Source organism: Porites lutea, chromosome 14 (genome assembly GCF_958299795.1).
Source record: "Porites lutea chromosome 14, jaPorLute2.1, whole genome shotgun sequence".
NCBI lineage: Eukaryota > Metazoa > Cnidaria > Anthozoa > Scleractinia > Poritidae > Porites > Porites lutea.
This window is the reverse complement of record NC_133214.1, coordinates 18,486,923-18,631,101: the sequence shown is the minus strand read 5'-3', so window position 1 is coordinate 18,631,101 and position 144,179 is coordinate 18,486,923. Positions and strand designations below refer to the sequence as shown.

The window sequence follows — 144,179 nt, the reverse complement described above, 5'->3', positions numbered from 1 at the left end:
TGAAGGTACCGCTGAAGAAGTTTCGTTTGAATGGTAACACCACAGGATTTCGTCCACAAACTCAAAAGTTAGAACCACATTTTGTGTCTTCATGATTTCTTGCTACCAAGGAGTAGTGTTTACCCAAAACTGGGCTGTTTTATTTTATTTGACGGTCGCATTTTTTTCTTTGAAAGCTTAGCATTTTTCTGTTTTATACAAAACTTTAGATTATTATCACGAATTAAGATACTTTACGATTTACTTTTCAAGGAAAAAAACCAGTAAGCTTCTTTTATTATACAGCATTTGAAATTATTCAAAAGCTTTGCCGTTTATTAGCCCTTGGAATGTCTTTATTAGCAAGCTTTCAAATCCCCGAGTTATTTAGACACTGTACGTCTTTCTCCAATGTAATTATCCTTTAAATATAGATACAGTCTAGTAAGGTGGTCCCCCGAAGGTACTCCTGGGAATACTTGATGGAAGTGTGCCGCCCTGTTCTCCAAATCCTGACCCTATTCCAGACCAGACAATTTCATTTTCCACGCTCGTTTTCAGACTTGCTCTATAAAATCCATACCCATTTTCAGACTTTGCGTCTATGAAATTATGCCATCAGTTACCCAGATTAGAACTCCAACAAAAAGATTTCTTAAAAGCAATTTCGACTGAATTCGCATATTAATCTTGTCTTTCTTTTTTATTTGGAATTGAAACGACTAATACGTTCATACACTCCCATAGTTCCCTCGAAAACCATACCCGATTCCAGACCAAAATGGGTAAAGTCTGCGCCAAACGGCGCAAAAACCAGTACCATACCCTCTGGGGCGGCACATACCTATATGGCTTATATAAGAGAGTACCCCGCGAGGGTGGTTTGTGAACGATGTCCTATGGAGTGACCATTTATTTGAAAGCTCTTTGGCAGTACTTTCAAAGGGTACTATATTTTCTTTTCAGCACTTCGGACAGTTTCAAATTTTGTTGAATTTCAAGTTTGCCGACTTTTGAGTGTGCAAGGGTCATCTTGCAAAAAACAGCCACACAACGCCCCAGAAAAATCGGTTGCCTTTGTATTCCACAACCACCACTTGAAACAATAATAAATCTTTCTTACGTAAAACTTGATATAGCACTCACCACTAACGACAGAATTTATATGAATTGTTTACGGCATCAAACCTTAGCTAAATTATGCCACCAAAAACATTACTTCAGACGACACAAGTTCTTCCAAACCTCAAAACTATCTGTGGGGACGGCGTATGACATAAGAAGAATCCAACACCAAGCAAAGTGGGGTCAGTCTTGAATTCTTTGTCTGTAACTCTTGTATGTACCGTATGAAAGGTTTGGATTGCGGCTCCATGAGACCAAGACCCCCAAGCACTGACTATAGTTTTGGTTCTCGTCATCGACATTTGTGAGTTAGGCTTTACTGTTTGGTTCGATATTCATTAAAACCAACGGAAAAGAACAGGTAAAAGTCCGGCGGTTGATCAAAAACTTGAGTTAAGTAGGTATTAAACGATTTAAGACTTAATTGATTGAACAAAATCGGCTTTGAATACATCATAGCCTAGGTTCTTTACGCATTAGAGATTTTTTTAAGTAGTTTCCAAATGCGAAGATTTTGTTTTTAATTTTAAATGGTGATTTCCAGTTACCATTTTTCTTAAGAGTGTTGTCTATTGTGTTGTGAAAAATTCCCAACAAGATCTTTCTTAATTTGATTTGTTTTAGTAATCTGCAATGGTGAGTCACGAATATTTGTTAAAGAAATCTTGGCACGATTTTCAGACAGGTAAATTAAGTGGTTAGGCTTTTAGCTTAAGAAGTCATTATGAATAAAGATACGTGTGTAATTCCACGTTTTCAGCCTGTGAACCATATTTCTTGTGTAACCACGTTTTAGAGGACACCAGCAATTATGAAAAGATTGTTCTCAAATTTTGATTTTGGTTTCGTCTAGGACCAGTGACGAGGTGAAAAGCTTTTTTTTAGTACAATGCAAAAGAACTGCTACAGAATATCGTTTGAATGGTAACACCATAGCATTTTGCCCAGAGGCCCAGAGGTTAGGCGGACCCCGCTGGTACGTACTGGGAAAGTACTGCCTGGAAGCTTTCATTTGAATGGTAATACTCTAGGATTTCATCCACAGACTCAAAAGTTAGAACCGTCTTGTACAGCATAAAAAATAGTACCACAGGAAAGTACTGCAGCTTTAGGCTTTAGGCTTAGTGAAAGGAACCCGTTTTTTCCCTTAACCTTCGCATTTTATTTCACTCCTTGAAGGTAATGTTCAACTTCGATATTTCCTGATCACATGGTACGTTTATCGTAAGATGTATAGCAGTGCCTGCTTTTTGTCGTGGACCTCATACATCAACAACGGATCATGATACGAACACCAAACAGAAACTACATGAAAGAGTAAATATAAAGGCCATTGTCAAAGAAATCCCCTATGTAAATATAAAAGCCTTACATGCCTGGCCTTTCCGGCTTTGTCTGTTGCACAAATGGCTATAAATGAAACTTCCAATTAAAAATGAGTGAAGTGAAAGAAACTTCTGTCATCGATATGCTAGTACTATACAAGACTCACAAACGTTTGGTTTGAATTACGACAGAGTCATTAAAACCACAGCTAAACAAAGGAGTAAGCGACGGTGCTGAAATCTAGTGATGATTCTTTGTTCAAAGATGCTGCATCATGCATGCATCCGTCTCGAAACATTTCAGCTGTTTTATGGACGGAAAATATACGAAAAGACGGATCGCGCGCAGAGACAATTTGCAATGATCTTTGTCATGTTTTATTTTGTCATTATATTTTTCTCCATCCTTTCACACTGCATGTCAGATAATTAAGAAAATACGAGCAAAATGTATTTAAAAAGGGTGTTAAAAATGGTTTTCAATGTCATTAAATATACATCAATTCGTTTCATATCAATTTCCCGTTTTTGAATGATACAAAAATTGCATACAAGGGATTCAATTCAAATGTGTGGTAAAATAGGATTGTTTTTTAGCTTTCTAGGTACTGATTTGACGCGCACTGTTATTTTAAGGTGGATAAACTGAGCTGTGTGAATATGTGTTTAGTACTGCCGAACTTATTTGTGTTTAAGAAACCAATGGCTACAGAACGCGAAATAAAAATAAAAATAAATGGATAATAAGAATAATCCAAAAAGAAATCCTTTCTCTGTTTCGCATCGTGCTCTTATAGCATACCAGGTTTCATTCACTGACTTGTTATGAATGGATTTCAGCCGTTAAATACGTACTTTTACTTACAGACTTGTGGGTCAGCTGCTGAGTTGAATCGGTCTTAAAACAGAAATAACCGGTTATCTATGCAATAAAACTATATGTGTACTATATCGAGGTTCTTTTTCATGGTATATTTTACTATTACTGGGGTAAAGAAAATCGTTCGTTATAACGACGACTTCGTTACATAGAGGTTCGTTATATCAGTCGAGGTTCCACTGCATTTGTATTTTAAATGGAAGAAAAATATAGAAATACAGTAGCTCTCTTCTGGGTTAAACACGAGTGGAAAAATAATAGCCCGCACCGATCGAAGAGGACGAATAAAATCAGAGAGATTTCCACGTTTCGACGCTTTTGTAGTCTAGCTTTGAAAATTCACACAGAGCCAACGTTGAATAGTCAATTAAAGGCTTTCTAATGGCGCTTTAAAAAGGCAACCATTTATTAAGAACCACAACAATATCTTAGGCCAAACGCTAAAAATTCCACTTAAGTAAGTGGTTTTCTTGTTTGTTTTTGCTATCTTAGACCGAGATAAAATCAATATCGAACGTGGTTTTACCCCGATTTTACGAGTTTCGATAAACAGCAATTATTGAATTTTTAGCCAAATGCTTTACATCTGTTTGGAGACAGCCAAATAAACTCTTTATACATATGCAAATGTTAACTGATAGACGCTTTAGAAAAACTCGACACTCAACCCGATGGAGGCTGAAGGTCACTTTTGTTTTGCGAGTAGTATACCTCTTTCTTGGTTAGAAATGGTGTTGATTTTCCAAAATGAAATTGTTTACTTCTCCTTTTTAAAACGCTTTATGTGCATATCGGTTTTGTTTGGTTTCGGACGTATTACAATAAATTCCTCTCTTCCGGTGCTTTAGGTGTCATGAAAGCTTTCAGAAAGCGATAATCTAATGATACGACAGTATATCAAACACTAGGCTAGACACACTGTCGTAGCCTTGCAATCCAGTGACGTTGGGTCGCCAAATCCTTGCAAGTTTTTCTTTCGCTAGAAATTTGCCGTGCCTTTCTACGTTCTCTCCAGCAATGGTTATTTTAGATAGCTTGGTATTTCGAAAGAGATAACCCCACGAAGATTAAGATAACTATTTGCGTTATCAGGATAGTTGGGCAAATATTTGGACGATGTCTTCTGAATGACAGATCGATAAGCTTTAAAGTGTTTTCTTCTATAATCGGATATCGAGAATCCTGTCGCATTCCAGTGAGTTACTGAGCCCAACCGCATATGACAACATTCGACCCGATATGTTTTTCACGCTGATAGCGTATCTTTTACAATACTGCACTTTCCTGTTATCTTTGAAAAGCCTTAGAGTTATAGTCATCTGGTTGTTTGTGAAGAAATATCTATCTTGGTTTTAGTTCTCCGTATTAGAACAAGTTTTAGAATGTCAGGAAGAAAAAAAAAGAGTGCTAAGCGTATTTATTAACGACTTGACATAAGTGACTGTAGTGATTGCAGAACATTTAAGGCATTCGTGGCCTCCGACTTTTTCATGATAATCGCTCTGTTTACAGAGACATTACACTAGGACATTATGGTAATTGACCATTGTTGGGTGGCAATCAGTAGGAGTGTATTTGACATAAGTCTGACATCTTCAATCGATAAAGGAACCCTTATAGAAATGTAACGCAAAACGGTGTCCTTGTCTTTGAAAGCACTGTTTGGACGCCATTTGTAGCGAAGGATAATAGAAATTGCTAGCAATTAGCGCGCTTTTCACGGGCCCTAAGGCAAAGCGCTAATCGTTCTAACGCGGCGCTGTCACTTTCAGGCTGTCCAATAAAAGATATCTATTAGCAATTTTTTTTCTCTTTTTCAAATGCTAATCGGCCAGTGAAAATAGTTGGAAAAGACAAGGAGCTAGATAGAGAAGTGTGAATAGCCAAAGACAATAGATAGTCCATTAATGTAAAACTGCAACAGCTGAATAGAAGATGACACCAACGCCAAAACAGCACACTTAAGATCAGTTCAATAGAGAAAAAAAAGCTAACAGCTTCTAAAAAAAGAATCCAGGATTTACGTACGTGTAGTGCGCCGATCGCGTATTACTGTCATATATATTACAGGAAAACAGTAAATATCATTTATTCTTGACAACTTTATTCTCATTTTATCGTTCCTCGTCTTGTAACCTCATGATAGCGAAGCAACGACGTCGCATCATCAAACCTTAAAATGTCGGCCACGTCGTGTTGAATGTATTTTTTAAAAATTGTTCTTGAGTCCATCCAACGGGGTAGCCCTGTACTGTGAAAATTTTATGCTACATGAACTGCGCTGGTCGCAAATAATATTTATATAGTATTTGAACATTTACAACAATATTTTTTTTTCTTAAATCTGTACAACAATTCAAAATTTGCCAATAAACTTTTTTCTAGCTTTTAAAGTTCTTTGCTGTTTTGCTTTGTACAATCCTCTTACTCACAGAATAATTATTATATATAGGACTGAAAATGGTGTGGAAGCAATAGTTTTTTGAGTTGGTGAACGAAATTCTGCGAAATTGGCACAGTTACATAAGTGAAAGCGTTTCTGAGCAGTTCATTCTCGATGCGTCGTTATGATGTTTGCCAGATGAACTTTGTTCAATCGTTTCTTGAACTTGAGTTTCTTAAAGATAAAAGTGTTGACCGAGAGTCGCGTCGCTTCAGACCAGGTCGGCCACAAGAGTTCCGGCCGAATTAAATATTCACCATGGAGATCGATACTCAGAAGTCGTCTGTCTCTCTCTCGCTCGTTAATACAATTGTTCAAATCCTTATTTCCTGGTTTCTTCTCTAATCTCATTCCCCTTTGTGTAAATCCTCTGTTGAATCAGAAATTGGTGAATTTTTTAGCCCGCGAAAGTCTTCCATAGCTTTTCCCTCTGGCGAATAGCCCGCCTTGCATTGAGATATGTGTTGCCCCTGTTGGTTAAGGTTCATTCTGTGAAAAGAAAAATAGGAGAGCGTAACGTTAGAGGGTTCATGACGCTTGGCAGTGAATCACAAAGGTTTCCATTGAGCTGAAAGTTGAGAGAAGTCAGGTGTGATAGTTCCCCTGCAGGAAAAACACTGCGGGCTGTGCGTTAGTGTGTTTGCTTAATGCGTGCTGTTGAATAGGTTTTTGATTTGTGTTGTTTTTAAAAAGAGACCAGTGTATCGTGTTTGATTACTTCGTTGACGGGAAGAGACTAAATCTCAGAGCTTTGGCATTATAACATTATACAATGCATGTGTTCTAAAAACGTTTACCGTATTTATTCTGGTTTGGTAAGGGGGACTGGTTTGTTTTAGTACCCTCAGTAAATGACAGAATAAAGAGCGTTTAACCCTAAGCAGTGTATCCTTTTCGATCGTGATAGTGTAAAAATCCTAAGATCTAAATAACTTGCCATCCAAAGGTTCTGCAAAGCGGGACCCATTTGAATGGTGAGACCGTAGGATTTCGTCCGCAGATGCAAAAGTTATACAACATAATGCTCAGTGGCTTTCATTTTAATGGTCACACCATAGGATTTCGTCCGCAGATGCAACTGAAGTTAGAATGAGAAATGATCCAAACCGTGACTTAGACTGGAAGGAGTCGGAGACGGAGTCGTAATGTGAACATGTTAATGCACAAACAGTAAGTTTCTAGCGAAGTAGAGTTTTTAATTCTAGAAAAGACGAGTCACAATCTCATCGTTAACGACATTTGGAGGCCGAAACGGTTTTCTACAATGAACGCTTCCACTTTTTTAATACGGTGACACTGAAGTTTACTAATCATCCAAAAATAAGAGAAAATAAATCGTTACAGCTGTAAATGACCAAAATTGCTTTTTATGAGACACCATTGTGAAATCAGGGTGTAAATACGGGGCTACATGGGGTTCGAAAACAAAATTTAAGAAAAAAATTGAAGATTGTACTTTATAACTGATCGCAAGGATGTTGATAGGAATAACAGTTAATACGAGAAGGCAAAGGTTTTACCTTTGGTATAATTTTATGGTACAAGCGCTCCCACTCATCCATTATCAAATAAAACACTCATACTGTAAATTTGTTAGCCCATTATCGGTTATTTTTCAGTTGTTTTCATAAATGATATTGTTGGAAGTGTCCTTAACTGAAAAAAATTAGATGTTGAGTCCTTTTCTCTTAAAATGCTCGCTATTCATACACTGTTTGTCGAAAGCCAACCTCAAATAGCCAGAAGGAAAGTTTCAAGAAAGCACTTTGACGAGTTGTTTCCAGGTCAATTATGCTCTTGAAAAAGAGGCAATAAACCTTCAGGATAGGAAAAGGCTAGATCTTGCATGTTACATAATAACAACGCCATTGAAAGAATTGATTCTGTTCATTACTAAATGAAAGAGACAGTTTTTCCACTTTGTTCTTGTTAAGTTTGATGAATTTGGGCGTGAAATTTGTGGATAGCCGGCCCGACTAATGGCATTAATGACTCTCATTACTGCACCGTTCTCTTTTCCTGTGCAAGGTGTGAATGGTTTTGAATTGTATTCATGAACTATTTCACCAAGAAGAATAACCGTGGCCATAGTGAATATCCAGCTAAGATCTTTGTTAAGAGCTAACTGTAATCACTCCATCAGATTACATTGTGTTCGTGAAAACGTAAACCGAATTGCTTGGAGAAACTGACAAAGGAAAATCCAGGAGATTTGTACACAAACCCGTGTTGTTTGGGGTTAGTTTGACTCTTTTCTAAGAGGAAAGAACTCTGTGGGTCTTGATGCTCATATCAATAAAATTGCATTCAAATAAATACTTCATTAGTTCTCAAGACGGTCTTACTGTGCGATTTAAAGATTACTATAACCTTAAATTGCATTCAAGAATAATTACGTCCCAAACACACAGGGCAATCGAAACCAAACGGAACAACGAATAAATAAACACTCGAGCTGCTTCTCCTTCGTGTCCAGGAATGTCTAGTAGGAAAAGGAAATGTTTTTCTTCTCTCGCTTACTGTTTATAGATAATATTTGGATTTGCAAGGCAACGTTTTAAATATCGCTCAATCCGCTTCGTCTGTTCGTCTGCACCGTGCAAATGAGTTTAATTAATATTTGAAGCTTTCTACGTCATTTACTTTTAATGCTTGCTCGCTAAATGGGAAAGCTTGTTATCGCCTGTAAAAGTTGGCTGCTGTGAGGACGGCCCACTTCACACCTAATATCACTGTTTGTACGTTAAAGGGATTACATTTTCTTGAGCTTCATTTCCCGCTGCTTTGCCCAATTTTTAATTTTTTTGTATCTTTCCTTGTCAACGATTAAAAACAACTTAACAAAGATAGGATTACACTGATTTCTGGCAAGCCATCAGCACTACGCCCGCACGTGAAGGGAGAAAACTCAAACCGCCACTCGCCTTCGTAATGCCTCCGAATAGTTATTAGATGAAATTTAGGTAAACAAATAACCAAAGACGCCTCATAATCCTAGCTAAGTACCTAAGAAAATTATCAAATATTTCTTGCGCAAACAAATGATTGTAGAGTGGAATTTAAGAGATGTTCTGACAACTCCGGATGATCTCAGGGGGAAACGGTATCTCGATCAATTTCCTTCATTAGGACTAGTGTATATAGCCCGTCGATGATATGGATAAAAACCATATGTACAGCAACCACATGCGACCGGCAAACTGCTGTTACTGTACACGCTTTGGCGTCAGATCCGAAGCAATTGAGCGCTTTTATTCACTTAAAGAATAAGCTGCTATGAAATAAAGGGACTGAAACAAATGCATCTCTTCGAAACAATTTGTATGTTAACCACATGCATTCATAAAATATATACTCTGTCACCGAGACCGAATATCAATAGACTTATCCGTGTGGTATAAATTTCAGGATTAAACGCTGTTTTACTCCGGCATCTGTTTTGCTGCAAACCACCTAAACCAAATTAATAGACTCGTGAAGTGTTGAAGTCTAGAATGCGTCTTCGAAACCCCCACAATAACAAACACGAATCGTCTTTTCTACGCTACAATTTACCCTGTCGATCCTTTGCCCATTTCCGTTGCAAACGTGCTGATATGTGGCCCGATGCGAGCGTTTGGAAGGGGAAATAAATTTCTCGAGAGGATTTTCACGTTAAGGTTTGTGTACACTAGTAACATCAACAAAGGCCACTGACCCAGACGGAACGAACTCAAAGCTGTGACTGCGCCAGAGTAAGGTGAAATTTGTTTTTACCTGTTTTTGGCTGCTGCTGCACGATCCCTTTGCCGTCTATTTTTAAACCAGTTGCCGACTTGTGTCGGTGTGAGGCCTGTAGCCTGCGCCAGCTCACGCTTTTTTGTTGGGTTTGGATACGGATCTTGAAGATACCATTCGCGTAGTAGACTTCTGGTCCTTTCTTTGAAGCAGTGCGTTTTCTGTTCTCCGTCCCATATTGTCCTGGGAAGTGGAAACTTCTTGCGAACTCGATACTTATCGACAGGTCCAAGGGGTCTCCCTCGAAGTCTCTCAGCCTCCTGGTAGTGAGCTTCCAACCACATGGCTTGAAGTTTGGCGTGCGAGTCTTTGCCGAAGCGATGAGTCTCCAGTATATGGTACAAATCCCGGAAATTGCCCATGTTAAATGCCACAATAGCTCGCGCTCGAAGCACGCTCTCATGTTTGCTCAGAGCTTCTAACGTTCCAGGGGCAACTGGCAAGGACCAGAGAAACCTGGCCAGTCGCTCGATGTCTCCGCTCTCCTCCAAGGTCTCGCAGACCTGTGCGATCTGTTGCGGCGTGAAGCTCAGGGCTGGAAGTGGTGCAAACATCGCGCCGGTAGTGAAGAGTTCCTTCCTCCTTGTATCAGTCTATTAAGGCTAAATACAGGGGTGTGGTGACTTGTCTCTGCAAAGTGTCAGCATTTATCAAGAGGGTTAGAAACATGGGGTATACATAATATCACTGGGATCGAGTGTATAAAAAACTCTAGCTACCTGATTGGCGTGCAAAGCTCTAATTACAAGGCTACCATAGCAACACTGTCAATCAATAGAGCAAGGTGTTATTAACTTGGCCTAAACAATGCTAGGGGCAGATGGGATAGAAAATATAGATATCGGATAACATTTCTTTTAGTTGTGATCGAAGCCATAAATGTAAAAGCAACCAGATAAAAATTTTCCTCCAAGGCATATTTTAAAATTTGCAGAATATTGTCTTGAAAGAAACGCTAAAAGACGGTCAGAGATCGGCCTCTCTTTTTAGTTCTCATTTTGCGTGTTATCGTTTATATTGACAGATGTTAGGCAGAAAGTCACATATCATCGTAAAAAAGCTTTGCTATGGGATAACCTCGCCATCTCAGAGATCCATCGTTCGCAGTTATATACAGGAATAGAGATTCTACAGTAGATAACAAAGCGCGAAAAAATTCTTCCACTGCAGTCACTGGTGACAGTACTCGTCACCTTAAATGGTTTTATACTAGATATCAAAGTACAGTACACGATCTCCAGTTATGATCGAAGCAACGTACGGGATTAGAATTTACGTTAAATGCGAACTCAGATTGATCGGCCCAGATTGATATTTAAAATCTACGAGTCACGATCGTTATGTATTAAGTTGTATTAAACTCGATGGATTAAAGAGTGCAAATTCGCACGGGCTTTCTGTCGTAAAGATGTCTTCGTTGAAAGTCAGTACCCACGCCCCCTCATATGAATTTCGCATTATACCCCTTCTTTCCGGTCAAGTCAATTTAGCTAAAATCGTGGTCCACACGCTGTGCTTATTGATCGAAACTGACCCATGTCTAATAAACATTTCTTCTCATTTTTTTTTTTCACGGGCCGAGTGCTTTCTAATTGAGTGAGTCTAATTGTTTTTCTGATCAGAGTTGCAATTTGAAAAACATGGTTAAAACGCGATATTTGTGCGAGACAATAGTTAATTGTTATGAAAACTGATTTTGGGCGACTTTGTACAGCTCTACAAACATGGAGTTTTTCAATCAACACAGACATAATATGCCTAAATCTGGCGTCTTCTAGGTTGCAACGATTGTTTTGCATGTACAAAAAAACAACATTGTGATATCAAGCTTATCTACGGGTCAGGCATATATACACTGTTATGAGTCCCTGAGAGATGACTGACAGATTCTTCATGTTTGCCAAGCAAACAGAGGGACAACTATGTTCAATAATACTTTAAAAGATATAAATGTTTAAAAGTGCTATTGGTGCTTTTTACACGAATTAATCATGAAAAGAGGTCAGCGTTGTCGGCGATTAGTGACGTGCTGGGCATTAAAGAACCTTAAAATATATCCCAAAGTAGTAACTATTCGGTAAGGGCAAGACCACAGCTGCGAAAGAACCGTACATTAAATATGCATCATGTCAAACAAGGAAGAGAATTGAAAGTGAATTGCCTCCTAGTACACTGATAGTAAAAGAATGGTCGAAAGTACTGTAATGTCAAGAACTTACTTCAACAATTCTGTTTGAGCAGTGTCGCTTTCCTTTTAATTTATGTCGCCGTACATTTGTTATTATTGTACTGTTTACTTGCGAAGTTTAACTTTACGATATGTTTGCACAAAGACAGAGAACAAAAAACGCGAAAGCTCATTAGCGTGGAAGCGCTCCTCGCGAAAAGAATCCTAGACTCTTTTGCCACCTCACTTGAATAGCGTGAAAGAAATTCTTGAACTTTATTGTTTCCTGATATGAAGTAGAGTAATAGCTACGTCAGGGGAAAACACTTGATCATTGCCCGATATAGCTGGCAAATATACTAGGCAGTTTATTGTTTGTTCACTGAGAAAAGAAATATTGGCCCTTGTTCAGCTGTTTAGCCCCGACTCACCGAGCCATTTACTACACGCTTTGTAACCTCCCCAATGGCCAAAAGAACCATTTTATGTCTAAGTAAACAAGATCCGAGAAAAAGTCTTGGCCAAAAGCAGGCTTATCTCACGGACGGATTAGTACTAAGGCATTCAGGGACCAAACTTCTATTCTCTTTGAATAGCTTACAGTTGAGAGAATAACACAGCCGAGAGTATAAACACCTTATTATTGTCACTAATGATTTGCAAAATGTGTCATCTGCGAATGGAAAGTAATTAATTACGAGGAGCGAAGCCACACGAGAAACACACAAGGGCGACATTTGCATACGATCTTTTACTGATCCTCTAAAATGGCGATTCGGTTTTAGTGGCTGCATTGGTTATATATTCATGATATTCTATTCGGTGTTGGCGTTTTTGATGTTGCTCCCTTGCTAATCTTTGTTTGGCGAATCGAATTTATCGATCTTGAGTGTTAGAAATATATACTGACAAGCCGGGCGGAATTGGTGCTGTCGAATGCATTCGTGTTATTTCGTGCGAATAACTGATACTGGTCAAGTACATTTATAAGGACCGATCGTACGCCTATATACGGTCGTGACTTTAGCTGGAAATAGAAACGATTTATGAGCACGTTAAACACGAGTAAAAATACTTCAACAGTTTAGGAAAATATTTACACAAAATTCCAAATATACTGAGACGCGTGCAGTCAATGACTGCTGATCAAAAAACTACAATTAAAGCTCTTGCCAAAAAAATTCGCCGTTTTCTTCCCAAGAAGAACCATCTAGTCTCTATACACTAAAAATAACTCTTTGACGTTGGTAGCTTTAATGAGTTCAACAGATTTGGCGCAAGAAAAAATTACTCAAGATTTTATGAGCGCAAATTGGTAGAAGAAGACCAAGTTCAGTTTCGTGAATTTCTGCATTTCCAACCATTTTCTGGATTTAAGCCCTAGGAACAAGGACGTCTTTTACCCTATAAAAACCCATCGAATACAAAATGTAAATGATTAAATGAATCACAGCTTTCGTTTTTTCAACGATAATCACATATAAATGAACACACACTATTGAACCCCACACCAAAATGACTTCAACATTTATGTGATAAAACAAGTCCATCTGGCAATCCATTTAAACGCACAAAATAATTATCGAAAGCCCAGAGATACGACTCGAATAATCCGGCAGTAAGCTAAAAGCAATCTTTTTTCTCAGAAAATGAAGAAATGCTGTACAGAAAACCAATAGTACAACAACACTACTAACAAGCAAATTTTTAAAACGAAAGCCATTGTGTTGTTGCCCATTTCATAAATCATTCATGGAAATGTTTTCGTATTGTAGTTTAGCTTTTTAAAGAGAACTTATCGAGGCCAAAAGTCAATTACTTTAGATCCAAATTAAAGACGAAGCACTAGATTTGGCGGAAACTCGATTCGTTTTTTTTTTCAAACGTTTCTCAAAGTTTTACTGAAGAAGTGCCGCGGAAAATTGCCAGAATTGCCTCTCTCTACGTCAAGGCGGGTAATCGCGGCCTTGTGTAACACATGCAATGTTGTTTTAGCTTTTGCATCAGGATAAAAATTTCCACCAGAATAAACTGAGCTAAGAAGCAATGGTTTCCCATAGCGGAGTTTATTTTTGATCGTTCTTTTTCAGATTTTCACGATTACTTGGACGCTCAGGTTTAAGTGCATACCACTGAGGACGGTTACATGGAACTAGGGAAACGAGTCGAGAGTACAGTTAATAAAACGCGCAATCAGTGAATGCCTAGCTTTTAACACATAAACTTGGAGTTGAAATTCTTTCAAGGCAATGTAGTGAAATTTCACTAATAATCGAAATAGCAAACGTGCTTTGAGAGAGCAAGGTGAATTATATTGACCAAGGTGAATCAGACAATATGCAGAAGTTTGTAAGGCCCCTGATTGACTGCAAAATCGCCATTTGTCTCGGTGTATCGACTGGAGTGCCCTGTTTAAAAGACACGCAAATCCGTTCGAGAATCCGGCGACACCGGTCTTCGCAAATATTCTCGTGTGTAAAATTAAGTCCCATCTGCCAGAGGCGGAAAAGCAATGCACTGGAGTGTTTGAAACTTACTTCTTTAAAAATAAACACTCTACCCTTAACTAGGAACAAAGCGTGAATTTGTGACATTGTTAAACGGATCCGAGCTTGTGCTATTTTGGCCCCAGTGTAAATAAATAACGTAGATGAGCTGAGCCGTGTGATGAGACGTTGGCTTGGCATTTTCCCTTGTTTAATTTACATAGTGTTCAGTTAGCAGACTTCCGATTTCACTTATCGGAGTGCATTTCAGTCATCCTAATGAAAATACCTAGGGATTAAGGTTCTTCGATCCTCTACTGCTTATAAAACACGTTGCTAAACATGAGCCTCATGACCAATGTCTTAAGATAAATCGAAATGGCACAACTATACGCCACTTAAGAAACTTGACCCGACGATCTCGTATTTGTCGACTGAACAAGTTGAAGAATTCGTCGCTGTCAAAACAACTTATAAAACCACGCGGTTGGGATTTTGTTTCGCTGTGTGCTGCCTACGTGGAAGAAAAACATAGAAAAGTTCTGTTGAGCCCAAAACACCATTGATCTGCTTACCTCGCCTGCCGCGAGTTGGGTTCACTCGTGTCTAGCACTTGTAGGCCTCTCACGTTCGTAATCGTTTCAGATAACGTTTCCTTGATTAGCTTGCGAGCCGTTCACTTCACTCGTTTGTGACAATGGGCAAATGTTTTTAGGGCGTGCTACGCTACCAGGAGATAAAAGCTCCGAGCTCGGGGGGTTTGCTTCTAAACAATGACTATACAAACAGACTGAGAATTAGACAAAATATCGAACACAATATCGGGCCGTTCTATTACACCTAACTACCACTTGTTACCCTCCTAATTGCTTTTACTGTCATATGTAAATGATAGGACATAATAGAGCACGGCTTGCCATTCACCTTGCGGATTATATAATTCAATCAGCCCTTTAGCTTATCAAGGCCTTTGTGCCAACACAATGGGCCGTAATGTTAAACAACAAAAGCTTTAATGTTGTTAAGCATCCATCGTATCTAGAAGCTTTCCTATTTGCAGGTTGTTCCCTACTGGGAGTAGTAATATATCCCAATAAAGAACAAAGGAAGGCTCTTCTAAGTCAAATGTCATTTCTATTACTAATGACTTGCACTGGCTTGCCAATGGGTTCGTTTGAATTAACATTGAAGGAACGCTACGCCCACCGCATTATCAAGCAAATATTACTTCTTTCAAGCCGTTACGAGGATTTTAACGGGATTAGCTAAATTACTGTAAAAATAACCCGGTATGATAACAGTACATATGGTCGATTATTACGTGCTGCGCAAATCAGGAGCGAAATAAGAGCGCGTTTACGATTCGTCGTTTTTGCCATTAAATATGACAGCCGTGAAAAATCTCTCGGGTAGAAATTCGTCGGTAATTATAGAGTAGTGAAGAATCTCATTAACCCTAAACTACTGTGTTTTTGAGGTTGGAGAATGTGCTGCCAGCTGGCCAAAATAGTAAATATGATGTTTTGGAAAATATCTTTTTTATGTTCTCATGGCGAGATTATGTTTATCATGAGCTATCATGACTCTGCAGCGATAGAGACAGTATAAACGAGTCTCATACGTGAGGACAGTGCTGACCGTGAAGATAAATAGCCTTATCGATGACTCTCGTCATTAATAAAACTAATCGAAACATTTCTCACACCACAAATAAAAGTTATTTCTATCACGCATCGCTACTGAAGCGGGCGATCACGCAACGTTATTTTTGACAACAGGTTTTTCAAGATGAAAGTTGAAACTTGAACAAACTGCATCAAACCATTAATTAAACGTCAAAACCATGTTTTTAATATCTCCATAGCAGCTGCGTTTCTTTCTAGAATGATGTTAGAAACTCAGAGCTTACCTACGGGAAATGAAGTACTTGAAGTGATATGCCTTGCTAGCGTGATTTAGAGGCACGCGAGTGTAAATAGAGGAATTGATGACTCAGTGTATGTATTAGACCTGGTGTATATAGGCCGTACTATTCTCGCTGTAAGATTTGACCTTTTGAATGGACTTTTTAAAGCCAAAAAAGGAGATTTGAAACAGGTGGTTAAGTTCTGCGTAGCTTATGTCGAGTAATTAAGAACCTTTGCTTAGGTACATGTCGTACAACTACCCATCAGAAATTAAAGCTCTTCAGTGAAGTTATCTCAAATGGATTTTTGTATTTTATTTAAAACGGTCAGAAACTGCTTTCACTGTCTAAAAGCTCCAACTTATAGTTCGTGATATCTCGTGCGGAGACAATACCTTCAAAATCGAAGTTACAATGTGAATTAAACATCAATTAATTAAACTAATATCAAGATCCACGGACACGGCGGGAGGTTAAGAGAAAACCATATTAACGTTTAATCTGTAAAGATATATTTAACTATGTGGTAAGAACATCATAAAATAAGGGAGACTATCAGTTGATTCTAATTCGATCCCAATTTCGATAGGCGACTTTCGCTTAAACTCTAGCAGCCCTAAATGAACTCGAAATTCACTAATTACTTCCCAAATGCGTCTAATTCTCTACTATCAAAGACCACCCCATGTAGCCTAGCTAATTACGTTAGGAGGAAAGCGACTTCCTACTCTTGTATGTATATTTTGTCTTTTTATTATGATACATGAAATAATCTACGAATGTGATACGTTTTGTTTCCATGATTTTATAAAATCGACTTCCCGGGGTTTTGACTCTTAATAAATGAAAGATTAGACAAAACCGTGCGCCGGCCCCTTGGCGGGTCTTCTAATTATACTTTTTCTTTCCTACGTCTCTCGCCACGTGCGATTCTGTTTGAGGCCCTTGGTCCCAAACAACTGCTGAACGTATCACCTTCAAAGGGAAGTGAGTATATAGCGTTTCTCGTTGTTAATCGGAATTATTTCTCCCTTGTTCTGCATGGGTGGTAAATTGCTTAAGGCGCTAAGCGATTTCACTGGCTCAGTGACAGTAATCTTAGACAATTTGTTTCATTACTTTGTAATCTATTTCCAATTCTTGTACAGCTTGTTATTAACGAATTCTTTGCAGTATTGCCAAACGGTCTAAAGTTTAATAAGTAAAATAAGTGTTCTGATTGCATTAGCCTCACGTCGAGAACAAAAAAAAAAGTTGTTCACGGAGGACCGTTATATGGTTTGTATATATTTAGCAGGCCGTTATACATAACAGTATGCTTGTAGCCTGTGAACAGGCTCTCTGTTTGTGGAAAAGATGAGCCAGTGTAGCTGGAACCAGATTGTTACGCTCAAGTCAAAGGCATGGAAATTCGAATTAAGTAGATAAAAGTGGAGATGATTACAGTCAGCACCGCGGGTGTATATCTTGAACGTTGAAAACACTTCAAAAGTGGTTTGCGTTTTTCGTCATTGAGACCAATTTGCATATGTGTGGTTAAGAGTTTAATACACTTCGTTCACTAGGGTTGATTTCTGGTAAAAACACCCGGGTCGGCAAGAGCAGAAAAGCTAATACTTATTTCTGAAACCCACAATATTAAATATATATAATGTGAACTGCATTTTTGCGATTTGGATGGGTGAACGAAACGGATTGATCGCCTTACCTTCTGTAACTTTAAGCTTTATTCATTGATTTTGAACAATACAAAAACCGAAATGTTTATGTTTAAAAACCAGATTGTCTTCTTTGATTCCCGAAAACAAGATAACGCACATGTGTTTCAAAAGGAAAATGATCCTGTTTAATTAGCTTAATAATACAGATGATTACATTTTGATGCTAAAAGAATTGAAGTACTTGTGTTCAGAAAAACTTAGTCAAATTGAGAAGTTGTTGGTTGTTCCTTTTGACATTGAAGGAAAATTATTTTCGTGCCTTACTAGTGTGAGTTATTCATAGATGTTAAAAAAATCAAGGTCACTGCGGTAGATAGAATGATAGTTAACAATAGTGGTCATAGATCATAGTATGAAGACGTCCGTGTATAGAGTAATACTTAGGCTACTTATAAATAAGTGATTTTTCGTCTTCCGTCAGCGAAATCTGCTCTGATGAAAATGCGGGTAACGTTTTGCGCCATAAAAACCAGCAACTTAGGCATCCCACTTAAAATACAGTGTTGTTCACGAAAGCAAACAACAACATTCTCGGAGGATTTGAATCAAAGCGGCAGGGCAAGCGTGATAAGCATACACTTCTGAGACGAGAGAACAAATATGCTTGGTATATTTGACAGCGTATATTGCGACTTTGTCGGCCTATGATAGGTTGTTTTAGAGCGGCACGCGTCATGCGCCGAACATTCTGGCAAGATAGCTGAGATAAGTTCGAAGCAATGACCTTGTAGATGATCGAGATTTCGTCCATGGTCACAAGCGCATTCAGTTAGTCGTTGTGAGAATTAACGAATCGTAATAAAATACAGATTACTTACCAGAAATGACGATTGAAGGTAACAGTAAAAACCTTGATGTAGAAACTTGGTGAAAGTAAAACAAACTCAGTCAGAGAGTATCACAATCGCTGATGGTCTCCCGGTGTACTTGCCAGTTTCCGTAGCTGTTTTAAACTCATCTAGTTCTGAATAACAGTGGACTATTAAAAGGAAATATCTGCTTAAATACGGCGTGAGAGGGTCGCTTTCGATGCGGCTTATATTGATTCGACATGCACTTCCCGTTCAAAGAGCCATGCAATCCGAAACGCCCTTCGAGAATCTCTGTTACTTCTTGTTGTTTAAGATTGTTTTGAGATTAGTTTGACGGTGATCAATTGCCTCAAGGTTCTTAAGATAACTTCTATAGGTAGATAATATCGCTGAATGGTCTTTAGTCAAGGTAGTATCTTGATGCAATTGATGTTGTCTAAGAATGAATGTAGTTAAATGGCGTGGGAAGACACACATTGTCGGTCAATATAGGACATATCGCACGCTAACACATACGTCATCGACCTAGTTGTTTTCTCTCAAGGTCGAGAGGTTGTTGTTATACTGCTCTCTGTTTATTAACTCTTTCCACATAAGAACGACAAAAGTAGAAATTAAATAATGTCCCATTATTTTTTTGTGGGAAAAATTTTTAGGCCGACACAAACGCAGAGCTGCAACATTTTCACTCAAAGTGTTGTCAAAAAAATTCAAGTAGTTTTTGTAACTGGAAAAACACCCCAGAGGTTTAAATTTCCACAGATTGAAAAGTTATCATCCGAAACTTAGACGTTGTATGGGAAGCTACAGCGCAACTGATTCAAGGTATATAGATCGTCGGAAAGAGAAGCGGAAATCCCCAAATATCTTTAACTGAAAATATACATTACAAGAATAGTTTCTGCATTCAAAGAATTATTTTAGCCAATAATGAGACTGACAATTTTAAGCTAAAGCTGAGATGGACATTAGCAAAGGGAAGTAAAAGAAAGAAAGAAAGAAACGGAGAACAAAAAAAACGGAAGAGCTATTTAAAAAATCGTTCTTTGTTTTCAATCTAACAATGAGAATAATAATGGTGAAATAATAAAACTCAAAGAGCCTTGAACGGTACCCTTCCTCAAGGGTAAAACGATGCTTAGTTTTCATTAAAGTTTATGACAAACTAATCCCAATCTCACCTATAAAATTTACAAGTTTGCTAGTATAGTAACTAATAGTGAAAGAGCAATATTTTTAAATTTTTTTTTTTCACCGATGTCGACAGTGCGCAAAGTGTTGAGTATTTAAGTTAAATTTGGATATGCGCAGTAAATTACTTTGAAAGCAAATATTAATTTTTATGATTTATATATGTAACTTCAAATATCGCATTTTCGCATGCAAAGCTGTTTTATACCTATGTTGTATCCAATTTCGGATTGGTTTGCTAATTTAACCACAGCAGAAAGGCGGATTTAGTCGTTCCAATAAGTTTTAAGGTAAATGAACACCGAATTTTGTGTACTTTTATGGCCCACTACGTCATGGTTTAAACAATTTTTGTTTGTTCTAAAAATAATTCTAGAGTCTAACAATGGTTTAGATGTATCAGAAAAATTAAAGGTTTTGCTTTGGTGAAGTAGAAGACTTTCTGTATCAATGTAACTAAACATCTAAAGTAATAGTGAAAAAAAAAACCTAAGTAAGTATCACAATCCTTTATCGCGAGCGATATTCGCTTTTTGTTTCTTTTTTTTATCCATACCTATTTTTGTTAACTATAACGAAAGTCAAAATTCAGGTCGTCTACCAAGCATCCAGGAGTTTTATAAGAATTGCAACCTTTTATTCTATGCGCGCACTTTTTTCTTTGTATTTTGTGGAATTGTCTGGAAAGTTCCCAAGATAATTTCGTTAAGTCTCTTTTCCAAGTACTGCCGTTAGGTTGTGGTACTTAGTTATGCGCCAGAATTCTTCTCAGAAGCTGAGCAAAGGAAGTCGGCTGGTTCTCACGGACCTGGTATCCGTGACGCACAAATCATAATAGGCTACTCGAAACCTCTCGATCGGCCAAAGCCAATATTTTGGTCCTGACGAAAGCTACTATTTAAAAACAAAATCGGTAAACAGGGGGTGAGTAAGCAGAAACCCTCAGATACATATATAAGGCTGTGATATCAATATCAATTAACTGGTAAAAAAATAATTGTGAGTAGAGATCGAGCTGATATTATCTGAATTAAAAAAAAAAACCGTGAAGCGGACAATTTATTTAGGGCAGCAAGCGATTGTTGGTTGGGTCACGAATCGAGAATTTGACCTTGTTCTAGTTTCCTTGTGGGTAGTGTCTCTCTGATGTGATATTAAGCCCCAACGATACAGATTCACAGGATCACATGACGCTAGGGCCAAGTCATGAAATCTAGCAATTATATAATTAGCACCGTGTACTCTAAAGCTTTGTCACGAATCAGGACTCACCAATTTCTTGGCTTAAATACCAATTTATCGAAGCTGTTAACAATTATTCGGGCATTTCGTAAATCAACCCCTAGAAAAATGTTCAGAACAAAAAGCTGTACAGAGACGGGCTACCTCGCTGTATTTGTGCTTGGTGGCGAACCAAAACCGAATTGCGTTTAGAACTTGTTTTGATCACAACATTTTAAGGGCAATACTTGAAAATCCTTTTTGTGGTTAAACTAATTGGCATAGATCCACTTGCCAAGGCTTGCTCGTTAATTCAAATGAGCCACGCCTCGAACCCTTAATTTTTTATCTCTTGAGGTTTTGAGTTTAAGTAATTCGTCTTTAGGGTCCCCCTTTTACCGTTTCATGCCCAAGAAGGTTTGAAATAACACTTCATGAAAATGGTTTTCAAAAGAGAGACCATGTACAGCGTTATATAGAGTACCAGATGAAGATACTGCTCAATAACTTTCATTTGAACTAGACTCAGAAGTCGAAATCCCGTTACAGAATGATAAACAGCACCACAGGAAATTACTTCTGAGTAGCTTTCATTTGAATAGTCACACTTTAGAATTTCTTCCACAAAAACAAAAGCCATAATCAACTTGTGCAGAATAATAAACATTAGAAAAGAAGTCTGAAGTACTGCTGCTTTCACTTAAACGCGCACACTTAAGATTTCGTCCCGACTCAAAAGTTAGAACCATCTTGTACAGCATAATAAACAGTATCACAGGAAAGTACTGCTCAGTAGCTTTCATTTGAATGGTCACACTTTAGGATTTCATCCACAGACTCAAACATTAGAACCATCTTGTACAGCATAATAAACAGTATCACAGGAAAGTACTGCTCAGTAGCTTTCATTTGAATGGTCACATCGCTTTAGGATTTCATCCACAGACTCAAACATTAGAACCATCTTGTACAGCATAATGAACAGTATCACAGGAAAGTACTTTTCAGTAGCTTTTATCTGAATGATCATTATTTCATTGACAGGCTCAAAACGTCAAAACCATCTTGAACATTATCAAGAAAAACAGTATCAGAAAACTACCTCCGAAGAGTTTTTGAACGGTCACTCCACAGGAAAATGAGTTATGTCATTGAGTTTTTTGCTGCGTATAGGGCTTTGTTGTTAAAATTTTTAAAGAAAAAGAGCTATTCGTTTTTAAACTGTAACATTAGCATGTAGATTCACTGTTTCCAGTTTGTCTTAAAAGTTTCCTTACCAATCGTAGGGGAAACTCATATCCACAGTGATGGATAATCCCCTTTGTTATCAGTTTAGATTTAGAAACTACAGATCAAATGAATTGATTGTCTGAAAGCCGAATCAGTCTCAAAATATGGCTTTTTAAATAAAAGCAACTGAGTAGTTGTTTCCTGTGATATTGTTTGTTATGTTGAATAAGGTGGTTCTAATTTGTGAGTCTGTGGATGAAATATTAGAGTAAAAATTCAAATGAAAGCTACATTGCAGTACTATCCTGTGGTACTGTTTATTATGTTGTTCAGGGTGCTTCCTTTTTTTGATTTCATGGATAAAGTACTTCTGTAAAAATTCAGTGAAAGCTACTGAGAAATACTTAAATCTAGCCTGAATAAGAAGTTCCGAGGCTGCGCCGCTCAACGGCTCCCTTGGGAAAATGGCGTTTAAGAGAGAAACAGGCCACACTTTGATCCTGTAACATTGTAAAATGAAATTATGAATTTCAAGGAGTCATGTTTTCTCAAGTTCCCACCAAGTCAAGGTACCGGTAAGGAACAGAAAATAGTTATGTGGGTCGATAGGTTGGGTCGTAAATATTCTCCACTTCTCAATCCATAATGACTATGAAAAACACTCCAAAGTGTAGTTCTAACTTTTGAGTGTATTGTAGAAATTTCGTTTTGCGACCCATCACATGTGACCACTTCAGCAGTCTTTTCACATGGTCCTAATTGTTTTGTATGTAGTTGTAGCTTTTGAGTCTGAAGGAAATGCTACTGTGAAATGCTATGGTGCGACCATGCAAATAGAACAACAACAGTATCTTCAACAGTACCTTCGCGTGGAACAATTGGTTTTTATTATTTTTGAAAACGACATTTTGGAATTTTTATGTTTGGCACTCTCGGAAAGAGGAAGGATTAAATAGAGTACCTTTTATAACGTTGACTTTTTCGTTTTATTATCCTGTACTGTTTTAACTGATTCTTTCAAACGATATCCCTTTCTTAATGAGTATATGGTGCTTTTTAAAGAGCAAATGTCGATGGGAAATGTCGTTTAAACTAAAACTTGCAAACATCTAACAGAAAACTGTCATTGAATAAGTGTCAAGTTATGTTCTGCAGCTGGTTAAATGAAAACAAGTCATCAAAATCATTTTTCAATTTTTTGTGTTGCGATGCATTGTGCTACCTCGTGTCTCAAATTAAAACATTTATTAGTGAAGAGGAAAGTTTATTGGATTAAGGTGCTTAACATTTCTTGCATGGAGAAATCGTAGTTAAAAGACATGTGAGACAATTAAAGAGTTGCTACGTGTTGCTAAGTCTATGGATTCGTTCCTGAAGTGTGATATCAACCTATTAAATAATGCTCTCTTCTCCTGTTGTACACTGCTAATATTGTGTTGATGACCTCTAAATGTTCAACTACTATATGAAAGCTTGTTAGCAGGTCTGTTACTTATGCCTTAAAAGGCACCTTGCATTAAAGCGTGATATTCCCTTTGTTAATTTCATATTAAGCATTCTTCGAAGTAAAAATTGTTCTTCGCATGGAACTGCGTCGATTCTATTTATAGGGCAGGTTTCTTTAATAATAATAATAATTAAAAAACCTGGCTTAATCATAAGTGTACGTTTATTGCAACAACGGTTAATTTCTTGTAAGGCTGATAAGATCTAAGTAAATATTTAAATTTGAGGTAATTTCAAAACTGAGATATTAAAGCCCTGTTCAAACTTTCAGATGCTAAATTCTGCCGATAAAATTAGTTGTATGTACGTAAAATAAGATATTAATTCAAGTGTAACAATTAAGAGACTTATTTCTGCTAACTTTTTTTTGCTTTTTTCACTGGCGTTTACTTTTTTTTTCCAATGTAAGATTTGCGGCACCTCTGTTCCAGCTTGTCAACGAGACATGTGTAAGGTCTCGCTGACACACGTGTTAGTTCGAGTCGATGATTTACCCCTTTTTCAGACGTTTTCATAAATTTGTTTGTATTTTTGAGGGAAAATGTCCGATTTTACGCAATTTTGAGCGCTACTGACCCTGCGGCTTTCAGAGTTTCAAAAGCGAGAAGTCGAACGAAGGGAAGCGATTGAAGGTTTCTTATCTCTTACCTACCGCCCACAGCGGCCATTTAAAAAAGTTTCGGAACTTTGAAAAAGTAAGTTGTTTTTCTTACAACCAGACATGTCTAATTGCTTATCAGACAAACGACACAAAACGCGAAACAGCACCTGTACCTGAAAATCTGCACGCTCTTAATGAAATGTATATAAACTGAAAATGATTAACTCTAACCTTCTTAGAGTTAATCATGAATTAAGACAAGAAGATTCAAATTTTAATCCTTTTGACAAAATACTGCGGGATAACCATTCGTATGAAACCTTTTCTTCAGTCGCTTTCTCATACTTATTTTTTTGTCAGTATTTTAGAAAACTAAATGTGGAATATTTTTCTCTAATTTTGATTCTTTGATCTCTTTGGATTTCAGTGATTACATACCTCCCTGGCAAAAGGTTTACGATGAAAATCCTCCCAACCTATTCCACCCATCTGTATCTAAAACCGCATTTTCCAGTTATCTATTTTAATAAAATACCCTTTGGAATGAAATTCAATCTCCAGTTAGGACATTTCTTGGTTTGCGCGCCTACGAATGATGTCATATCTGCAGATATGAGCAAGGTTACCTATGAAAGGTTAGATGCGCTTAAGAGAAGAAGATGAGACACGTTTAAATATACTGATTTCTGCCGAAGTGTGGTAAAAGCGCTCGAAGCAATAGAAAAGGAATTATGTTTCTTACTTTTTTTCAGTTTTTCTAAGTAGGAGCATGCAAAGCTTTAACGCACAAAAGAAATGTTTTTCCTAGCCTAACTTGTGATGAATTCGCCATGCGTAGTTCTGATTTAAAAGAGCGATAACTTAGAAATAAGAAGACGAATTAGAAGTAATAAATTAACGAAAACTTGTTGAAACTTATCCATCTCTTAAACGTCTAGCCCCTGTTTGACAAAACCGCGTTCTAAGCATTTAAAGATTGCCCAACGCTTTTATATGAACACGTACAGAGACCAGTGCGGCTTTTCTCGGGTTTTGCGCTGCTACATGTGCACAACAACACAATCAAAGGAGTTTAAGATGGGGCACACGGTCTGGAAACCGATTTAATGTTTATGCCTATTTTTAGAAATTCGTTTTCAACCAGGCTTATAAACAAGTATCTTGTCCCTCTGCCTACTCTACAGCTGGTGAAAACTAAATGATTACGCTTTTAAGCTGCTCTGAGACTTCAAGGGTATTTCAGTTCCTTTCTGAGAATTGACTTGGTCAGGTCGGTTCAGCATCGTGAAAAACTCTCCGATGGCTAATCGCCGATTATGGGTGTGTTAATTTTCTGATGATCCGGATCCGGATCACTTGGATCATGGCGCTTCAAAGGCATTGATGAATCCTTGTCGAGATGGGATTTCGTTTTTGTTGTGTCGCACCTTAATTGATCCCAGTGATCATCTTTCATGATCTTTGCGGATCAACTCAAAGAAACACGCGCTCATCTATGTAAGAAGAACCTGAACTTCAATTAGAAAACAAAATTAGCAAAGTAAATAAAGGAAACGTAATGGGTTGGTTATGCCTGAAATTCACAAAAATAATCTTTATCTTTTCTACAGGTAGGGATTTTAATAAAAAATGTACCTATATTTAAATTGCAAACGATTGGTTTTGGTTTTGGTTTACATCAACTCGAAGCTTCGTTCATACATTGTACAACTGGCTTGCAAAAATGTCACAAAGTTTAAAAAGATTAACTTTATTGGTCAGCATATAGTTCCGAAGTCATATCCATAGGCTTCTACCGATGGCACTAAAGTAATTAGGTTCTTCTTCTTCTTAACCTTTTACACTTTGTAACAGATGAATTGACCATCGTTGTTTTTTACCCCCGCCTTCACACATTCATTCACCGTGTTGAAAGTAAGGAAAAGAAACTAACAGATTGAGGGTCAATGATGGTCTCTTGGAAATTGTTTTTAACTTTTGAGTCTGTTGATGAAATCTTTCGACGTGATCTTTCATATGAAACTCTTCTTTGGCAGTTCTTTAGCATTTATCTATTTGTCTTTTAGTATTTTACTAAATGAAATTTTGAGTCTTTTCCAAACGTTTCGTTGGCCACCTCTAGGCGTAAAAATGGCTAAATTGAAGAAATATTTCGCTGAGTCCGTGGTTTTGCTGTACCGGTCGTTGCACATCGTTTGAAATCACTTTTAGGTCAAGCAGGTGCATAAATACTAAATTCAATCTTGTCCAAAACTCCGAGAGTCTATAGGGTCGTTTTGGTTTCTAGCAGTGTTTCCATATAGTGCATTCACGCTAGGAGCCTATAAGTTACATTTACCTGGACGCACTGAAGCCACCTTGATGACACGTGGTACTAGAAAAAAACGAGCGAATTAACGAGCTAACTGACTGACCCACTGAATAACCAACTAATAACTTATAACAAATAACAAATGACTGACAACAATACCGGGTTCTAGGTCCCCTGCTCAGTCTAAGCAAACCGCAGTGTGCGAACGAGAGCCAGATCATTCGGGAGTTTAGTAGCAAAAATGTCAAATGTAGGCACATTGATCTGGAGTTGAATTCTTGGGTACTGCACTCAAGTCAAGAAAGAGAACGAAGAACTTGCCGTCGTCTTGTTTTACGTCCTCTATAACACGCCGCACAAGGAGATTTTGCGTCGGGTGGTCGTGCAGTGATGGCAAAGAAATGTACCGTAAAGTGCATTGCACGTTGTAAAAGGCTTGCGTCCTTTTGTTTTGTTAAAGCTTGTATAGAGTTTAATTAGTCAAATCAAGCTGTAAGATATATGCTATTGATGAAAGTTTGAACTTTTTTTGTGAAACAGTTTTAACCCAATAAAATATAGATCGTCCAAAATCCTTGTCGCGAACGATGCCTAACAAAACTTTTATCCACTTCGTTAGTGCCATTTTTTACTTCATTGTGACAACATATTGGAAATATTACTTCTCGATGCTTTCAAAGAGGAAATATCGTTTCGTTGTGTTCTGATCTTTACTAATTTTTAGAGGGGCAAGATAGTTTCGCTGAACATAAGATTGACTCACACTCCAGCGTAGTAAGTGGCAATCTCTATCAAGTTGATCAGTCTTCATTTTAGCCGTGCACCCATTCATGTGACCATATATATACATGACAAAATCATTAAGAGATGTGTTGAAGCTTTTTAAAGATCAAGTGATTAGCTTACGGTTGTGAACAACTGCAACTACAACAACAAAAGAACAAATAAACAAAGATCTTTTCTGAAGTTTCAAGTTGAGTTACCTGATTTATGAAATCAGTTCCGAGCCTAGATGTATCTACAACTTGTGAATGCTTTTTGGATATGAAACTTATATTTTTCCGGAAAAGTCTCACAAAGAAAATGAATTAATGTGGGCGTTACAGGATATGAACGTATGCCCTCTATTTCCTTGAATATTCTCACCTGTTTCCAAGAATAAGGAAGATTGGACGTCTTTATTTCTTGTTTTGGCTTTTGAATGGTTACCGAGAGATATCAGAATTTGTCATCAAATACAAACGAATCAAGTTTGTCCAAAAGAGGATCCACTCATCTGATGTGGTCGCCCACGCCGTGCGACATAAACATTTCGTGATGAAACAGAAGTGTTTCAACTCTTGTTGCGTCAGTTAGGGTACTGAGGTAGGCAAACAGGAGTAACAGAGTATCCGGCCTAGACGAAAACACTTCAGTGGACACTGAACTGTGAAGGTTACAAAGCATGCCCTAAAATAGCTTTATTCAAAGACATTGCAGCATCGCGTGCAAAGCCAATCATCTATGTCATTCAGTTATTAGCATCTGAACACTCCGTGTTGATTACAGACCATTATTCGCAGTTATTTGACTGTCCACGAGGAGAACGCTACTTCAAAACGATGCACGTATTAAAGGGCGTTAATTGCCCTCGAGTAAAACGGTACAGCATCGGAGAACACGGTCTTTGTTTACATAACGTTGCCGTATCCATTTCGTGACTTTCCGTTTGTGCATTAGTTACAGGTGAGGGCCCTGGTTAAAGACCAGGTGGAGGTAATTGAATGGCTTCCCGAAATAGACAGTTTTAATGGCCGTTAAATCGCTAAGACCAAATTGTCATTCAGTGACTAATGAGACTCAAAAATGGATGACCACACTTTTACGGTGGATGGAGATGTGTGAATCACGCGATACCGCGAGAACATTCTAAACAAGTACCCATTAAAATAAACGCCGTATCTCGATTTTCGTTTTTGAGAAATTTGGCTGAAACGCAGAAGAAGGTATTGTAGTTCACACCCCTTCATGGATACCGAACAGAGTTTTTTTCCAGTAATTTGTCGAGTAAATCATCAACTGATGAAACAAGGAAAATCGTTTAGGAAAATACGCCCACTAAACAAAAGTTTTTCGTGATTGTAGATTTTGTCTGATGAAAACTTATGCGGTAATGGGAATGTGTTTCGTATATCATCTTTTAGTATCTTTCCAGCCCACGATGTAACCCATAGCTGACAACACCCTCCGCCCCTTTCAAACGTTTTAGGTAGTTTCTCTTCTTATTCAATGAGATTTTAACGGCGCTGAAAAAAATTTAAAAATATATATATATTAAGGATTAAATAGTTGATGAGTGCGGGTAGATGTTTGTTTTTCTCAAATAAATGAATTCTATTGTCTTTAAAATTCTATCGCAACCCCGGGAAACCTACGTTGCCAATTCAGTGACGCTGACATGACTGCATTTCCTGGGTGTCCAACACTCAGAAATTTGAAGTAAGGCTTAAAAACGTACTTAGTCGATCAATTGGTAGCTGATCGCTTAAGCTTGAACAGCTTTAAAGCACTTTCGTTTTTTTCGTTTTTTTTTTCAGTAAGTACGGGGACTAGATTGGGGGGGGGGGCGGTGAAATGCATGAACAGGTTTCAGTTGGTCGGGAGCATAAGGCGTCGCCGAGCGAGGGTGTGAGAAAAAAACCCTGTCGTTTTGTCAAGGCCAAACACTTAAGCATTTATCATGACACGCTCATTGCAAAACGCTTACTAAGCAAATCGGTACTATTAAGAGTGCCATTAATTGAAATTCATGAATAAGCCCCAAGTTTTATACTATTCGAAATAATGCCTAAGTGTTTCATCATACTATTCGAAACATTGCCTAAAAGTTAATTTTAATGTTTGCCCCAATAGATGTCATCAATAGGCTAAAACGTTACAGACAATGTTAACCATCATAACAGGGGTTTAAACAGTCACCACAGGAAAGTCAAAATTCAACAAAATTTCCAAATTTCATTTTGTTTAATGTAGAAAAACAAATACTGTAGTACCTTGTGAAAGTGCTTCTCAGTAGCTTTCATTTTAATGGTCACTTTAGGATTTCATGCACAGACTTAAAAGTTAGAACCACCTTGTACAGCACAATAAACAGCACCACAGAAAAGTACTGCTCAGTAGCTCTCATTTGAATGGTCACACTTTGTAGGATTTCATCCACAGACTCAAAAGTTAAACCATTGTGTACAGCATAATAAACAGTACCACAGGAAAGTACTGCTCAGTAGCTTTCATTTGAATGGTCACACTTTGTAGGATTTCATCCACAGACTCAAAAGTTAAACCATTGTGTACAACATAATAAACAGTGCCACAGGAACGTTCTGCTCAGTAGTTCTTATTTGAATGGTCGTACTTTAGGGATTCATCCACAGACTCACAAAATTTAGAACCACACTATACAGCAAGGATTAAGGAACAAGGATTTGCACCATGCAATCGGTTAGTGCGCAGCCTTCTGTGGGGGAGCTTCCGATTTCGACTCCCAGGTGTGACAACAAAGCCTTGTTTCGTCTTATTTTCTTTTGGCTTAGCTTTAAGTAGCTTTGAATAGCTGTAAAACGGAGCACTGATGGAGAGAGGGGGTAAAGGGAGCGAACTGATGGCCTCAGGTTACGAGTTACGAGTTACGAAATGAAACAAGGAGCTTTACCTTAACATTTTAGCATAATGAACAGTTCCACGGAACAGTACTGCTCAGTTGATTTCATTTGATTGGCCACTCTTTACAATACTATCCATAAGAAAATAAAAAACAGTGATGGTTAGTGCTCCCTGATGGAATTTCTTTGATATCTTCTTCATAACTAAACAGCAGCATTTTGTGGATGGGTAAAAGTAATTTAAAGTAATGACTTCAACACTGAATTAACCTGAAACAACAATATCCTGGTGAAAAAATACTATGTGCGACAGTATGATAGTAGTCTTAGACTTCATCGACTGGTGCGTGAAAAAATATCAGGCCAGTGCTAATGATTCCACTAAGTAAAGACCACTTGTTTCAACCCCTTTTTGTGAAAGGCAAATGAGAACAAGACCAATTGCGTTCAACACTTCCAGACACTTTGGCTCTTACTGAGTTGGTATATTTTCGTATTGCAGGTTTTCTAATTAAAACACGTTCTCGAAAAAGTATCGAAGAAAAGTCCGGCTCAGTAGCTATCATTTGACATACACAAAGTAGATCCTCTTGTACAGCACAAAAAACAGTAACGTAGACAAAAGCTCTTAAATAGGTTTATGGTAACCCATTAAAATTTCACCCAGAGACTTGCAAGGTGCAGTTAGTTTTACTTTGTATAGCAAGAAAAGTCACATTACTAGTTACTCTAATGTAATCCATGGATGCAATAGCTAGAACAATCCTTTAAGTCTTTAAGAGCGATTGAAAGAGTACCATTAATGGGAGAATTACCAATAAATGTACAGAAGCTAGATTAAGATCATACGTTGTGATTAAAACTAAAAAGGAAAAATATCAGAGTTTCCCACGTTTCTTTAATTTGAATTTCTGACTTGAAATCAAATTAGCAAACAAGACGTTGCATAGTCAGTTTGTGATATCATGACAATGCAGTAGTGTTTGTGCACCGGCAACTTTGCTCTGAGCGGATATCAACTACAGTTGCTACCACTCCCTACAGCAATAGAATATAGGTTGATTTTGGCCCCAGATGGTTACCTTGAGAATTTATGATCTCAGTTTATCAGCAAGTGTCATTAAACAGGCTCCCCAAATGTCCTTAATATCAAAATAACCTTGTTGTTTAACTTGACAGAATCTTGTATATTTGACTACGAGACTCAGTGTACCGAAATGAAAACGCAAAAACAGAAATCCCGAAAACATGACACCACGGGAAAGTACTACTGAAAAGGCTTCATTTAAACATGTTGAATGGGTACTCCACAGACGTACATCTGCAGGTTAAAAAATGATAAGTTTATTTGATCTCTCCATAAATTTGACTCTAGAAGAGAGCAGAAAATTGGAGTGAAATCTCATCAGCAAAAATTGCCCTCAAATAGCATGTGACAAAAATATTATTATATTAGCAAAATATAGTCCTTGCAGTAGTCTCGAATTATCATATAAATAATATAATTAATACCTTAAAAACTTTCTCGAGGTGATATTTGCTTCCTCTGTTATGGCAACAGAGAACCAGCTCAACATTAAAGATTATCGGATAACTTTATTCACTTTTAATAGTCTTTTAGTTAATGATAAGCTGTTAAGTGAAATATTCAGATTGAACAACCCGTCGAAGGGAGATCAGTCACTGAGTTAATGTGTGATTCCGGCCTCAAGTTTTTTCATCCATGTAGAGTTTTTTGGAGTCACATGTTTTCCTAAAATGTGAAGCAATACAAGAAGTCGTTATTATTACCTTATAGGCTCTCTGCTCTTGAGGTTGCCGTTATTTAAACTCGAAGATTGATTTGGAAAATGTATATTATAAATACCAAGTTGTACAATGTTAATGCGGTGCTAGAAAAAAATTGAGTTAACACACCGACATGAGCCGACCAAGTCAAGGGAATATTGTTTGACCTCTATATTTGAGAGCAAAGGGTTAAGTATTGATGTGTCAAAAACAAATGAGATGATCATTATCGATTAAAAGATTAATTATCAGAGTTTTACGTCAGTTGCAAAGTGAATACTGTAAGTGGCATTGAAAAAGGACAAATATATAAACACACAATGTTAACGTAATAATGAGCTCTTACTTTATAGGTTCACTATCACAGATCGATGCGTACCTATTCAGGCTGCCTGTTTTCACTAGTCATCTTAGAGCTTGAGGTACTTAGCAGCGATATCCATAAAAATTATTACGTCGACAGCAGTAACGTCCTCAGTAACGTAGCCCTGCCAGATATTTTGTTACGTAAACGTGCTTTGAAATAAGTACATTGAGCCTGAAATATTCTAATTTAAAATGTTTGAATAGCAGTACACAGGTAAAGTGAAATTACGACGCCCCAAATCCTCGGTTTTTTCAAAGCTTTGATCTTCATAGATTTCCAGGTTTCGTAACCCATCCTTTGCTCGATTTACCCAAAACTGAGGAAAAATAACGAGCTGTTTCAGTCATCATGAGTTATTATGCTCCTTGACTCCGATAGTTTTGAGATTTGAACTTTCTGGAGTTCGCACAAAATGAGGCCGTTTGTCGATACTTTTCCTCACAAGCTGGCTTAAATCTTTAAATTTCCTTTCTAGAGAGGTCCGTCCGAGTTGTTACAAAAGGTTTGTTTGCCTGCTTGGCTGGTATTCAACAGTATCCCGATGCATCAAGATAAATTCTCTATTCAAAATATTTCCCAAATATTATGCTTTTGCGAGAGCCATTATGGCTCTTGGTTTTTGAGCAGAGTCTGGTACTGAAACTGGGACTCGACTTGATGCGAAATAGAGTGGACACGAGTTTATTGTAACTTCCGAGATGCAGACCCACAATGCAATGAGGTACATGACCTTTTGTGGGCCTCATTTGCAGAGCCTTGAGTTGTATATATATTTTTTTAATTTTCGCATTTGTAAACTGGAATTTTCTCTGTGCTATATTGAAAGTGCCCATCGGAATTGAGAAAATATTAAAAAATTATTTTGTATGTGCGTTGTATCTGTTACTTTGTCTTTTTTTTTTTCTGAGAAAAAATAACGGGGTTATCAGGTTCAACGTTGTAGAGAACTTAAATCATGAAACACTTAATTTTTGCTTCCCTCTCTGCGAATATGAAACCCTTTCTGTACGAATTCACACCCTGGACATTTTAGTTCCAGTAGACTAAGGGCCTGTTTACATGGAGGCGGAGGACCCCAGGTAGGTGAGGTAACCCGCCTGTCCATATAATCTCTCATTTTAATTTGATCACGTTTACATGATAGGTGGGGTGACCCGCCACATTTTACCTCACCTACCTGGGGTCCCCCACCTTCATGTAAACAGGTCCTAAAAGGAAATGGGACATATGACAGCCAATCAGAAGATTGCGTCTTAATTTTTTTTTCAATCATCTTCGTCGTAGTCGTTAAAAACCCCTTAATCTCCTAATCAAATGGACAACCGCCGTGCGTTCTTCAGAATCAGTTAAATCGAACTAATGAGTTTTATTACAAAATGAAAAAAATGCATTAATAACATTTTTTTCCCTTCAGTCGAGAACAGCAGATGGATTTTTCCTTATTGATTAAAGGTGACGACGGGCTAAAAAAAAAAAATAAAATTCGACCACGAAGGGACTCGAACCCTCAATCTTCCGATCCGAAGTCGGACGCCTTATCCATTAGGCCACGCGGCCGATATATTTTAAACTTTGTTAATCTGACGTTAAATATCAACATTCTTAAAACAACCTGTTAGTGACCTGGATGTGCAATTCAGAGATATTGTTGGGAGTTTTGCAAAATGGGTTCAAGGGTATTAGCTTAAAAGTCAAGTGTAAAGAAACTACAAACTTATAACTTGCAGAACACAAAGACTTTTGTAAAATATTATTATCTCTATATATATATCCGAAAATGTTTACATTTATAACAATGTTTGGTCTCTAGTCGCAGGTGTTAAAAAATTGTTGATCAAAATCCAAAACATTAGGGAACGTCCGTGGCAAACGTCGGATTGTTTCGGTAACTTTCGTCTATTCGAATATCTTCGTAAATTTCTTCCGTAAACTTTTGTGATTACTGAGTTGCGTTTCGTGTAGGTAAAAAGTAGTTTTTTGAACCAACCAGTCATTGTTACTAATAAATAATAATCAGATAATTGACGTCAAATATTATGTAACAATCAATGAATTTCATTTAATAGTTGCATATATTTTTACCATTCCTGACAAACGAAAATCTCACGTCTCTTTGCGCGTTGGTAAGATCCTTTGTTTAAAAAAAACATGTAGCCATAGTAACGGTGATCTTCTCACACGCGAAGATAACGTGTGAAGATGTCATGGTTTCGCGCGAAAGTTCATCTGGCCCCAGTTGTTCCAAAGGGGATAGCGCTATCCACTGGATAAATTTCTATCCAGTGGATAGTGCAATTGGCTTCCCTAATACTTATCCACTGGATAGAAATTTATCCGATGGATAGCGCTATCCAGCTTTTGAACAACTGGGGCCTGGTCTTTCATTGGTGGTTGTGAAATAGAATGAATTTCTCGCGAAGGTTGCCACTTCAGATTTGAAAACGCCCCTCTCCAGCAAATCCACACTGCAAGAAGCCCACCTCACAAGAAAGAAAAGAAAAACTGTGGGAAAAAGTAAGCCCCTTCCCCCACTGGGGGTGGGTGGATGGGGAGCTAATTAGAAATGCAACCTATCGATCATTTGAGACAAAAAAATATTTTAAAACGAGCTGCGCGCCTTATAGGATTGCTTGAACGGCTTGTTGCAAGCTAGAGGACGCAGTCGTTTCGCACGTGAAGAATACCCATCCAGAACTGCAAACGCTACCCCAAAATTGGAGGGCCCCTAGCCTAGTTTTTGTACTTGAACACACAATGAGGCATTTCAGCGGGCAGCTGACCTCATATTACATTCTTATCTGGCCACCATCACTGCATCAGTATACGTACATACTCTGCGCAATTTCTTTGCGGATTTCGCTTTTATGACCTATATTTGGATTTAATTGTTCAGTGACAAGTCTCTTAACTGCTAATAGATGCATGGTATCTTGGCTGAAACGGTCTGCTTTGGATTCGATGGCCTGTGCTTGATTGAGAGGTATAACTTACTGAAATTATGATGTTATGTAAATTTAACCCGTGTGATAACCAAGTTTCAAACTCGCAGATCATCATGGTAGTTGAAAAGCCTTAGATCTTCGACGAAAACAATTCTTTATTTGATAGTTCCACAGTACTTTTTTCGTCCTACTCACTTCCTTTGCTTTCTGCAAGGAAATTACAATGAGCGGTACAAAGCGCGCTTGGTAAAGCAGCCTCTTAAACAGCGCGCTTTCGCAAATGTTAAGGACAATGTCTGTTATTCCCCAACTAATTTAAAAGGAAAGGATAGGGTTTTTTCGTTGTTCATAGAAGCAAGATTTAATATCGGCAAACAAAATGATAGTTGTAGCTAATAAGCAAGAAAGAAAAGAAGCGCTTATAGTTCTTAGCGTTATAAACCGTTTCTTCTCCCAGTTCTTCACCATAGTTTTCTGGAATTTCCTGTTGTGGTCACCGTTGCATCCACAAGGGAAATTCATTTGCATAAGATGCGTAAAGCTGTCGCATTCGCTTGCTGCAATATTCTATTGTGTTTAAGGCGGGATTCATTTGCGCCGTCGCATTTGCCACTGATGAAATTTTCTTTTGTTTAATATTTGGGTGTAAAAAAAAATTTCCGACGGGGAGATGTTGAAATGTGACGGCGAATGCGACGTATGCTGCAAATGAATCAACCTTTGATAAAAAACAATAGAAAATTCCAGCTGGCAAATGCGACTGCCATTCATGGGCACCCAACGACGGTTTCCTCCTAAATGCTTTGAGAACACTTTTTAGGCTATCCAGAGTACTTTTAGATCTCTAGAAGTGTATTCTAAGTGGCGCTAAAAAATTTATATCTGTCCGGTCATCTTAGGGCAACTTGAGTCTTTTCGAAATTACGAGGGCTTCAGTATTATTTTCCCGAAAATTTAAGCTGGAATTTAAAGTTTTACGAAAGTGATAGTTTTTTCTGATTCCTCTCTGCATCGCATTTTCTATTCCGAAAATTTTAGGTTTCCTTTCTCTACGAAAAATATCATAACCTGGGGGGTGAAATGGGAAAACTTAAACTTCAGAAAATCGTAGGGAATTTACTAGATAAGCTTCGAAAATTGTACATGAATGGAACGGTCATCTAGAAATTTTTAGCCTTCCTCAAGCTATAGAAAATTCTAGACAACTTAAAACAGTCGTTGGGTGCCCCTATGCCATTGCCATACGCGAATAGCTGTCGCAAATGTATCGACCACAGATAGATGAACACACACATCCTTCTTTTATTTCAACATATCTTGAAGGGGCCACTTAACGCCAGTGGAACGGTAGATCGCTGGCATTTAAGAAACGTGCACGCTAATAACCACTCTGTCCTGGACAACTTCCTGTTGTGCTTCGGCATTTAACCCCTTTAAGCCCTAAGAGTGCATGATCAGCATCAAATTTCTTCTTGCAATATCAATGATTTGTAAAACAGAGTGGTCTTGAGAATTACGGACATGATCCCACGATGAATTTGCTTGATATTTTATCGAGTTCTTCCCATTACTTCTGTTGGAAATGATAAGGCAACAAATGAGAATTGAAATTTTGATCTTAGGGTTCAAAGGGTTAAAGTAAAGTTCATCTTTAATATCTGCATATTTGGCAACTATTGGATGAGGCTGAGTGTGATATTCAAAACCATGCAGACCGATGACGTGTTATCCGCCAAGACTGTAGGCCAAAAACTTATGTCCAGCGAGCGCTTTCCGTTGCTGCCCCCCGACTATGGAACAAGCCCCTCTTTGAAATTCGAGCTTGTTCTGATGTTAATCTTTTTAAATCTAAGGTGAAAACGTTTCTTTTAGAAAGGGTATATGACATTTAGTTTCATCATATATGTTTTTGTTTTCTTTCGTTTTTAAGATGTGTATGCTATAAATTTCCCAATATGTACAGTAGTGTTATATGTAAACTTGTGATTAATGACGTTCTTATGTCCATTTTTACATTGTAAAGCGCTTAGAACAGCGATGTATAAGCGCTATATAAATCCCATTGTTATCATTATTATTAAGGCAAATAGCATCTCCGAGATGTGCATATTTCTTCATATCATATGGAAGTCAGATTCAAAAATTGTTGTATTATTCACTCAAAAGATTTCCAGGGGTCTAAAGTTGAGTTTGATATAGTACTGGTAAGATGCATCATTGAGGATAACAAGTGACAACAAAATTTTCCACGTAAATGCTAACAAATGTCATTTCTTCTCATGTAGGCTCTGCACTGCCAGTGAAGTGATGTGTCGCACGTCCTCAATATCAAAGCCGGCTTTGGTTATATTTTGAGCAGCTGATCGACAGTAACACAATGCAAGTGTCTCGTGCCTTAATACATGTATACCGGATTCCAGGAAATGCAGTTTCATCTATTACAGTGGTTGCAACACGATTGGCTCGTGAGAAATCTTTCAACGGCTGATTTGACGGCGGAATAAGGGCTTCGAGAGAATACGGTAACAAGGACTATAAAAAGAACCTAAAAGCAAGACAAAAGCATGGTGACGCTGGAATGTTCGAACATTGTCTTGTTTCCCGAAACACGGTGATAGATCACCACAGTGTTTTTAAAAAGCAAGAGGGGAAGAGGTTGATTACGTGAGACGTTGAATGAAGGTGTCCTGGAACTAAAGAGGCAGCGGTTGCTGTCACAGAGACTTCTGGAAACAGCGTTGAGCTTGCAGCCCAACTTTCCAAACAAAAGACTTATGATGACGACGACGACAACGATGATACAAGGTTACTTGAAGCACAGAAAGGGTTCTTTCCTGCTCGTACTACCTAAGACACTAACTGAGATCCACTCAGATTTGAAGAGAGCCAATGAAGCAGCTTTTGTTGAGACACCTCTGAATTATGTGTGGGTGAGTGATTGAGCGTACATTTGTTTGTTACCTGTCCTTTATTATACTGTAGGTTCTGATTTAAAAACAGGGTTTATACTACTACATGAGAAATTTCTGCAATCTGATTGGCTTAGAGCAGTGGTATTTCAGCTTAATTTGAAATACCTACATGTGAAAATTACAAACCTTTTGTGGGTAGTAGTATAAACAAATAATAGCATGATTTGTACGTGATATATGGCATAAATACCACTCGTGATATTTCAAAATTGTCTCAAATTTCACTCGCCTAACGGCTCGTGAAATTACGTATAACAATTTCAAAATATCACTGGTGGTATTTATACCAAATATCACTACAAATCATGCTATTACCTATACAAATTTCAGCTCCGTAAATTCATTCCTCGTCGTGACATGCACTGTGTATTGTGAAATCAATGTCGGTCAACTAGTGTATCTCGAGCCACTCAGCTGTGGGCAATGTTTGCGTTTGTCAAGTTTAAATACCAAACGTTAAGGACTCCTGTTCAGGAAATCGAACCCAAGAGCTGCCTTCAAACCATATGTCTACGCTGTATAGAGGAAGGAAGGAGAAGAGTAGCCTCTCTTATCGCTGCGAATAGAAAATTTCAGCCGGCTAGCTAACGGAGGCACTAAAGACCAGTAAATGGAAAACGACTATTCAAGAACCCGCCTACCAACTTACCACGAAAACGCCTTCAGGTAGTACAGCATTTTTCCTGGCTCTTCTTTTACTCTTTTACTCTGTTTGTTCTATCTTCCTTACTAATGTTTAACCTTTTTTTTAGCCACTACAGGTAAGGATAACTGAAGAAAACCATATCAGTAAAAGTACAAACAAACATCTGATGGCCCTCTTATAAGGTCGACAGTGGCTTATCTATACTACTGGGAGGTGCGGAATCCAGCGTCCAGAGGCATTCAGCAGCAGGAAAAAGGCTAAAGAATAGCAAGAAAAGTTTCTTCATCAATCAGTTTCACCGAAACTACATCACCGTCCATAAAAGGTAAGAATTATTAGCTAATGTATTAATGTAAAACTGTTTTCGTGTTTACCGAAAGTTGATCAGGTGATCAACTAATGTAGAAGACCTATTGTCCATATATGATTGTGGATGATGAAACGCTCTCTGATGTAGTTATAATTGCTGGTTGCGTAGTGAAGGAGGCACCGTAGTTGACTGGTCATGGCGATGGTCTTGTAATGCGGTGGTCCCGGGTTCAAGTCTCATCTCCTCGGTCACGCTTATACATGGTGAACTGATTCAGTTGCTTCCTGGCAGCTAGGATTGCTGTTTTTGTTCAGTTCGTTCGGCAAACAGAAGGCACTATGGCCGAGTAGTTAGAGCGCTGTATTTCAACGTGGTCGCCCCTTGTTCAAATCAGCTTTGCTCTGGCTACTAGAGAGAGTTGTTTCTCGGTAGCCCCCAGGTCAACTCTTCGGTCATGCTCGTTAATAGCCTACTTTGTCCTCTTCTGGTAAATTCTTTTAGTTGCTATACCCACTGTACTGCTTATAGTTTAGTTGGATGCACTTCAATGCGCAAGTTTGGTTACTTGATATAATATGTATATAATAGTTCACGTAATATATCAAACATGAGATGCAGTGTTTCATCACCAGATGAAACACCGAGAAGAGAGTTGAAAATACGACGCGCAGCGGAGTATTTTTGACGAACTTCGAGGTGTTTCATCTGGTGATGAAACACTGTGTCGAATGTTTGATATTTCTTCTCAAACAAAATCATTTTTGAAGGAGAAATTAAGGATGCAAATAGTAAGCAGTGTTTCATCCGATTTCCAAACACTCGTTAAACATTAATTTCCCTTGTATTTTCTTAATGAATTATTAATGAGTTTGAGAAGTGTAAATGAAAATCGTAAACGCGTTTTTTAAATTTGTGAGGCATTGTAGCCTTTTTGTCACATATGTATTAGAACGTGTTTTTGTTAACTCGAAAGTACGGGATTACCACACGGTGTCGAATTTTTGACCGGTCGCAAATTCGTACCTGTAGGTGTTCCGTACTGGTTCAAAAATGTGAACGCTAAAATCGAGGTCAAATCTTTGACCGGTACGGTCGAAAATTTGAACGGCAAGGTGTGAACACCGTGACCGGCTAAATTTTTGAACGGTAAAGGCGCGGTTGCTTGGATGCGTGGTAACTCAGCTGGGAGACGCCATTTTGGATTTGCATAAGTGGCGCTCTGCACATGGGCAGATGATAAAACCTCTGACAAAAGTGAAAATTCAACTTGGTTCAACAGTTCCGTGTGAACAGTGGGAAACTATTGAACGGTTCCTTGTGAATTTCTTCAATCGGAGAAAAATTTGACCAGTACCTTAATTTTAAACGTAGTCTAAGCCTTGCTTAAAATTCGCTTTTCCAAATATCTTATGTTTTCAATTAAACGTGTGTTTGTTTGAACCTGTGGCGATCTGTTGGGAGTCGTATGTCGTGCCATTATACCGAAAGCTCATTATTTCACAAGTACATGCCGGAGGTACTTACTCACAATTCCACCTTAAAATTGGGCGTTTAGTCGATAAAATACGATAAGACATGAGCCGCGTAAAAATGTCTAAAATACCTTTGTATCAGGAGCCAATGTACTTAACCATAAATTAACACCAGCTGTGCTAATAGCCTTTAAAACGTTAGGTGATAATGATAATTCTAAAAATATCTACGCTTATCATGGGTTTTTAACAAAAAATGCAGTTAATAAAAAATATACACAATTAAAATGGGAGCATTATTAACTAATTCAGCGAATCGGAAGTCTTAACTATACTTGGCGGGTGCCAGCGTTCTATATATCTGACGGAATTACAAGTCGGTAATGAGCCTTCCTTACTTTTCTGGGCTGAATCTTTTTTTTTATTGGGACAAAATTAAGTAGAAGTGCTAAAAAGTGATCTAAGATTATGCCGGAAGCTATAAAAGCCTCCCGGAATGTGTTTTGTTGCTTAGGTACATACCAAACTATTATTAGATGTGACATTAGGTGAATTGCATCAAAATAGCCATCATTCATCGGACGAGGAAGTTTCATCCCGGGGTGGGGGGGGGGGGGGTTACTTCCTTATATAAGCCTCCTAGGTGTGTACCGCCCCAAAGGGTATAGTTTTGCGCCGTTTCGGTCTGAAACGGGTACAGACTTTGCCCATTTTGGTCTGGAATCGGGTTTGGTTTTCCAGGGAAGTACGGGAGTTTATTAACGTATCGGTCGTTTCAATTCCAGCAGATGAAACTAGAAAGAAAGCGAATTTGTAACGGATTTAAAAAGTATTTTTGTTGGCGTTCTAATCTAAGTAATGATGACATAATTTCTGCCCGAGGTCTGAGAACTGGGTGGATTTTAGAGGGGCAGGTCTGAAAACGGGTGTGGAAGATGACAATTTTTGGTATTCGGGGATGCGGGCGGCACACTCCCACCACGAATTCCTAGCAGTATCCGCCGGGAGTTTTACCATCTAGCCGTACGTTTGTGAAGCAAAAAAAAAACGGAAACGAAAACAAACGAACGAACAAACAAACTCCTCGCCTTTGCACTCTTTGTGCATGAATATCCTTTTTCAATCTACTTCCTTGGGCATTAATTTTCGTAAAACTTTGCAAATCTATAATTTGAAAACAAGGTTACTCGTCTGACGTGGACATGCATAAGGGCTATTGTGCATCATTATCATGCAGTGATCTGCAGTATGAAGAATACCAAGTAGATACCAGTAATTGGCTTACAAACAGACGGATTATATTTGATCGCGTGCCCATCATCTATCTAAAAGATATTAGCTGCTACTGTATACTGAAGTACGACTTCTAAGGCGATCATTATTGGCTATGGCGCCGTGTGTGTTTTTCTAAGAACAAATCCTAGGTTTTAATGCCTTTGATTTCTTGATTGGATTATGTCAAACTATACAAGACTCAAGGCCCTTCTTCCTAAAGTATTACAGGGTATTATCGCAGTAGATCACAATACTGTCAACAACGAGGGGTAATTCTAAAGCACAAACGCTAGGCTTAGAACACGCATTGGAGTCTATTTTTGGTTTGTGTTCGATGGGTTCAAAGACATGGCTTAAAAGGTAATATAGATTCGATTTTTGTCAAATAAACTATGATGTCTTCTTGTTCTCTTTTATATCTCTTTAAAACAGAAAAGAGAAACAAACAAACAACATCACCACTAACAAAAAACTATTCGGGAAACGGGAGTGTTAATAATCTTTATAATTCTCCGATGGCCGTTGGTCCGAGACGTTCGAGCTATTTATCTGTCTTATTTCATGATACTATTCATGCGATATCTTCTTTTAAATCCTTGGTTACGATTTAGCCACGTCTGCTTTGATTGTCTGCATAGTTCGTTACATTTCCTTTGCTGATACTTGAAATCTCATGATGTGACCATTCAGTACAATCCTCTCTTGAAGTATTTTGGCACTATTTAGTTTTCACTATTTCAGATGGCATTGCTAGCAGATTGTTTTCGTTGAGCAAACAAAGTTCTGTCAGGTTGTGTATCCATTCGCTCAACCTTGAACCTTGTTGACTCTGCGTAAAAATACTCTTTTAAAGGCCGTAAATAGCAAGTTGTATACCCTGTCCAAGACAGAAGGCTTCCTCGAACAATTTGCGTTCAAAAAAAGTAAAAAGAATGGCGGGAAAAAAGACTTCTCTTTCAATGTGGGTGGTAACATGATTGTTTTTCCCCGATTTTGTAGTGGTTTACTGAAAAACCAACCAAAAATAGTGGAGTGTTCGGCTTAACAAATAACCTTGTTGTCAACTAAATGGATTGTCAAGTACAGGCAAATCGCGTAAAAGAAGATTAAAATGAGTATAAATAACAAATACTAATCATACTTTAATTAAAAGAAATTATAGATGCTAGACAAGAAAGGAATTTGGATAAAGGGATTAGACGATAGTATACGTGATAGCGTGTAAGCGAGTGTTTACTTTGCCATAATACGCTGGAAATCTTGGTCATATGCACTTGTTTATTTTATTAATATTTATGTTGTTAGCAGTCACGCAAGATACTCTGTACGCTAAGTAGTAAAAGTTGTCTTTAAAAAGATGTGAGAAATTATTGCAACTCTTTCCTCAAGAAAAAATGAATATTAGCTTTACCCTTGTGGTTGACAGACACCAATCACAATTCTAACCGCAAACGTAGTAATTAGTCAATTCTAAGTTTCTTTAAAAAACTTAACTTCAGGAAAAATATAGGTTAAAAGCTGGGTCGATAAAATGAGAACGTAGGCTGTTAGTGCAACTTAATACGGTAATTGATTTATGATTATTGACTAGCCTGATGCATTGAAACTAGGGGGTGGACGTGGGTAAGGTTTGTCGTCCTGGGAACCCAAATCACAAAAGCGCAATCACAGGAAAGCGCTGCTCAGCCGGTGGTTTAATTGAATGATGATAAAGCAGGATTTTACTGATTGACTCAAGAAAAAGTAGCATGAATTTAAACACTGCTTGTATGATCGATAGCATTAAAGAAAATAGTAAAGCTATTGGGCATGATACAAAAACACTTGGAAGTTCATCTTTAGAAGCCAGAGCTACCTTGGCTGTTGTCCAGCACATTAAGCAGTACCGCGGGAAAGTTTTGCACAACAGGTTAAATTTAACTGACTAACGATAGTTAGAAATCCATTTACAAACGCTTAGCCCAAAAATAATGGTGTGTGGCATACACCAACGGAAGTATTGGTGACTCGGCATAGCACAGTCCACGCTTGCGTGGACAGATCAAAAGCCTATCATTTTGATATCGTAAACTACATTTCCCTTGCTTTTTCGTAAAGCCTAAAGTGTTCGTTGTGTAAAAAGTAACTCACAAACAAGCAAACAAAGCGATTCACATAGTACTTGAAAAGACCTATTAATTTATAAGTTTCGTTCTAGTTATTAGTGAAATTTAAACATTGTTTTAATGTTTTATTCTTTCAAGTGCAATGATATCAGTGCCGAATTTAGAGAGAAATTGCAAGTCCTTTCAAATCGTGTCTTAAGAGTGCAACCACGTTTGTTCCTCCAAAAGGTCATTTTATGGTCACTCATAACTAAGCTTGTTTTTGAAAAGAAGAGACGAAGAGGAAGAAAGTGTGATTGCATGGATAAGATCAGTATTCCTGTAAGGTGGTCAAGAGGATTATTGGTCTTAATGATTTCTTGGATAAGAGATCTTTAGTACCATTCCTTCGTTTGCATGTCTGCTCCAAATTCTCTCTTTTTTATTTTGTCTAATCGTGAGTGTGTCCATCTTTGTTTCGATGTCGTTATTGTGATTATTATGGTGATAATGGTGGTTGTCATTCTAACTTTGAAATCTGTGGACGAAATCATACGGTGTTACTATTCAAATGAAACTTGTTTGTCAGAACTTTTGCATCGCACTATTCCCGACACGATTTTCAGGATTTACAAAAGGAGATTTAGGTGTTAAGGTTAAAAATAATGGCAACGGAAGTGCGGCATCGAAAATACATGACCCACGTCCAAACAATTTTCTTGTTTTCTTTAATCGATAATCGCTTTAATGACTGCCGGTCGTATACAAGTATGTGCTTTTGGAAATACGATCGTGTTGGACACGACTTCAGCATAATAAACAACCGGCGACTTTTCAAACTTAAGGCAGTTGCAAAATCGTGCCGTATAGCGTTAAAAGGTTAAAGGAAATAAAAGAGAAAACTATACCAAGAGGTTACACACGCTGTTAGCTATTTATTGGAATGATACCTATGATCTCACTTGCCATCATCAACTGCATCTTATTCAATCATTCACAGAGGGAATAAGACTGACTACTTGTGGGCAGACAAAGATTGAAATTACCTACCGCAAGATGAGGAGACAAGAATACAAATAAAACCGATGCATTTCTTGTTATTTCCGTTTTCATCACATAAAACGATTTCAGACATTGCGCGCAGAAAAAACGTGGTCTTTTCAAGACGTGCTGGTATTTCTGCTAAAACCCATTACAGGTGGGTTTGTCTGCTACCGACGTATTTTTTTTGAATCGGTGTGTGGGAGGACATCCTTAACTTTCCGCCCAGTTCATAAAGGAAATAAAAACAACATAGGTTTAGAAAACTTCGTTTTGTTATATAACAAACAAGATGAAAATGAGTGTTAATTAGGCAGTGACAATCTAATTTGGTTGCAAACACATCTCCCGGTATTACGTAAAAGTTGAATTTTAAAATCGCTTGCTAGTTATCTAGGCGTAAATCACGCACACATTCTCGAGTGCTGAGAGGGCATCTTGGCATATTTTCAAATGACCCAAATCCTCCTTTAAAGTTTTTAACCCCGCAAGGACTCACCTAGAAATAGATGGTTGTTTTTTAAAAGTTACGGTTCAAAGATTTTAACCCAGGGGGAAGTTTTTTTTAGGTATAGTTATGCCGGTTGGTGCACTTAACAGGCAAAGCAAGAATGTAGAAAAAAGCAAGAAGATAAAAATTTTAGAGGGGCGAACTTTGGTTCGAACTTTTAGACACGTCGAGTTAGATGTCGCATGACAGCCCTCACATAACAGACAATGGACTATGAAGTCGCCTATCGGCCTAGTTAACCCTTTAAGCCCTAATGTCCACATACAAATTCTCCAGACCGTTCTCTATACATTTTCTTAGAGAATAAGTTGGGAGAATTTGATAAAAGATCAAAGCATTTCCTCTTTGGTGATCATTCAACCAGTTGTCGTAACCTTTTCCATTGATTATGTGCTGATTTTGTTTGGAGAAAATTAATGTTGGTCACTCTTTGTGGTTTAGTTCAAAGAAAACTGCACCCCACTGGTTCCTTGGAATGCCATGGGCTCGAGTCTTGTTGGTTTTTCTTTGCCGCACTCTCCTCAATATCAGCACGCATATTCTCCACAATTTTTTTCCATTATAATAATAATCTATCCACCTTCAATTGCGCAAGTATCCATAAAAATAATAATAAAACATGCATGGCTGGTGATTAAAAATGTATTTACAATATGATACACTAATAATATATGATAATTAACGAAATAAGATAAGATTATATAAATTAATACAATAAAAGATCTACAAGTATCAATGTGTAACGAGTAAAAATTCGGTTAACTCAGTATTGGAAGTCTTAAAAATGAGCGTCTTCTGATGGCGCTATAGAATAAGCAAGTGAGGAAGGTCGCGTAGTTCGCGCGGCAAAGCATCCTATAATTTTGGTGCAGCTTGGCTCCAATTGTTGGCGGCGCTAGCAAAATACCACCAGAAGAACTGAGGTTACAGGCGCCTTGCTATTTCGGAGAAACTGTGGGTACTGAATACATATGAGGCCACGTTATGATTAGCCTTGAATCTAACTAGCGAAACTTAAAATGAATGCGTTGCTTTATCAATCGCTACGACACTGACGAGTTGTTTAGCAATTTTAAAAGAGCTTTTTTAAAGCTTTGAAAACAGGCAACTTTATTGTATCAATTTTGATTTAACCATAACACTTTTTCACTTCTTGAGCATTCTTTGGTCTTTCTCACAACCTTTATATTTGCTTGAGCAGTTTTCCTATAAAGAGAAATTAAATTTTGGTCACGCTTAGCGGTTGTAGGGTTAATCATTTCTGCCGTGTTTCTTAAAAAGAAACGTGACCATTTTTGGCAGAGAGTTAGTTGATTTATCAAGTTAAAACCATCACCTACGCCCTTTTCAATGATGTGATAATTTAAGCTGAGATTTTACTGGCTCATGTCATATATATTTATTCTCTTAATGAAATAACATAAACCCCTGAAAAAATCCCTTAGCTGCCAGCTTGGCCAATGGGACAAACATCACTGAGGTTTTTCAATTAAAATTTATCTGCCGTTTGCTCTTTCGACCTTGTCAAGCCAGCTAGAGTATGAGGTTCCATTTCATATAATATGCTTAAATTCAGATTTTTAAGTAAATACACTATGCTTCGGATATCCGATTTCGTAGAACGCGTGTTGTCAGATGTTTTTTCGAGCTTAAAAACTTCATTTTGTGTGTTTGCCCCTTTCAGTATCCCGTGCTCAGTGAAATTCAAGCTGAAGAAAAATCCGGAAAATTTTCTGTTTCTTAAAAGGGTAAACTATGCCAAATTACTGCAAAGAGTTCCGATTTTGAATTGTAACATCACAGACTACTACCCTGTGCAGTAACCTAAACTGATCCATATAATTAACAGCGCCACATGAAAGTGCTGCTTTAGCACCCGGGTTTAGCAGCTTTCATTTGAATGCTAGTATCATGTACGATTACATCCACAGATTTTTAAATAGTAACTGCATTTAATTTCTCCATATTACGCTTCTTCAAGTGGAAAGGGTTTTATTGAAATGAATAACCTAAGAAAGGCGCTATTTCCTATGAAATTTGTAGTGGTGTATTCTTTTCTTTTCTTTTTTGAGATATATATATATATTTAAGACAAAAACACTGCCCGTTTATGGAAGTCACAGCATACCACCCGTTGACCATTGTATAAATGCTGTATTCTACGGTCTATTCTTTTCCAAGGGGCTTTCTTCTCAGAATATGACAAACGCCGAGAACAGTCTTTTAATGAAAGATTACTTGCATACAGTTTTCACCTTCACTTGCCGGACAAAAGTCGTTGTGGCTACTGAAAAAGGTATATATTGCAAGAACATGATTGTGTACAAATGTACCTGCCCGCCTACAAACAATTGCCTAGTGATGAAAAGCGGAAAAGAATATGAGATATCCTGTTTGCCTGATACTTAGCACGAAACAAGAGAGGAGAAAATCGTATCCTGTATTTTTGGTTCTTTTTAGGAGAAAAAAACCTTATGTTTAAGACTATTAAGAGCAGTTTCGGCTGAACATAGATAACGGCTGAATAAGATTCCATTGATCAGCCAGCATGTCTCTTTCGCACTACTCAAGTATCGTACCCTCTTTTGAAGCAGAAAAGTAGTTTTTGGGACAATCATTATTTTTGAGCTTTCAATATCAACTTATAAGTAAGCATTTTATATTCCTTATCATATAATGTAAAACCTTATAAATATCATATTTTGTAGATGGAATGGGCTTCAGAGATAATAGTCTTGTTATGGCCTGGCTGATGCATTCAAGTAAACCATGTGACACTTAAGCAGAAAATTGCTAAATAAGCTGATTGATTCTTTTCCGTTGATTGATTACAATACCACAACATTTACTAGGAACTAAGGAAATATGATCTTGTATATTTCTTTTTCTAACAGAAAAAGATTAATATTAACATTCACCATGTAATTGGGACGTATTTCCTGAGGAAAATGTGACACTTTCAAAGATTATGCCACCAGGAAAAACAAACTTTAATTTCTGAAAAGTGGAACTTCATATTTGTTCAGCGGCCGTCTTCCTTTTCAAGTAAGGTGAAAAGACAATTAGAAACTGTTTCTTTTTGTAAGGTTGTACTTCAACACTTTCTTAATCTTTGATCACCTTTTGAAGACAAGCACAGGCGGGCGGGAACTGTCACACTAACTATCAAAAGCTCCACTTGATTTATTGAGCCATCTCTCCTGTCACTATGGACTGCAGAAGAAAAGGTAAATTCTTGAAAAAAAGGCGTGTTTCTAAGACAACAAATCCACTTCTCAACCAAAACTGATTTGTCCTTTTCAAAGATGATATTCAATACGAACAATGGTTGATCGAGCGTAATGATATCCAAAATTATGTCATCTCAGTATTTGTTGTAGTGGCTCTTTGCTGATATTATTTAACAACACGTGCATAAGGCCCCGGGGGGGGGGGGGGGGGGTACGTGGGCTAATTTTTTCTGGGTATCTGCCGCTGGCCTCTCAGAACCCCTACCCCATTATAGTCTATTCTGTGGCCATATTCTAAACCCCTTCTTAGTCACTTTGGGAAAAAAAAGTAATTTTCGTAATCCGGACTTAGTCACTTTCTGTTTATGCATCTACTTTATAAAGCCTTTTAACTTGGTCATCCTGATATGAACTGTCACATTTGTTAAACTTAACATGGTGTAAATATTTCTATTTTTAAATCCCTACATACCTGAATTTTCTGATCCCCAAAATCCTGAAAATTTGCGACCCCATTCCAGTGACTCTCATAAAAATACCACCCCATAATAGTCAATCTAGCCGTGGAAATGCGCCCCCATCCAAGGGCACATACCCATTAGCCTATTACTAGGAAGTACCCCCGGGGAGGGGGGAGCTGAAGGGAGGACAAGTTTCCTTGTCAGAGAGTATGTACTACATTTATGCCCATGCCTAGCCATGAAATTGCAATTTGATGAAATGCCCATCAACTGTCAAGTTGGTTAAACAAAGCGTTTTGGTTTAACACTTCGTTCTGAACACGCTTGCAGTGGAGTTTTATTTCTCTATACATTCATTTCATTATTTTGGAAATGTAAATGCAGACAATACCAATAGCCTTTGAATAATCTTTAGTTTAATAAACGCAATCGCTGATAAAATGTAAATACAAGATACCTAGATTCTATTTGCTGAAGGTTGAATCCACCAGTTCTCAAATTTCACTTCCACGTCAAAAAGAAATCATGATCTTTGACTATGTTCCTGGATAATATTTATTACTTTTCTTATTTATTCCCGTTGATGCTCATTTTTCTATTATAAAAAATAATCATACAGTTAGAGTTGATCCAAGAATTCACGTAATTACCCCCTGGACATTTTCCCGTGAAATTCAAGTTGTTAGGGGCTGCCTGAACCGAAAATGAATTTAGTAATACTGAAACTGATAATGTTAGTTCCAAAAGGAAATTTAGCTTTTCTTACTTCAACAACGAGAATCAGATCGTATAAAGGTGCTACTCAAACATGTTATCTTCTTTTAACTATACTGCCAAGGAAATCTCATCATGTTTTTATTGGAATGAACCTGTCTGTTCTGGCTTTTAATATTTTACCAGGTGAAATTTAGTTGTCAGTTCTCAAAATTTGTTTATTGGTTCTATTGGCTACTTCCATCCAGCACTTGCCCTTGCTGTTATCTTTAAAGTGTAAACTTTTGGCTGTAAACTACTTGTCCTATCCTTTGCCAGAGTAAAAGACCACATCAACGCCGTTGTTCGTGATAAAACTTTACCCTACGTTTTTTGTTATTAGGTTACTATCGTCATTGGGCCTTTTGTGTTAAAGATTTATTTCTTAGGACTAGTGACAAAGACTGGCGAACCAGCCCTCTATTCACGGTCTGCCGACTGAATCTGTCTACTAAGCCAGCTTATTGGCTTTCAGTTGTTAAGTGGTTTATATGCCTGTTACAGGTAATAGTTGGCATCGTTCATGCGCTATTGTTCTCAGCCAAGTTGCTTTCGTAGAATAAGTGTGAGCAACATTTTAAACAAATTTTAGGCCAATTCTGCCCGCACCTAGTGTGAAGGAGATTTCGCTATGGCTCACCATTTCGCTCGAGTTTCTTGGTTCTTAGTATTCATCAATCCGTTGTTTTTCCGCAAAATCTTAGGTAAAATGGCTGGTATTCACATTAATTGACCTCTTTACACGTGACTGGATTCGACTAACAAGTCAGAAGTCGCAGGTCTGTAAAGAACATAGAAGTGACACTGAAATTGTAGAATCAATACAGTTTATATTACTAGACACCGTCACTGATATGGTCCATGAGTGCCATTATTGTTTTCAAACAGTTGTCACCGTAGCTGCTGGATTGACCGCATTAGGTTCAACTGGTTTCCCTTTCTAGAAAAAACGTGTTTGTATATGTTTTAAGACATAAGGTGAGAGGAACTGCTCTCTATGACTGCTGCTTTTGCGAAGCATGGGAGAACAGTCAGCTTTTTTTTTTGGTTTTCAAGCAATTCCAAAAAAACGCCACTTCGTTATTACGGTACGGAAAGGACAGCTAAACTGATTCCCGCTTTTTCACGGAATGTCGCTAATGTTTGCGTAAACCTTATGGTGGTCTTGAGGGTATCCGCCACTTCAGGTGGAAATAGAAGAATCTACTCCGTTATTCGCGGTCAGTGAGTTCCTAAATACAGCTTCCGCTATCGCGTTTTCTTGGGATAAGTGTTTTCATAAATTAAGATGAGCCAAACTTGGAAGAAGATTAATGTTATCTTGCTGTTTGATACCCATTTCACCCAATTTTTTTTTTCTTTTAAAGCTTTTAAAGAACAGTGCCTCCCGATAGATCTCGGAGCTCTATCGCACTGTTACTGGTGTAGTGCTTTCCAGTTCCTGCGGTGACGTTTATTTTTATAATCGCAAACCGAAATTTGAGATCATTGGTTTGAAATTAATAAGGGGTTTAAACAGCCTAGTTTCAGTCCGTCGTATGATATGACCAAATAAAACCCTTCGAGCGCTTGCGGCACTTTCGAGATTGTTTTTATTTGTTTCATAGTTTTAGCTCTCAAGAGTGTACTGTATATCCAAAACTTAAATTTCACGGTTTTAACTTTCGTTGTAGCCTTTGCCGATACAAAATAAAGTCAAGTGACGCAAGACTGATAGAGGTTTAAAAGAAAGATTGTCTATCTCCACGTGGCTATGCTCGCACTTTGGGACTGTACCGCTCCGTCAAAACGTTCCCTCCAATGGCTGCCATCGGCTATTTCCTTTTAGCAGTGACCTATTGTTAGTGTTTTTGGTGTGCATAAACAGATATTATTATCGATTCTCGGTCTTTGACCGGATGTTATTTTCTGAGGAAAAAGCATATGAAAAAGCTTCAAGATGAATTTAATACAGGAAATAGAACGTCAAATTTGGTCATTTGGTTCGTAATTCAGGGTAATATCAGTCTGAAATAGAAGTCGGTGGTTTTTCCATTTTATCTCGGCAAGTATGAAGATTTCAGCTTGTCAGGGATCAAAATATATTGAAATTTTTACGGTACGAAAAATACGCGTTGATCTGACAAAGGTTTTGAGTGACTCAGACACCCTGAGGAAAATCTGAGTTTCAGACCTCTCCCCTGCGGGTATCCAGGAAACCTCTGTTTGATTGCATCAGTAAGAGGAATGCACTGTGCAAACGGGCCGACTGTCTTCTTATTTAAAACAAAAATCATTAAACATTTAAAGTGAGCAAACAAATGACCAAGGAAGCCAAATGTATGTTTTCCTTTCATTCTGTCTCGGATTAATTTATGTTATTGCTGTCGAAAGCCGGTTCCGCGCTCGCAGAGCAGTTCGTGAACCACAGATGTATTTTATAGCTCGTCTCTTCTCGCCTCTGGACATTTGTTTGTTTGCGCGGGGGGAGGAAAGGATACTCGGGTTTCAAATATGATCATGTGGCTTTTTGGAGTTTCCGCTATTACCACTCAATTGAATACACAAAGCTTGACTGGTTAAAAGCCTCGAGTTACCGGAGATTTAATACGCAGACCTCGAGTCTCCTGAAAACAAATTTCCTCGTTTTAAACTCCAAGAGTGTGTCAGACGTTTTCTTTACAGATCAGTTTGTGCATTAATTCTGTTTCCATTTCTCCTTAAGAAAATAGAAATCGTCCTCTGTGTGGGTAAAAATATTATTAATATGTAGAATTACTTCCTATGGGAAACATGGTACAGGGGCTTTTTCAATCAAGTGCCTTCGATTATCTTCTTGATTTTCGATGCTGGCTATCTGTGTGTTTTCCTTCATTGCTGTAAAAACATTTCACTTCGCGGTCGATGAGTTTTAACATGGGACCCAACTGTGTAAGCATCGATGCTTTTAATTCCATTCACTCTGTTTTGCGTGCATCAAAACCCAAAATAGTAGCTGCTGTTAACATGTGTTTTGACATGTGCTTGGTCGATAAACGCTATTCATCGCGTACAATGCATCTTTTGTGCTTTAATTGCTTTATTTAAAGAGACGTGAACGCAAGACAAAAGCGCTAGATACATGTGAATTATGATGCTTTTGTGCGAAATGGACGGGATAAATAAATAACATTTTCGATCGAGAAAAGGGCGCGAGATGATGATAAAGGCCCGTTGTGGTTTGAACCTCCTGGGACGCCAACGCTTTTACTGGCTTAACGCCACTTGCTGTCGTCGCGAGAGATTTTGACGTTTGATAAAGTGTGTGTATTCACAAACCCACACGCCCGAGTCACGAAATTGTAAAAGTCTCATCGGTCGGAGAGCGTGCTTTACATTTGAATAGCGTCCCTCTTCTTTTCTAGGGTCGGTCTTTTGTTGGAACAATAAAAAACTCATTACCCTTGTTCGCCCCCCTTTTTTCTTTTCTTTTCCCACTTGTTGAGTTTCTAAAGAAAGGGCGAAAGGTTGATCTTCGCATATATCTCGCGCAGCGCGGAGGCCTATCCACCCGATCACCTTGGACCTTGACTGAAATCGTAATGTATATAAACTGGAAACCCAATCTTTTTATTGCCCAAATTTCCTTCTTAAGCACCGCTCATCATGTATTATTGTAAAAATAACATTTTATTAGAATATCCTTGACTCGTCGGGCTTAACCGAACAGAACGAGTCCGTATTTGTGAATTCAAAGTTACAGAATCTGTCGCTGGGATAGATGATGAACAGGCTTCTTTGCTCGTCTGAAGGGTGTAAAATTAAAGTGTTTTTTCAACGGTAGAGAAACTTAAATCTCGACTCACGCATATACAATGCAGAGTGAACTCAATGTACTTAACTACATTGTGGGATCTCTTTAATGGTTTTCAATTTCCTCAAAGTGATATGGCGATATTTGAGAAGATGCCCGGGTGTAAAACGAGAAACCACTGAATATATTTAACGGGACATTCGAAGACTTGTAGAACCTAAGGTCGTGCTGGCTTAGTTAACAAACTAAACTTACTGGCGTTTAGGATTGTTTGGATGTTTATTTTCATTCTCAGTGTTCAGGAATACAACGTAGCGTTTCCGTGCGTCCTTTACAAGAAAACGAGTAAGCAACTGCGTTCTCGTGAGAGATTACTTTACAAGATAATATAGGGAAGTATACATGGTGAAATACTTTAAAGATGAAATCAAAAGAAAACGTTTGTTCCGTACACATAATTTTGCTTAAGATACTGCAGCTATTTTGCGTGTTTTTGTTGTTGTTGGGGTTCTCAATTCGTTGAAACAGAAACTGGTGACGTTTTGAGCTATGCGATTCTGCCAACTTCGCGAATGAATGAAGTCATCATTATGTAACAAGAAGTACGTCGAGCGAACTCTTTTCCTTTGCAAAACTTATTTAAGTTATCGTCAAGTCTAATGATAATATAGCTGTACATATACACTCTATGCTAAATATCTTACTCAAACGAAAGAGATATACCTTGGACTGTGGAGTTTTGTAAAGGCTTTGGCCAGTAGACAGGAAGGGCGATGCGTTTTGCCAGTTTTTAATTGATAAGCTGCAAACTCAAAACACACTAATTACAGATTGGCGTGTGCGTGATCGAGGTGTAATTTTAACTTTGAAAAGCGCGTTGCTGTCTATAGTCCTACTAGCGAGTTTGTTAATGTGGTAAGCATGTGATTCTCGTGAAGTCCATGTGTAAATTCAGTGGCCGATACAGGCGCCATTGATTCCTGCGACATCGCGGCCATAAGCGTTGGATCGTCCACCTCCAGTTTAACTGGCACAGGCGTGTGTGACCCTGTGATATGCCCGCCATTCATACAGTGGGAAAAATCGGGAATTCCGCACTTTTTAACGTCGCCGAGCATTGTCTGCTTCTCAGGGTTCAGCATCTGCTTGGTTCTTATATCCACAGTTGATTCTCTGCTCACAATCAACAGAAGCAACGGTTAGGACATGATAAACGAGCGCGAACCCCCTTACACTCACTAATGCGCGACTTCTGACGTGTAAACGTCAACTTGTTTCTCGTCCTTTGTTCATTCTAATCCCAAAAGTGTCCACGTTTCTTTAAACAAAATCCTAAATTTTATTTTACCAATAGCACAAAACAAAAGAAGTTTGTCTTGGAACAGTTCACTAAAAGTTTCCCAGTGTTCCCCATTCAGGGTGACATAATTATATAGTACTAAAATTTAACACCTCAGCGTCTGATTGCATTAAATGCTCGACATTAAATGAGTGTTTCAGGCCCAATATTATTGCGACTTAGTACTTAGTTTGATATCTAGTGATAGGCTAAGCCGCAAATATCAGACTGAAGTATATCTCTGCCTTGCCGACCGGCTTTTCAACATTTGAATGACTCGCGTGAGCCATCGCCCATTATGATTTTTCCATCACTTCAAGAGCAGGGTCAGACCAAATCGTTGAATATACTCCCGTATCCGCTTCTCTTTGGCATAAAAAGGTCGATCAAGGAAGAAGCGTGGTATTGCTATCGATAATGTGGTCAGTATATACACGCACACAGATTGTCATGAACTGATATATATGTATATTTGATGTGTGCTGAAAACGATCCCCTTTCTTGAAGGAAAATTTAATTTACATGAAATGAACAGCTAGTTACTGTTTATGTCGCTATATCAACTTCCGACCCTCAAGAAGCTCAATAAATATCCTAAACAAATCTTAAATTTGCGAGAGGAACAAAATATACAGACAGTCCAAAAGTGTAAGCCCAGAGTCAGGAGTCGTACATGCCTTCTCGGACTGGCTAATTTAGTGTTGTATGACAAACTAAGCTTTCTAAAGTGATTTGAGGTGAAGGTAAACGTTTGTGATCGTAAGCCATAAATAGATGACAAATATCTCTCGAGCAAAGGCTTACCTAATTTTAGCTTCCGCCGCTCGGTCTCGTTGCCTTCGATTCTTGAACCAGTTGCTAACTTGTGTCGTAGTTAGACCTGTTGCCTCGGCCAGTTCTCTCTTTTCCCGAGGTGACGGGTAAGGGTTGTGCGAGTACCACTCTCTCAATATGTTCCTTGATTTCTCTTTGAAACAGTAACTTGTTTCCTCGCCGTCCCAGATCGTTCTTGGTAGAGGAAATTTGCGCCGAACACGATACTTTCCAACAGCTCCTAGAGGTCGACCGCGGAGTTTCTCCGCTTCAATATAATGGGCCTTTAACCACAGCGACTGCAGCTTAGGATGCGAGCTCGGTGAAAACGAATTGTTTTCCAGGATACGATACAGTTCTTGGAAGTTTCCCTGGTGAAAGGAAACTAAAGCTTTTGCTTTTAGCACGCTCTCGTTCTTCTGGATTGTTTCGCATTCTGGAAGAGACCACAGAAACCTCCCGAGGCGCTCTATATCTCCGCTCTGTTGAAGGACTTCACAGACGCACGCCACTTGCTCTGGGGTGAAGCTGAAGGTTGGCAACATTCTGCGTTGCTGGGATCAGTTGTGCAGCAGCGGCGGGGTCGGTTTATCCTTTCACGATCACTTCTTTGTATTGTCTGTTTGTCTGAACTTAAGACGGCACTCGCACTCTTTATAGCTGCTTGGAATCAAATTGCACACACAGTCAAAAAGCAAATGTCACCCAGAACTGATCAGGCAAATTTTCATTCAGTGGCGTGACAATGTCATTATTAAATTAAGATTAGAACTTCAACCTTAGTCTGTGATTGGTCAGCTAGCGCTATCCAGATGGTTTATATTTTCTTAGGAGATGTTAAATCAAACACCATAGAAACAATGTCAATCCACTTCTTTGCGTTTTCGAAAAAGGCCACTTCCGCTCAAACACGGGTCCTTGAGGAGAAAGACTCACCGCCGAGCGCCAAATGCAATTACCTTCGATTCGCGCCTTTTCAACTCATTAGTGGCTTTAATGAAACGCGCCATGGTGAAACTCGAAAAGTTTGAAATTGGTAATAACTGACTGCGAGTAAATTATGTTTGAAACCCAACACACAGCGACTATTCTTTCCCCAGCGACTGTTTGTTCGGCCACTAATAAAACCGAGACACGAAAAAAGTAGCACTTTAATGTTTACGTCGAGCTATTACCCCAAAGATGCTAATTTAGAAGGCTAATAATGTTATGAGAGACGGGCGCGAACAAAGGCGCTGTTTGTTGATTTTTCGAATTTATCGTTGTCGACATGACAGTCAAACCAATCAGCGAAATACATATTAAACAATAGCATGTCTTCCTTGGCTTATCCAGGTGTTAGCCAGATTGTTTCTTGGACATTTTGCTTTTCAAGACAACAGTGTACATTTTCCAATGGAACAAGAAGTTCCTTTATACGTACACTTTGATGTCCTTTTCGTTTTCCATCTCAGTGTTTCCGCTTGTCATACAAACGTATCTGAATGTAGGATGGCGGGTGAAGTTGTGATTAGTCTGGTACAATTCCCCTTTTTTTTAACATGGTTTCTTGCTACAAAAATTAGATGAGCCGAAAACCGAAAAGAAAACAGCCCTCTTTATAAAAGAGAATTTCAAAATTTTTAAAGTACAACTGACGAGTCCCCTCTGGTTATTCCTGCGGATTATCTTCTCCAGTTCAGCCAGAAAAAAAGGGAGTCCTATATAAGAAGCACACTTTTATATTTTTGCACCATCACATGTGTAATAAAGTTCAACCGCATCGTAATTACCAATCATTTTAAGAGACAAGTGAAACGACTAACTCATAAACTTGTCGAGCACCACAGCTGGCCATTTTTGACACCTAAAATGGAAACTGATACAAACTTTGGCTATTTTCCATCGATTTGGAAACTATGTAAGTTAGAAGTTTCAGTGTTCAAGTGAAAATGCGCCTAAAACGAATATTCAAGCCGTGACAAGTTTTACCTTTCCTCGTGCGCCCTTCACAGCAATTGTTATCTCTTCACTTAATTCTTGTTGAAGATCAGATATGAATGTTGAACCTTAAGAATCATTTGACAAATTGACGTGGACATTGAAGAATGTTTCTCATAACTCAGAATGACGTTAGATTTGAACCAAACGATTTAAAATGGACACATTTTTCGTTGCTTAAAGTCCACCTACATATTTTTCTGTTTTGAAAGCGCCATAAACTTCTGAAATTCGAGATGTTCTTCTCTTACTTGCTAAGTGTGCCCTTCCATTAAGCGAAAAAGAAATGAATAATTTATTGGACGTCTGACAAGCCATTAGAAGCAGGTTGTTCTGACAGCTCAATCTAGGATCTGTGAGATCTCCACTGTTTTAACTTCTCTAAATGATATTTCCTATAAAGAAAACGCCAGCCATTCCTGGTGTTTTGAAATTGTATCCATCATCCACGGATGTGGATTCCAAAATTTCCTCCCCTCCAGGCATCCCTAGCTACTTTCTCCTGCTTTTATTTTTGCAAACAGTGGCCATCGCGGAACCGGACGGTATCTAAGTACCGCATTGTTCTCCACATGTAAAATATAAACAGTTAATTTTATCACTCGTATTTAAAAGATCGCTATCGTAAAGTAATTATTTACGACTAAACATAGGGCTTTGGAGCAATCTAAAACCAGTAGCCAAATTTTCAAAGCTGGTAGCCTTTTTTTTATCCTACTTATTCTAATGAAGGCTTTGTTTTTAAGCTCTAGTCGCTCCGTTTAAAATGAGATATTGCAGTTTGAAATCAAGGTTATGATAAACTGATGTATCTTTTATTATTTTTTAACACTGTCAGTATCGAAATACCTCAATCCGGAAAATTCTTAATCTCCTATCGTAAAAATAGCGCCGCAAAATAGTACCCTCGGAGAGGTTCCATTTGAATGGCCACATCTTTGGATTAGATTATCTTCTTTTACATTTTGGACTCTGGGATTCAACGCTTTAACGACCTGCTGGAAGATAACTGAAAAGAAGAAGGAAGTTTCGTTCTAGACTAATAACCTTTTTTCCTGTGTAGGAAATGATCCTTCATAACAAAAACATCCAATTTGATATCTTGATGATGCTGTAAAATTCCTAATGTAATCAACTCCATTTGAACCATAACCGTATATTTTCCTACTCAACAGTTTTTATTAACTTTTTAGCCTTTTTCTAGAAGATAGGCTACATATCTGGTTATCGCAATAGGTACACAGGTGATTTATAATATAAAACAAATGTGTTGCTTTCAGAACAGGCTTTCATCAGTATTTATGGTTAAGATTACATTCTGATAAGCGCATGCTGACGATAAAGAAAATCATTAACTACCATCGTACAAAATTAGTTTTTGGTAATAAAATGGTTCTACAAAAATGATTCATTGCGTAGTGATGATGTAGAACCACTGTCCAGTTTTCAAAAGCGGCTTTCATGAGATCATGATAAACGCCTATTCACGATAAAGGAATCATAAACATCCGTAGCGGAGCAAAATAAGCCTTTTAGTCGAATGCGTGGTTGCACTTCAACGTATCAATCTTGAAGCTAAAAGAACGACAGACTTCCGCCCATTTTTGTTAGAACCAGAAGTTTATAGCGTCGAGAAGTATAGTTTAAATTAAAACAAACTGCAACAAAGTTTCCCTTTCTTTGCAAAGCCGGATGTTTTCATTTCGGTGCACAGGTTGTGTTTTTAGAAATGTTCCTGTTTTGTCGAGAGTCCTGAGCTCTTTTGGGGGGCCGCTTGACAGTATGGGTTACCATTCAAGGTGCACAATTGATAAAGTTACTATCAACTTCAACACACCTTTTAAGGAAATTTATGTTATTTTTATTGGAACGGGTTTATTGTGTCAGGCGTGTCTTACGGAACGGTGGGTTCACCGAGAAAATGTTTTACTACGCTGACCTAAGTACCGTGTTCTTTTCTGTATGCACGCCTTCCTAACTTCAGACTTAATGTTTCAAAAGCAAAAACAAGTAGTTCTAGTTATCAAGCATCTATGAACCTTACAGTGGCATATTATCAGGTTAATTCCATTTTAGTTTGTGGAACATTTTTTGTAGAAAGCCTAGTAAATTCAAATTCGTGTTCATTGTGAAGAGTTCATATCAAGAAAATAAGTTAATGTTTAGTGTATTGGTGTTTTAGCTAAGTCTTTGTTGTATGTGGGGTTTGGAGTTAAGCTTATGAATTAACAAGACGCGGGCTTTCAGCAGTTATAAATATCTATCAAGTATATAACTACTTACTAAGTAAGATTTTCTTATGAATCATAAACAGTACTCTGTATCTGGTAACATCTGCAGTTTTGCCTGTCAATATAGGGGCGGGTGACCATACATGTCTTGCAGGTAATCCATGAACACTTTTAATGCTATTAAACGTTTGAACGAGCGGTTCATCTACTTGCTATAGATGGGAGTCTGAAATCTCAACAACCTGTCCTACCTGGGGTAGCACACATGGTAACAGCTTAAGAGAAACCCGTATAATTTAAATTGCAGTCATGTTTCAGTTTATGCTCACCTCATATTTTTAGAAAGTGGTTTAGCGTTGGTGATCCCAATTTTTCAAGATCCCTACTTGAATCAGTGTTATTCGATAATTTACTGTATCTTCGACTGCGACTTGAGCTGAGACTATTCGACAGAAATCTCAACAACTAAAGATTGAAGGCAAGGCTGATTGGATAGCTATGGATGGGGAAAAATAACCTTCATCAGGGGCGAAAAAAGCTAAATCTCAACAAACTTCCATAATTCGTCAGAGTTATTACCTTTTATAAAGTCTCATGAGATATCTTTGCCTGGGTTTATACAAAGAGATACTTTGCTTCCTAATAGAGGCTGTAGTATGAACGTAAGGACATACAGATATACAAGTGAAAAGGTCAGAACAATATTTCTAGTCCAAATGTAAACCCCTTTACTCTTAAGAGTTGGAAAGGTACTTTATGACCCCAAATGTGATTTTTGCAAAATACTGAAAAGCTATAGTACCAAGTTAAACATTACTTGGAGAGATATCATTTGAATGATCAAACCACAGGATTTCGTCGAGAGACTCCAATAAATTTTTGTCTCCCTAACTTGCCCTTGGAAGTTTTCGTTTCACATTGAAATGATTATTTAAAAGATGTGTTTATATCGACATGAAAGGAATAATAATTCGTCTGTTTAACCCTAAGTTAAAATTACAAGAAACGCAGTTAGTCTTCTTTTGAAGTGCCCTAGGCGTAGATATTTTTTATTAAATTCTTACTCGACTGATTGGAAACAACACATTCCTTACACCTGTGTTAATGCTAAAGGAACGGCTTATTTACATAATCCAATTTACTGTCAATAAACGGTATGGCTTTGTTTTTCCTATAGCTGCCAGCATACAATAATGCGGTAAGCGTATGTCGCTTTGAATTTACAAGTTTACCCCTGATATGAGTGTAAATATAAGTAATACATAGTTGAAGAATTGGTCTTTATTTGGAACAACAGTTTTGCCAGCTTTTGCACCTGTGTGTTTGGAACAGTGACAGAAACCTTTATGCGATTTCAAATCTATTTGTCTAGCATCGCCAGAAAGTCTCTGTCTTGAATGGTTCGTCGCAGAGGATATTCTGGTCAAATACATATCGAAGCAACTCTGATCGAATCGGAAGTGTAATTCAACCTTTATATCGACTTTTAAGTTTCTTTAATGGCCTTGGTATCTTTTCCCTTGTCAATCGAATTGCTAAATCTGATATCCATATTAACTGAAACTGAAAACTTGAGAGCCCTCCCCATTTACTCTAATTTTAAATCAAGAAAAATAATTTTTGGATACATGCTGTTTAGATACATGCCAGTGGCTCAGTCTATAACAAAATCCTTGTTTTTTTTTTTTTCAAATTTTCGGCTTAGCAAAAAGCGATGGCCTTCACAGAATGAGTCTAGAGAGGACAAAAGCTGATCGGGGACACTGGTATCTTCTTCACTAGAAGAGATTCAATTTAATAGTTGCAACATAAATGATACCTTCCGGTAATATTTAAATCGGCGCACTTTATTAAGTGGCTTCCTCAATGATTTTATCTGGTCATGACTGAATTTATAGATCCGGGTAATGGCTTCCTCGAAGGCGCTTATCAATGGTGTTCAATTAGTGAACGTCAATGTACCGGTTGATACCATTAACTAGCATCGGCAGTTCATAGAGGCACGAAACAAAGAAAGCGAAGACAATACACTAGGGCACAAGTAACAATTTGATAATCCGAACCAGTATTACAACATTTCAAAATCGAACCAAGATTACAGTGTAAACTCGAATGTGATAAAGTTTGTTCTCAAAACCTCACGTTTCGAAACTGCATCATCATTGTGTTCACTTTAACCCAGATGTTAAATGTGGATTTTTATTTCATATTTTGCACGGACCATATGCTTCCCCAAGCCGCCCCTGTGTCTGTCAATGTAGCCTTCCTTATTTTTCGGTCGTAATGTGTCGATATAAAGTTACCGTGACATCATTTGAGATGTTTATCTTGTGTGGGCCGGTTTGGTGATGTGGTCTCCTTTTAAGTTCTCCTTTCTACAAGACAGGAAACTTGCGTTACGACAGTTTACAGATCTCAATCGTTGTATTTATTTAATTTTGCAACTTTGTTTCTTATTTTCGTTAATCTCGTCTCGCTCAACTCTTGCTTTAACCAGCATCTCTTAAGTTTCACCGAGAAATGTCACAGGTGCAATTAAACCCAGCTCTCGCCGAAGAAACCAACCTATGCTTTGTCTTTTTGCATTCATACGCACTTAGACAGATTCAAAAACATCATTTTCATTTTCTTTGTGTTCTCTAGAGTTGAAAACGTGCTTTTAACGGCATGTATTAAGTTACATCAAAGGAACGTTTTAATGTTTCATACTCCTTCTGTTTTCAAAGTTTATTTTTAAGATGGAAAAACATACTTCCCAGGATTTGTTTTTCGCGGGATTTAGTTTAAAGAAGTGTTAACATTTTAATAATCCTAATTCTACATAAGTCTTTTTTTCTGCTTTTTTTTTATCAAATCCCATAATAGAACGATTTTCTCAAAAGTATTTAACTATGTGTTAAGAAAATTTTAGACTGCTTCCCGTTAAAATAAAGATCCTGCATAGTTCCCCTTACACTGTTACGTTTTCTGCTTTCAACGGTGCAAAATAAAACCTAATGTCCAACAATGTAAGTTACTATCTTTATTCGCGGGTATCGCCAAAAAATAACCCAAGACAGCAAAATTACATCGGCATTTGCTTGGTGCGAATTTTCATATAATGCAGTGAAAAATTTGCACTGAAAATGTATATGCACTTGGACGAAATTGTCCAACATACACTAGCATAGGTAAACGTTATCTTATTTAATTTTAAACCCTGTAAATCAGAAAACGGCGTCTTTTTACTGACTTGCAATTCTTTTACAAGGGATTATTTCAAGTCAACACCTTCTCTCTGATTTTGTATTGAAGACTTGGGACTGTAAACAAGTAAAAGCTTCTTCACAGTAGTTTGTTCCCGATATCACATAATGAACGAACCGTAAAGTCGGAGCGTATAGTGGTAAATAATGAAAACTGCATCTCGAAAATATCGTTCAATTTCGTCGCTGTTTTTAAACGAATTTATTTTAGTCAGTGTTCAATGATATTATTGCGCTTTTATCTTGGCTTCGGACTTTTGGGCGTTATAGCCTCTCAGACAAGATTAACTCAAATTTTCCTTCTTGTCGTTGTAGATAATTTTTAGCCTCTTCAAGTGAAAAGTCAAGAGAGTTTGTTGGGGTGTTTGGGTGAGTTTCGTGGGTGAATAAGCTCGGCTGTTGGCACGCTGCAATTGCGGGCTCTATGTCGCGCAACTGACCCCGGCTCCGTAACTGATCTACAGGTTCAAATCCGCGAATTAGACACTGCTAACTTATCACAGACTAAGGTACTCCAAAACTATTAGTAACCATCGGTGCATCTACCACCGATTTTGCAGAACCCCTAATTTCCAATGATGAAACATTAGTTAAGGGACTCTAGTGAAGCTTGGTTATTCGAAAACAACCTTCCCTTTGATAGGATGGCGAATGATTGTAAACAGGATATTGCAACAGGAAAAGAGTCTATAATATTGAAAGATTTGGGAATCCCTATTAAACCCCAGCTTTGGCTTTTCCTTAGTAAATCGAGCTCATCATTTTCTCCACAATGGCAGACTATTGAAGTGATAGGTGAATGAAATCCAGAGATGGTCGGGATTAATTCAACGATTTCGTGTCTAGAGAAATAAAAGCTTGCAGAAAAACCAACTGTAAGACACTGTAGTCTTTTCATTAAAATCTGAATCGAGTTCGGCCCCGTCGCGTTGTCATGTTTCTACATGATTGTAAATACCTTGAAACAAAACCTTGGGATCCCACTCTCTGTGGTTTTAGCTTGCGTGTTTCATAATATGCATGCAAAACCCGTTAGGTGATATTCCTTACTAACGCCTTCGTGCGTAGCTTAAAACAACTTCGCCAGCTTGAAATCCTGGACCTCAGCTATAGATTGACGATAACAAGGTGAAAAGAATACGAACATCTTACCGTTTGTGACTTGTCCGTTTTGGAAACCGATAGTGTCTGTCCACCAGTACAGTGTAGCCTTAGCTTAGCGGGGCGGCTGCTCGTTTGAGCGTTAAGTCCCTTTGACGAATCGGTGTCACCTGACAACCAAAGGACACCCTTCAATCAACGTACTTGGTTTTCAAGGATAATAAATAAATGAGGTATGGCTATTAATTATGACACGTTTAAGCTTGAAGGAGTTGTTTGGTCCCTTAGCTAGCCTCCGTGTTTAAGCTTTCAACTCCCCAAACTTGCCTAAAATAGAATTAAAATTACAATATCGAGATAATCGTCGTTATTACTAGATTTACAAAACATGGATCGAGTTTCGATCCATTCGTGTGGCAGACTATTATGTTTTCATATCGGATGGCTCACACATTAAAGGAAAACTATACACTTTAATAGATTGATGCGTGTTCCTCGTTTAGATTAAATGGTTTGGAATTCGAATGACAACAAACCTAGCAAAGTACGAATCTTTTAGATGTTTTTTGGGATAAGAAATATACAGTGACTAAGAATTCTTTCCGTTTTCCACCCTGGAAAAGTTGAAGAAGTAACAGCGATAACAGCGCCATGCGAACACCTGACCGGTTACTCTTTTTATAATACCCCGTACGTTTTATTCCCAACAACCTCGATCGACCGAGCGTTTTCATAACAACATATGCCCCAACAAATCTAAAGAGAGATTGCAAGAGTATGTGGCTTAACCTGGGCTCACATGCTGATAGAGTGGTAAAGAATTATCTAAGATAATCGTCACTTTTCACAAGTTTTTTCATATACTGCGATTTGCGTTTCAAACCATTTAGTACGATTTGACATTTGTCATGAGTGAAGAAAATGAATACCTGCTCGGTAAAAATCAACGCGCGGGTGTAAAGTATGGCCATCTAGAATTACCAAGGGGACATTGTGTCTCCACTTAAGTATCCGATCTGTCAGCAAGCCTCTACAATAATTTTTTTTGTATCAGTTTAAAAAATGCCAAACAGGCCTGAAGGGAAATACCACAAAATTTGATACCTTAAAGAAACAAAACAAACCATATCAACCTTTTAAGGAACACGTGATCCTTGTGTTTCCTAGGTGGCGAATATGGCCGAAATTTCTAGTGTTTGGAAATGGGAAAATTGGGGGAGGCTGATTCCTGTATCTATTACGATATTACGTGTATAATGTTTTCTTTTCCTAAAAGGAGTGTACGCATTCTTCATTCTGACTGTAGGTGTTGATCATAATTTTGACAATATTAAACGAAAGAAATATTTTTCAGTACATGTTGTATTTTCATTTTCTTTATCTCGCCCTGTTTGAAATTTGCCAGCTGTTGAATAAGGAAAGGAACGCCAAGTTGCTTAACGACTGGGTCTCTAGGAAACACTGAGACAGATAATTTGCAAGGTCAGGTCTTCTCTTGGAAATCAAAGCACATGTTATTTTCCTGTGCTAGTGCAATATAATAAGTCCTGTGGTCGAGAATGACGTTACAAAGTATCACGAACCTCGAACGCAGGTTACTCACGCGGTTCACCTTAACTGGAGTGCTCTGCCCTAGGATACCTCCGCCTTACTTTACAAAGATCCAGCCTGCGTTGTAGAAGTTATACATTGTCTTACCTAACTTGAACTCACCCTGAGACCTTCTCGGCCCTGCAGTTCCCTGCTGTTACTTCTACTTCTGTTGTGCGTGAGGCCCTTTTAAAACAGTTTCTTGATTGAGAGTAAATCGAATTATCACACGCAGCGTCAAGACATTTACCAGGCATGTCATGTTTATGATAAATTTTTTATCAAGTTTAAGGGGATTACCTTGTAGTTGTTTGTTCATTGCCTTGCGATCACCTCGTTGGCATTCCCGAATGTTTTTTCCGCGATACCTTTATCGTTGTAAAAGGGGTTGTACTGCTAAGGTAGCTAATACTTGGAATCGGTGAAAAAACTCCTTTATCATCATCATCATTATTATTATTATTATTATTATTATTATTAGTAGTAGTAGTAGTAGTAGTAGTAGTAGTAGTACTTTTTAAGTATCAAAAACCCACCGCACCGAGAGGCGCCTACTTCCGAAAATCTGATAAATTTTTCCACTGACTAAAACTGGAAATACTGTTATAATTAAGTGAGAAATGGAATAGAATAAAAGGACTTCGTCAGCAAATTTAATAAGTAGAGCCTAGTTATTTTTATTGAGTCATTTCCCTATAGTGTCCTTTAAGATGTATACTTGAACCGAAACAATTTTTTGCAGCGGATAATAACGTGATCCGACAAGGTTTAGTAACGGCATTTTGATGAATTCCATCCGGCCTTCATCGCAAAAAACTAAACACCTGGTGCAAGCTAATTTCGCTTTACCAGCGAAAACGAAATAACAAGCAACGTTTTTTAGAAAATAAAATATCTATTTATACAATAGTCAATTGGATGAACTACCGTATGGGGATAATCCGTATATATGTATTTAACTCAGATGAGCCTTCTACAAAATGAAAAGGGCCTTTCATTCACATCAACAAGTGCACACATATTCAAAATATCCCTAGCACTGCTATAACTCTTAATGGCATGACTCAATCCTGCCAATTTTCCCTCAAGTTGTGTCATTAATTCGTAACCCATTGTGTCATCAGTCTGGGTCAGTGAATTATTTGTTACAAACGGATGTTATTATAGAGTCTTAACCAAATCAGGAACTGTCTGATATGGTTTAAAATACATTGCACTTTACCTGTCTAGCTCCATATTATAGCTGATGGGTTCTGTGTAATTTGGTTTGAAACCCAGAAATAACCAGTCTAGAGTTTAGCTACAACTTCACGTTTTTGTCAGAGGCAAGAGTATTGAAACCACAGGGAAAATAGATATGAGAATGCTGAAATATTCGGGATTTCTTTCATCGTATTCCCGAAACGTCTTGATTTATAGAGTAACTCGTGGAAATCAGAATAAACGTTAGAAAGTCAAGAACGACTAGACGTTGCACCCTCTTAGTAGATTTCTTGCTGGCTATTTTTTTTCAGAAGGGTTTTACAGATATAAAGTTTCCTTTCAGACAAACTCCTTAAAGGAGCTTATTGTTATTAACAAAATTGCAGATAATTCTTAGTTTAAACCAAAAGTAGGGATTAACGAATTAAAGAAGAAAACGAATGATTTACTATTTTTAAATGGAGATAGGAATCATAGCAAGTAATAGTTCTGTTGACTTTTTTAATTTGTCCCCTTTATAAACAATAGGCCGTCACTTAAAAACGGTTTGATTTTACGAATAGTGAAAGCTACTTTTTCCGCTTTCATCAATACTTTAGATTTTGTATTCATTAATACTTATCAGACAAGATGTCTGTTGATATTTTTTGCACCAGGTCAAAGCATAGACCCCGGCTTCTTGTAATAGAGTTGACATGAAATAATTTACCTGATTAGCGTACACTTTAATTGATATTTACCGAATTTTAACTATGTCTTGGTCTTGCTCAGCAAGCATCCACATCCTCATAAACCCTTATAGCGTTAGAACTGATCAGCATCTAGTTTTCTCTTTACATTATCATGGCGAAATCAGTTAATGAAGAAACTATTGAATTGAAATATAAAGAAGGTATGGAGTTTGGATGTGGAATCTGCATTTTGGGACCCAGCATCTCTCGCCTTTTTGGAAACGCTTTATATTGGCCTAGATAGAAATAACCGAGTAAAAGATAAAGTAAAGATGTGATGAAATTCTTAACCCAATTCATGCACCAAATTGAGTGGAAAAACCGAACCCCATTATTGGTAAATTCACATATTTCGTTGGAATAAAATATAGTAAGAGATAGCGTGTTCAACTTTGATTGTTTTGTTTCTTAAACAAAAACAAAACCATAGAATGGAAATTTTCTGGGCACCTGTAATAGGTTTTAGAGTACTTCACGAGATGTTTTGGCGTTTAAAAGCATTTTTGCTCTACGGTCCTTTATTTAAAATTAATTACTAGGGGGTGGATCTTCAAGTCTTTCAATGGCCATTTGGTAACCGAATAGGCTTGCTTTGTTTTCAAAGATTCGAACCATTTTGTAAATGCGGCCTAAAATGTATCTTTAGACGAATTACATAACTTTGATATCTCGTAGCTTTTTTAGAAAAGTCTCCATAAGTTTGTCATACGATTCATTTCAGCATTCTTTGATTTCGTTTAGATGTAGCGGCTCAAGTTGGTTCTCCATAGCTTATTACTTCTCCTCATAGCATCTGCACTTAAAAGCCATAGCTATTTCCAGAATCAAATTGACGCGTGCTAAATTATACCACCAGCTAACCCAATTCCAAAATGGTGTTATGTAATATTTAAATGGAGGGTATTTTTTTGTTAATTACCGACCTTATAGGGGTATTTTACGGAGACTTTGGGCAATTATTGATACCTTTACACCCGTTTTCCAGCTGAAGAAATCAAAGTTCTTTTTTTCGAATCTGGGATATATCCTCCTTGATCCTTTTTACGGTAAACAAATTTTTAAGATACATGCACACTCCACCATTTTTTGGCTGTTGTGTTGATTATGGTTTGAAACTCACTTTATGGTGCGAATTTTTTTACGATTATTTAGTCTGCAATTCAGGCAAATACTTTTTTGCAAAGATTCAACAACCGGTAATAAACCCAACAAAAAACAAGGCTTTAACTCCTTAATTATCACATCTTCAGCGGTAATGGCTGGTTGGAACCTGTAGCGCAGCACGATTCTGTTTTTTAGGGTGTTGTTAAGCCCAACTGGATGCTAACGAGTTTGTTTTTTAAGAATAAAAAACCGTGTGCTTACTGGTGTGTTTCGCTCTCACTAAGTGAATCATTTATTCGATTAGACTTCCTCAGCTTATTTCTCGTTAGCAAATTTATTAGCGCCCGCAAATACATTCCGTTTCTCTCAGTTTTTGGTTACTAGGGTGAAGTCCGAATTGAAGACCTCCTGCGTGTCTTTTTATTGAATATGAATAGCCGCCAACATTGTCTAGTAGTGCTCCCCTGTAGATTTTTAGACCGGTTTGTTTGCATTCCTTTCGGATCAGTTTTTTATGAAGGTTTTGACATAATTGATGCTCGTTTATACAAACTACGTAGTGGAACTTACGCAGCGCATCAAGAGGTCGACAGGCAGATAACAAATTAAATGGTTGCGAGAAATGACAATGCAATGATCTAAAAGGAATCCTTAGTTATGCTATTGACTATAAAGCATGTATTTTAAGTGGATATTTCCTGAGCACTTTTTAATCTCTATTTTAAGAAAAAAAAATGCTTTAAGGAACAACTGTCTTATTTATTGACCCGAGACAAGCACTGACGTTTTTCCAACCTTCATTCCATGGGTATAGCGATTGCGATTGCACCTCTCTATGCAGCTTTAAAAAATTATCTCACTAACGGATAGTTTCTGATCTGATTATTAACTCTTTCTTGCCTCCTCTCTTTGTTGTGAGCCTAGGTAATAAGACAGAAAAAAAAAGGCTGCTAAAATAGGTACTCGACATACCGTCATAAAACAGGTGTCATCGTTTCCGATTACTAATTATCTTATTTGCGTGAAACTGTGAAAACTTGCCTAAAGCCTACCGGTATAAGGGAACAAAACTCGCATCCTTTATGTTCCTTTCAATATCTATGCACGCCATACCAAATTTTTACAAATTGTTACAATAAATTGACTACCACATCCTTCTACTCTTGTTTGCTTGACACCCTTAAATACCTTATGAAGTTCTACAAGAGTAGACCTACTGGAAATATGGACGTTTGCCTAAGTGAGGAATCTTGTAACTGGTTGATTCATATTCATATATTCAGTAAGGACCTCTTTCATTCGCGGTAATAAGAGAGTTACTCTTAGATGCCACTGCATTAACTGGGTAAGAAGAATGACTGAAATCGGTTAGCCTCTCGCCGTTTTTAAATGACACCGTCATCTTCTTAAATAATTTGTTGTTTTGAAAAACCTAAAAGATAACTTTTTGGCTTCGTCAGTTACAATGAAAAGTATGGTCGAACTTTATGTTATAGAGAATAATTTATCGCAGATGTCTGCGGTCATGAATGACTATGATGGCCTGAGATGCTGGGATGTGTTGAGATATTAAATGTTTTCAAGTTGTTCCTTTTGTTTAGAGGTAAAGGTGGTAACCTATTGTGCTCATTTCTTCTCACCGGTGATCTATAAACAATTTAGATAGAGAAAGGTGTGTGCTATTAGTCCGTATTGTCCAATAATAATCTTCTGACATTTTCAGTTTAATTTCTGATATTGAAGTTTTGACACGGGCGAACAACCACCAAGTTTTCCAAATTGTCTACTGGTATCACTTTCAAAAGGAAACTTCTGCCTAGCTTCTGCGCCAAGACTTGACACCGACATAATAGAAAGTTGTTATTAAAGCCACATGTCTTAAGTGGATATCTATATACAGGTATTTGATTATGATATGTGACAGGATGCTGTCTCTTTTACCTGTGAAAGTGCCTGTGGCAAATCTGTGAACCTTATTTATAACTTCCCATTCCACCCAATCTGGTGTTCATTATAACAACATTGAAGGTACCTCTTTGTGTACAGCAATGTCAAAACAGTAAACCATGTGGCGCACTTGAGTTGGTCGTTTCCGCTCGTTTCAATAATGACTACTTCAAGCGGGTTAAAGGAAGTCGATAGCGACAAAAGTTGAAGAGAGTAATGAAATCAAAGCAACCGCATTTTGTAGAATTTATGAGTGTATTCAAAGAAGTTTTCGTCGTTGGCCTATACCCTTTTTCCTCAAGAAAAGCCTAGAAATCAGACAAAATCATGTTCATTTTCGAAAAAAGCAAAACAAATTACGAGGAAACCATTATTGCTGGCGAGCTGTAGTATGAGCGACTTCTCATTAGTTTGGAACTTGCGGGCTTAGGGGATGATAGGACCGAATTTTTTTTTTTAAAGGTAAAAGTGAGGCCGGTTTTTAGTTAAAGAACAATGTAGACTTTTGTGTGATGAATTAAGGATAGCCTGGAAAGATCTATAAAGTTTGACAATACGAGGAAGTATTTCTGTTCCAGAGACTAATTTTGTCGTAGCACCTGGTATATTTATGGGCCGGACTCTGTTCGCACTACGCGAAAATATTGTTTGTTTTGCCAAAAAATTCGTCAACGGGACGCCTTTTATTTAGGCTAGAGACTGAGCGAGTTTATTTTTAGGATTTTCCATTGTGTATTGGTTTTTCTCTCGATCCACAGTGCACTGCCCTGGACCCAGCGAAAAACCTCAGTAAAGTGCATCACTGAATGAACGGCGGAATTAGTCTAATTAGATTTAGATTTAGATTCGGCCTTTGATTGTACTTTGCTTGAAGCCAAACTGATTATTGAAAGTCGAGGCCATGCCCCATGGCATCATGCAATAACAAGGTTTGTAGACTTAATTACTGACTCAGGTGTTGTGGGCTTTGTTTTTCTACGAAATGGTCAGCTGGCTGATAAAATAGTTCAGTGACGTGTTGCCTTGGAACTCGAATATCTACCCTCTAAAAAGTTACCTATTATCGGTTCAAGTCCAACTTCTAGGTACAAGTTTTTTTTAAAGAATCTTAGCAGTTAGGCTGTGTTGTTTGAAAAAATCTTAATACGATTTGTGAATGAAAAAAATTATTTAATGTGAATCCAAAACCGTATCATGAATCCATCAAGTTTGTACTCCTGTCTCACATTCTTCGGGTCAAATCAATGTATCTTTAATTCGTAATCTGAGCGTTTTCCCCCTTCATTTAATGAAAATCACAGCGTTTACTTGATTAAGGCTTAATAAGCAGAAAATGTCGCGTTTTCCTCATCATATCAGGGGTCATTAATTCGAGTTCATTCAAATCAACACCCCCTTCCCCTTAAAAAAACAGCTTTGCTCTTCTTCCACATCTCCAGTAAATAGGGTGGACTAAAAAATGCTCAACAGGGTTTGATCGTTTTTCTTTTATTTCCAGGGACAATGCTTTTTATAATCTCGAGAAGTTTTCCCCCTACTGTTTAAAAAGTATAGCCAGTATGTATGAAAATGCAAGGTCGCTTCGCTGAATGCCACCAAGGCGGAATAAAATAGTCTTTTGTGCACTATATTCGTTGTTAAAATAGGAAGTACCAGTTTGCGGCTGGGTAACGTTGGTGGACTTAGCTTGCTTCATTTAGCAAACCATTTTGCAAACTATGCATGCTCATCTTCAAAGATATTTGAATCGAGCCGAGAATTCACGGATAGAGTAAGAGAATGAGTTCTTTCATTATTTGAAAATAAAATCGTACAGGCAGCAGCCACTAAAAGGAATTAATTAACATAACAATTAAACAAGCATATTGTTGAGTGTTCAGTGGCAAAAATGGAGCCAAAGAATTCATGTTCGTAGAGACTCTTTTCCCGAAAGAACTCGCGAATAAAAACCAGAAAAGAAGTCTCCCGCTGGCATGGAAGCGAAGAGTAGAAGCCAGTTTCACAAATTCATTTATACTGCTTGTAAAACACCTCAAAGCTGGTGAAAGAGTCGAATTTCAGAAAAATGCTGTTAAAGGAAAAAATCTAGCTTATCGGAAATAGGGACGATTTTACATTGCTATAAATGACCGAAACGTTTCTGTCAGATTTCTTCCTGAATGTCTCATAGTTTTAAAGGTTAATGAAAAAGGCTTGTGTGAGTAGTTTGTACTGTCAGTGGTGCCAGCAGAGAGTAATCCGTGTTTTCTTAATTTAATCGCCCACTTGGCCCGACGAAAAGTACGAAATTGAATCTGCAGTTTATTCCGGCCCGAATTTTAAGAAAGGGCTTTTCTTTCTCGTTCTGGACCGCCGTGTATCTTGCCCCTATGCCTTTGCAAAGCACGTAAAAAGGTGGAGTTTCTTCTCACCCTGAATAATCGCCGAATACTAGCAGGACTCATGATAAATTTTCAGTTGCGTAGGAATAGATAAGCGGCATATATACGTATATACTTTCAATGTTCTTTTGTTTAGGTCACAGGTTTTTAAGCACGGCTAGTTCATCTGTGTCACCCATTCCTCGACTGCCTTGACTCTTTCATAATTCGATTTTCCAAGTCGACAATCAATGGTTTAACGTTATGCTCTCCTTTGTACTTAAGGAAATTGCCCCAAGGAAAAGCAGTTAAAAATTATACCAAACGGATACAAAAGAAATTCTTACCTCAGTTGGACAAAAGTAGTCTAAGCATTCTATTCGCACTATATGGACGCCGTTTTCTCAGTTGCTGAAGCCAAACTTATGAATTAGGCGCAAAATTTATCCCGGCTAGTTGGTACCCGTAAATTTTCGTCATAAACAACCAAGTTTGGTACTTCGATGAAAGCAACCTTGTGTTTTGTTTTCTTGTGCACTTTTCAAAGGAAAAAGCTGTCAAACAATGGAAGCAATTTACTGCTAATTTGAACTCCTCAATAACCCATTATTGCACTTTAAAAGTTGATCACTTTTCTATTTTGCAAAAGGCATTTTATTGAAGCGTTACTTTGGAGTGCTTTTCCATTAATCAACCAACAAATATTTTTGAAATCCACTTTACTTTCTGGCAAGTTAAAGTGCATTTGCCAGGTGAAGAAACATTTTATTTAAACAACCACTTTGGTTTAGTACTTCTTCTTATTTACAAGATGATATCACTGACTTGATTTGAAGTTATTTTAAAACACTCGGAAAAGTTTTCCCAACTGAACTTGAACTGTTCTGATCAAAATCTACTGCGCAGACCAAAATGTTAATAACAGTGATTTCCTTCGGTTTAGTACAGGTGATTTTCGCAATTAATCTCAGTTTTCCATGTTTAAACATCCTGTCAAGAAAACGTTCATCAAAAGCCAAAAAGACAGTTTATAAAAGAAATTTAATAACCATATGTCTAATGAATATAATCAAATTACTTAATGAATAATGCTTACTCAAGAACTCCTCCTGTCCAGCGCTTTTCATTTTTAAAGGAGCTTAATCTCTTGTTACAAATAAAATAATATAGCGATAAACAATTGCACTTACCTGTGTTAATTAAACGAACGCATTTAAAATTATTGAGTGTTCGCAAAATAGTGAAGAGAACAACATGCTTGTTTTTCTTTTCTGGTGAGGCAAAGATAAGAAAGTATTCTCTTCGTGGCCTCCAGTTACAAAGTCGGAAGAGAACGAACCAACCTATTAGGGTCTTTGCGATAAATTTCAATGATACCAAACTGAATCTTTGTCGCCTGTCCTTTGCCGTTGCAGTCCCCACTTCTTTGGGAATCTCCTAGCGGACCTCAGGAAACCATAAACTTCATCTCCTTTCCAGAATAGTTTTAATAATTTAATAGTTTTTTTCCCCCTATAAAAATATTTTTTATCTATTTTATAGTGCGACTACTTAACCGGGGCCTTTACAGGTCACCTAGACAAAGTTGATGACAGGAAAATAACAATACGTTCCGAGAAAGTTGGTTGTCAAACATCATTACAACGGAACGAAATCAACCAGTTACAACCTACAGACGTGACCTTTTAAACCGCTGAAGATAACCGATGTTTCCTGAGAGGACCGTTAGAGTGTTGACGGAGGCATAAAATGTTAACATTAGTCATATTTTGATTTGAGCTCCCATGTTTATTGCAAAGTGCGGCAATGGTAGCGAAGAAATTGCTGGTAGATGACTAACTAACAGCTTGTGTCAAACAGATATGTCTCCTGGGTGTTATATGTAAAGTTTCAAATAGAAGAACATTCACTGGTGAAACATTTTGCTTTCTTGAAAAACGTTTGCAATCAAGATTTTAATTTTCTGCTTCGAGTAATTCATTGGCCCACAACCAACCTTCTTGGAATGTATCGTTATTTTCCCGTAATCCGATTGGTCAACTTTGTCTAGGTGGCCCCGGTTACCGTAGTCGCACTGTAAGTATTAAAAACTGGAAGGTAACTAACCACCTACCCCTTCCCTTAAGTCACAGTTTTGCCCTAAGTGAGAAGTAAGTGTTAATGTTGCCTTAGGGGAGGGGTAGGCGGGAAGTTACCCAGAAACGTCAATTGACAAACCTCCCGTGTTTTCATAGGGCTGTGATATAGAATAATCTTAAAAGTAAAAGACAAAGCAACTACTAGAGAACAATGAGTTCATGGCCATTTCTATAAAAAGGAACTGGATCAGTTACATAAGACAACATTAGAGAAACAAGAACAGCAAACTGATCCTCACGGCGAAGAGAGAAGAAAAATGAAAAGAATAATTCTCCCGTAATAACATTTATGCTAATATTGTGGTTTGAAACACAAACCTTCGTTAGGGGCTAAACCAAAACGGAGTACATAGGTCTAAGAGCGTAACAATCCTAAAGTATATACTCTGTTTTGTTTTAGCCCCCAACGAGGGTTCGTGTTTCAGATTAAAACATAAGGTATAATTATAACAAAAAAAAATGGGATTTTATATTGGTGTTTTCTCTCTCTTTTCTCCATAAGGATCCGTTTCCTGTTGTTTCTTTGATTCCCTATTTGCACATCTCACGTAATACACCTTGTTTGCCCCCAAAATTTAGCGTAAGCATTGTTTTTGATTAATCTTGGGACGACTGTAACTGACCCAGAAGAAATGAAAAACAAGGTGTATTATGGAAGATGTGTAAATGGTGAATTCTTTGTTACTGAAGAACATCATCGTCGTCGTCTTTTTCTTCTTCTTCTTCTTCTTCTTCTTCTTCTTCTTCTTCTTCTTCTTCTTCTTCTTCTTCTTCTTCTTCTTCTTCTTCTTCTTCTTCTTCTTCTTCTTCTTCTTTCTTCTTCTCTTCTTCTTCTTCTTCTTCTTCTTCTTCTTCTTCTTCTTCTTCTTCTTCTTCTTCTTCTTCTTCTTCTTCTTCTTCTTCTTCTTCTTCTTCTTCTCTTCTTCTTCTTCTTCTTCTTCTTCTTCTTCTTCTTCTTCTTCTTCTTCTTCTTCTTCTTCTTCTTCTTCTTCTTCTTCTTCTTCTTCTTCTTCTTCTTCTTCTTCTTCTTCTTCTTCTTCTTCTTCTTCTTCTTCTTCTTCTTCTTCTTCTTCTTCTTCTTCTTCTTCTTCTTCTTCTTCTTCTTCTTCTTCTTCTTCTTCTTCTTCTTCTTCTTCTTCTTCTTCTTCTTCTTCTTCTTCTTCTTCTTCTTCTTCTTCTTCTTCTTCTTCTTCTTCTTCTTCTTCTTCTTCTTGTTCTTCTTCTTGTTCTTCTTCTTCTTCTTCTTCTTCTTCTTCTTCTTCTTCTTCTTCTTCTTCTTCTTCTTCTTCTTCTTCTTCTTCTTTCGAGAAACCCCACCTCCTTCAAAATGAAGATTCTTGTGATGGGTGATCTTTGCAATCATTATGATCATCGGGAGGTTTGGAGGGGATGGGGTAAAGATCTGGTCAGGAACTCGGATTCTTTATTTGCCATGATCATACTCATCATCTCATCGTAGCATCGATTATCATGAGGAGAATTTAAATGTTGCTATTAACCTTAAATATCTGGATTTTTCGAGTACAGCTTGGTAATTTGAAATAGCTGCTAAACTTAAGTTATCTTCTTTTGGTTGTTTATCATTTTAAGGGGAAACCAGTCAGTTCTCAGTTCCTGTAAATGGTATAAACAGGATGCTAAACTGGCAAATTCCGTTCGGGAATCGCGTTTACCACCTGCATAAGTTAGCTCCATTTGCTGGAAAACGGCTGCAAAAGCCTAAAACTGGTATCAAAGATGTTTTCAAGAAACAGTGGTTTTGTTTGTCGTGGCGAAGCCGCGAGGAAAAAGGGGCGATTCGCCGGCGTTTTGCCACCTTTTTTTTCCTCTGGCCAGTCAGCTAAGAACTGCTAACTACGCAGTCTACAGGTTGGGAACCTTCCCAACAGAAAAACAGGAAGATGTTCACTTGCTTCGTGTTAGATATTTTCCACTGGATCGGCCGAAAAGGTCTGGTCCCATTTTTTCTCTGACCAGAATGTTTGGAAAGGTTCTGTAAATGATAAACCACCTTTATGTTGCGTGTTTCCGATTTTATAGAATATGGTCAATTGAACGCCGTCATTACGTGTTCAGTCCTTTTTCGTTGAGTGTAACCATTGTAGTATTGTTCCTATGGGTAAAGTGGTATGATGCTTTTTGTTGTTCTTTGTCACGTTACAGAAATTTTACAATTTTGAGAGTAAGCCTCAATGTGAGACTTGCTTTTGAAGACAAAAATTTCGCTACCGTGGGGATAATAAGACACTACTATACAATCGGAAAGGCTTAGGAAGGTGGTCTTCACCTCTGCAGTTCCTGGTTTGTTTGCGGTTTGGCATATTCAGCCTCCCTGGTTTTCATATCCAAGAAACTAAGCTCTTTCTTGTCTGGTGAACGCCTAATCCAATGAGAAAGAAAAATACTTCAATTTATATTTCTTCAATAGTAGTGCTCTTATGTTGAAGCTTTACCCGCTGGGGGTGTCTGTGAATTTACCTATTATTTGTTGACATTTGACTTTAATTAGAGACCTTTAGACTCTAAGACGAAAACGACTACCAGTACGAGATATTCTCAATAGTAAGTAGTGCTCGCGCGTGAGGCAACGTCATTTTGGTGGGAAAAGGTGGTAGCCGTCGTCATTCTACTATGAGTTTTAGCGAGAGTGTCGTAGTGGCGGGAAAAAGTTATCAAATGTTAGTATTTTTAGCATTTTGCAATCGGGAGAGGTCTTAACCTCCTTCAATCACGATAACGGTGCTGACTTTTCTGGTGAAAAAAAAAAAAAGTGCAATGAAGAATTCCTGGGTGTCTATTTTTTGACAATGCGCGAAAATTATTTAAATCAAATCTCGTACTCGTAGTCGTTCTCGTCCTCAAATCTAAAGGTCTCTAATAGCTTCAGGCTATGTGTGACGTAGTAGTTAGGGAACTGGAGTTGCCCTGAAGACGTGGAAAATAAAGTACAAGAAACAACTTTTTTGAAGCGAAATGTTGCAATTGAGCAAATGAGCAGGGTTAAAGAAGAAGATTCTCTAAGAAAATTTTGCAGCATTAAAAACACATGTATCTTTGCACTTGGTTTTTTGTCCATTTTTTGCATAAAAGAAAGACTGAAATTACAAACTGCTAGAAGAAAAAGACAATTTTGTGTTAGCAAATTGAAAAAATACGTGTTGATGTATTGCTAAACTGCTCATTCGAAGGAGGAAGGAAATTATTCTGAAAGTAATTGCATTATAAAGCGAACAATAATCTAAAGGCCCAGAGAACAATTAAAACAAACGAATCACCAATTAAATTTCGTTTCAGAATGTCTATGAAGTGTCCTCGGAAACATAAAGGCGACAATGTTGGATTTGTAGTTTTCCCTTGCGATAAACTTGCGCTCACTAAATTTGAATTGCTATCACGCCTCTTGAATTTGGGTAAGGAAAATGAATCACCATTCTTTTAAAGAGCTTTTGAAACTATAAGCTAAACTAAAGCCAGATTGTTACCAAAGCCAATTCATTTAAAAATATCATCTTCGATTTAATTTAAGGGTCAAAGATTTTAATTTTCTCTTCAACATATTTAAGAAGTTCTAAATAATTTTTTAACATACTCACGAACTTCTTTCAGCAAAATGCTCATCGCCATACTGAAGAGCACATAAGAATATCCTATAAATGGAGATCTGTATACACCTTATTTACGCGATCTTTAACTGTGATGCGATTGGAAAATTTATTGCGGTCAAAGTATAAGAAAAAGTGACCCGCTCGTAGTTTTGTGACATGAAACCTTTTTGCGACCTATAGTGCAATTTAGGTGCGTTCTAGGACTCGAACTCACGCTGCAGAATATCAAGTTCTCTTTTGATTTTCGCGATTATAATGTACAACCAACGTTTTTTTCAAATAGGAAAAGTAGTCTTGTAATATTTCCTTTGGGAAAAGACAAGGTTTGTAAGCGTGACCAAGATTCTGCCCCGCACCCTGAGCAATTAACATAGTTATCAACGCGAATCTTTCATTCGGACACCTGCGAAAACACAAGCACTTCCATCTGCCTGCAATTTTCTGCATATATGAAAAATGTTTTCCTGTTTAATAATGATAATAACCTTTTCTGTGCGTTTTTTTCTTTGTCTATAAGTAATAAACGACAGTATGTTTAGATTGCTTTGACGCGAAATAAAAGAAATAAAATTCCCTTTAATATAAGAAATCTGTACTGTCAATTCCTAGGAGTGCTTTTCAGTTTCATTATGTAAAAGAAGTAATCAACTTTAGGGATAAATGGTACAAGTATTGCCTTTTTGGTTCCCTGTTTTACGATACCCTTTAACCTATTACATGCTGGGATCAAAACTGCAGCATTGTTTTAGTTGTTTTAGATAAATGTGAGCAATAAAGCGCAATTTAAATGCATTTAAGTAGTTAAATCTCATTAACAGGCAATATAAAGGTTGTCTCTTAACAAAAGAGAATAATTAGGTTAAATGAATGGTCAAAGACGTCTTGCGAGTCGTCCTTTAACTGAAGCACTTTGCTGTTTAATCTATATTAAAATGTTTTTCAAATGTTTTCTCAGGACAATTTTTTTTCACACTTCATGGAACACCATAAATTTCATTTCCGCCAAGGTTTCGCCACATCCTTTGCGAAGCAAATTAAAAAAGAATAAAAGGGAGGTGTCGTATGACTCAAAATAAACTCTGTCACAGATGCAAATTGTGGCCTGCCTTCAGCGATGACCGAGAGTCTTTCCCGGATAAGTCTGTTACTGTGTGTTATAGGATTTAACTCGTCATAGTTTTGGAACCCTTGTGAGTGTTATTATTTCCTGTGTTTCTAGATAATTTGTTGCTTTTGTCCAGCCAGCCTGAGTTGTACAAACTGACTTCTGCTCCCCTTTATTTCAGTACAATTTCTTCTCATGTGCATATTGATGGAAATTTGGACACGCTATTGTAATTCCTGTATGAATCAGTATCGGCAACACCCCTTTTACAGGATATTTTTCAATAATCATTTTTTGGGGTTGCTTTCGAGTTAGCTTTTGTACTATAAAATATTAAGGGTTGGTACATACCTACCGTTTTGAATTACTGCCCAAAAGCAACGTTCTCATCTAAAGTGATGTTGGTTTCGTTCAGTGGACATGGATCTATCACTACAGTTAGCTCGGAACCATAACACCACAGAGAAATGTGGCTTGCCTCCTTGCTTTAGTCCTTCTCGCAAAGAACAAGCCCCTTTATTTGTATCTAAAAGGTTATGTCACAATTCTTCAATATGAGGCAACGCCTCACACATGTGAGGAATTCTTTTCTGTGATTAAGCAGGCGGCTTGGGCTTCAACTTAAACCTACAACTCTATCACATTTTCACCAATATGTACATGCCAATGTACAACCTTTCCCGTATTGTGTAAAACAAAGTCCTCCCCTTATTTTTGCTTTTTAATTCTAGAATCAATTGTGGAAGCCTATCTCTAAGTGTTAAATTTTTTTATCTGTTGACCAAATCCTATGGTATAATTATTCAAATCAGGGAGACATCTTTGGAAAGAATAAATACAGTTTGTGTTTTTCTTAGACTTAACTATAAAACACTGAAGTTAGTGAAAAGTATCGTTATGTGCGAAATATAGTAACTGACAGCTAAATGCAGTTAAATGTGAGTGAAAAGGTAAAAGTTTTAAAAGGCACAGTTTTTTTGTCACATCAAAGTACTGTTTTGTAGTCAGCAATGGTTACACAGTGTTTTGGTTACATTTAAGCGCAGCAGTTCAGAAACCAACCCATTGCGTCGTATATAATCTGTAGAGAAAGTTTTAGCAAGTTACTAAACGAACAGGCTCGTGTCTAAGTTTTCGGATTTCATATGTTAGATTAAACAACTTATGAGGTAGAATCTGCTAAAGTAGCATTGTCAAACTAACATACTGATGCTCAGTTGGGTCGCATATAGATTCTGCAGAGAAGGTTTTAGCAAGTTATTAAACAAACAGGCTTGGGTCTAAGGGTTCGGGTTTATTATGTTTGATCAAACAACTTATGATGTAGAATCTGCTCACGTAACTTTGAGAAAATAACATGGGAAGCACGTCTTTTCAGCACAAAAGTTCGAACATTCCTAATCTTCTGCACCCGACCTTACACTCTTTCTGTTACCTTATCGTCGCCAATCTTTCTGTAGGAAATGTTTTCAAGGGGTTTATATGCGTCTTGTCAAATCACTGGAGTTTTGTAACACCTTTTTCTTATGGGGTTTCCTGGGAATACAGTTTAATACAATTTAGAGCTAACTGTAGAGTAAGGGATTAAATCTAAAAAATGGATCTTTACTCATCGCTCAGTTTCTTTGAAGTAGTCTCTTTTTATTCATCCAGAATATATTTACTATAACTTCACACATATCGATGAGTTAGACTGATCGATTTTGTTTGGTGTTATTTCTCGAGTATAGACGAGGTGCTTGAGGCGACTTTGTTCAAGTGGCTGCTTGTTTTTAGAGCTGAGCCAGGCAATTTTGTGATGCGACAAGTGTTATATCAATGAGTTATAAAAAAGAAGTTAGCGACAAAAATTAATAAACAGGAAGGTTTCTGCATGCAAAACAGTCACATAGTTTACCCTAGTTTTTATTCGCAGAATGGCGTAGGTTTAGTACAACGGATTTTGTACAATAACCCCTTTGTAATATTTACCCTTTTGACCAAGGGAGTCATCTAGGTCTGACAGTTTAATGTCTAATACGAGGAAGTTCGACCATTTTCCCCTTTAAATTATATTACACGTGCTGTTTCCCATAATAGATGTCTTTTCTTGCACTCTTGTTTTTTCCACATTTTCTGGGGCTCCTCAGCTGCTTCCATGTGTACCATGGTAATTCGCGATTAATTCTAAGAAGTTTCTCCATGCTGTTCGTTGCTTAGGTGTGGCCCTTAAACTACAAGAACTGTTAAATGAGCAAGGGAAGCTGTATTTTGTCAGCTGCAGTGATGAATAGCAATTTTGGAACAGAAAATTACTTATCATTTCCGCAGAAATTACTCGCCCAGTAACGTAATCAATTTTGAACAGTGCTTTGTAATACCTTGCCTTGGTTGATTATTGAGAGCTTTCAAGAAAGGAGAGAAAAGTCCATGTTTTGAAATACAATAAAAACTGGGTACATAAAGCTCTTGAAACTATAGCCTTTATGTTTTTTTTTATCGTTGAAAAGCTGCACTTGTGGAAATAACGATAAGCGAGGTCATCGTATTGGCTTGCTAAGCTGTGGGAAGGGGTATAGTCAGTTGTATTGTATGGATATGCAAATTAACTAGAAATGTGTTCGTCATAACAGAAAATTATATCCACTCTCCTCGGTAAAGGCAATGTAGAATGATGTTACCGGACAGTATATTGTCAAATGTTAGCAAAATATATCCTTTAGTCTTTTTCAAAGTTTTGGTTTGAAATGTTTTTTTTTTTTTTCAAAAAAGTTTTCACTTAGCAAATACCATGCAAATTAGGTGTACAGATTAACTGCTCACCGAAGGATGTTCTCAGTACGGTCATTCTGTAGCATTTTCATTCCCCCACCGTTCTGGCATCTTATGTCTCATAAGTAGTTTACTCTATTACCTAGTCCGCGCAGCTTCTTTTTGAAGGATACTTTTTTGGTGAACGATCTTGTATGGTACCATTTAAAGATGCCACTCTTCAGAATCGTCTTAATTGCCACACAGTAGCATTTCCTCTACATACGACTTTTTCTGTCTCATATAGTTGTGAGAAATAACAGTACATAATGTCTTGTAGTTTTCATTGTATTTGAATTGACTTAAGGAGCTCATTCAACTACCCTACATTTTGTATAACTTTGTACAATAATGCACGGTATTATATGGGAATATATGCTCAACATAGTTGACTTGGATTGGATGATCACGCTTGGAGACTTTCACCTCCTCCAAATTAGTAACTAGCTTATGCAGATCAGAGGGTTTATTTTGAATGCTGTTGATTAAGGATTCTGAACAAAGACTCGCCAAAAAGAAGCAATGCAATTTACTTTCATAAACGGAGCAATCTAAATGTACTGCTCGCCAGCTTTCTTTTGAACTAATTGACGTTCTTCAGGGTCAATTATTTACTCAGAGTGAGGAAGAGTCCTATTTTAACACCAGAAGGGAAAATGTGAATGAAATAGTTGTTGGGTTCAAAAGGGATTGCTCTCCTTATAAATTAATTATAAAGTCTGTCAGTTCAAAGGTTAATTCCCGACGATTTTTCACACATTGCTACAACAACTCGTCGGTGACACTGAAAAATAATTCGTAAGCTAGGACCCCATATTTTGCATTAAAACCTTTACTTGCTTTAAGTGAATGATTTCCTTTTGTTTCGTATTATAATTAAATTTCTACCATGTTCAGAGAATTTATGAATTACACATCAACGTTACTTATGAGTATATGTTAATTTTTTTCTACGTGAGAAAATTTAAAACTTTTCAGCTTTGGTTGAACTCTTTAAAAACTGAAAGCTGAAATCGTTTCTTTCCTTCTTTTTAACTTGTAAATACCTCCTGTCAGCAAATTTCGGTTCCCTGCTGTGTAAATACCCACCATCACTATTTTAGGGACAATGATTGGTTCTTTATAATTATCGTCGATAAAGAACTTTCGTAAGTTTGTTTGAACTTTGTCTTTTTATAGTGTTTCCCCTCTTTTTGGTCTACAAGAACGCCTTCCTCTTTTAACCTAAATGAGAGCTTTTTTGCGTCAATATGCTGGTACATTTCGTCAAAGAAAATGCGTTGAACTTTCTTATTACAGTTACGCAAAGAGGTTGATGTAGTTAATTGTGTTCTTATTAACAAATTGATGAAAAATTGATGAGTTTTGTGCGATTGTATCGGTCGCCATAACATTACAGAGGGAAGCCCTAGAGTGAAATGTCACGTCTTGTAGAATGACTGCGAGACATGGTTCATTGAAATTTCCCACAAGAGAGATTTCGACCTAAAAGAAGTTGAAAACCTCTTTAAAAACCGCTTTAACCGCGGCAGGATTAGCTCACTCGGTAGAGCGATTGACTGCAGAGCGGGAGGTCGCGGGTTCGATTCTCGGGACTGGACCAATACTCAGGGTCTCAAAATGACTGAGAAATGAAATGAAATGACTGCCTTTGCCCTGCAAATAGCTAGACCTTCGCGTGGCTCGGATGACCATGTAAAATGGCGGTCCCGTCTTCAGTAGGAGACGTAAATAGTTTCCCCAATGAGTGCTTTCGTGCTAAATACATTGACACTCAAATGAAGTGCTTTTTATTATGGTTTCTCAACCGAACAAGACTGCAAGATGGTTTTAAACAGAGATTTCGTGCAATTGTTATTCATTCTTTTTCCCCGTTTTCTAAAATCGCAATTTGAAAGAGAATCGTCTCAACCACATTTACTTCAAACTTACGTCCCAGCTACAAAAAAATGAAATTGAGTTTGAGAAACGACGAAGGTTTATTGTACCTTGGTGACCATAAGATTACACAATGGCGGGGGAAATATTTGTAATTGTTTTCTCCAAATTACAATAAATTGCAATTGAAAAATTGTTATTAGAGGGCTGCAGAATCCTTAATTCCTAAGTTACATATAAAAAGGAAAATAGTACAACCGAACGTTCAAACGGACCATGATAATTAATGCCCGAAATTGTGCTGGTCCGTTTTGTCAACAGTAAGTCCAATTAAGACAAATGAAAGGAAAGTTGTTTGAACAGCGATTAATTAAAACTCAAAAGTACTTTAAGTTAGGAGAAAACATTGAAGACGGCCCCTTTACTTTGTACAGCAAAGACCTGGCATAATTTCTTTCGTATCTTTCGTACGTGTCTAGCATAGTTAAGCATTTTTCCTTTTTTTTTCTTTTTCTTTATGTTCACTTGGATGGGACTTGTTATTAAATATTTAGTTGTTTGAATAGCTTTTGACTTTGACAAATTGTTCTGATGGTGCTTTCTGTTTAAGCGGAATTATTTTAATGCATTTAATTTTCTGTCCTTCTTCGTTGTATGTTTTTGACCTTTCTTTTTATTTTGAAAATAATAATAATAACAATAATAATTTTATGGCCAAACTCAGTGGTGTGAGATATGTTAACCACGACAATTTTTTTTCCATTTAGTCTACAAATCAACAATTACGACTCAAAACCCCTAAGAAGAACACAAGCATACATAGACACTTAGATCAGCAGATACGATCTTTAAAAATTGCAAATCTGCCGCAGTAGCCTCAGCAGTTGAAGTTTAAATTCCTTGGTCTATGTTTATTCACGGTTGTTCAGTGGTTCTTTCAGAACTTACATGCAAGATACTGTCTCACTAATGAAAACCTTTAACGAAATTTAACCTCCTTTAAGGTGTGAAACTAAAAATGATGTTTACTATACTTTGAAACAATGACTATTTTACAATAACTATTTTTATACTCGTATACTGGTATCACTACAATGAAAGCTTCTGAGCGATACTTACCTGTGGCACATGCATTTAACCTCGATTAAACTACTCCCTTCAAGTAATTTATTTCAGAGTGAAGGAGATCAACAATAGAAATGGCCAATAAAATTAAACGAAGTGGATTAGAAAAAGTATCTTAGAAGCCATGTCGTCTTTGTAAAACATCGGTCGTTGTTCTGCCCTTTAGTTTATACCACTCGTCATCTACAGTAGAATACTGGGTCTTCAGAGCGGCGCTTAATTTACAGACTTACGTTTATTTTCCTCCCCAAGTCAAACCGGCTTTTAATTTACAGACTTACGGTTATTTCCCTTCCACAGTCGAACAATATAATTTCATTCTTGATTTGTCAAACTTTGAATTTTGGGAGCCAGTTCTGTTTTTCTAGAAGGATCGCAATAATGCCTTCTATCATTCTATTTAAAGGAATCTGCGCCATCTATTATTCCATCGAAACACCAATGTAAAAATATATGTGAAAGCTAATGAGCTTGTAGTACCGTAATTTATGTCGCTTGAAATGAGTTGTATTTTTTGAACCCTTGGATAATTCATCTTAAAATCTTCCCGTAATGTTTTTTTTAGTTCTCTCCTTTCAGTTATGCTAATTATGGCGATTTAAATTATATTCTTAAAAGCGTGGATAGGTTTTTCAAAGTAAACGGTGTTTTAATCAAGGTTCGAAAAGTATTTTATTCGTAAAATAATGTTGCGAGAATTCAGGTTACTACTTGACTGTTAAGGAAAACTTTTCATGAAAAAGATGTAAAATTTGTAACTGGTTTCATTTTCTTGAACCACTAACATGTACAAAGGCGATCGTAGATGGAGGGTTGTATCGTTTGTTCTGTTAAAAATGGGCACAATTTTCGTATACGTAATTCCAGTGGTTTACGTGCGTCTAATGCACCGCTTTCAAGGTATCTATTTTGCTTAAAAGTTAATTCATTACTTAACTTATTTTAGATTTTTGCCTAATTCAAAAGTAAAGGAACTCTACAATACAAAATTTCATAGGTACACGAATAGTGATGACATTCATTTCATGAGAGGGTCATATACAATAAAGCCTCAAATCAGTCTTCTTATAATCACTCACAGTATGATTAGAAGGTTTGATGCTTTTAGTAATAGGATCAATTTTGCTACCTCTACACCTAGGTGTAGTTGCTATTTATGTGTCTTGCGTGGTATTATAACGGATTATTCCATAGGCAACGCTTAAATGCACGTTTTAGGTTTTTGGGCATACCTTTTTTCACTCTGCGACATTTAACACCACTGCTGTGGCGAGATGGTCTTTTGTCATCAATTCTGCAAAAAGCCATTCAAACTGGAAAAAACCTGTACTCCTTTTTTTTTTCAGCTTAAGCTTGAGCAAGGAAATGTGCTTTTAGATCTTTAATGACTGCTTTGTAGCCCTTAATTTATACCATAATAAAAAGAACGTTGCTTTGTCATCAAACTTAACTAGTCGATTCTAGAAGCGAATGAAGATTCTTTGTGCGTTTGTTTGGGACAACTGTTCCTCACTGATTCTTTTGAGAATTCTATAAATTTAGGCTCATGAAATCCTTGAATCCCTAGATTTAAATAAGACGATTTCAGGATCGTAGAAAGACACGCATATTTGAATTAAATATTCTCGAAGGAACCTTAATAGGCTTTTTCCTCTCGCGTTCTGTGGAGGAGACTTCATTTCTACTAATTCAAAGGGGATAGACTACAGACTAATTTTGTTGTTGCTCGTGGAAATTTTTGAACGTCGTAACTGTTCATCAGGACCCCTAAAATGTGTGAAATTCCACAGATGATTTCTGTTCATTTAATCCTACACCAACTGTGGCGGAACATTTTAGGTGTAGTAACGCACAGCACAGTTACCTGAGAAGACTCATTAGAGGAAAAAGATAGGTAGACCTTTTTTCCAGCGTGTTTTAGAGAGATCTAAAGCAAGTGACACTTAAGAAATGATTAAAATAAAAAAAACGGTATTGGGTGAAGATCTCAGGAGAGCAAAATCCTCCTCCAGAGCACCTTACTCGAGAATGAAATGGTTAAGAGTCTTTGAAAAAAGGCGTCAGAGCAGATTTTAGGTCGCTGTTAGATACTTGATAGCAGAAATTTGTATTGCCAAATAAGAACCATTTGAAAATATGGTATTGTGATAAGACTTCCGCAGTATTCTATCGTGCATAGTACTTTTTATTCCGTATGAAAATAGTACAAGGAAACATTTTTCAATTGTTAAACAATTCCCTAGACAACATAACAAGTAATTATTAGGTTTTGCCTCCAGCGATACTACCTTTCAAGGCTGATTGAGTCTATGATGGGTCACACTCTCATCGATGGACTTTGTAACCTTATAGGGGAATAAAATTACATAAATTGGATAAAAGTTCAATTAAACAACAGCAATGAAAGGCAAAAAGGGGTTTGTCGGCTTGGTCTCCTGTTGCCTCGAGAGAACAGGAAAAAGTAAAGACAAAAGAATTCTCGATTAGGAATTTCCTTTATTTTGTTCTTTTTCCTCTTTCTGCCCTTGTTGAGGTTCTATTTTCTGTCTTGTTTCAATCCACCATAAGGTGACAAAAGTTGTGAACAAAAGGCCACAAATTTACAAGGGCACGTCGAAAACACAAGTAGCTTTTACTGAGTTGATGGTACTCCGAAAATCTGATAGGACTCAAGTTTCCTCACGAAAGTTTATTAGCCATCAAAAATACCAAAAACGGCGTAAAACGGACCTTATCAATCGTAAAACAACAACAACCAAAAAAAAAAACAATCCAGTTTCGTTTGTTTTATTTTTTTAAAGACTAAGACATTGAGAGAAACCTATTTTACTTGCGCTGACTTTGAAAACGGGGAGCTGTATACAGTGTACCTTTGAAATCAAGGGATTTAACGTTAACCGCTATCAAGCGAGAGGGAAAAGTAATTGTTTTTAGCGTAGAAAATGTTGCTTGAAACGTTACACCTACCATTTGTTTTTATCCGTGATGAAGTTTCTAAATCTAATTTGTCTACTTCATTTTTATATAAGTAAATGAGAAATTCCCTTTTTAGCACCCTCTTTAAAACAATTAGCAAGGATTCTGTAACTTTCTTTTCGCAATTATAACTGGCCCCTTTACAGGTAATTATCATTTCGAATAATTACTCGGTATTCCGTATTAGCAAAGCAGGTTGTTCGCACCATTTTGGAAATATGATGTCACCTCTTGGGGACTGAGCCACAAAATGAAATATTTTTAATGATACTTTTGACTGTTACGTTTATTACACTGTGGAGTATTTACGACTATAACAAACTCATCTTGCGCACGGCCGTACACTAAGACCATAACTCTCTCACTTATCGAGAGCAATCTTGCCACTGTTAGCAACTCCTGTGCTTAGCCACAGCGGGGGGAAAGCAACATCCCTCGTTTCTTAATCAACATGAGTTCTACAAATATATTGAGTTTTGCACCCCGAATATTGTAATAATTTGATATGATACATCAATGGGGTTGCTGCGGGAACCCATTCAACAGCTACTAGCCATTGTTTGATTTGTTGACAGAAACAGCAGATGTAGAAATCTCAGTAGACGGCAAATGGCACTTTGTTTTTCTTGGACCTGCCATTGTGCACGGCAGTTTTGAAGCATTAATTCAACGATTTTTGAGTAAATACAGCTGCTTAAAAATTCTAACCAACTTTTCTTGACAAAAATAACATTTAAGCTGCGGACAAGTTTCAGACGCACTGAGCGATGTATTTCTTAAACATTTTAAGGCTTTAACCGCTTTAAATCGCTTTTTCAGTGTCGTACTTGATTGTCACTTTTAATTGGTTAATTTATTTTAATCGGTTATACCGCCCAGCTCTTGTTTTTGTATGATAGTAAGCTCAAGTGAAGAATGTGCTTGTAATTGCTGAGCATTTTTTCTCATTCTCTTTGCAAAGTTGCAATAGGCGCTAAAGATAATATCCTCATGTTCAACGAGGTAGGTCATAATTACACCTAGAACGTGACAACTGCTTTCAAACTAAAGAATTCCGCGTCGAATTAAACACCGTATTAGGTGAATGTAATAATGGACGCATGATAATTCTTTGATTCACTTCTCGCCCATGAATTAAAAAGTATACATTTATTGAAAAGTCGTTATCTGTTGATAAAATACCTATTCTTAGTAACCGCTTATTGACTATCGATGTTTCAAACTGGAAACAATGGAACAGTCAGTCTATTGGGCATGATTGCCTTCAAGTTGTGAAAAGTGGAAATAAAGAAATGATCATTCATTTCGAGATTTGAAAATTAGACCAGGCTCTCGTTCTGCACTCATATGAAAAAATCTAGAAGGTCGGCAAGTTGGTTTCAATATCGAGCCACAATTGAGCGCTTAAAACACTGTTTGTTCAGGCTACAGATACTCCAAATGAAATAGGCCATCCTAGATGCTTAAGCAAACAAGTTTGTCTGAATCTATTTCACGCTAATGACAAACTAATTGAGGTACTGGGTCACTTGATGCTACTCTGACATGTCTACTAAAAGGTGTTTTGTTCGACTTATGGCTCGGACAATATCATTTTAAAAGCGGAATGTTAGTCAACAAAGCCCCCAACCACTAGTGAAGCGGAACTTGCCGCGCGCTCAGTCACGAGTTACCAAACGGGTGTATTTAAGGAGGGTGTGCAAGGTGGTAGCGATTCATTCTTTGATCACAGTCATAAAAGACACAACAAGCATCTATATCACTCCAACATGATCCCTGTGTGCACATATCTTCGGAAAACAGGAGAAATTGAACGCTCTAATGTGCTTCCTTGTCCCTTCTCCTCTGACCAAATCGCTTCAGTGTGCCAATTTCTCCAGAATAACGGAGAAATCGAACGCCTTTCTCGATTTCTGTGGTCTTTACCCACGGAAATAGACTGCGATGCCAAGACTACCGAGACAATACTTGTTTCAAAGGCGGTGGTCTATTTCTACCAGAACAACTTCAAGGATCTTTACGCCATGCTGGAGAATCACAAGTTTTCTAAAGAAAACCACGAGCGACTGCAGTGCTTATGGAGGACTGCGCATTACCTCGAAGCCGAGCGACAGCGTGGTAGACCCTTGGGAGCAGTGGGAAAGTATCGCGTTAGAAGAAAGTTTCCTCTTCCGCGTACGATATGGGACGGCGAAGAGACTACCTACTGCTTCAAGGAGAAATCGAGGAATATTTTAAACAAGGCGTACGCTGAGAACCCTTACCCTACCCCACGAGAGAAGTATGATCTAGCTAAGATGACCGATCTGACTGTGACGCAAGTAAGCAATTGGTTCAAGAACAAGAGACAGCGTGTTCGAGCTGCTGAGATGAGGAAGGGGTAAGTGAGAGAAACGTACCTTTATCTTCTATTTTTCATTCAAATCCACCCTCGTGTAAAAGTTATGGAGCAGCGTTCCCCATTGTTTTAACCACTATATGGTTTTGTAGTGATAGGAGTCTAACTAAAAGTTAACTTGGAGATGAACGTTCCATTCAATACCAAGTGATATTTCTCTTAAATTCGCCTAAATTTTCCTTTCCCTGTAGTAACTCGCCTTGGCCAATTTAACGTCTGCTTCACACACACACGTCTTATACTTTGTTTCTCCTTGTATTATATCTCCATTAAAGACAAAGTGTTTTGATACATTTTTTGGATTTTTAGTCGTTATGTGCCCTTTTTGATGCTTCCGGGACGTTTACCCGTTCGTTCGAGGAAATTCATTTTACAGTCTACAGTATTCACGTAGTTATATGAGTTGCCGAATCGTGTAGCTGGCCTTTTGCGTAGATTATAATCCTTATTATGTACTCCATGAATAAAATCGTAAGGATAGAACCATACAAACAAATGCTTTTTTGCAGAATTTGTTTATCACGATTTCTGAGAAATTTTCTTGAATTTTGACTGACTATCGGCAAGGGAAGAAACTTAAATAGTTGCCTTCCTTGGTCAAAACTCCACTAATACAATGTCATTTAGACTCGGGTTCCAAGTATTGGTATTCCCATTTTTTATCATAGTCAGAGGAGAATTTGATCAGTGGTCCTTAACTTAATTCAGTTGTTACCCAAATCGACCCTAAGTAAGTTCCGACTTTATTATCTCTGAAAAACGGAAAACAAATCGTTTCCTGTGTAACAAGTGTTGGAGAGGCCGTTTAAATTCGAAAGGCATGATCACAGGGTTTCTTCTACAAACTTTGAAGTCAGATGATGATGTTTCCCTAATTGCCTCTGCAAAGGAAATTTTCAAGGTTGTTTGAAAAATATGTTAAGTATTTATTCGCTTTTCTGTCCAATTACATGTCTCCTTGAGGAATTTTCTTTTACCATAGAGATTGTCTCTCTTTTTTTATTTTTTTTTTAACACTATTTCAGCTGATTAGCTGCTAATGGGAAACGATTATCACCTGCACAAGGACTGAGACACGAGTCGCTCTTTTTATGTTCATGGTTGTTTGCTCGATCGTGATCAAAGGCTTTTAAACTAAGAGAGCTTAGCAGGGGAAATTATAAAAATTTCAAGTCCTGGAGACTCCCCCGCGTGTTGTTTAGTTTTATTCTCGTTTTTTTTTTCTTTTACCCAATCGCCATGAGTTGGAGAGCCGGAACTAAGATTGCGGTAAATGAGCTGTTAACGACTTTTTAATATATTTATTAAAGATTACCAGTAGGAAGAAGCCTTTTGCTACAAACTCTTTTCAAGTAGCATCTTAACAGCCCATTGCCGAGAATAAAATATTCACAGCAACGAAAATGTAACTAATTGTCTTCGTTCTACGCACGTGGAGAATCGAAACCGACTCTGTGGTTTAACGTAAAGAGCTCTTTTTAAATTTATTGTAGGTCTCATTTTGTGTCAAATGTTTAATGAAGATGTCATCTTGAATTTAAAAAGTGAAATTCATTTTACTGCGTCATTAATCACACCACGGTTTAAGAGCTACTCTCACTTAAGTGAACAAACTCGAAGTTAAAAAGCACATTTAAAATACGTCACAATTATTTCTCTTCACAGTTTTACCAAACTTTAGTCGATATTAGCCACTTCTTATTTCCTGTGGTTAGGGATCATGTTTCATATTGATGTATGCTTCTGCTCGACAAACTTAATGGTATTTGTGTGCGGGCTGAAGTCGTATCTCTGAATCAACAACTTTGATACTCATCCTTCAATCACTTATCTTGCCCAAATGGAAAAAAGGTTTTAGCGTTGTTTGTTTTTCATTTTAAGACCTTCCTTGTATTTGAGCACCTGCGAGGTGAAAAACCAACCGAAAATATTAGCTAATGGGCCGAGGGATATTCCAAAATAAAATATCAATAGCACGATACGCGACACCGATCGATGTCAATCATGAGGTGACAGATATGTCCAAAATCATACGTACGCACTTGAAGTATCTCCTTTGATTTTAGTTTTGTTGAATGGTTGGTCGCCTTTTTAATATTTCCCTGTTTTTGTAGTGAGCATCCATTTTCGCTTTAGCGTAAAAAAAAAACATTTTGTGGGACACAGAATTAATCGTTGGTTTTAAATGTAAATCACTTTCGGTATTGATTGATCCCTTTGTTGCTGAAAAATATTCAAAATGTCATTTAAACCTGCATTGCCTCTTGAAAACGACTGGTGGATAGTTCTGTATAAACGGACAAGCCACAGCAAAGAAAAAAGCAGTTTGTTTCTTGAAATTCGTAAGACAAATTTGACATCAATATCATAGCATTGTTTAATAAACATGAGATGGAAATACAACGTAGAGAGCGTAATTTTCATATGAAAGAAAAAGAGTGGTGAAACCAAGGGTATATACAAGGAGCAGTAGAATCTTTTTTCGTAGGTTTTATACCCAACAGCAAGGGAACAGAAAAGGTCGTTGTGTTTATTCCAACATTTTCACATAATGAGCGAGTTTTAAACGGCAAAAAATGTTGTTACCTTATTTCCTTGCTCCAATTTCTGTGGACTGAAACAGTCCCTTGCCTAAACAACTCATAAAAAGGTAGGCGACATCATCGGGGTCTATGACGTTTATTAAAGAATAGCATGAGATTTTTAGCCTCCCCTTGTACGTGATGAGGCTTATTGGCTTGACGAACCATATCCACAAGTTGTTTCTTTAACAGTTGCATTTATCATTGTATGTATATTTAAGAAAACGCTAAGATAGGTGTCACAGTCAAAAATAACTTATTGTTGGAAGCAACAGACCATAGATTTTAACAGGAGATGATTTCGCGTAATGTTGGGTAACCTGCGCAACTTTTGCAGCCGTCGTTTTTGCACTTTACAGCGCTAGCTATTACAATATTACTTCTTAGTTATGGGGTGTCCCTGTAAGAGCTCTTCTTATTCTCTTTCACGTCTGTATACCCCTGAGCCTGGAAGTCAAATAGCATGTAATTATAACAATTACTTTTAACCAATTTCCAGTAGGTCAGAGAAGTGATGGCGTCACAAAAACTAAATTTTTTAAATTATGTGTTTGGTTGGTATATCCAAAAGGAACAAGATAAAAATGTTTACTTGCAAAATATGAGCCTGTTTCGGCAAATTGGCTGGGAGATATAAGCATCATTATGCTCCGATGACTCCATATAATCCTTGTAAAATGTGCCTGCATAGTAAACGTTAGGATCCATGCAAGTTAATCATGTGTATGTCAAATGTACTTTTGTAGTGGCCTGGATCCAGATGGCATGATGAAAATGAAAGGGCCCGGACGATCTATGATGTTCAGTTATGACGAGCTGCGTTCTCATTTTCCCTACCTTATTCCTCAACCTCCCATCCTATCAGCGTCGCAAGCTGCCTCACTGCCAGCAAGATACCTTATGGACATACATGCACGAGCGCATTCTCAAAATCACGCTCATGTCCCGGTTCAGACGTACCCTGCATACGTTTCGGCAAGTCCACATCCGCTTGCAAGCACATGTACGAGTACGCATGCGCCAGACAGACCGGCTTTGGAGCTGTGTTCCGAAACGAGTGCGTTTGAACCTATCTATACGAGTAGACTTGGATAGGAAAAATTGGAAGTAAAATTGTGAATCTGTAGATAGTGAAAGAAGTAACCCTTAAAATGAAGCCTGTCAGTTATGGAGATAAGAAGTCTCATTAGAATAGTTCCATTTTCGGTTTTTACGGGCTTGGCTTTGGTACGGAAACGGTTATTTTTTTCCTTGATTACCTTTAAAAATATACAGTTATATCACCCAAGGGAAAATACTTCGATCTTTCAGTTATCAAATCTTCTCTTCGGTCTGGAGAATTTGTATAAGGATATTGGGACTTAAGGCTTTAAAAGTTTTCGTTGCCTCCAAGGACCTTTCTGGCGAGATGGGAAAAAGGCTGAAATGAGGTCCATCAGTTCATCATTAGAGACCTTTAGATTCCAGAACGAGGACGTCTACGAGGACGATATTTGACTTAAAGGTGTACTTTCCCTTCAACCAGAGTTAGCAGTGTCATTTTTATTGAAGGAGGTAAAGCCCTCTCCCGATCGCAAAATGATAAAACTTCTAACATTTGAGAACTTGTTTCCGCCAACACGACATTCTACCTAAAACTCGTAGTAGAATGACGACGGCTATCACGTTTTCCCGCCAAAATGACGCTGGTTCACGCGCACGCACTACTAAGTATTGAGAAAATCTCGTCGCCGTATTCCTCCTCGTCTTAGAATCTTAAAGTCTCTATTGAGACTCTCAGATAGTGTATCTTGCATAATTATTCTCAGAAAAGATGCGTTAAGTGTTCGTCAATCTTAAAAATAATCGGAACCCTCGTATGTGTTACAAAATGAGGTGCCCAAAGTCTCCGTGCGATGACCCTCTTAAAGTAATCTAATGTTATTTAGGAATTATACACAGGAAGCAAAATGAGTGTATAACATAATAAAATTCATTAATGGAGCAAAAAATGTTAAATAGAAAGTAAAAATGTAGAAACCAAGGCTAATGAAAATGTATATAATCATTGCTTAGAAATGTCACCAAAATATTTTATACCAATCAAAGTTAAATTTAGTCGTTTCTACTTAAGAAGTCAGTCAATGCACAAAATATAACTAACCAGTTTGAAAGTTTGGTATCATCCAGGTTAAGGTTGGGAGAGATGGTTCGCTACATAACTAAATTCGTAGCGCTTTCTAAATCGCTTGCTCAAACCCCGGCTTAAGCAGATGATTTAACGGTATAGTATCAATTTCTTGCGCGCTTTTTTATGTATGTATATTCTACTGTTACTCTGTACGGTTTATCATCCGTACAGCCATTCGCATTAACCAGTTCATATAAACGAGATGTAAGGAGAATTTAAAGCCCATTTCTCAGAAGGCTGTGTTAAAACAGTTTAATCAAGATAGTAAAATTCTTTCAATAAAGTGGTCATAAGATTTAATAAAGTATGCTTTTAGTGAGGCTGTAAAAGTGGAAAAGTGCTATTTCTCACCCTCCCTGTTAATTTAAACAAAAGGACATCGAGTGAAAAGCTCATAGAAAGCTAATTCTAATAGCCCTTTGAAAATGAGAAGCGTAAGTTATTTCTCAAGGGCCTTTCTTAAATGCCGATAGGGTAGTAACCGGACTCAATAATTATCGCTCGTAACCGATTTATCCCGATTAACGTTCATCCCAGTACCCCCTCCCCTCGAAATTATCTTTTTTCGTTGCTCCAAAGTTGTTCCAAATGTCGATTGTTGTGAATATAGCGACTGCAGATCAGCCGTAAATATTGGTAACTAGTCCCCTAGAAAAGTAACTCCCAATTATCGTTTGATAACCAGAAAAAAAGGTTTTGAGCACTGGATCTTCCGCATTATCTTCTGTTGTGCTTGACTCTCTTTTCGCATCGGTAGGACGTGAAAATCTATAAACCTCAACAATGACAGGTTTTAAAAGGTTTGATCGCGATGGGGGCGCGTGTTCACAAAGCGCCACGTGGAATAAGAGCCTTTCATATGCAAATTCTAACAAACAAATTTGAATGTAGATTTTCTTCAACATGTGTGATCTCGCATAAACGAGAAGTCTACGATCGTTGTCTTGATAACAAAATTACTTCAAAAAAAAACTTGTTGGTGACATTACAGCATTGCTTTTGAGACTGAGTGAACATGAACTGCCATTTGACAGTGATTTTCGTTTTATGTTCACTTCCGATACCAGCAAATGGCCGCCATTTGCAATTTTGGCTCAGCGGCTTTGAATGTTTTTACGATGACCTGATTGAAAATACAGAGTGTTCTTTGGAATACGCGCCAATTACTGGAGCTGATCCGCGGGTTGATGTCTACATCGAAGACCCGGAAGGCAGCATTATCTACAGGGAAGAGAAGAAAGACTACGATCTACACAAATTCACTACCACAAAGAATGGAACCTACACCATTTGCTTCAGTAATGTATTTGAATTCTCCATCGGTGAAAACCTTGTTTACTTCGATTTTGTGAAAGGCGACGAGGATGCCTTGGGCTACGAAGGGATAACTGGGACCCAGACAGCTTTGACGCACTTTGAGAAATCGTGTTTTAATATCCACGAGAACTTTAATTTGGTTGAGAAATACCAGAATTATTATAGACTAAGAGAATCTAATGGCCGTTTGGCCGCAGAATATCTCTTACAGCGGGTTCAGTGGTGGTCTATAGGACAGTCTGTCGTCATCGTTTCTTTGGGAATTATTCAAGTCTTTATTTTGCGGAGATTTTTCACTGTTCCGAGAGAGGAACTGTAAATGACATACTGCTCGGACATTTTCACTGTTTTAAGAAAGGAACTGTAAGCATGACTGTTACAGAATAATGGAGGATTATTATAAACAATTTTACCGGCATTTGGAAAAGATTGGTCCTGGTGTTTTACGTAAATGTGGGAGAGACGATCTTATAAGGCTGAAAAAAAGTTTTGATTTAAATTAATTTATTCAGAGTTATTTATTACAATTTCCAGACTGAAAGTGGGAATCAGTTATTTATAATTAACTTCAAATAGAAGAAAGCTTAAAAGTACGTTTTGTGAAAAAGCAACACGGTAAATTTGCATGATATTACATCGATTACTACTAAAGTAAGAATTCGATAAAATGGCGAACGTGCTGTGAAGATCAGAAACATTCTTGTGAAGAGCTGAAACCATAAATTATACTAGGAAGGGGTTAGGAAACAATATATTTAAGCAGGAATAAGTCAATTTTCGCAAGTACTATCAGGTTACGTTGTATTCATTGATGAGGCGCAGTCAGAAATGATGTTGGGTATACTTTGTTATAATAATGTATAGCATATCTTATAGAACATTTTATTTTCGTTTGAAATTGCTTTCACTATTGAAACCTTTCACTCCCAAGATTTTCCAAAATCACAGTCCAGGAAATAAACATCAAAATTTAATTCACAAATAATACAGAGAAGTAAATAGTAACAGGTTAAAGTGCGGCTGAGATAATTTTCTCATTATTAGATTCGACCACAAGTTGAAAAGTTAGAACTACATAAATACGTTTTCAGGTCTTGCTCTGGGAGTGAAAGGTATAAAACCCCAAATCGTCTATTTGATCTTCCTCTGATCTAGGAGAGGGTAATTTTATCGGGGGCCATTTATGGCTCCAAACTGTGCACATGACCAACAAGGTTTTCTTCAGAATTTCAAAATTTTCATATAAATGTCATTTCGTTAGAGGAGAGAATTCGAGAGAAAATGTATGTATACCGGTTAAGAAAATTAAAAGGTTATTAATTATTGAGGAACTGAAATACCCCGTGAAGGATAACTTACACTAAAACGTGGAGGGTGTTTGTAGAAGGATAATCGAAATCAACTTGAATATGATAATAGTGATGACGACAGCGCCATATGGTTATAATATGATTACATACCTTAACATACTGTGTAAACGGCGGACGTGATAACAATGAACTCGTCATTTTCTCAGTCGATATACGGGAGAACATTTTAAAATCTGAAGCCGGGATAAGGTGTTATGATGGCAGTCAATCCTGTGTTGTACGGGTAAAGGTAAGGTAGGTAAAGGCTCATACGGGCCAAAGGCCAACACGACCGGAGTTTATTTCTGGTTTCCGTAGTATGAAGCAAGGCTAGGAGTATTGCTACTCCCCCCTAAACGGCATACTAGTCGATCGCAGGGTTGCCCCCAGCAGTATGTCGCAGGTACCTCTTTATACGCTTGGGTGAAGAGAGACAAAGAAGAGTAAAGTTCCTTGTCTAAGGGAACAACGCGACGAGCAGGCTTTTAAAACCCCGGACCTCCAGTTCCAGAGTTCGAAGTGTTAACCGCTCGGCCACACACGCCTCCACACTGTTGTACAGGACTTACTGTAAACTAGACCTTCATTAACTGGCCATTCTTGCTTATTCCTTTTGGTTCATAGCTTAATTTTATTGCCTTTCCCTTTATTTAACCATCTCTTCGTTCCCTTGATCCGTAAGGGTATGCATCAAACACCACGACCTGCTTTTATGTTTGAGCTCTGTAATTCTTTTCTTGCTTCGTAAGGGGAATAAAAAAGAGTGAAAAATTGGCGTCCCTGATTTTAGTGCAGCATTTGTTTCGATAGATGCATCGTTTATATATGTGGTAGATATTTTTTTATCTCACGTATCTCACGTTTCCTTTGTTTTTGGGTATGTTAATCTATGCTAATAAAGTTTAAACAAAGGAAAAATAAAATTTCCTGAGATGAAAAAATTAACTACAACATATATAAATCACCGGGTCAACTTATCTTGTAACAGTTCATTTCACCAGTCCAGTCAAAAGTGTACCTTTTTTAAAAATTGGTCATATTAGGGCTTCAATAAGTTATTCATGAGTCATTTCTTGTCCCCTAAAAGGCTAAGCGGCGCTGGTGTTATCCACATTTCTCTCCTAACCATACAAAACGTATGCGATAGACCGAGGGAACGTATCAAGGTTTATGAATAGTTGGGATACATGTGCTCGTGATATATATGTCTGCTATAGTGGTGATACTAATACATGTAGGAAGCAAATCCCACACTCCGACTCGCTTGAAATGTCACTTTCTATCAGCTCATGGATAAAAAGCGGAGAAAAACCGAAGCCTAATCAACAAGTGCCAAGTTTCTCGACAATATTGCTGGTTTATACATTATTAGGGGCCATGGGCGTGGCCATGTTGTGGTCAAGAACAAATCCGTTTCTCAACCTCGCTCCCAGGTTCTCTCTCCTACTCTGGGAACTGAACTCCACTTTCATGTAAATTCTTCTAGAAAAGATTCTATTGTATTGATAAACAACATGGCCGCCTTGTCACGTGGATGCAAACCAAGATTAAGGTGGGGGAATAAACAAAAAAAAGATATATTTGATAATCCTTTAACTTCTGAATATTGCTGCCATGGTCACTCCAGATTACGGGGACAGGAACTGAAGAGGCTCGCAGCAACTTATCTAAACAAGTACCATGAGAAACAAGTAAGTGTTAGCAAACACTGGTACGTTGTTGTTGAGCTAGTATGTTTTTGTTTTTTTTTAGTTTTAGTTGGTATTTTGTGTGTGTTATCTCTTCTGTCAATATTTAGTACATTTCCCAGTTGTTATATTTAATATTTTTGTTCAATTTATCTCATAATATGTAGATAATTTTTATCCTATTTCTGTATTTATATTCGGTAATTTTATTCATATTGTGGCTGAAAAGACCATATAACTAGGGAACCGGAATAAACGTAGATGACAACTCGACGGTGGTGCTATATCTAATGCCCTTACAGCAAACCAAACCCCTTTGGTGCAGTCATACTTATCAACCAAACCACATCACGAAAGCTTGTGTAAATTGTTCGGTGCTTGACAGAGGTCTACCTATTCAGCTGAAAGCAATACTGTTGAACCTCTCCATGTCGACAGTTCCATCAGAATACGGACACATCTTCCATACTGATGGACTGTTCTTTTGGTCCCAAAGACACCAAACTTCATGCACTCCCTTCGTCCATATGACGGACATCTCTATAATGAGGACACTTTATATCCCTTTGTGTTCACATTGAGAAGTTTAGACTGTATGTAGAAAATCTTCTTAAGGCTCCATAGGTGGTCCGTGGTCTTAAATTTACGACCAATGCCGGAATCACGCGTTCTTACAGTGCTGTTTACTTTTCCGTAAAAGTTGGTTTTAACGTTTGCGTCGGGTGGATGAAATCCTTATACCTGACCATTCGTTTGGAAGCTCTTCGGAAAAATAATGGCTACGCTACTAATGGAAACTGTTGCTCAACCCCTCTACTAGTTACCAACGCAAACCAAACTTCATTTGTTCAGTCATACTTACTTATTACTCTTAACCCATCCGCGAAAGGCTGGGTAAATTGTTGTGTGCTCCAGAGAGGTTTGCTTATTCAACTGAGAGCAATACTGTTGAATTGCTCCTTATGGACAGCTTCAGCGCAATACGGACACCTCTCTATTAGGGACAGTTCTTTTGGACCTACAGATACCAAACTTCATGTATTCCCTATATCCATATGACGGACATCTCTCAAACAGTAACGAAGAGACTTAATATCCCTTTGTGCTCAAATTGAGAAGTTTCAAAATTCTTTATAAGGGACAGTTAATTTTGTCCCAAAGACACCAAACTTCATGCACTCGCCGTTACATCCATATGGTGGACATCTTTGTAAGGAGGACACTTTGATCCTTTGTGCACATATCAAGGACTAGATTTACAAACTTTCTATAGGGCTCTTTAAGGTGGTTCGTAGTTCGTGGTCTCGGATATAAATCTAAGTCCACTAAATTGCGCGTTGGTGCAGTGCTGTTAGTTTTTCCGTATAAGTTGGCTTTAACGTTTGCGTCGGGTAGGATGAAATCCTTACGCCTGACCATTCGTTTGGAAGCCCTTCACAAAAATAACGGCTACGCTATACAAGGGAAAACTGTTTCTTTCTTCCAGTTATCGTATACATGTATTTTTAATAAAGAAATCATAGCTTAGAATTAAATGATTTTTATATATGCCTTCAAGAAACTATGCTGTATATGCTGTTACTGTTTACCAGCTGCTCTGTTTTAATTAAAAACCCACTGCTATGAAATACATAATGGTTTTTTTAAATAACTTTGTTACATCGTAGCGTAACAGTATAAGTTTATCTACCAACTGTTACAGAAGACATCACGATTTTCTAGACCTTCATGACGTTAAGACCTAATGTCACAAGGTGCGAACAGTTCAGTTTTTGTTTACAAGTTGCTCTATTGCGAATATCCCTCATGAAACTCTAAACGTTCTTCAACATGCTTTTTATCTTCTCGTTGCTGGTGATGTTCATAAATTTATTGCCATCCGGATCTTCACCATCAGGGTCTGCGCCCTGAGAAGTAAAATATGTCAAAATTCAGGTTTTATCCGCGCGAGTATTTTTAACAGTTTTGAGCCGACGAATCGGGAAATAAACCTTAATATTTGTTGCCGCGGCTAACGGTAACTGTTCGGAACACATAGCTTAAATAAGATTTTTATATCTTGGAAGCACCCACCACGCGCCCTAGACATCTGTAGTTCTTGAGCATCAAAATAAAACTTGATTTCCCCTATTTAGGGTTCCTCCTCATTACAGTTATTGCAAACTCACCATTTGAAGCAAATATTGAACAACCTCTTCGTTATTGTCCAGCACTGCGTAATATAGAGGTGAGCAGTCATCTTCGTCAGATAGCTGCAAAATAATTAAAGCTTTATTGTCAATGAGAATATTGACCTTTAAATTCACCCAATAGCAAACAGAAGCATCGCCTCATTTCAAGCTAATCCCGCATATATTGAGAAGGATCTTAATTAAATGTCGACGTATTATTATTCCTACTGTCACGTGTCAGACGCTGTCTATTAGACGGACACCTTTCTAGGGCCAATATCCGCGGTTGGACAGAGCGATTTTCGTATGACCTTGAAACATGGTTTCGGTAATCGTTCGTTATTTGTTTTATCAGCCAATGGATGAAAAGATCAAAACATGGACTCTTCGTTTTCCCGCCAAAACCCTAATATGGACAGGCCATTGTTCGATTGGCCAGTTATGTTGCAGTATGACGTCAAAGCGAAATATCGATTTACTTTTAGAAAGTTCTCGGGCATGAAGTTTTTTCACCCGAACCACGCGCGTTTGTATTTGTTGGATAAACCAATCAAATCGCTCTATTTCAGTTCATTTGTTGTTTTTGTTTTGTTCGCGCGTTTCCATTTCAAGGTCATACGAAAATCCCTTTAGCCTCCGCTGAGTTTCGTTTGTTTGCCTATGTCTAAGCTCTGTGGAGTGAACACCGCTCTAAGGTAACATCAGTGGTTCACTCTCTCTTGAGTGTCCCCGATAGTTTTTTCGGGATCCGGGATTTCCCTTATTTGAAGCTCGGGATTTGGGATTGTCCTTACTTGAAAAGCGGGATTTGAGATTGAACGAATGCGCGGGAGGTGGAATACCAAAAATGACCCTCGGGGTTACGGGAGTGCCTGAAATTTTGGGTCGGGATTACGGGATTGAAGAAAGCTATTGGGGACCCTCTCTCTTGTCTTAAGCCCTCTTAGGTAGACATCATTGGTTTTCTAGTGTGAGCCGAGTTTTATCTGGTCAGGGGTTTGTCTATAATTAATCTTTCTGTAATAAAGCGAACATCAAAGTCACGCGGTGCCCTCTAAGACTCATTTGTGTGGTGTCTTTTTGTACCAAGACTCTTCATACAGCATTCACCACCCTAAGGCGAACGGATGATCTCAGCTGAGTTTCATTCCTTTATTTCTAACTTTAGGGTCCAACTCTCCTAGAGTGTTAGACTTAGCAAAGAGAGCTCACTGCTGTAACTACTAAACGTCATTTAAAATATGCTTTGAAAGTACTGTGCCTCTTTTTAGTATCATGGCATAGTTGAAAGATTTGTTAGCATTCTATCATTGTATGGTTCATAGAGAAATAGCTGACCCAATAGCTTTCTCTAAACGAACGTTACTACGGGAAGGTATCCAAGTGTCTCGCTTGGTTTATTAGTTGATAACGTGATTTTAGCAAAGTCTCATAATAAATGCATTATTTATTTTGATGCTGAAAAGTAAGGAGTTAGGTCCTGTTTATCCCAGGAATCTCCAAGAAATACAATATGTTTTTAAAAGAGTCTAGGTGAAAAAAAATGTTTGACAGAAATGTAGTAAGGATTTCATCCGTCAGTGACGCTATATGTTTCATCCATCCAAGTTAATGCATCAGTAATTAGGTAACATATTTCACTTTAGTGACATCTATAATTAATTAATCACTGATCGTCGGTGATAGACATAGATTGTAAGTCGTTAAATGTTCCTTTGAAAGCTAACGTGAACTGATAGGAACCAATTTGAATCTATGGCTCCTGCCGTAGTTAACAGTGCATTTGAATAAGAAATTGCCTTTAAGAAATTTTGTCTGTTTAGAGTCATGTTGACAAAATAATTGCCCTATTTACAAGATCAAAAGTTTCATTTTTTCCGTCAATTTGTGTTTTCTTTTACTTCAAAATACTGTTCAAAGTTCTCGGCGGGGTAACTTCTTATCAATTATCGCCGAATTAATCCCCCTATCAAAGGCACGACACTAAGATCATTGCTGTTTAGACAGAACCATAAGTGGTCGCTGTTGCGTTTACTGTTTCTAAAGCTTTGCAAATGAACTCTAGTAAAAAACTTACGTTTACGTCCGCGCCTTTGGCTACAAGATATTTCATCACGTCCATCTTGCCAGCCTGTATAGCAATGTGAAGGGGGCTGCGTCCATGTTGAATGGGTGTGTTTACCTGGCTACCCTAAGCATAGAGAAAAAAAGTCTAAATCGCGTCACGGCAGTTTTTTTTTTAGATATTTAGTTGGTAACCAAGGATTTTAACATGCAACGCCCAAAGATTTGATTTATTGTATACACAGCGCAATCAAAAAAGCAATCGTCGTCTCAAGATTACTTCACATATTCTTGAATACACCTTGTGTTTTAACTGATAATAGTATTGTCTTTATCAAAACCAATTGATTTGTTATAGACAGGAAAAGAAGTATAAATGTTTAACTCAGTAACAATAAAATCCGCCATTCGAAATAACGTTACCGCTGCTTAAATCCTGAAGATAGACAACAAAGTGATTTAAAATGCATGGTCATAAAACTTACTGGTCTGGCGAATTTTTCCTTCACCACCTCTAAATTGCCTGATCTAATCGCTGTTACCAAAATGCTCATTTCTTCTTAAAGAATCTCTTCTACTTTTAAGATAAACAACTCGTGAACTGTTGCACGCGTCAAGTAATTGAGTATTTCAAACAATGAGTAGGCAAATGCAAGACTGACCCCCAGTCACGTGGTGGTTAGAGCTTCGAAAAACAAGGAAGGGGATCTAGTGTGACTGTGTCACATGTGCGAAGCATTTATTTTATTGCAGCGATGTGGGCTATGCTTAATTGAGAAATAGTCTGAATTACTAAGCTGGTAATGCCCAGATTAGTCTGAAACATTTCGGGATTGGACCCGTTTACATTTTATACACGATTTTTTTCGGATGTGCCTCTGAAGACGTTTGGGAAGATTACAATAACATTTTCACTCCCATATTTCGCTTTCAAAATTCAACAAAACGTGCGCAACCGTCTCATTAATGTGTTTTCGAAAAAGAAAAGTTGAAGCGAATACACCGCGCTCAATAGTAACGTGAAGTTACCGACGTTTTCTGTTTGGAAATCAAAGCTTAGTAGTAAATTTTAAGCCAGCAACAGGAATAAAACACATGAGGCTTTATGTGATTATCCAAACAGAGGAGCGGGCTTGGGCGTAGTACATTTAAGAAGGCAAATTTCTGGATTCAAGTCTTATGATGCGTGCTGAGAATTCGCTGAATTCGGCTGTCTTTACAAACTAGTTGGAATAGGATTTAACAGGTTTATCGAAGTAAACCGTTGAGAGAGCTATTTGTGAGTTAGTTGTAGTGAGTTACTACACGTTCAACAAAGTTTTGTCTGGCATAGAATCGAAAACCTGTCTCACTGTCCAGTCTTTGCCTAATCCAGAATATGTTTACGATTTTATCCCTTTCCTGTTAGGTTTTTTCTGTCCTCTGTTAGTTTTGTCAGTTACGAATTTTAAAGTTCAACTTGCTACTCTTGAACATAGTCATGAAGTATATTTGAGAAATACACGCGAAACGAGATTTTTAGTACTCTTTTACTATAAAGATTTAAAAAACTGGATAGCCTTCATCGCGCCTTGGATCACTATTAGGGTCTCTCTCTCTCCCTCTCCCCACTCCCTCTCTCTTTATTTTTCTTTGCTTTTAATTTTTAGCCCGGTGGGAATGGCTCGACAGTAAACCTTCTTGACTCAAAAGGGGTTATGTACTTCATTCGATGCCCTAAGAATGTCTCATTTTGATCTCTGGATGCCACGTTTTTCAGGAACTCTTACATGTCAATGTATATGTAGCGTTTCAATATACGGATGAGCGTGTCAATCGATTTTCATGATGGATGATTAATTGTCGGGTTCCTGCGGTACCTTGAATGAAAACAGGTTTTGCTAAATTAACTACATGTCCCCTTTCTAGTATAGTTAATTTTGTTTCACAAATAAGCATGTTCTTGTAAAGTGCATTTGGAAAATATTGCGAAACTTTAAAAACATGGTGGTCTAATGGTAACATACTCACATGCTTGTAAAGAAAAGTTGCGAAATACTGAAAACCTTATTGTTCATAAGGGGCATTATGACGGATTAATTAAAACGTCGACACATAAGTGCATTGCCTTTGGTGGTATATTACCTATTATATTTACATTTCGCTACTTTCGACATTTTATAATTAATGTTTTTCACAAACAGGTATGTGTTAAGTACATTTATAAAACGTTGCGAAACTTTTAAAACATGGTGGGATAACGTGCACATGCTTGTTAGAAAAAGTTGCGAAATACTAAAAAACTTTGTGGTCTTAAGGGGCACACGATGAAATTAATTTTAAAACGTCAAAACTTAAATGCATTACCTGTGATGGAAAATTGTATGGTATATGCATAGTCTTTTGATATTTTATAAGCACGTGCAATAGTGTTGTTCGGTAACAACAACTCACGGGGTTGGTATTAATTAGTAGCCGAATATTTTTTATCATTACCAGACAACAACTTTATTGTATCTTCTACGTTGTATTGCAAGTCTTTGCTTTACTATTTTTTCTTTACGCTGATTAGATCGGATATTCTGAAGTAACCTACACCGTGTGTACCGTATAGATGAAAGAATAAATAACTAGATAATATCAATGATTGTAGATTAGACTATCAACAGAAGTTCGAAATTTCTTATTTATACATCAGACATTCTTTCACGGATAAAAATAGCAACATATCGGAATCTGTAAGTATTGCTTCCTTTCTAGTTTTTACTGTCTATTTTAGGTGCGTTGTTCTTTTATTTGGTACAGCCTGTAGTTAAAAAACACCATATGTTTAGAATACGCACGCTTTTTAATCATTTTTCTGTTAAGAGGAGCGGTCTGAAATAGGGTAAGGTCTCCGCAAGTTTGTCACAGAGCCCTACCCGAATTTTCAGGAGTGACTCCCAAGACACAAGCCCATAAAACTTAACAAAGGTGCGGAGAGAAGCTCTCATTAAAGGAGCACGCCTTCTTCCTCATTTCTCTCATATCCTCTCTCACGCTTATTTAGCCCAACAGCGCACTCAGCAAGTTTATTTTTTTCTTTCATAGTTGTAATCACACTTTTCTAATTGCGTGACAGTTAACTGAATTACATTCCGGTTGAAGTTTTGTAACATAGTTTTTATGAATCGCAAGTATTATATAGTGAAAAGAAATTATTTCAACATGTATACATCTTAGTCTTTTTCATTAAATCTATTTAATTTGGTTTCCCTTTAATGATCAGTTCCTCAATAAAACTACCAAATGGATGCCTGAAGAAGAATATAAATACATATACTACATACAGTTTCAAAGGACTATGTCCATGAATTAATTGTAACAGTCGGCTTCGTTTAAGCCCAAGTTAGGAGTTATTTTACAAGAATCCCCCTTGCATTTTCAAGAATTTAACATCTTTATCCACATGACCATTTACATTAATGAACTTACGCAACAGGACGGGAGAGGAAAGAAGACGGCAAACCTTGTGTGACAAGCATGACAATAATTTTGTTTGAAACAACTTCACTTTCCTTTAAACAGATCTTTTTGTAAAGGACCAGAAAACATTGGTATTAAGTGATGATCGCGAAAAAACACGCAAGTAATAGCCCTGTCATGTTTGTCACATACAAGCGTTTTGCCGTCCTCTTCTTCCCGCCGTCCTGTTACGTAAACTCACTATTGACGGAATTATAGACCATTAGCCGATTCACTAAGAACCTTGCCGCAGTGGGCGCAAAACTTATCAAAAACGGTTATTTTGTGTCCACATCTGCTACAGAAACGGGTCATGGCAAGTCCACAAGCCCTCGACTCGGTATTGTATGGGGCATGAGCAATAGGAGAAAACTTAAACGCCATTTCCGGTTTGGGCTTCACTAGAAGTGGTGGCGGAAGTGGTGATGCTGGGTAAAGCCGCGTTGGGGAACATGCATGAGTGCTGGTTAACGGTCTTGTGATGACGTTGCGAGTCATAGGACCATGAAGGAATGGAGAGGCATGACTGACCGCTGAAAATCCGAAGCCTCCCAACGCCCTCACCTTACTTCCCCTAGACTCCTGAGTAGACAGCAGCATTTCTATGGACTCCACCACGCTACCATGGCAACTTTGCAGGATATGTTCTAGTGTGGTCATGTTGTGGTGCGGGAAGAGTTTACTGAGGAGCTCCATTGGAGGGTGCCTGAGTGATAGAGCGCTTAATTCCTTTGATAGCCAGGGATATTGATACTCGTGTGGTCTATCATATAGGCTTTCTTGAAGATACTTTCCGTTTGAATTGACGCTCTCTTGATCTGGTGTTTTTCTCGCTTGTGGAGAGCTAACAGGGCTTGTCATGGCAGGTCTTTCCCCTCCATGTTCACGCGGCTCCCTCTTCACGTCAAGATCTGGAGATAGGGCAGTCCTTTTAGGGCTTGGGTTCCCGTCCTCGACCTCTTCTGAGAACGAATTGCATCTTTTCAAGGATTCTGTGAATGGAAGTGGTGAAAATGGAATGGAATTCTCGTGAAACTGCGCTACAATAATCTATCAATCAATGGGTTTTGGAAACGCTACTGGAACGCAGTTTGGAATTAACAATGACCCTCGACATTTGAACTGCTTAGCAGTGATTTCCTTAAGCGTGCAATTGAGGAAGAGAAGAAAAAGTGTTCCCCATGGTTTCGCGTGCCGTACGGGGTTCGGAGAAGAAACGACTGTAACACAGCCTATATAACGCTAATTGAGACAATGTGAAAACCAGCTTGTGAGAGTGGGAGCGGGAGTTGGGCTCGGGAATATTTGCACAACATACCACCAGGCCTCTCGTTGCTGCGAACTTGGTGTGCTAGTCAATGGTACGAATTAAAGCGTGAAAGTGAGCTTTAAAAGAGTACTCACCTGAGCTGGGTGTAATTTCGGTTATCCTAGGTTCTAAGTGACTCATATTTGCCTGAGCGGGGTGATGATAAAAATGATGACGATGATTGCTTGGAAATGCTAGAAAAATAGAACGTCGTTAATTCAGGAGCATTGTGGAATTGTCAGCACAGTATAATATACTTATCTCAACTTTTAGACCATCACCTTTTCAGTGCTATTTGACAGCAACAGTCACATAATTTTCTTTCCAAAAAAGTTTGGTGAGAAAATCCCTGATAGGAAATGCAAAACATGCAGTGTTTTTTCTAAATCCCACACTTGCTTTGTGTTGTCCTTGTGTTATTCTTCATGGTTAATTTTCAGTGACCTTTCAGCCACAACAAAATACAGTTGACTACTTAAAAACCGGTCACCTATTTCGTTTGTTTTTATTAACCAACTGTTATTTAACGGGGGAGCGTCCAAGTATTATCCACCAGCCAAAGAAGGTAAAATATCGCTTGCCCTTTATATTATCCAAGGATTTATGGTGGTGATCAGGGTCCTTCATATGTTGTGGAGACAGGAGACAAAGTTTGTAAACCTATTTGTAAAAGGGAAATTAATTTTGAACGCATCCTACGATCTATCCTGCAACCCCCAACCGTACAACGCACAAGAAAATTTGAACTTGAATTGTTTTACCTGCTAAACCATTGGCCTGAAACACCATGGAGTATGTCAATCGAGCATTTTCCAGTTCTCGTTGATATTTAGCTCTTAACTCAGCTCCTTTACGCTGTTGCCTGAGTAACGCAACCCGCGCAGCTGTCACACGTTGTCTCTCAGTGATCAGTTGGCATTTTGCGCATGTACAGTCTCGCCAGCGGCAGTAATGTTTGTGACCCTTGAGCCATGACACGGTGCCATGCGTACGGCAGCGGGCGCATTTCGGGACTCTGTGGTGCAAGGTGGGGGAATCACTTGATTCCTCTTCTTGATTCTCTTGATCGGATTCTTTTGGGTCACTCATTTTCCTAGGTGAAAAGAAAAAATGTTAAAAGGTAATCGAAACGACGCTTTCTTAGAAGGAAAGAGGAATGATTTATTCGACCATCTAATTTGTGATGGAAACATAAACTAGTTTTAAGAAAGTATTTTTTTCCCACCCTTTGGTGATTATTGGTAAACCCATTGAGATACTTCTTGTCTGAACTATGTAGATTAACAAAGTCTTTGGGTTTAAATGATAATAAAATAATAAGCAATAATTTAGCCATCTTAATAAATACAATCTAACGCTAAAGGTACGTTTAATTTTTGAAATTCAGATTTGGATTTTCAAACTCCAATTCCGAACACCAAAATAAATTCCAAAACGGATTTTGTTAAATAGCAATCCGTTTGCAACATTGTTTTTCAATTAACCGATCCTACAATACCTTAGATCACAGGATTTATTCAGAGCAAGAACAAAGCAATCGGGAAATCCAGTTTTAATTTCCAATCCGCAAGCGAATCCTTAAAACATATTGCTTGAATAGTTCAGTTTCTAGAGTTAAAATGCGTCTAAGAATGCTTCTCACCGAGCCACTCCAAAGTAAATAAGGCGGAAAATCCACCTTTGCGTATTATTAATAGACTGAGGAGGCCTTATACCTTTAGGGTGTCCCTGCATGTGTTACAGACCCTACCTCACGTTTATCGTCCAATATAATTATTCAAAACTCTTGTTACACTTGTAAAATGACTGTATAACATACAAAATTCGCCGGTATTTCAGACTTACCAATTATTTTAAAGTAAACATCTGTCGGCTAGAAAGAGTTTCCTCGCACACTAGGAAGACAATCATCATTGTGCCATTCGGTGCTACTGATTGAACGTGTGTCATCATTGCTATAGATATGGACTAGGAAACCCTATTCATCCTTGCTCGACTTAGAAACCCGTACAAGAAGGAATACATGTCAATAATTTATTAGACAAAGATTGGGCTCGAGAAGAGGAAAAATCTTAATCATCGAGGCAAAAAATGACAAACAGCATTAGCTAGGCTATAGATGACAAACCCTACTATGTAGCACTCTAAAAAACAACGTGTTGCCGGCTGTAAATGGGGAACTTTTCCTGAGATACGTGAGGAATTTTTGTATTGGAATAAAAACTCAGTAGTATGGTTACTTGGTGAAAACTATTTTGTTGTATACGTCTCTTGAATAATAATCAAATAGATACGCTTTTGGATTGTCGTGATGAGTGGAAGAGGGACGCCGGGTTAATGTATGTGTTCCAGTAAAACCTTATATATTAAGAGAATGATAGTTTCTAGAATCGTACAAGTAAGCAAATAAACAAGACGTTGCTTACAACTTTAGTAGATTTCATTTTTATTAGCTGAGGCGTGGTTGTAATCAGAAAGTCTGTCTAAAAGACTGAACAACGTATTAGCGAGAGTGATGTACATTCGGGCAGAAAATATCACATCAAGGTTTTTAACTTGGCATGTTGTAACTTGCTGGTAATGATGCAGTTTTAGCGTGCTTTTAAAATGCAACTTATTAGATCCAATTTGCGTATTGCCTCGCTACAAAGAGTGAAAACCAGTAAGATAATGTGCATTAATGTTCATCAGGTACAAGAAGTTTTAGAATAATTTCATCAACCGTACCAGCTAGTATAGCAACATAATTTCAGTTTGGTAGCCGTAAAATTGCCAGTTTTTTACAAATTAAGAGCCTGGATGTACAAATTTACATTGCGTGTTTCTAAATTAACACTTGAGAAAATAACGCGGTAATTACGTAGATCTGAGGTAACTGTTTCTGTTCAACTTACTTGTGTAGTCGAAGATTCTTATTTTCTCACGGCAAAGGACCTTTGTCACACTTCCTTGCACCACCAAAGATTTCATTGAGTTTGGCTCACAAGTCGCAAATTACATTAACGATGAAGGTGCATATAAAGCGAAAGGCAAACAATATTTTCCCCGTTCACGATCAACACGGTTTTTAACCGGAAAAGATAGTTGTGGTGGTAAAAGTAAAATTTACGAACTCCATTTTAAAAATTGTGAAATGCGACGAACCGTCTTTTAACCCTTTTTACTTATTTTTGTGAATTTATCTGAAAATATGCGACTAAAAGTTAGGAAAATTCCAAAAAATTTGAATCATACCTTTACAGTTTTCCCTCCTTTCTGATCATAAAACTTTAACGGTGAAAAGACGTCTTGTTAACGAGCCGAGAAAGAACTAGGCAATTTGAGGTTCTTGCGCTCTCTTTGTTGATTTTAAATAGTTACCGATGCAACAACCAGATATTTAAGGGAGGAGCCACGTCCATTAGCGAGTACTGGTGGATGGGTATAGGGTTACAAAGTAGGTGCGACTTTACATTTTGTTTTATTCAACATCTGCCGTCTAAAAATGCAACTTCCAAGGAAAGGTACCTTTCTGTTATATTGTTTCAAGTATTCTAGCGCTTAAATGGCATCGATTGCGAAATAAATACTGTGAGGAAAATACAATTGTAACTCGACCATATATGTATTTCATTTTAACATTAACCAAGCTAAATAGTTGTTATTTTGAGACATTTGTCAATAAATTCAGAGAAAAGGTTAAGGTCCGTTTTCTTTTTGCTCGGAGATGCTTTTGTGTGTGACAATATGACTGAGGTGCTAGTGGTTGTCTAGTAAAATCATTTAATAACTTCAGACATCTGTTATGAAAACAAAAGAAATTGCTCCCTTTAATATCAGTAAAACTTTATTAGCATCTTTTCTGGCGGCTCTGGTAATTGTTAGCACCGTTTCATTGCATTTTTTTCGAAACAATTTCAAGTGGTGTGTTTAGTGTGTTCAAATGCTCAATAAAGCAATTTCCCGTAACCTTCTTTCCAACTTAATAAGGAAGTCTTTATTCAATTCGCTGCTTTACCTATCTTTGAACTGAGTTAACTCATTGTTAATGGCAATAACATTTGTATGCAACCAAGACAGATAAGAATAAGACAGGTGTAAAACACCGTCAAATTAGGACAATTATTTCATCTCTTAAGTGCCTCTAGCGACATTTCCAGCACCAGTCCGTTGTATTGACTCATGTTTACCTTTGTTATTGTTAAGTACCGCGAAAAGAAAAAAGCATGACGGTGAATTAGCATGACTATAGGAACAAGAAGGCCATTCGCTTCCACAACAAGTCGCGTCGCGAAAAACTTGAAATGACCTGACATCCTTGTGGTTTGTAAAACGATATTCACGGTATAAGAATCGAAATAAAGGGAACCTGTAGCTGTGCAGTGATAATGCACCAGCAGGAATTGTATCCAAGCAATCCTATCATGAACCTCAGTTTTTCATAACAACTCAGTGTGACAACTGAACATCCGCTCTCTTTAAAATTATGTCGGACAGATAGCACCCGGCCCTTTCGCTTGTGGAGCAGCAACAGAAACATCAGTGAATCGTCATTAAGTTTTCTGGAGCGTACATGACTTAATGCTAAGTACTAGTTGTATGTTTCGACAATATTGAATTACTGACGTAAATTTGAAAATCTTACTGTCTTTTTTTGAAGTTTTCGGTTAAACACGCGACTCCCACGTCGTACAAAATGTAAACAAAAATATTTGTGAAAATAGTCATTTCATCGAGATAGCCAGTAGTATTTTAGACCAAGTTGTTCTGTGGAACTTTCATTAACTTGTTTCTATTTATGGCGCTCACTGCTTCGTGATACTTTTTTGATGAAGCTTTTTACTGATTAAGTCAAGTATGTGGTATTGAATCGTTTAAATTGCATTTTTCAAGGTATATAGAATAGACTAAGTATGTACTTGCAATCCTGAATTAATGAAAACAAAAATGAAAGGTTTCGAAGGAAAGCATAAAAACACTAATTAATTTTAGAAATTAAAAAAAAAGGAAAGTAAGACGAGACACCAATAGAGGATCTGTGAAGGTTAAATGAGTATCTGTCCATGATGAGGACTACTAATATCCCTAATTGTCCTTTGGCTCAAATTATTATTGGGGCTATACTATCCTTGTCCATAATGCCAATACTGTTTGGTGTATATTGGGCTGGAGACAATAGAAGTCTGGAATAAAACTGTGTGTTATATCCCTTGACTTAATATTTTTACGTATAGAACTTGAAGCTATTCTGCTTTATTAGGTTTTGTTTTTTGAGTCTTTACTACAGGCCATCAGGTTACAATGGAGAAGAAAAAATTGCTGATTGATAATACGAATATTTTGAAAAAAATTTGTAACTTAGCGCATTTGACTCGTGGATTATTAGTGTGTTTTTCGAATCCGGATTAGATTTACAATTCAGATTTCGTGTGTTCCATTCCAAACCCAATTCAAACGAAGCAACTGAATTTGCCACACGTTAATCCTGCTCCTTCACTAATGTTGTTAAACGATTCATACAAGAAATCCCTTTTGGATTTTTGTGCTCAATTTGGGCATCTAAAAATCCGGATTAGATCTAAAATCTAATTCGTATTTTCTAAAACAAAAATCCTTTCGAACAAACTTGTCCATTATTATCATTACTTATACAACATCTGTGAAATATTTTCTCCCAGACATCAATGATGCTATTGAAGCTGTAAAAATAAGAATTAAAACATTTTAAAGTCTTCGAATAAGCCAATGACGGATGCTCTAATCACTTACTATGACGTAATTATAACACATAGTCTAATAAAAGGTGCGTACTTATCTGTACACAAAGTGTGAGATATTTTTTATCGAAGACTTAGCTAACGTGTCGCTAACAAATCAAGAATTAAAATAATTCATTAAATTATGTAACCATTATGAGTTTCCCTCCCGCATAGTCAATTTTGAAGATGAGTATTATTCCAAATATGAGTTTGTGGATGGAATGACTTGGATTGTTCTTTTAAGTGAAAACCTCTTTGTCAGCTTCACCAGATACTACTTTTTTTATAGTGAATTTGTTTTGAGTGAATGGGTTACAGTTTGAGGAGACTTGATTATATATGTATAGGCGACTATTGTGGTCCTGATCTATTTCCCCCCAGGACTTTGGCTATTCAGAGAGATATTTTCAAAGAAGTTAGGTTCTTATTTGTTACACAAGTGCTATGCTCTTTTAAGAGATGTATGAAGTTTATGACTCAAAAGCATACAGTGTACACTACATAAATTTCGATTCCTTTTTGGAGAAATTTCTTTACAAAGTAAAAGCGGGGATACACACTTGTCTTTGTAACCCATGTTTCTCCTCTTTTGCGTGAATGAATGTTATCACTGAATTCTTTTCGTAGAAAACAAAGTTTTCACAGAATTGTTTCTATTTATATCTATTCCAGTCTTGGAGATTCAAACACCAGTAGCGCGCGTGCTTCCGGTGTTTAAGATGATCTTGATACTCACCTATGGCCATCAAAACACCTCGTTTCCAATAAATTTGTCGACAGGTGGTATTATTGAGAAAACGGGCAATGTTTTGGTACCCGGCTGATCCGTCCTTGACAGAGTGACAGTTGTGTTAAAGGTTTCAATTTCAAGACAAAACGTTTAGTTTCGACTTTACGAATAACTTCTGGAACACGGTGGACTCCCGATAACTTGAACCTTCTAGGGAAATCGAAAAAATGTTCGAGTTATCGGGAGTTGAAGTAAATATAACCGGAAATAAGCAAATAAGCAAATGGATGGGGAGAGAATGCAATCAAGCAACAAAGTATACAGGGATGGACACTGAATTTGAACAGAAGAGACAAAAAATTGAAAACAGGTTCGAGTTAGCGAGGGTTCACGTTAACGAGAGTCGACTGTACTGTTTTCAAATGAATGGATATCAAGAAAAACCCACGTTTAGTCCAATTCAATTTCAATTCCGCTTCTAACGTTCAACTTAACCACCATTATGCTTAATATCTTAGTAAATGGGTTCATAAAATATGCTGTAACACTGGTTCGGGGCCTGAAATAATATTTTTATGGAAAGCAGAAAAGAATTCCACCTTTCGTAAAAATTAATTTAGAAAGTTTGAGCTAAGGTTAACTCCGCCATAAATGCTGGTGAGCGTATGGAGCTATTCGCTAGTTACGTAACGATATTTGCCTTGGTTGGCTATCCACATGCTTGATAAATTTACATGAACTATAAATATCGTCTTAAAGTCGCACGCGGCAGTTAAGAGACCGTGCCCTCGCCTTCTCTCTTGGGTCGGGGATCAACGCCGTACTAAGTCATGAACTGAGCTATATTCATAGAGCATGGAAACTTTGACGTTAAGCGAGCGCAGTGTAGCACGGCTAATAGAATAACGATCGGCTTAGGCAATCTTCAAGGCTGGAGTAGCCCGGTGAAAAACGGCTGAACTGTGACCTACCTTAATTACGTTAACTTTACAGTTGACGTTGATTGCAAGTGAACGTATTTACTGAATTTCAGTAGGCACAAGAACAGTACCACATTAACTAAGAAATTAGAAGTACCTTTTCCTTGTAAAATATTGTACGATGATATAAGTATTACGTTTACGTTATAGGTTTGTTTCTCTTAATGTTCCCAAACAGCTCTTAATCATACCACCGAACCTCCTCAATGAAATCAATCTCTGCCTTTGAACACAGATATTAGGGGCTTTTTCACATAGAGTATCAGATATGTGACCGTTTAAATTTTGTTCATTAGGCAATCATGGTGGGCTGGTATTCTGATAAGATAGTTTTTCCCATAGAAGACCAACAATATTGGTGGTTCACATTAAAACTTTTGTGGCAATATTTTTGTTCTCAGTGTCCGTGTTTCTCTTTCGACTTTTCATTCAGGGCTTCCTGAGAATCAAAGACTTAAAATGATAACGAAACCAAGTAACCTTAATCAATGCACGTGATATGTTTATTATTTTGAAGAGACAGAACAATAAAACAGGTAACTAGAATGCAGATAACTACCCTCGCCTTGCGAAATAGTTAGCACTATTATAAAGACGGCCTCAGTTTACCACATATCCTGAGCGACCACCTTAATCTATAGTATATTGAAATCAGTTCTTATAAGCGAGATTGTTATCTGTCTGATTCATTTCCCAGACAATCACTATATTTGAAATCTATACATACCACAACCGTGAAATTTAACAAACTCTGGAGAAAAATCTGAATTGAGTGCGAATTTCAATGAGTTCAAACCTTAGGTAGCTTAAGCGTGTATTGAGCAACCTGCTGTCCTTGCATGGCAACACGACCAAGGGGTATCCAAGATGGGGCTTGGGTCAGATTACAAAAAGCCGCTGTTGACTATTAAGGAAACCGTGTTAATATGACACCCCCTGTTATTACAGAAATACTATTTTGGTCTCATAATGTTTGAAATTTAGCTGGCGTTTATTTAGGTGCTTGACACTGCTATCCTATGCCGCCTTGTTAGAAAGCTTGGCTAATATATGGAAGTGGGTATAGCCGATATCTTGGATCCGCCTTATTTGATTACTGTCGTTTTTGATAATCAATAAAATAACGCTGGTCAAAATAAGCTAAAATCAGGATGCCAAAATGCTCGCAATTGGTGGGAAAAACAAACTTTTTGTATTATTTGGTTGAACATGAATTTAAAAACGTGCCGTAAGTTGCTAAGGAAAAGCAAACTAAGTGTCAAATACAGAAAAGTCATCACACGACGCCCCTCATAGAAATTTGCCTTTGACTTTCCAGGCTATTTGCCGTACACTTCTCCGATCGGGGTTTAAAAAACAAAAAACAAAAAAAGAAAACACAAACAACTTTCAATTACCATATACGATTAAGGATTTCAGACCACAGATCTAAAGTTAAAGCCACCTTGTACAGAATAAGAAAAAGAAAAACAGGTAGTACGTATTTCTTGATAAAAACTTTCACGGACTCACAAAAGCTTTCGGCATACCTACAGCATAAAACAAAACTCGGGAAGGTAGTGCTCATTCATCTGATTTGTCCCACTTTAATAACTGATTCCATATTTTTAATTCAGAATCATCTCTGTGTAGTGTATTATACAAATAGCAACACTAGCACTCCTGAAGTGCTGCTAAATAGCTTTCAACTTATTAACGATTTCAGCTTCAGACTCGACAGTCAAATTCACCTGGTATATACGCTTTTCGATACTGCATATTTTTCATTTGGATAACCATAGTTCAGAAGACTTGTTATGAAAGCCGGCAAAAATCAGTCATGAAAACGACGGTACTGCAGTTTATGTTGGGAGCTCCCCGCTGTGCACAATCTTTGGTTTTTTTTTTCAGTTTTCACAGATAATGGTGGGATGTTTCTAGTGTTTATTTGGTTGAGGATGATAAGTATGCTATTGGACGCTGTTTACAGTGAAGTTCAAAAATGCAAAAACATATAACCTGTGAGTTTGGTTGCCCACCCTTCGCCAATGTCGGGCAGTATAGTAACAACTTTTTCAAGGCTTAATTTTATTCAGTGAATTTACCCTCTTGTTTCGATGTTTCAAGATTCATGTGCGGTTATTGATTGATACTTAGTCATGTTTGAAACTACAATAGACAATAATTCTAATCATGGTAATACTGAAATCTAAAGTTTTCAGTTGTAAATTCAGTGTTTCAAACTTATCAAAACTTACTTTATTTACAGTTAGCTTATAATACGAAGTGAAAAATTAAGTGTTTCTTTCGGAAACCCCAGTGTCAGAGGTTGGACGTTACTATCGTGCAAAAAGATCTTCGGTCCTAGAAGTTCAGAAGATAGGGAAGAAGTTCAGTCCATTACCCAATGGACGGAAAAGGTGAATGTGCCACAGGAAACCTTCTTGAATAGCGTAACAAGAAGAAATACAGGGACGTAAGCTTCCTCTCATTAGCTTTCATTTCAATGGTCACTTTTTGAAATATTATCATCCACACACTCCGATGTTGGAACAAATGTACAATAAAATGAGCAGTGCGACTGTTTAGTCGCCATTCATTTGAGTGGCCACAGTATAGGATTTTAACTGCCGTGCAGGACTGAAAACTATCTTAAGCCGACAAAGCACTAGGACCAAGGCCGGAAAGTGTAATTTCCATAAAGTACGTCTAAATTGATAAACTATATGTGAGCATTTCGTGACCCAAAGAGACAAAAGAGTTAAATTATCCCGGAAATTCAGGAGCCATAAATCCCTTGGGTTGACTTATTTATAGGCGAATTAATTTGATAACATCTCAGTCTTCTTTCTCTATAGAGTGAGCTAAAACTTCCTGACACGACCAGCGTGGTGGAAGTAAAAAACAATATTTTCTCTCTCATAATGTAGAACAGTCCAGTGTTTTATTGTTGAAGAACTTAAAACAACATAACTCTTACTCAATTCATATTCTAAACAGTACCTGTATCATGGATATAGTCCCTGTCCGTGATGATGAAGTGTTACGCAATTCCTTTCCTTAATATGCGTCTCCTAGGAACCAAGAAAAGGATCTTCTGAGACATTGTAGAACTGCATGTTGTCGAGATTTTTTGGTTCAATTTTACGCCATCTATGTAAGTTTACTTTATTTGGGGGAAAATCCGTTAACTAAATCAAAAGCAAGCTTCGCACAATGTACATGACCCTCTTCCATCAATCTAGACTAAAATGGGGAACACAATAAATCCCGCCCGTGAACTTAAAACATTAGAAACAACCGCACTAAAGGCCAAAAAGTCTGTCTAGGCGCCGTTAGAACGCCAGGAAAAAGCGGCCGAAAGAAAGATATTCCAACACAAAAGACAGTGTGTATTTAAAGTGGAGTGGTTGGGTTGAAATTGGTCAAATTGGTCAGCTGCCCGGTTTAAGCAGTCAAAATTTTCCTGCCTTTCATTTGCGGTAATTGTTAAACTGGCGTCTGTATGCAGACACGTTTTGTGACCAAAAAACCTTTTAACCACGAATTATTTAGAACAACCAAGGAAGCTATTTATCAATAACAGTTCCGCAGCTTAACAGTCGCAGTTTCTCAATCGATAACCTCGCCCACAAAAGCATTCAGTAAACGTTAATCTTGATCAGCTTATAAGCCATTACAAAGTAATGCAAATTATCCGCCTCAATAATAAATTAAAATAACTCGTCTGGAGACGTACGTGCGTACATTTAGCGGTGAAAATGGCGACAGAAATCTGTGCACCAGTACGGTTTTAAAAAAGGATGAGAGCAAGCGAAGAAAATCACGCAAACACTTTACATTAAATAAAAACTTGAAACGGGAGAAAGCAATTAATACTCGCGAGAAGATTATTAGAAATAGCTTCTGTTTAAACAGCTTTAACGGTTTCTCACCTCTACTAGATGCAATTTTTTTGTTCTTTTTAGTTATCATTATTTCTAGCTGCATCGAAAATAATTTCGTGCATTTTTAATTTTAATGCCTTATTACGTCAGTTAAAATTACTTTTCGATGCTAAAGCGCACCTGAGTGAGTTTAATTGGTGTAAGGCGGAGGATTTGACCTGATCACCGTGTGAATTACGACTACGTGTGAAATGATTGTGTAAAATTAACATTATGCAAGAGGAAATTTCTGTTGTGATCCGAAAAGTAATTTAAATTAGTACGTCGTATTGTTCGCGACTTAAACAAGCGGTGATAGTATTTTTCCTAAATCCGTTTATCGCGAATTTTTTATTATTTTCTTTCCGGTCAAGAAGCCGATTCTCGACCTTAGTTCAGATTAAATATACATTCATCGCCGTTTTATGGAAGATGGATCATTTTATTACATGAGCCGTTATCTTATTTTCAGATTCTTCTTCGATAACATCTCGGAAATTAGTTATAAATATTGTCTCCTCGACGTATAAGTAAGAAAGGATTTGTGAATTTAGCCGGAGCGTTAATTTTAACCTCTGCCTTGCGTTTGCCTAAATTAAGGTAATAACCATCGATAATTAATCACAAGATTCACTCATTTCCTTTATATTTGCAGAAAACAAGCAAATTTCATCTTTGAATTTGTTGTTTAAATTTGTCACGATGAGACCACTGAACATATGCAAACACACCAAGTAATGCGTTTGAACAAAGACAGCTTTTTACACTTAAAGCCGAACACCTAGCAGTCAAGGGATTCGTAGTTAAGGTCTTCACAGTTAGTTGATTACAATAAATCGAAAGCTGTGACTTGGCTTCATTAATCGTGACTGAAATGCTTAATGGCGTTCCATATCTTTGGTTTACAACTAGTTAAGTTTACATTACATCTACTTTTAACAGTAATATCTCAAAATGATTAATTCTCAATTGACTTTTGGCCATATCTGTGGGTTTCTTCGGTTTTATTATGATTCTTGCACGCAACCTTTTTAAAAGCTGTCTAGTTTGTAAAAAAAACACTACAGAATCGAGTCACGGAAACAACTTCCTTGGTCAGTTCAAAAAGAGGGCTATTTTTTAAATCTCCACGGTCATTTTTTTGGCAATGTTATTTCGATTAATTCACTAGAATGTCTGTCGATATTCTCTTTATAATTGGTAATTTACAAAAGGGTATTTTTTCGCTAACTGCGTCAAAGAAATGCTTGCAACAGTTATCTGTTTGTTATACTGGTTCCTCACAACATTCTTAGAATTTTAAAAGTTTGTTGTTTTAACTTAATTAAGTACACTCTAGCTTGCTCCTACAGGAGAAGCCACTACGTGACTGAAAGAAATTGTGCTTAAATCTTAGCCGAATTAGAAATTAATCTTCTGTAAATGAATGTTTCGTAACAGTACAACATATTTTAAATCTTCTAGGGGAAATTTCAACAAAATACAAAGAGGCTTTAAAAAGTAGGTCCAAATGTTACCGTTTACTAAATATTTATGAAAGCCTTAGTACGGAGATTAAAAGAGCGTTTTAAAAACGAGATTCTCTGACGAGAAAGTTTAAAACTCAATCAACAGAAATGTTCAGAGTTTCAACTCACCTAAGTCTTTGATTCCTTGTGATATGATTGATCAGTCTGAAACTTTCTCTTCGCTCCAAATAAAAGTAAAAATTCTTCACATTAATTGTATGTCGTGCAGATGAAGATAAGGATGACGATAAAGATTACAAACTTTCTCACGCAATCTGCAGGTCAAGAAATGATCGTAGTAGCCTCGCTTGGTTTACCTGTTAAACGCATCTATAAAGAGGCCCTTTCAAGCAAAAAAGGGACGGTCACAGTATAGTCAGTTGCAAGCGCTCATCCAGTTCTACGCATAGTTAGTGAATGAAAAAGCGATGATGGTCTTAAATGTCGAGGCGAATAAACCGCTGACTTATTCAAATTGGAAACGCTGGCGTCTTCGGCGATTTCGAGAATTGGACACAGTCTTGACAACAAAAGCCGCGAAAGGAGATTTAAGATGGGCTAATCGTCTCTTGCTTGTTAATAATTACTTTGCGTTAGTGAGAACTGTAATGTCAACTTTAGAGCAAAATTTCATTAACTTCGGAAGTTAGATTTCTTTCATAATTGATTTCTTAATAACTTAAGTAAGTTGAATGTCAGAACTGTCGCGCGAAAGACAAGCTTGGAAGCAGGTGCTTTGTGTATAGCTGACGGCAAGTGATTCACGTCTGTTTTAATTTCACGAGTGTTAAACGAAACGCGCTTTTATCATTCTTCACCCATCTAGGACAGAGCGGTCTAAGTTTGTATTTCAATTTTTTTTGACAAAGCCATTACTTGCTAGCCAACCCCCCTACCCACTGCTATTTTCAATTTTATTGTTTCTGGGCTTTTGGCGATTATTTTGTTGTAAGGTCGGATGCTCACTGCCTTACAGTACATTTTTGAGTCAATCTGTAGCCTAAACCGGTGGTAAAAAGTGAACAAATTCTCTTATATTCGCTCTACTCGCCTGCGTCAAGAAAAAAGCGTGTTTCATCTTTGCATCTTTTTTAACCAATGCAATTTTCTCAAATTGTAGCCTAAAGGAACTTTCCATGGAGCTTGTTACCGGAAAGGATAGCAAATGCCAACTATCCTCTCATTCTTAACGCTTCTTGTATTCGGTCGTATCGCTGTCAATTACTCATGGATTGACGCGACGATTCCTTACGCGTTTAAAACCAAGAGAATTCAGTTTTAAGCTGAATGTTGGAAATGTTCTTCTCCTTCTTTTTGTCCAAAAAATCTATTTAATGATAATCACAGTAAACATAGAAATGTTTTTCTGACTGGTTAAGTTTTGGCTCTGTTTGATAAGATAAACGTAAGATTCGTTTGCAGAAGAGTCATATTAAACAATACTTTAGAAATAATATGCTAATCATTAGTCGATTTGGATCCTTATCAGTTATGTTTACTGTGCTTTAGACATCGTTAAATACAAATTAAGGTATATTTAGAGATATCGGCCGACAATCGTTTATTATTTTGAAGTTCATTGCCATGGTCGTTCTAATCATCACGCGGTGGATATGAAAGAAAGCGCGTAATTAAAACTTGTGAATTATAACCCTTTTTTCCATTTAAGCTGTTTTCGCCGACGGGGTTTTAATTTTGTTTTCCTGTTAAATGGCGAGCCGGAGAGTTTCTCATTATAAAGGGAACAAGCGGTAACCAAACAGCCGTTTTAATAAGTTCAAGCGATTTGCACCAAATCCACAAAAAATATACTGAAAGGAATGAACGTTTCATTTGCAGCAATTGATATTAACATTTTAAAGTATTTAGTCATCGTTTGGGTACATATATTTTGCCTCTTCCCCTCTGATTACCCTGCTATTTCACGCTAATAAATGAAGAACTACCGCGTATGAACTAACATGTAACCTGAGGTTTGAACATTCAAGTGAGACCTGTTTGATGGTACTTTTGCACGTAATTATAGGCTGGTCTCACTCAAATTAAACAGCTTTTTTTGAGATTTTTCCTGGAATGTTATTTGCACCATATAAAGAGAAACCCTCTTTGACTAAAATGAAAATATAACGCCCTTCTGGGCAGAAAAAGCGAAGAGGAACAACTTATAATGAGTGTTAAAAATGCCATAAATTATTACTTTTAAACAGAACAAAAACAATAAAAATAGCTCTGGATAAGTTTACACTTGTCATTTGTTTAATTACAAATTGCTCTTTCGAAAAATGTCATTCTCTTCAATACTACACAGAAACTAATTGCCCTGAGAAATAATTCATAATACCATGAATGAAAAATAACAACATTTATCTATCCAGGAAAGTTCCACAAGTGTAATTTCGATATACAAATTAAAATTTTCAGTTGAAAAAGGTAAAATGGCAAATGACATTTCATAGCTTACTTTTGACAAGGGTTATGTCTAAAGCGAAATTTCAAATCGCGTTTGTTCAGCTAAGGTGTTGTAACACAAAGGCCCTGAAGAGTTTCGACACTTTGAGAATGCACTAATAAAGCTTATTTGACACATGGGTGATATCTATTCTTCCAATGATTTATCGCTTAACCTCATTTCTCGAAATGGTCACCTTGTATTGGTGTGGAATTATCGACTTTCGTTGTTTGTATATGTTAGAAAAATGCAGAGTTTAGAAAAGCAAAGAGGAAGTCGCAATTTCAGACAGTACTTTTAAAGAACGCCTCGTTGAAAATTTGGAAATTACACTGTAAGCTTGTCTTTTTTCATTGTCCGACATACACAATAAGCAATACCACGTGGTTGAACCGAAGTCTAAATTAAAACTACCTTATGTAAATAACTAGTTTCCTTTGAATAAAGTACAATGCATTGAATTCTTCCATCCCGTGTTAAGACCTGGTATTTGTTACAAAATGTGACTGAATTCAGTTTAGTACATTGAACTGAGCATGTAGCCTGTCTATTCTATTTTATTTTTACTGTCAGTTAATACCAGTAGCTTGTATTTAAAACTACCACACGGTCGCTGATCGTTCTGCTTCCCACACTTTGTTAACATACCAGACCATAGAATATTAGTTGTTTATTTAGAAAAAGATATTAGTGCTTATATAGCCGCCTTGTCTGTCCCATTGTTTTTACACTCATATACAATTTTGCTCGACTAGAGGGAGGGTGTAAAATAGTTTCAGCTGAGTTTGTTTTACGCAGATAGCACTTCAAAACCAGTTCTCATGGGAACTACAGGCGTGGCCCCAATTATTGTCAACCAACAATCGCTTTAATCTCGTTGTCAGCAACTGCAGCAGCTTATAGTATTTGAGTGTCCCCTCGAGCTACGCATGTACTTGTAACAACGCCTGAGGTTACTTCGACTCTCTTCAATGCTTTTAGTGACCGTGTTAATTTGCCCTCTTTTAGAATGTCTTGGCTATTGTATAAGCTCTTGACTTCCTGCAAGTAATCCGTCAGTGTCACCCTGTCGTAGCTATTGTTACACGGACAGCCAACGCTAAAATTCATGGTTTAGCTTTCTTTGTCCATCCTCTCTCCCAGCCTCCCCACCCGAAGCTGTTCCCTTTAGAACCCTTCTCCTTTTCCTTGTCACCAGTCTACTATGAGTATGACCGGGTCGATTTGTGTTGATGGGACTGTATATGAGTTTCTCTCCCTAAAGTTATGCAGTGAAAATGGGTCACATATCGGAAAACAAGGCCCTGAAAAGCAGCCATTCCCGAACCTCATTAAAATAATAGTACTCATAAATAGACAAGCAGGAATGTGTTATTAAATTAAGAACAAGAAATTCCTTTCAAGTAAAAAGACGTAATATGTTTACTGCTCGCTGTACAAACCATAATGAATTTGCGTGGTGGCAACGTGTTGTCTCTTAGCAATCCCATAGCTACTACTTATGCTTTTTCTATTTTTTCTGTATGTGATTGTATTGCGTAAGCGGAATGTAATGCAACTTGCCTGTGTTTAGGAAAAAGTTGATCAAGTTACTAAATCAAGCTGGGTGATCAGACCCTAACAATAGACGACTATTTACTTGTGACAATAGACGGATCGAAACGCACCAATCACTGATTACGAGTCTTCATAGCCAATAACATCACGGTTTAACTGCCAGACGACCAATAACATCGCGACATAATTGACCAATCAGATCAATAACCAGAGTATAATACCATCAACTGACGTGATACAACTCACTTTGACTCTGAAAATGACTACCGCACAGGTTGTCGAAACGTCAGTCACTGTCAACAACAACAGTCCTATTCAGGACTACGTTCACCCGGACGATCAAACTCAACCTTTTGAAATGACTCCTGGGTTCAAACCTTTCACAGTGTTAGACCCTAAACTGTTATTACTTCTAACATTGGATAATGCATTGGCACTCTGAATAGAAAGTTAATGCCCGTTCAGATCTTACTTTATCGAGGCGCGAGGTAATTGGGTTTATGAAAAACTGAATCATTGGATACTGCAATTCTAGAGCTCTGATTGGCTTATTCATCATGGTATATGAGCCATTAGTAAAATCCAACTAGTGGTCTATTTTCATTGGTTGAGCTACTCCTAGGCTATATGTTATAGCCCACTAGTAGCGAAAAGCGCCGGCTTTGAAAACCAAAACAATGACAGCTGAATTGCGTTTTGCTAGCTTAAGTTGTTTTGTCTCGATATTTTTGACCAACTAGTTGGATTTTACCAAAACAATTATCCCTCTCGTCGTCGTCCACAAACTCTCGAATTTTCCCGCCGTGAACGACGTTCGCGACCCAGTCCTTTCAAGGTGCTGTCGCCTCTTTCGTCGTCGATGCTTAAGGTCCCTAATTTTATGGTGTGACCACTGAAAGGAAACCTTTTGGATTTATTATTGTATATTCATCAAGCTGATATTTTACTGATAAAATGGAAATTGAAACAACTTTTCCTCTTTCAAGTGAAAGGAAGATACAGAAATGAATTAAAGGCCTATTATTCGACCATGTGGATTATGATGTGGCCATTAACTGAATAACGCTGTGTTTCCTGTTGGTATATTTTTAAAGGAAATTGAATTTGAAGTTACTTTGTCAAAATGTATACCTGATATGTAGGGTGAAAACTAAAAGGATTTCGGCACCACTCCTTAGCAAATAGCATAGTGCTTAACTCTATGAGGTTTTCTGGTTTTACGACAGTTTTACACTTTACAGTGTATCAGTGATTTTCCTGTCCGAATCGAAATTCAAAGTTGCTAACAACTACGAGGTATTCGGATCCATGGAAAGAGACTTTAATCTTTCTATCGTCAGTTGTATTTTTCAATAAGAGTAAGAGCTAATCTGAACTTTACTGGCCATGCTTGGCTAGTGAGGAACTTGACATTTCGATTTCTTTGTTGTGCAACCTTTTCTCCATTTATCTCTTGTATGTGCAGCTGAGATATCTTATTTATAAATTTCTGTTACATCATTCTGTTTTCTTTATTGTAATAATGCAGGTACAATGCATGTAATCTGTCTAACTCGGAGTTCCGATTGAAAGCATTCAGTCGACACTGAAATTGAAGAATTAACTTTTTCATTACCTTTGATGACTGACAGGAACCCCAGACACTGTGATGTATCACACCGACAGTCAGGCAATAATTTTCCATATTTGTATACCTTGTATGTTAACTCAGCTGTTTCTGATGGTCGTAATATATCAGTTGTGTAGCAGATCCGCTTTGTAAAGAAGTTGTATAGAGTTAAATTGTTTACACAAGGCCGCCCTTGAGAATTGTTCAGTCACTTGTTGTTCATTACCCGTTTCAGTACAAGATTATTCACTGATTATTAAAAACGGCACTGACTCAATGATATCTGGCAGGTAGTTTCGAACATTTGTTAGTTCTTTTTCAGGGCTTTCAGAAAAATATTTAAATGGAGGGGGAAAGTACCATATATAGAATCAAAAGTGCTAAAAAAACACTCAGTATCCTTTGGGAACTTGATATTAACTTTCGACCCCTCATAATTTAAAATGGTCATAATTTAGAAGTGTATGCAGTTTTTGCATGTTTCAGTTGATTGTCCAAGTGATTCGTTTAAATGGCTCCAACGGAGGTTTACTGAATGTTTACAAAGATGATCTTTATTTTGCCTTTAATAAAGACAAACAACCTATCACATAAGAGGCAGACAAGACTAGATGACTTAGATCGTTAACCGCGGAAATCTTTTAATTGAAAAGAAACGTTGAAAATGCAAGTTCAAATATTATGTATCATGGCAAATTAAAGATGAGCCTAGGGTATATCGCACCGACATATAGACAAGTTCAAAATTCTTGTCTATCGTTAGAATTTCCAGTTGGGACATCTGACTACGCGCGTAACTGTTTCGCCAGTGCAGAAAAGGAGTAAATGTACTGTGAGTCAGTGTTTTTTTATACTTCTGTCATTGTCTGAAAAGACTCTCGCTGAGATAGAAATTTTGTTCTGCAAGGATAACAACTAAGTAGTAACGCAACCCAGGTTCAAAACCGCAAGAGGACGTATACAATAACTTTCTCTGAACTAAACAATAACAAAATGTTAGAGAAACGCTTTTCATCATATGCCAGGATCACTTAATTCTTCTTAAAAAAAGGGACCGATGATAATTGTTGAAATAGCAGTATAATTCTTTTTTGATCAAAATGTCTTTATGCCCTCTAATCGATTTAAAGACTTGGTGTGGTGGTCACAAATGTTGGTTAATGTTATTAGCCGTTGGGAGTTAAATTTCCTTCAAATGGTAAACATTAGCATAAAACATATGCGGGTGTTTCATTGCTCCTTCATTTCCAGAGCAACCTTACCTTTTTATGGTCATATCCAATGATCAGCTCTCTTTCCTTAATTTAATTTAAAAAAACTAGACGATAAGTGTGTTAGCTATCGTTAATGATATTTCCCTGAATTGCCTACACTTTCCCACTCCACAATGTTGTACCGCTGCTACAACCGTCATAATAATAATAATAATAATAATAACAATTTATTGCTTGTTTTTCGCATCTTACATTTATATCTAACTTATGTCTCAGCCGATTTTTTGAAAACCAACCTAACGAAATTTGCAGTCATATGAGTGAAAAGGCGTCAAAAGGCAGGGTTTTTGGGCTCGATCAGCTCCAAAATCACACTAACGAAGGAGAAAGAAAAGAGAAAAAAGAAAGAGCGAGGAGGAAGAAAGGAGGAGAGAGAAAAAAGCAACGGTCGCACTCTTATTTTTTATAATCGCTACGTTGGAGATAGTTTTTGGCCGGCAAAAAACTGTTGGACAGAAATGGTCCATTTGGCGGTAACGTTTTCAAAAATCCAGCTAGTTGTAGAAACTCGTGTCTCTTAAATATACAAACAAATTATATAACATAGGTCTGCAGGAAACAACTAACGAGTCATCGTTGGTTGTGGGTGGAGAAAAGGGGTCCAGGTTTGTTTTATTTTCTGAACTACACCACATTAAACGACAGTGCCTCAGTAATTTTGCCGCCGCTTTCAATTTCAGTTCTTTTGGACAATTTGGGTACATGTACCATGAAATTCAAAGAAATATAAAACCTTCTCTTCTCTTCTCTTTTTTCCTGTATACTGGGTATCCCATGAAGAGCTTGTTTGGCGTATGCTAAGTAACATTTAGAGCTGTGGTTGTAGTCTCTGGCTTTGAAATGAAATTGGGTATTTGGTCATATTATATTGAGATGTCTATAAGAGCTTTCCAAATTAACAGAAGGTGGAAAAGGTCTCTTGATGCAACTGAATGCTTGTGTCTAGTGTAATTCTTACCAGCTCACAACACTTCTGATCATTATTTATGATTGTTTTGTACACCGATCATTCTGAGTGACCTTTCAAATTTGCAGCGTTTCTTTCCAGTGATGCTTTATATTACGTTGTACGAACTGGCTCAACTATCTTTCTTTTTTTAGTCAGTGGACGAATCCTATTCGGGTGTGATCATTCAAATGAATCCTCGTCGCCAGTACTTTTACATAGTACAATTCATGTATTTTAATGTCCGCTATTGAGGGTGAAATTTGTAAGGATAAATAGATTTCTTGCGCTTTTTTTTTCAGAAAAATTTGTTTAAGGCATTACCGTTTTAGTTACGAAATATACGACAAAATATTGTATGAAAGTGCATACAATAAGGAAACAATTTAAAACGTATTATAATTATTAAAATCGTTACCTTCACTTTGGTTTATTATGTCCATCACTACTAATCAACTTTCTTTTTATTACTTGATTGAAGGTGAAGCAAGTCTGAAAACGGAGTGCATATCTATAAAATGCATCGCGAAATTAAGGTTACCTTGGATGTGTTTCATTCTCTGTTCCTTAGAGGGCCAGAACACCACTTAACTTCACTTACCAAATTTGTCCCTTAATTTCCGGCTCTTTTCCAAGGCGTGAAAAAACCTAAATATTTTTGTGAATCTCCTCTCAGTCAGCCCGTATTTCCTTTGTTCTTTATTTGTAGCGCATTTCACAACGTGTGCAGTGCTATTGTTCCATTCATTTCAAATAAACGCCTCTTGTTTGGTTAAAAAATGAAACAATCCATCCTGTATTTTACCTTGCAAAACACAACTGGCGTTTGCACGAAATCGCTGGACAAACATACCTCATGGCCACCTCGTCCCTTGATGACTTAATAAAAAAAATTTTACCGGCAGTTTTTTCACTTCTTTTATTTTTTGGGCAATGCTTTGCGAAGAATATCGAGGAATTGGAATTAGTAGAATCGAAAACGAGAACATCAAAGAGTAGATGAGCGGGCACAGCAAGATAAGTGGTTGAAAAAAAATAGGTTGAAAGGGTAACCCATACTTTATTCTCAGGTGGATTGACAGAGCTGAATTTCAGATTCAACATTGAGCGTTTCTCGCACAAAACATATCAGTCTTTGTTTTCTTTGTGAGTCTGGTAAATGGCAATTCTGTCACCTCGAGTCTTTGAGATCATGAAAATGGTCAACAATGCGTCAACAAATTGATCCGTGTATTTTTAACATGATGTTATGATTAATAATCTCTGTACGTCTTAGTATCTGTTCAGTAAAACATAATGCTTGATTTTGGTTAATAAGTTTTTACAGTAATTTACGTTAGGCCTTCGACGCAGCTAATTTCATTGTTGTTTCTTAATCTTTAATATGGCTCTCGACTGAACACTGAGCACTTCACGTCTATTTCAAAGTTTTTTGTTTAAGATCAGCGTTCATGTCACCTTTAACTACTTATCTTTTTTTTTCTCTCTTTTAACAGTGATATTGAAGAACATTCTTAGCTCACGAACTTTAAAACAGTTTAAATATTTCACCGTTGTATTTCTAAAATGATGCACGTGAAATTTACTTCACCCATTGTGACATTTTAACTGATTCAATTCTACTTAGTAGAGCGCTTGTATACCCCAATCTTGTGCGGACGAATAGAGATATACGCAAATACGATGAGGCCTGCCTGTTTTCCGATGAAGGCTGGGTTTGCGAGCTTACTTTGATCTCTGTCTCTTCAGCCTAAATCAGTGAAGGGCAAAGTGGCGTTCTGTGTTAAATTATCTTTTTTAAATATTTTTAGTGACAATAAGTTTAGTCATATGTGAGTTTCTCATGAGTTTTATAATAACATTGCGTGATTATTTGCTTCACCAAACCTCACCTGGCAAAGTAAGTGCACAGGGTGTAACTTGATAGAGGCAACACGCAATTTCTTTCCCAGAGAATAATTCTTGTGTTTAATTACCTTCGTTTGCAAAGTGCCTGAATAACAAAAACCTCTTGAAAATGATTTTTACATCCAGTTCTTCACCGACACCTTATGGAAACCAAGCTTTACTTGAAATCTGTCTGTTATGTGAGTCTCTGAGTTGTACTTTCCCCTTTCTCCCCCTCCCCTCCCCCCTCCTTTGTTTCGCCCCCTTCCTCTTCCATTAAAATATATTCGAGGAAATAATTTGGAGGGATTCATTCAATAAGAATTGCATGGATGTGGGGAGTAGATTACAATTAATCTGTTAAATTTGCTTCTTGTAACAAAAGGTACAACAATACCACTCCGATAAAGTCTCACATTTTGCAGCTAATAGTTAAACCCTTTAGCTTGGTTTATTTCGCGCCCCTGGAGTTTGTTCGTAGTCGGATCAGGAAACAAGGAAGCTTTAAGTAGGCCTTTGTCCATTCTCAGGAAACCATGGCCGGGATCAGCATCAAAAATTGCACTTGTAATATCAAAGCGTCGACAATCCGGCAAGTCATAAGATTTTAGTAAATCAATGCCAAAGAAGATTGCTACAGTAAATCAGTCTAGGGGTGAAAGAAAGGAGACAATGTAATGATTTTGGAAATCTAAGGGTTCAGAAAGGATCAGAACGAGATAAACAGATTACCGATAATCGTCTAAAATTCTAGGTGATTACCATGAATCGCCAAAATAAAATAGCTGATTATTGAAAGAAGTTGGCTAGAAAAAAAAACTTAGCTGATTGCTTAGGATCGCTGCGCCAAATATGGCTGAATACTAAGAATCACTAATGCCAAATTGTCTCCAATGATAGTAGAGACGATTTTTTTAAAGGGAAGACGATTAATTTTACTTGCAAACCGGAAGTTTTAATATATTTAATATTTCTTTTTTTATCCTGTTTAAACACAAGATAACCGCGTCAAATAAAGTGACGACGGGCTTTCCAAGTGCTGTTAATTTAGTTTCTTTCCTAATTTTCAAATAGCTCGAGTCATCAATAACACTTCGTCAACCGGACTCCAATTCGATATTATCCAGCTAGGTATTTGCGATTTGGTGGCGAAAGAGGACTGAAACATGTGGGAAGAGGACGATTATGTTCACACCAAGTGGGCATACCTTTTCAGGAAGGAAACAAGGAGAAAATTTATTGAAAATTAGCTATAGGTCATTGAGTAACGCCATTCAGGTTCTCTTGGAACATGTAAATATGGCATGTAGAGTCACATCTATCACTTCATTCTACACTAGCGTGTCAAAGTATACCGTATGAGAGGTAAAACAAAGTAACTGTATTCTATATACATCCGTATACAGTCAAACCTGCCCTAAGCAGACACCCTCAGGGAACCGCAAAGTGTCGGTCACTAAATCTGGCCGCATACAGGAATGGTTTTCGTAAGCATGGGGTTTATACGGTGTTTTGTCAGGGCAGCCTTAAGTAGATTTGCTCCTTTACGAGTGTCCAATAAAAGAGCACCGACTGTATTATTACTGAGACATCTAGTATATCTTCCAATCAAAGATAAGCACCTTTTCGACCACTTTTAAACTGAAGGCAAATTCTACATTGAAACCTCACTTACCGAAACGTAAGGAGTCCGTGCCTTGCTGCCTATAACACAGCTATAAGTTATCTTCAAACTTGCCAAGTAAACTGTTCTTTCTCGTTTTGAATATCTTCCTTTTAACTAATTGCATTAAAATAATTAAGTAATTCTTGAGTAAATACTCCTGTTTTACTGACGGAAGCAAACAAGTGGACATTTATCTTTAGTTAAACACGATTTCTGATTAATAAATGGATTTGGAAATTAGCTGCCTTATCCTAACGTTTGGTTAAAGAAATGAAAAAACGTAAGAATTTCATTAAAGAAAAACATCTTTTGTCCAAACTGTCAGAGACTTGGATAACGGAATAAAATACACCTTTTTTTTATTTTTACTTTTTATCAATCTATGGACACTAACAGGAAAAATAACGTACGTTAAAAAGTCAGTTATCTTTCAAATGATAGAATAATAGAACAACATTTTTCGACGAAGTGAAATATTTTATACGTTTAGAAAATACCAAGGAAAACAAAACGCAAACGAGTGACAGTCAGTTAAATTTCATCTAACAAACCTTATAAGAGAAATATTAAATTCGCATTAGCCTTGCCGTAGTAAATATGCATTATAATGATGAAAAATGCTATGTAAAGCAAAACATTATATCAGTAATAGACGATTTTCAAAGTTAATTTCAAATAACTTTTTTAATCCATCAAGAAAATAAATACGAAGCGCTTGGTAAATGAAACTGTCTCATTGTTTGGCAGTGTATTTTATTCCCTGCCGGAAAGCACATCGATCGAACAAATGGTAATAACGTAAAACGAGGAAAATAATTAAATTGTGAAAAACTGTTTTTAATTGTTTAAGAACAAATAACACTTTGGTTTTTAGTAAATTTCTCACAGATTAAAACATGTGTAATGAGGATGTTTATGAGATATATAAAAAACCTAATAACTTACCTCTACAAGAGCGCCAGTTTAAAAAGCTTCAAAATACCGCTTAATAACCAATGGTTCAAAACCGTGGCTTCTGAGAGTGGCATCATCTCATTATCTACTAAGTGCATAAAATCTAAAAGGCGGATTATTAACTCGCTTTTTTTAACCCGATATATTTTTGTAGGTGTTGTAAAAAAGTGTTGAGCTTATTCAGTCACGTCAAATTTGGAGAAACAAAAGAAAGAATTACCCATCCAAAACAACTGACAACTGAGTTCCTGACTTAACATATAAAAAGAAGAGAGTGAAAAACTAAGCCTGCCGTTTGGCAATGTATCCGGCGTTGATATTACCTCATAACTTGCACGTGTGTCCCAAATGACAAAAGCTAAGAAAAATATCATTTTTGTTTTCTAGAACTGTTAAAAATAATTTAGACCACGTGTAAATGCACGTATTTAGCAACTACAGTTCTTGACTGCACAACTGAATGAATCTAACACAGAACGAATAAAAAAGAAAGGGTGATTATTTTAAAAAAAGAATAAGCTAGTTGACACCGTGTTTGTGCTAATTTTCCTCAACAGTATTAGCATCCGCGAGATATTAGATGAAAGTCATACTGTTACAACGTAATATTCTCAAACAAAATTGTTTTCTTCACAAATGAACAAATTAAACAATTAGCAAGAAAACAGTCAAAGTAGTGGGATATAAGAATCGTTTTCCATAAATCGTCAGTATCCCAGGTAACAGAAAAGAGAAAAAACAGAGTTTTTCCCAAAACGGAGCGTACTAGTATAGTGTTTTAGGCCAAAATGCCCTGTAATTGTATATATTATTCTCCAAAAAACGTTTGTAAGTAAATACTTACTTTTGAGCCGAAGTGCTTTTCTCTTAGTCCTAGGTTATTTTCAAGTTCATCTTTATTCACATTTAAATTTTGCCAAACTATACAACGCTTCGTTTTCAATGCTTGATTAAGATTATGGCTAATTAAATTAGTTTAAGGATACTACGTGACTGTGGCTTAAAAGGCATCATCCGCAGTGTCGTAAAGGGCTCAAATATCATTCTAAAATAAGTTTGTTTTATCTTGAAAGCAAACACGTTAAAACAGATTAATGGTGTTAAAGGAAATTAATAAGAGGGCGTTTTAAAAACAAACTGTTTTGGAGTATCCGAAGTTTTCATTAATGAAGTAATCTTACGCATGCGTGATTTTCGAGTATAAAATGGATATAACTCCGGAGTTAAAACAATCGCTATGATTGACCCAAATTAATCTCTTCGACTTCCAACGAAACCCCAAAAAAATCCCCAGACCAGAAATTTCCCCCCCCCCCACCTCCAAACAAAAAAAAATCCCATGCCCAAATTCTATAACAGGAATGCGTTAATGTTTAAGACGGCAAAACAAGTTTGCAGAACTACCCAGCCAGCGTACACGCATGGTATAACACCAATCTTTAGACTGTATTCACCCAAAAAAACCATACTTAAATCAATGCACCCCCCAAAACTTCTTGACTTTACTACCCAAAAAAACCCAGGAACCGAAACTGATTTGAATCCCCCAAAACTCATTTTATCATCTCCGTCACTTTAACTCTGGACTGCCCCCCCCCCCCCCCCCCACCCCTCGAGTCATTTTAAAACGACAAATTAAAAATGAAATGACTGCCTTTAAGGGAGCAATGTCTTCTTCTTCCAGGTAAATTTGTCCTATTAGAGATATATCAAGGGGAGATTCCGGGGCAATAAGCTATTGAAATTTGGTCTTAGCATATTGTTTAAGAAAAATGGAATGATACCATGTATTTAACTGTGGAAGATTAATATGTAAACAATCTTGCCAGGATTCAGGTCATTGTTGAGGCGCCATGTTTTTAGCATTGCTCTCAGGGGCATTAACAGTGCTGCTAAGAGTTATGATCCTGAACCAAAATACAAATTTCGAACAGTTTCCGATAATATTTTTTAATATGAACAAATATGTTAAGTATATGATGAAAGAACTTTCAGACGTTTCAGAATCAGTACAAGATAATTTCTTCCACAGACTCAATATTTGCAACCAAGTAACATGCTAACTGACTCAGTGGGTGGGGGTTATAAGGTTTAATTTCTCGTCACGTTTTGTATATATTTTAAATAACGTTACGTGTTATCCGGTTTGATATCAATCGTCCAATTTAACTTCGACGACAAACAACACAATATTGACCTATTAAAATAAATTTAAAATTTGAGGGAGGCAAATTATCGTTTTCAGAAGCAAGAATAAAAGTGATATTAACCAATGTAAAACCTGAAAGCGAATGCACTTCAAGTAAATTCTAAATCATTTACAAAATATGCCGGATAGGTGTGGTTTGCTGATACATATATCCCATGATAAATTAAAGTAGCCTCCTTAATAGGAACATTGCTCTCAATTTTAATGTTGTTGTTGTTTTTGTTATTATAGGGCCTTACAAGCCTCAGAAAAGTACTGTCCACACGCAGCATTCATTCTAGACTTGTGCTTGCTTAAAAATAACAGTTTTAATTTGAAGCTTCGCCAAGAACGGATCTCCTTCAGTAGTGCGAGCGTATATGACAAAACTTGATATGTTTGCTTGCATGAATAACAACAAACGATATCAGCATTCGGCTCTATATTACCCTTCTTTATCCGAAGTACTGCAATTACGAAAAGAATTTGAACACTTCAACAATTACAATTACATTGGTACATCAATATGCCTGCCGGGAAAATGTAAAGCATATTTTGTTACCAATATTAATTTTGTTTCTTTCGGAACTCTTTCATATTCCCCATGAAAATATTTATCATTCTTTTATTATAATTCATCTAATATTGGTCTTTATGATGTTCAGACACGACTAATAAGCAGAATTGCTGACAGTAACTTTGATCTTCTTGTAGCCACGAACTCGCTATCAATATGACATTTTGCCGAACAAGTTCACATTAAGAATGAGTAAATTAAAGAAGGGCTTTTGAGACATTTCGTATTTGAGTTAAACGACTTTGCTGCTTCGCTTCTTCGGCTGTTCAAGAAAGTAATCGGAAGTGTAGCATTGTAATATTCATCCGGCATCCACAAAATTTAGAACGACTGATAAAAGAGAAGAGTCTTGATGCTTAATTACTCAGTACAAATTGTGTCTAAAACTTAAAGCTTACAGGTCCCGAGATTATATTTTATCAGTTCAGGGTTGCTGTTGTTATTGGTTGTGTTTTAAACTAACATTGTCCATGACTTACTTTGCAAAATGAAAATAATGAGCTCCATAAAATTAGGTACAAAAGGACGGTGATGATTTTTTTTTTTTTGCGTGAGAAAAATGTTTTTTTTTTACCTTTTGTATTTTTGTATTCTGTATTATTCAGGATTTTTTCCAAACAATATAAGAGACATAGCAAACTTTAAGGGGGAGGGTAACCCGTTGTACAGTCTTAAATGTTTTAGTTATCTTGATGTGCAGCCAAAGCGAGCGAAGATTTGAGCCTTTTGTTTCCCTAAAGATTGGCATCAACTTGACACCATGTCTTAAAGACACATTGTCAGGCCACAGGGTAGTGAGAAATATTACCTTATTTTCATTTGGGGAGGGAAAATTGCAAAATTTAAACGAAGAGTTCCCTGTATCAAAATTCCGAGGAGTACCTCCCCCTCCTAACAAGCGATACATTCACATCCGGCTGGTGACTGCACGAATACCTGTCAAAAGTTCACAAACAGGTTTTGTGTAGTAGGCGTAAGATCGCCGACTTAAGTGACGCAGTTTGCAACTGCAGCTGAAGAATTACTTCGGCATTTTGCTAAGAACCAAAAATGACAGTAACAGGGACATGCAATTTATTAATTGTAGTAGTGGTGGTTTACGATTTTTAGTAGAAGCATCGTAATTGATTAGGAACAATTTGAAAGGTATTTATGGTAGATTGGCCTACCGGAAAACTTACAATTTCGTACAGACTCATAACCGCCAAGACCATATACCCTTAGCATTTTGCTTTGTGTGATCCAAGTGTCGTCGCTAGACCAAAGTAAGTATCAGTCACTCCCTAGTTTCTTAACTTTTACAAGTACATCAATTTTTCAAGCCATTATACGTTTCTATTGTAATTGTGTTTTAAATTGTAGAAGTCGATGACTAAGGGGAGAGGGGCTAAGGAAAACGTGTCACAGCCATCTTAACTTTGCGAAGAACCTTAATGCCCATTAAGAGTTAAAATCTTTAAATAGAGTATTTTAAAAATACTGTTTAAGACGAGAGTAGAAAAAAGACAAAGACCCAGATGGATGCGGCAAGATCGATAGAGACCAAACAGTTAAGTAAAACTTCTTAGCAGTTTATAATCAACGCTAAAGTACTCCAGGTAATATACATGCATTTGGTTATGGGCGTTTTCAGTAGCTCAATGGTGATTTTGTTAGCTAGGCCACGCAAAGCTGTATTTCATCAACCTGAAAAATGAGGAACGCTTTAAGTTTTAGAATTGAAAAAAGTCTTAGCGACAATCTTATGCACTTTAAAATTGTCCCAGTATAAATCAGTGGTAAAAATTAATTATGTTAGTAATAGGGAGAAGCCGTAAACTCTGCATTTCTACTAGTGTCACAGGTATTAGTTATAGGGCGTTATTATTTAAACAAAATAAAAAATGAGATTGACATACATTAATAAGAACATACAGTAAGAAAAAAGGCCAATCAACTTTTTAACTCGTCCCTGACTAGAGCAAGGAGCTGTTGGCAGTCTGAATAATTGTTATGTAGGTCCAGTATGATGGAGTAAATTTCTGGTGCGATTACTTTTTGGTTCCAAAATAATCCTACCACATCTCGAATCAATTTAGGAGACATGTCAAGGACTCTTGTAATTTTTTTTCTGTGGATAAAGTCCCATTTTGATTTAGTATGACCATTCAACTTTTCCGCAGCATTTTAATAACATACTCTTGGTTTTCCAGTGTTCTTTGACAAAGAAACTTTGGAATTTGAATTAATGTTAATTTCAGCTTTTTTTAGAGTTATAAGTTGAAAAGCGGGGGGAAAGGGGGTGGGGAGGGAGCGTACGAGAATTAGTCTGGTCATTTTTTATCTTTTATTGCAAGATAAAAAAATCAGATCAGATAATGGGAAAATGCTGATACGTTCTGGAATACTTTTTATACGATTGACCTTGGCTAGGTCAGGATTATACTGTGTATGTTTTTTATCGACACTGTGAAAAATAATCTCATGGAGAGGAGCACGTTTCAGTCTTGATTTGTTTACTTAGTGCAGTGGACGTTAAAATAACACAACAATATTGAAAATGACCCTAAAGATAAATATTTGAAATATTTTTGGCAGTGGCTGTAATTGAGCAAACGTTCGGTAAATTTGATTCTAAATATCTCGGAAGAACAAATGTGTGAGAATTATATTTAGAGAGGTCTCATTCAGAACTATTAGAAGAACCCGACACTACACTTTTTCACCTTGTTGACTCGGGCAGTTCAAAATGATCTGTTTACCTTTTTGAGGCGGTAAGGTAAAATCCAACTTTTACAGAACTATTTAAATGTAGCCTACCAGGATGAATAAGGTTCTCTAACTTTTGTTCGGGACTTAAGGCCGTGCCTTTGTCCTTAGTAGAGGATGAACACTGAGTGCACTGCACCGTTTGTTTCAATTTCGTGACCTTAGTGTAACTGAAAATCTTAAAAAAGCAAGGTTTCACTGGGCACCAGCCTGAAAAGAAGTGCTCTGACTGACTGTCAGTGGCAGTGATACTCTAAAGAAGAACTTTAAAGAAAGTTTTTAAAACTGAGGTTCAATAAAGAAAATAAAACACAATTTTATAAGCTTGCGCACATATCTATTGTTACTTTAAACAATTTTGCACGGATGTTTTTGGACGAGTAGTAAAGAGAGCGTTGAACTTCAAGACTAAAAGCTACAGTTTGTTTTATTCTTGTTTGATCGTGCGCAATCTCAAGAACTAAAGCCTTTACAGGTTATTTTTCTTTACTGCAAGCCTGCTTCTATTTCAAGACTTGACCAAAACAACATAAAATTCACTTAAGTAAGTCTGTTCATGAAATCCTGTGAAGTGACCATGCTATTTGCCGAGGCCAAACAATTAAGGTCTCTTAACATTATCTTATCTACACCCCAATTCTCACCTACGCAAATTGTTGTGTATAGAGTAAATAAGAACTTAGTTTTCCTTACTATAAGACAATGTGTGATGTGACAATGGAAGCTACTGGGCAGTACGTTCCGTTTGAAACTTTTTAGGGAGGTGCTTCTTGCTTTTGAGTCTGGATGAAATCGTGCGGCGTGGCATTTTGGTGAAATTATATAAAATGTCAGCAAGTCCACAGCAAAAAACCAATGAGTAGTGCCGGATCTCCCAGTTGTAGACCTGGATCAGTACAAATCAACTTGTAAAAAAGTATGAAACAGCAAACTGATCTTTACGGCAAGGCGATGAAGAAGTAAACAAAAGAATAAGAAGTTCATTTAATAAAAAAGGGAACACATTATCTCCTCGAGGAATAAATAGACGTGACGAAGCTCACTGATATATGATACCACCAACCTTCCTATACCAATAACCATCCATTATTTTTATTGTCACATTTTCAAATTCTTATTTGTAACGAATTTTTAGTTTTATTTTCATTTTTCTTTTAGCCCCTGGAGAAGGTTTGTTTTCAAACCGAAATATTAGGCAATTTGTTTAAATATATATATTTTTTATATTTTTTTATTACCTCTTCGTGGCCTTGCCGTAAGGATCAGTTTGCCGTTTCATATTTTTCTACATTTTGGTGAAAATTCCTCTTTATTTCTTTTTTGTACTTTTGGGAAGTAAAAGGGTTAAAAATGTCAAGTCAGAACGAGCCACCTTAAAGTATCAGTTAACTTAAATACTGTCTTATTTAACAGGACTATCCAGAGAACTTATCGTCTAATCCTGAATGTTTTGTTTGTTTTTTTGTTCTTTGTGAAATTACTCGGCACTTCGTAATCTCTCTCTCTCTCTGCTCGGCTAAGGCGCTCATGGGGGTTCCCAGTGGTGCCAACAGCCGACCTCCATGCGCTTCCAAGCCTTTAAGCCTTTCTATTCGTTCCTTTGACAAAGTACGAATTTTGTGAGGAGGGGGGGAATTTTTGGATTGATTAGCTTTGCAGCATATTCTTGGAATAGAATTTTACGTCCATCAAGTCTTGATTTACCATGTGTCGAGTGGTACAGAGCGTATTTAGAAATAACGGCCCCTTGGGGGCGCCGAAGACAATGGCCTAGGAATCTGATCTGTCAGGCTTTATCTGATTGGGAAAAGAGAAACTGTTTCCGTTCTATCATAGACTTCCCCGTTTCTAACATGATTAGTATGAGAAACGCCAAGTATGATTCTAAGGCAAGACGTCTGTAAGGAATCAAATTGACGACAGAATAGCGGTATAACTTTATCCAATGGCAACGTTAATTTTTGTGAAATTGTGATGAATTCCAGTGAATATGATGATTGAATTAAAAAGCAAAAAATTATTAGGCAAGACAACTCTCTTAAAATGCGCGATCTTGTCTTTTTTTTTTTTTGAAAGGACATATGTCCGCTAAATGGCCCCTCTCGAGAGAGTCCAGGTAATTACATGTACTAGGCTCGAAAACTTGAGCTGTTTTGTTTGCATTCAAGACACAAGTTTTAATGGTTTTGAAAGTTATGCAATAAACTACCAGTTTGCCAAACAAAATGGACTGGTTAGGGGATTAGAACCGATGCGTAAAGTTAACGGGACTTTTGAGAAACAGGCCTCATGCTACCGTTTGTGTCGGATAAATCAAAAACATTGTCGGAGCTTACATAACGTTGATATTTAATTTCTTCAATCATTATGCATATCTTCCGAGGTACAAATTGATGGTTTTTAGCCTTTGCTCACGATCTTGTCATCATTTCCAGTCGAAGGTAGGATTTTGTCGGATGGGTAAAGTTAGTCGGATATTGTCTGATAAACGGCTATTATTTACAACCCTGCCTTTGCGTACTTGAGTAAATTTATTGGAAAGTAATGCCTTAAATTCAATTCAAGGGTAAATCTTTTTCATACATAATGATATGTGGAGTGTTTGATACATATCTCTTTCACCTGATGGTGATTGGTATTCAGCGTGTCTTCAAACTCTTTTAGATAAATGACTTTAAATGAATTCGGCTGAACTGCTAAACAGTTACAAATTGAATTTACGACCTGCACTGAATGGCAAATTTGTTAACACTTTCACTGCCGGAGTACTTGATGGAGTTTTTTAAGGTGTCTCTAACTTTTGAGTATGTGGACGAAATCGTATGATGTGACCATTCAAATGAAAGGTCTCTGTCTATACTTTCACATGGTTCTATTTTTTTTTTTAAATTTCACAAAATGAAAATTTGGAAATTTGGTCGAAATTTGCTTTTGGCTAAATTTGGCAGCGACAGGGTTAAAGTCAGTAGACTAGGAATGGCTGTCTGGGTGGAGGTTACGTCTCTTAATGAACCGTTGCTCTTTTGATTCAAAGGGCCTTGTGATAACTCTTTACTTTAAAAGCATTATGTAAGGATTATGTAAGAATTCCATTACACTGCAACTGGACTTTGATTTTTTTTACTGCTATCTAGTTTTTATTGAAATTCTTAAGGTTTTAGTGTATGAAGGTATGAAATCTTGTATGAATACTAAGTGAATACATCATTGGGTATATTTTCTTGATTAGTTGGGAATAGTGAACAAAGAAGCTATACCCATGCTGTGCAAATTCTTTGCCAAAGTCAAATAAATTGTACTTGAATTAACGGCACAATGTTGACTTTTCTTATGTTAACTGTATTTTCTCTCCTCGAGGGAGCTTTTTCCATGAAAAGGAACGTTTATTATATATTCATAAATACACTTAAGTAGTAGTAATAATTTCAACTAACTTGAGACGAATCTATCTCAAATTTCAAACCATTTGGTGTTGCGTGCTGCATTTCACCGCGTAGTTTTCGCTTATGTAATAGACAATTTCGCAATTCTCATTCCTTTGTAGAAAGGCGCCTTTTTTCATTAAACAGTATTTGCTAAAGCCCTTGAAATGTAATGATGCGTGTATGTAAAAGACACAAAGACTGCGGAATCTTTTGTCAATTCCGACAAACCTTCTTCTTTAGGTTCCATCGGTCTGAAATCAGACCCTTTTCCACTTAAAATGCAAATGTGTCTAAATATCT

The 144,179-nt window shown here is 37.3% G+C and overlaps 6 protein-coding genes and 1 non-coding gene across 16 annotated transcripts; 2 read left to right on the top strand and 5 right to left on the bottom strand.

Annotated features, from left to right (window-relative positions):
* Positions 1 to 5,393: 5,393 nt before the first annotated feature.
* On the bottom strand, positions 5,394 to 18,863 carry LOC140924137 (homeobox protein SIX3-like). Of its 2 annotated transcripts, none has more exons than XM_073374159.1 (3): positions 18,628 to 18,863; positions 9,509 to 10,159; positions 5,394 to 6,241 (listed from the first exon to the last, which is right to left on the bottom strand). In XM_073374159.1, exons 2-3 carry the CDS (start codon positions 10,081 to 10,083, stop codon positions 6,100 to 6,102), a joined length of 717 nt encoding a protein of 238 aa, XP_073230260.1. In that variant the 5' UTR covers positions 10,084 to 10,159; positions 18,628 to 18,863; the 3' UTR covers positions 5,394 to 6,099. The 2 variants fall into 2 exon arrangements, with proteins under 2 accessions (XP_073230260.1, XP_073230261.1); XM_073374160.1 differs by lacking the exon at positions 18,628 to 18,863 and adding an exon at positions 14,758 to 14,959.
* A 15,098-nt stretch (positions 18,864 to 33,961) lies between these two features.
* On the bottom strand, positions 33,962 to 34,034 carry Trnar-ucg (transfer RNA arginine (anticodon UCG)). The gene has a single exon. It is a non-coding gene; the product is annotated as a tRNA-Arg (tRNA).
* Positions 34,035 to 54,206: 20,172 nt separating this feature from the next.
* On the bottom strand, positions 54,207 to 66,429 carry LOC140925306 (homeobox protein six1-like). 7 transcript variants are annotated; one of them, XM_073375308.1, is made up of 4 exons: positions 66,354 to 66,429; positions 64,707 to 64,825; positions 56,090 to 56,761; positions 54,207 to 55,119 (listed from the first exon to the last, which is right to left on the bottom strand). In XM_073375308.1, exons 3-4 carry the CDS (start codon positions 56,641 to 56,643, stop codon positions 54,831 to 54,833), a joined length of 843 nt encoding a protein of 280 aa, XP_073231409.1. In that variant the 5' UTR covers positions 56,644 to 56,761; positions 64,707 to 64,825; positions 66,354 to 66,429; the 3' UTR covers positions 54,207 to 54,830. The 7 variants fall into 7 exon arrangements, with proteins under 7 accessions (XP_073231409.1, XP_073231406.1, XP_073231411.1 ...); XM_073375305.1 differs by having other exon boundaries at positions 56,090 to 56,758; XM_073375310.1 differs by having other exon boundaries at positions 66,369 to 66,418.
* Positions 66,430 to 90,940: 24,511 nt separating this feature from the next.
* On the top strand, positions 90,941 to 96,640 carry LOC140924345 (homeobox protein SIX6-like). The gene is made up of 2 exons (XM_073374382.1): positions 90,941 to 91,587; positions 94,934 to 96,640. Exons 1-2 carry the CDS (start codon positions 90,977 to 90,979, stop codon positions 95,280 to 95,282), a joined length of 960 nt encoding a protein of 319 aa, XP_073230483.1. The 5' UTR covers positions 90,941 to 90,976; the 3' UTR covers positions 95,283 to 96,640.
* Positions 96,641 to 97,220: 580 nt separating this feature from the next.
* Positions 97,221 to 99,005, top strand: LOC140924249 (transmembrane emp24 domain-containing protein 7-like). Its single transcript, XM_073374278.1, has one exon. The coding sequence runs from the start codon at positions 97,373 to 97,375 to the stop codon at positions 97,991 to 97,993; it is 621 nt and encodes a 206-aa protein (XP_073230379.1). The 5' UTR covers positions 97,221 to 97,372; the 3' UTR covers positions 97,994 to 99,005.
* A 3,230-nt stretch (positions 99,006 to 102,235) lies between these two features.
* Positions 102,236 to 105,615, bottom strand: LOC140924613 (uncharacterized). Its single transcript, XM_073374633.1, has 4 exons — positions 105,432 to 105,615; positions 104,960 to 105,073; positions 102,880 to 102,963; positions 102,236 to 102,618 (listed from the first exon to the last, which is right to left on the bottom strand). Exons 1-4 carry the CDS (start codon positions 105,498 to 105,500, stop codon positions 102,526 to 102,528), a joined length of 360 nt encoding a protein of 119 aa, XP_073230734.1. The 5' UTR covers positions 105,501 to 105,615; the 3' UTR covers positions 102,236 to 102,525.
* Positions 105,616 to 107,060: 1,445 nt separating this feature from the next.
* LOC140925174 (doublesex and mab-3 related transcription factor 3, truncated-like) lies at positions 107,061 to 122,987 on the bottom strand. 3 transcript variants are annotated; one of them, XM_073375126.1, is made up of 6 exons: positions 122,917 to 122,987; positions 122,729 to 122,781; positions 120,168 to 120,239; positions 110,500 to 110,829; positions 109,834 to 109,932; positions 107,061 to 109,421 (listed from the first exon to the last, which is right to left on the bottom strand). In XM_073375126.1, the coding sequence occupies exons 3-6, from the start codon at positions 120,175 to 120,177 to the stop codon at positions 108,643 to 108,645; spliced, it is 1,218 nt and encodes a 405-aa protein (XP_073231227.1). In that variant the 5' UTR covers positions 120,178 to 120,239; positions 122,729 to 122,781; positions 122,917 to 122,987; the 3' UTR covers positions 107,061 to 108,642. The 3 variants fall into 3 exon arrangements, with proteins under 3 accessions (XP_073231227.1, XP_073231229.1, XP_073231230.1); XM_073375128.1 differs by lacking the exons at positions 120,168 to 120,239; positions 122,729 to 122,781; positions 122,917 to 122,987 and adding an exon at positions 112,973 to 113,099 and having other exon boundaries at positions 110,500 to 110,831; XM_073375129.1 differs by lacking the exons at positions 120,168 to 120,239; positions 122,729 to 122,781; positions 122,917 to 122,987 and adding an exon at positions 111,584 to 111,807 and having other exon boundaries at positions 110,500 to 110,831.
* Between the last annotated feature and the right edge of the window lie 21,192 nt (positions 122,988 to 144,179).

Bases quoted from the DNA above. Each gene is read 5' to 3' on its own strand.
- LOC140924345 (XM_073374382.1), top strand. From the start codon at position 90,977: ATGATCCCTGTGTGCACATATCTTCGGAAAACAGGAGAAATTGAACGC. The intron at 91,588-94,933 runs GTAAGTGAGAGA...GTACTTTTGTAG, and splicing joins GCTGCTGAGATGAGGAAGGG to TGGCCTGGATCCAGATGGCA.
- LOC140924613 (XM_073374633.1), bottom strand. From the start codon at position 105,500: ATGAGCATTTTGGTAACAGCGATTAGATCAGGCAATTTAGAGGTGGTG. The intron at 102,964-104,959 runs GTAAGTTTTTTA...ATTATTTTGCAG, and splicing joins CCAAAGGCGCGGACGTAAAC to CTATCTGACGAAGATGACTG. The intron at 102,619-102,879 runs GTGAGTTTGCAA...TTTACTTCTCAG, and splicing joins TTCAATATTTGCTTCAAATG to GGCGCAGACCCTGATGGTGA.
- LOC140925306 (XM_073375308.1), bottom strand. From the start codon at position 56,643: ATGTTGCCAACCTTCAGCTTCACCCCAGAGCAAGTGGCGTGCGTCTGT. The intron at 55,120-56,089 runs GTAAGCCTTTGC...GATTGTGAGCAG, and splicing joins GCGGCGGAAGCTAAAATTAG to AGAATCAACTGTGGATATAA.
- LOC140924137 (XM_073374159.1), bottom strand. From the start codon at position 10,083: ATGTTTGCACCACTTCCAGCCCTGAGCTTCACGCCGCAACAGATCGCA. The intron at 6,242-9,508 runs GTAAAAACAAAT...TTCTTTTCACAG, and splicing joins GCAGCAGCAGCCAAAAACAG to AATGAACCTTAACCAACAGG.
- LOC140925174 (XM_073375126.1), bottom strand. The intron at 109,933-110,499 runs GTAAAACAATTC...CTATTTTTCTAG, and splicing joins TCAGGCCAATGGTTTAGCAG to CATTTCCAAGCAATCATCGT. The intron at 109,422-109,833 runs GTGAGTACTCTT...TTCCATTCACAG, and splicing joins CGAAATTACACCCAGCTCAG to AATCCTTGAAAAGATGCAAT.
- LOC140924249 (XM_073374278.1), top strand. From the start codon at position 97,373: ATGAACTGCCATTTGACAGTGATTTTCGTTTTATGTTCACTTCCGATA.